The sequence below is a fragment of the Dasypus novemcinctus genome, chromosome 8, assembly GCF_030445035.2.
Source record: "Dasypus novemcinctus isolate mDasNov1 chromosome 8, mDasNov1.1.hap2, whole genome shotgun sequence".
NCBI lineage: Eukaryota > Metazoa > Chordata > Mammalia > Cingulata > Dasypodidae > Dasypus > Dasypus novemcinctus.
This window is the reverse complement of record NC_080680.1, coordinates 117,672,915-117,817,093: the sequence shown is the minus strand read 5'-3', so window position 1 is coordinate 117,817,093 and position 144,179 is coordinate 117,672,915. Positions and strand designations below refer to the sequence as shown.

The 144,179-nt window shown below is 36.8% G+C and overlaps 1 pseudogene; it reads left to right on the top strand.

Annotated features, from left to right (window-relative positions):
- The first annotated feature begins 41,088 nt into the window (after window positions 1–41,088).
- Window positions 41,089–109,314, top strand: LOC101430822 (acyl-protein thioesterase 1-like; annotated as a pseudogene).
- Window positions 109,315–144,179: the final 34,865 nt, after the last annotated feature.

The following is a 144,179-nucleotide window of genomic DNA, read 5'->3' as shown; positions in this document are numbered from 1 at the left end:
ATTGACTATGAGGTGCAGAGGTGCCCAAAGATGTACTTAACAAATCCAATGGATGTGTCATGATGATGGGAACGAGTGTTGCTGGGGGGGGGAGAGGTGGGGTGGGGGGTGGGGTTGAATGGGACCTCACATATATATTTTTAATGTAATATTATTACAAAGTCAATAAAAAAAAATTTCTCCAACATTTTTCAGTTATCATTAAGTACATTGACATCCCGTATTTTATTACATTATAACCAGAAGTGGAAAACAGTTCATTTTAAAGATGGAAAAAGATTAAAACTATTTTGTAAAATTGAAATAAAGATCTTTTTTTACAATAACAACAGAAGTTGACATGTAAAATACATGTTCCATGATTAAATCAAACATTTACCAAATTATTTTTAACAAAGCATTATTCTTCATATTAAATTAACAGCTTTAGCTTGACTCATGCACTGCTTCATGAAGTACAATTGCATTTTATTTAAAAGATACTGTGAAATAAATGTTTAAATAAATAGAAGATAAATAGCAATACTGAAAAATTATGTGTATAAAATTTTCCAAATATAGCACTGTTCCCTTTCCTTTGTTTTAGAAAGTTATCCTAACTTCTGAGGTGACTTATTTTCTTGAGCTTTTCTTAGTAGAAAATGCATACATATATTAGAATAATTTGTATATATTATTTCCCTGCAAAAGAACATCAACTCCATTAGGTGAAGAATATGACTGATTCAGCTGGTTTTTTTTTTCCCACTGCACAGACTTTTCTTTTTTAAACTTCTTTCCCCTCCTCTCCCCCAGTTGTCTGATCTCTGTGTCCATTCGTTGTGTGCTCTTCTGTGTCCGCTTGCATTCTCGTCAGCAGCACCAGGAATCTGTGTCTCTTTTTGTTGCATCATCTTGCTGCGTCAGCTGTCTGTGTGTGGCACCTCTCCTGGGCAGGCTGCACTTGCTCTCCTTGCAGGGCTCACTCCTTGTTTGTGGGGCTCCCCTACATGGGGGACAACCCTGCATGGCACAGCACTCCTTGCACACATCAGCACTGCATGTGGGCCAGTCCACCACATGGGTCAGGAGGCCCTGGATTTCAACCCTGGACCTCCCATATGGTAGGTGGATGCTCTATCAGTTGAGCCAAATCTGCTTCTCTGCACACACTTTTATAGTGTCTAATAAATAATGGTGGGCAGAAGAGAAAACAAACATTTGTTAGGTGTCTATTATTTTTCACTGGTTGAAAATGTTAGAAATGTAATGCCTTTGTTTTTTCATAATGTCTTGAGAGGTAGTATTATTCCTACTTCATATATTAGGGAACTTATGATCAGGGAATTTAAGTAATTATGCACAATAATCAGCTGCGAAGAGGCATTATTCAAAACTAAATTTGCTTGGCGCTATACCCTAAATCTAAAATCTTTCCTTTATTCTGTACTTTATGCTGTTTAAATATTGGACCATACATACATATCTGATGGAAGAATCAATGAATACATTATTGGAGAAAGAGAGAAAGTAAAATTTATCACCAACTATGTAATTTAGAATGTGCCAGGCACTTTAATACTCTGTTTATATTTCTTTAATTATCGCATATGTTCTGGACAATATATTTTTCCTATGGTATGGATGATGAGAAAGAGGTATAGAGAGATTAAGATTTTTGTTCAATCTAGGACAGCTGGTATGTAATTTGGAAGAAATCTTGGCTTATCTACTTGAAGACAATGCAAATCATCCTTTTAAAAGTTATGTAATAACACATTAATTTGGAGTAAATTTCAGGAAGGCCAGTCACAATCACTAAAATGATACCTTTTTCTTCTTTAAATATTGAAGTATTCCATTTTCTAAACCACTCTTTTTTTTTTAACTTTGTCTTTAAGATATCTTTATTTTAAAGGATTTTTAATTAGAGAAGTTGTAGGTTTATAGAAAAATAATGTAGAAAATACAGCATTCCCAGATATCCCCACCCCATTATTAACATTTTGCATTAGTGTTTTACATTTGTTACAATTGATGAAAGAATATGATAATTGTACTATTAACTGCATTCCATGGTTTAAATTAATGTCCATTTTTCTCGCCGTATGCCACTCTACTATTAACAACTTGCATTAGTGTGTTATATTTGTTATAATTCATGAAATAGTATTTTTATAATTGTACTATTAACTATAGTTCATCATTTACAATAGAGTTCACTGTGTTGTAAAGCCTATATTTTATCTTTTTTTTTTTCTATTCACATATAAGCAACCTAAAATTTCCGCTTTTAACCACATTCACATATATTATTCAGTGGTGTTAATTACACCAACAATGTTGTGCTATCGTCACCACCATCCATGTCCAAAACTTTACAATCAACCCAAATAGATATTTTGTACAATTTAAACATTTAATCTACACTCCCTACCCTCAATCCAGCCCCTTATAACTTATATTCTAGGTTCTAATTCTATGAGTTTGCTTATTATTATAATTATTTCTTATCAGTGAGATCATACAGTATTTGTCCTTTTGTGTCTGGATTATTTCAGTCAACAGGATCCTTCAAAGCTCAGTTATGTTTTCACATGAATCAGAAATTCATTGCTTCTTAATGCTGAATAATATTCCATTATATGCATATACCACATTTTGTTTAACCAGTAATCAGTTGATGGACACTTGAGTTACTGCCACCTTTTGACAATGGTGAATTATGCCCCTGTGATCATTGGTGGAAAAATATCTGTTTGAGTTCTTGCTTTCTATTCTTTTAGGTACATTCCTAATAGAGGGTTTGTCAGGTCATATGGTAATTAAATACTTAGCTTTCTGAGGAACTGTCAAACTGTCTTCTACAGTAGGTGCACCATTTTACTTTCACAGCAGCAATGAATGAGCATAACTATTTCTTCACATACTCTCTAACACTTGTAATTTCCTTTTGTTTTTTTTTTTAAATAGTAGCCACACTAGTGTGTGTGAAATGGGATCCTGTACTAGTTTTGATTTGCAATTCCTTAATAGGTAATGATTCTGAGCATCTTTTGATGTGATTTTCAGCCATTTGTGTATCTCATTGGAGAAATATCTATTCAACTCTTTCGACTGTTTTTAAAAATTGATTTGTTTGTCCTTTTATTCTTGAGTTATAAGATTTCTTTATATATCCTGCATATTAAACCCTCATTGTTTATGTATTTTCCAATATTTTCTCCCAATGAGTAGGTTGTCTTTTAACTGTTATGATAAATTCCTTTGATGCACAAAAGTTTTTAATTTTAATGAGGTCTCATTTATCTTTTTTTTTGTTGTTGCTTACTTTGTGTGTTAAATCTAAGAAACCATTGGCTAACAAAAGGTCCTAATGATGCTCTCTACATTTTATTCTAGGAACTGCATAATCTTAGTTCTTATATTTAGGTCTTTGATCCATTTTGAATTAATTTTTGTATATGGTATATATGGGTTTTGCATATAGCCATCTAGTTCTCCCAACATCATTTGTCAAAGAGACTATCCCAATTTGGCAGCTGTGTCAAAAATCAATTGTCTGTAGATCTGTAGGAATATTTCTGAACTCTCATTTCAATTCCATTAGTCTTTCTATTCACCTTTGTGCCAGTGCCATGTTGTTTGACCACTGTAGCTTTGAAATAAGCTGTAAAGTCAGGAAGCTTAAAAAAAAAAAAAAAAAAAGTTCCCCAAATTTTCTTTTTTTTTTCCAAATGGTTTTGTCTACTCAGAGCCCCTCATCCTTCTACATAGATAATTGGCCTTTCCATTTCTGAAAAGTAGGCTGTTGAACTATTGATTGAGATTGCCTTGATTTTGTACATCTTTTTTGGTAGAATTGACATCATAATGCTAGAGAATAATCTAGGGACTGAATAACAGTTAACACCGAGATGAATGAGAATTGTGGTTAATAGTACAAATAAAAGAATGTCTTCTATGAACTAGAATAAATGTACATTACTTTTGGAGAAGCATGGAAAAATACAATTACTGTAACCTGTGGATTATAATTAACAGTAATATTGTAATATTCTTGCATCAATGCCAAAGATGTACCGTTAATCATTGGGAGGTGTATTAATCAGCCAAAGAGGAGCTGATGCAAAGTACCAGAAATCTGTTGGTTTTTATAAACGGTATGTATTTGGGGTACAAGTTTACAGTTACAAGGACCTAAAGAGTCCAATTCAAGGTACCATAAGAGGTATTTTTTCACCAAATGTCTGTTGCCACATGTTGAAGTAAGATGGCTGCCAATATCTATGAGGGTTCAGCCTTCTTCTTTCTTTGTAAGTCTCCATAAGCACAGCTTCTTCCAATCTCAGCTGTAGCTGGAGAGCTCATTTATTTCTGGGCTTAGCTGCTCAGTTCTCTTTGCAAGGTCAACTGTAAATTATCGGGCAAATGGCTCATCTCTCTCCCTGGGGTCACAGGATCAAAATCCTCTCCTCTCCTGTGTCTGTGGAGCTCTCTCTTCATGTGTATATCTTCTGTGTAAGTGCCCATTTATATAGCCCACAAAGAAGGCAGGGACTCAAATTGAGTTACATTCTACTGAAGTGGTCAAATCAAAGATCTAATCTTAGCATAATTTAATCAAAGACATTTCAACTGAATCTAATGTAATCAAAGAATATCATGCCCAGAGGAACTCACCAGTTTACAAACATAATTAATATCTCTTTTTGGAATTCATAAATAATATCAAACTACCACCGGCTGTATGGAAAATATATACCAGATGTATACTATAGATCACAGTGAGTGGTAATAGTCTGATGATATTATCTTATAATTTGTAACAAGTGTTCCACCACAATGTAGTGTGTTGGTGGAGGGATGTTGTATGGAAATTCCACACATGTGCATGATTGTTTTATAAGTTCACAACTTCTCTAATAAAAATGCATTAAAAAAGAATTGACATCATAACAATATTCAGACTTGCAATCCATAAGCAAGGAATGTTCTTCCATTTATTTAGATCTCTTTGATTTCTTTTAGCCAAGTTCTGTAGTTTTCTATGTACAAGTTTTTTATATTCTTGGTTAAATTTATTCTTATGTGTTAGATTCTTTTAGTTACTATTGTAAATGGATTTTTTTTTTTACTTTATTTCCTCCTCAGACTGCTCATTACTTGTGTATGGAAACACTGCGGATTTTTGCACATTGCTCCCATACCATGCCACTTCACTCAATTCATTGATTAGCTCTAGTAGGTTTGTTGCAGATTTTTTCATATTTCTATATATGTGATCATATTATATACAAATAATGAAAGTTTTACTTCTTTATTTTCAATTTGGATTTCTTTTATTTCTTTTTCTTGCATCACTTCTCTGGCTGGAACTTCCCGTACAATGTTGAACAACAGTGGTGACAATAGGCACACTTGTCTTGTTCCAGATCTTACTGGGAAAACTTTCAGTCTTTCAACATTGAGTACAATGTTAGCTGTAGATTTTTCATATATGCCTTTATCATGTGGTGGATGTTTCCTTCTATTCATATTTTTCTAAGTGTTTTTATCAAGAAAGGATGCTGAACTTTGTCAAGTGTCTTTTGTGCATCAATTGAGATTATTATGTGGTTTTAACCCTTCATTTTGCAAATGTGGTGTCTTATATCAATTGATATTCTTTTGTTGAACCACCTTTGCATATCTGGGACAAAATCAACTTGATTGAAGTATATCATTATTTTAATGGACTATCAGTTGATTTGCTAGGATTTTTTGAGGATTTTTGCATCTATATTCATAAGAGAAATTGGCCAGTAATTTTCCTTTCTTGTGGAAACCTTATCTGGCTTTGGTATTAGGGTGATGTATACCTCATAGAATGAGTTAGTTAATATTCCCTGTTCAAGTTTTTGGAAGAGTTTGAGCAGGATTGGTATTAATTCTTCTTGAAATGCGTGGTAGAATTCACCTGTGAAGCCATTTGTTCCTGGGCTTTTCTTTCTTGGGATATTTGTGATGACTGATTAAATTTCTTTACTTGTAATTGTTTTGTTGAAATAATCCATTTCTTCTTGAGTTATCATAGGTTGTTTCTATTTCTTGTAGGGTAGGTCTTTTCTTGACAAACGTGCTCAGTTTCTGTTTATCTGTGAATATTTTAAACTCTCCCTTATATTTGAAGGACAGTATTCCTGGATAAAGACTTTTTGACTGGTAGTGTTTTTCTCTTTCAGTACTTTAAATATATTATGCTACTGCCTTCTAGACACCATGGTTTCTGATGAGCAATTGGCACTGGGTCTTATTGAGGTTCCCTTGTATGTGACAAATCACTTTTCTTTTGCTGCTTTCAGAATTCACTGTTTATCTTTGGCAGTTAACATTCTAACTAGTAAGTGTCTCAGGGTAAGTCTGTTAGGGCTTATTCTGTTTGGAGTATGTTTCACTTCTTGGACATGTATATTTATTTCTTTCATAACAGTTGTGAAATTTTTGCCATAATTTCCTCAAATATTCTTTTTGATCCTTTTCCCTTCTCTTCTCATTTTGGGACAGCCATGATCATATGTTCATAGACTTCATGCTGTCACTCAAATTCTTGAGACACAACTCAGTATTTTCTGTTTTTTACTTTCTGTTCTGACTGTATGATTTCAATTGTCCTCTTTTCTAGTTCACTGATTCTTCTGCCTGTTCAAATCTGCTGTTTTATGCCTCTAGTGTATTTTTAATCTCCATTATTGTTCCTTTCTTCCCTGTAATTTTGTTATGCCTCTTTTTAAATTTTCATGGTCTTCTTTATGCTCACACATAGTTTTCTTAATAGCCCTAGCTCTATATCCATATTTTCCTTCATCTCCTTCAGTTGATTTAGGAGATTTTTTAAACATCTTTGATTAATTTTTCCAAATTCTGTATCTCCTCTGAAGTTTTAATTGATACCTGTGACTGAGACATATTTTCCCATTTCTGACTTATAGATTGTAATTTTTTGCTGATGTGTGGGCATATGATTATTTTGACTTAATTCTGAAGGTTAGTTTCTCCCTTTTGCCTAGCATTTTATTGTTGATTGACTTTCTACTAAGACTCTTCTTTGATGCTTGGACCAACTTATGCTGGACATTTAGAGTATCCATGCTTAACTTTTTAGATTTTCTCAGTTCATCTTCACCTTATTCTTGCCTTGGATATGTGGTACAATTTTTAAGATTACAATTTTTGGGCAATTACTTCACTTCCAGGAGATAGCTTTCTTTCCTTTCTTCTTTTTTTCTGGAATCTTGATCTGTTCTGTTTGCTTTTGTGCAGAATTTTCTCCCCTGTCCTATGATTTGTTTAAATTCTCTCCCACACTCAGTGCCTCAATTTTTTTACTCTTTCCAGTTCTGGGAATTGTGCTGTCTTTCAGAAGTTAAGTTCTCCCCATCTTTTTGTTTCCTCCATGGGGCTTTTCAGCCTCTGATTTCTTCCCCATTATGGTATCCCACCCTTGGATCCCAGATGAGCTCAATCCCAGAGGTGGGTCAGTTCAGAAAGGTCACTTTTGCTTTTAGATGTTCCGGTAAACTGATTGAGTATATGCACCTTTTGCCAACACTTCTGTCAAGGTCTGGCTGTTTCATTTTGTTTTGTTTTTTCTCTTGCAAGCCCTTTTGTGTGCAGCACTCTTCAGTCTCCTGTGCTCTACCGTGGGTCTCTGCAGACTTTTTCTATGAACCTTCATATGTGTAGAGTTCTAACTCATTGCTCTGAATAGAAGGGATCCAAATCATCCTGCTGCTGTGCCATTCCTAATTGCACAGGATGGAGTGAGGGGGAAGGGTTTAGACTGAGAGTCCAGATGAAAATCTACTTGATTTTGATGGTTCTTTTTCTTTGATTCAGTGTCTGTGGTGTCCTTCTCCTGTCTCTATCATCCTCCAAGGATCCAACCAAGTGTGACTTGTCATTTTATTAGTTGATTCTTAGGAGAGACTTTTTCAGGAGATGACTTACTTCACTATGTTGATGATGTCATTCCCTAAAACACTCTTTAAAGTATTAAAAAATCTCATTAAATGTGATTTTCACTCTTTGTTAAGTTGCTTGAAAAAATCTCCCTTTATAGAAAAGTACAAATGCAATTGGATAATTTATTCAGTTACAACATTCAAAATTAGTGATGCTGCTTTAATAAAGTTCATTTTATCACTTTTTCAAAATATGTAAATAATTGTAAGTATGAAGTTGTTATTTGTTAGCAGAAAGGAAAATTGGGAATGCTCCTTAACCTTCTCTTTTAGCTTACCTAATTCCTTCTGATTTTTCAGGCCTGAACTTAGTGTAGTGTACTCAGAAAAGCCTTCCCTGGTACTTCTCTCCATATTAGGTGAGAGCCTAATACATCTATAAATGTTTACTAAAAATATTTTTCAGTAATGGCTTAATGCCTTTCATCACTAGTGAGCCATAAAATTCATGAGGACAGAGACTTTATTTGCTTTGCTTACTACCCTATCTCAAGTGCCTCTTTCAATGCCTGGTATATAAGTGTTTAAAAATGATTGACTTACTGACTGAAAATTACAATCTCTAGCAGAGAATTTTTTACTTTCAAGGCATTTCATCAAAATATCTTCTTATGTAATGACCTTGAGTTTTTCCATGTAAGACCAGACTATAATCTTCTCTATATTTTGTAGTCAGTAAAGAGTAATAGAAAATTGAATGAATAAAAATCAAAATTCATCTAATTTTATCTGCCACATAGCACATATGTTTATTTACAAAAGCACTCTACCATCAGGTTTTTTCTTCCTCTTTCTTCAGGTGTGAAATAAACATATATCATGAGCATGGTAAATTGCCAAATGGCTTACATACTACAGTACATAGAGTAATTCTTACCCTGATTTATTTAATCAATACTGTCCATTTGTGGAAACAGGTATAGATAGATATTTCTTTGCTGAATTTTTTTCCAGGTACTTGGAAGGCTGTTCCTTAGTGTTTTACTGATAAAAACAAATGAAAATCGTTTCTTTAATCACACTACCAAATCCAAAAGAATACACTGGTAGCTTTTTTACCCTAGTATATGGCAGACAACAAATTGTTTTGCAAAAAAGATTTCCACTCTTTACTTTGGAAAGATGCAGGGCATGAAGTCAAGTTTATTACTTTGGGGAAAATGTTAATAGGGTTTTATATACAATTTATTATGTATCGTGATGAACAAGACAAAGGTCCTCTGCAAATATCCTTTCCTCACAGAACTAACTATTCAAGCACAATTTCCCACAGAAGGTGGTCAATTTTATTACACAGTACTCATTCATTCATTCATTCATTCTCTTTGTACTAATAGGTACAATGCCATGTGCTACCATTATAGAGATGGATAGGACAATTTCAGACTTAAAAGATTAAGTCTCAGGCAGGCAGTGATGGATATAATTTGCAGGGCAGAGTGTAAAACAATAATGCTGAGAACCTTGTTCAAAAAGCAGGAATGATTGCCATTAAAGGTAATAAAGAATAATATTTTTTTCATTTTTATGCAGTCTTTTTCTCAATCTATGATTGTTTTGTTTTGTTCCTCTTTCCTTTTTGTTTTAGCTTGCTATTTGATGTCGCAATCTCTTGGGCAAAGATATAATCCCTTTCCCACTGGCTTACTGCCCCATGACAGATGGGCAACATCCAAACATTTTAAACCTCTGTGCAATACTCATGTGATTCATGGATCTGGGATAAGTTAGAGGCTCACCAGATCCACACTAAATGCTCCGTGATGTATCCAAGGTGTAAAGTGCCACCAGGTCCCACCCTGAGATGCTGGAGAGCCTGCATCTGAGACTGACCCTCCCTGCACCTGAGCCCCAGTACCTTACTAGGAGCTCAAGTTTATAGCAGTCACTTCCATGCATGGGAAGGAGATAACCATTTGGGTTCCAGGCACCAGGGGCAGAGGAGTAGATAGCCCAGAACCTGTCTAAGGGAGACACAAGGCAATGGGAGGCAAGCTGCATGTGAACCAAGCCTCCAAACCCCTCCTCATAACACTCACATGCTACATTTTTCTGTTGTACTTCACTTAAAAAATACAATTTCAAAATAAAATTACTAGAGTTTTAAAACAGTGACTGCAGAACACAGAACCCCAAGTGTGGGACAATTCTAGGAAAGGAGTCTTCTGCCACTGCACTAATCATATGCCTATTAGGCTGGCCAGTAAGCAAGAGATAGACAGTAGATGATCACAAAGCATTTGGAAGGTTCAGTGACAGGGTATTATGATAAACTAGTAGAGGTCACTGTCTTAGTTTGCCAGCCTGCTATGACAAATATCATTCAATGGATTTTGCCTTAAACAACAGGAATTTATGGGCTCACAGTTTCAAGGTTAGAAGTTAAATAAAATCACGTTATTGGTAAGGCTTGCTGTCTCAGCCTGTAGTGTTCTGGTGCTGGCAACTGGCAATCTTTAGGGCTCCACAGCTTATACTTCTGCCTCCCATCACATCGCGAAGTTCTCTTCTTTCTGCTTTCTGCTTTCCACTGAATTCCAGCCTCTGGCTGTGGTCTCTGACTTCGGGCTTCTGAGTTTCTTCTCTTTTTAAAGCTTCTAGTAATATGGATTAAGACTCATCCCATTTAGCTGGCCAGGTCCTACTAAAATTAACATCTTTGAAAGGTCCTATTGACACATGAGTTCAAACCCACAGGAACATGGATTAAGATTAAGGATATGTCTTTTCTGGGGAGCAGAGCACAATTTAATCTACCATAGTCACCCATCTCAATATAGCCAAGCCTTCTTGTGTGTGTGTGTGTGTGTGTGTGTGTGTGAGTGTTGAGGTAGGCAATTAGGGAAAGTTTCTTAAGAGATGTCACTGCCAAGCTGAATCTTAAAAATGAATAGGAATGGGCCAACTATGTAAGCATGACAAAATTATTACACATAGAAAGAGCAAAATCAGCAAAGACACAGATTCAATAAAACTTTGTTTTGTTGTCAGCTTAGAAAAGTTCAGTGTTTTTGGAGCCTAGAATTTGAAGGTTGGAGATGTAGGAGATGAATAAGTAGAAGAAAGCAGGACAGTGTGTGTGTGTGTGTGTGTGTGTAAGTTTACATGTTTTTTTTGCATTTGCAAGCTTAATACTATTATGCTTGCTGCTTATTTTAACAAAGCATTCCAGTGATTTTGAGACAGCTCCTTGACCATATTTGAATGTCTTCTCCACTACATGAGGTCAAAGGAGTCTCCTGGCTGCTCTTGTCCCTCAAATCCACCAAATGTTGCTGGTGTGGCAGGACTGTTTGGGGCTGTCTCCAACTGGACAGTAGACCTGTCTTAGAAATGACTATAGCCGTGTATCATTTCATCTGTGCTTGACTCTTCAGAACATATATTCTTTTTCAGGTTTATTTTCCTAAACCTCTTTCCACTATACAAATATTTAGACATTAATAGCTCATAAAAATGGAAATGATGGTGATGATAGTTATAATAATAATAATAAAAATTCAGTGCTTATTCTGTGCCATGCAAGGTGGTAGGCACTTTCCAAGTCTTATTTCCTTAACCCTCACATCAAACCCTCAAGTGCAGACCACTGGAATTTAGAGAAGAGACCTGAGAGCATAGAACTAGGAAACTGGGAAGTGCCATTGGAATTTGAACACAGGTCATCTGAATTCAAAACAGTTAACCCTTAAACTCTATGCTATAGAGAAATACATGTTGTATATCCTATTTTGGTCAAGATATATCTTAAATCTTAAAATCAACTATTGGGCTCATATGTGTTTCAGTCCAGTTTATCTAGATTATAAGTTCCAGAAAGGCCAATAGACATAAAATGATCCTTTGCCCTAAGTCTCTCTTCTACTTGCTTCTCTCAGGAAACTGTAGAAGTTGGATAAACTGGTATTTAGTTGATGATTTGGAGTCTTTGAAATATCTCTCTGCCTTTCTGGGGAAAAGCAAGAACAAAAAACTATATGACCTTGAAATTTCACTTTCAAACCCAGAACACTATTTTCTACCAATTGAAATACTGTCCTACATATATTATAACTGGGATCAAATTAGATAATACTTAAAATGATCTTTGAAAACAAGTAATCTTATAAGATTATAGCTTGTAAATTATTGATTTAAATAAAATAAACATAAACAAATATGAAATACAGATTAGTCAGAATTATAAATAATTTATAAACTTAATATAAGCAAGTAGTACAAAGAAAAGGGTGGAGACATTAGGGAAGAAAAAATTGAAGCAGAAAAGTCACTTGGCCTCTTATCTCTAAGAATTTACTTTTTAGTAAATATATTAAAAGTATTTATCATCTCTAAATCCCTGAATCTACTATTTTGGATTTGAGATGCAGATACAGTTATATAGACATGGAATAATCACTATTCTTAATCTTAATTATTTTCATTTTTTTAGGGTACCAAAAAAACTCAAGTAGATTTTAAAGCAATTTTCAGAAATTAGTAGAATATTTTTTTCTCAGGGAACAGTTCTTAATATTCTTCTGTATTTATGAGAACAGAAAATATAAATAAGAACACACTGTTAATTGCATAACTGAACAATTTCCTAATTTAAACTAGGTTTCAATCAATTGGGAGAGGACAAAGTTTGGTAGCAGTGATTCATAGTGGTGATTATATTTTGCACACATGTTTTGTATCTGTGGAACTTATACCCAGGAAAGATTTTGCATGTCATGAATGTTGTAACCAGTTCATTTGAAATGCATTATTTATAGAAATATGGTCCATTTTTACTGATGAAAAGTGCTAAAACTGCTATTCTTTGCACCCCTGATTCTAATGCTTGGAAAAGACCAAAAGTAGATAATGTACAACAAGTAATTTTGAAAGAATCAATCATATTCTTATCTGTAATTCAGCATTTCCAATAAACTTATAATGCAGCTCCCTTTATTCAGCTACTTATAACGTTCTTGCCTAAAGTGAGCATGTAGTTAAATTTCCCATATTCAGAAGCAAAAGATTAGAAAAAGCTATTTTGACTTTGTACAGGTTATTCAACAAGATAGGCCAAAAATATTCACTTATGTTAAGAGTCTTGGGGGAGAACATCTCTATGGATGTTGATATGCTAATATTAAGTGACTATCATACAAACCAGGATAGATGGATAGAGAAAACCCTGGACTCTGAGCCATGGTTTTTGAAATGTGACCTCTTATATATATTCATTTGAATGTATAAATGTATACATTTGTATACATTCAAATGAATTCAGATAGGAAATTAAAGAATGTTCCTTATCTAATCCAAATTCAGTGTGCAGTCTTATTAAACCAGAGAGATTTGAATCAAGGAACAATTAAAAAAGCTCTGGTACTGTCAAATTCTAAAAGAAGACGTGCTTGCTTATATTTTTGGTCTTGCCAGCTTTTAGCTGTTGTATTTAATCATATCCCTTCAATGCTTTTAAATTCTCTTTCCTATGTGTAAAATGAGGAAATGGTCTATATAATTTAAATGGCCTCTGCCATGCTATAGTCATTCATTCATTCATTCATTGTAACTAACTCACATACAACCTGATGCTAGATACTTTTGTCCATTTGAGAACCAGACATGATTGGCTTAAAGGGACAATTTCACCTTCTACAATTGCAATATTTTCATCTAGTATTTTGGAATATCCTACCATGTTGGGAAAAGGATTCATATTCTCATGATTCAAATATTAACTTCATCAATTATGTGCTTCCATGCCATCCTACATATACAATATCTGTCCTACATTATATAAATCTGAATTTAAAATGTCTTACTTTGGAGGAAAATAAAGCAAAACAACACACACACACACACATCTTCCCTCTCCAAATATGGGTTTACTTGTTAGATGTTACTGAAGATTTGGGAAAAGATGGAAAAGGTAAGTGTGGTATCGTAGCAATCTAAAGAGATTTAAATTGAATATTAGCAATGCTGTTTCCTGCAGAGCCATTGACTCCTGAGAACTTCTAATAGGTATGTTATTTTCTGTAGCATAAACCTTGCTGGATTCTTTCACCCCTTCCCTTTTCTGTTCTTTTCAACTCCTCTTTACCTTTCTCATAGGGAAACCAAATATGTCACTTTAACTTGCTGAGACTTGTGACCATTATTCCTTGGCTAAATCTCCATCCTCCCCATGCTTCAGGATTTGCTTTCTTTCAATGCACTCCAGTATAGGAATTTTCTGCCAACTTTCATGATGCTCACAGTCTTACATCTAATACATAAATACCCCCCAAATACTATGCTGTAATATGGGGACAATCATCATTTTCAGGATGGAAAAAACTAATATTAATTTTTGTTAATATTAATATGTCAGGTATTCAGAAGTATAGTAAGGAAGCATACTTTATGTGTTGTAGGGAGGGAATGTAGTGGGGCTTGTCAAAGACTATCCATACTGGCAACTAGTAACTTAGAACATGTCTTTCTGGAGAGTATGTGTGACCTAAAAATAATTAGTAAAACTAATGACTACTCTTTATAGAAAGTGTGATACGCACTTGAAAAAACATTCAAGCTGCAGGCACGTTCCAAAATTTTGAGCCAACCAAAGATAATATACTTGCTAGAACTGTACATATCAATCTGTATGATCCACTTGGTGTCCACTTTGCCCCTTTTGTCCTTTCATTCATTGCCTTTGCAATTGTTACCTAAGAATGCCTATCACCAAATTGATGTAGAAAGGGAGTTACTTTTTAGGGTAGTGGCTCTGGCCCCCTCAGGAGTCAATAGATGTGAGGTTGATCGCTGACTGCCCAGTTATCTCTTTGGTACAGACTCTGAGTGCCTGTACCAGATATCAGGTAGAGGCAGAAAGATGCAGCATCATTCTTTCTTCCTTCATGTAGGAAGACTTGTTCTTTGCAGGTGACAACACCTGTGTTCATCACCAAGCACAAGTCTGACTTCAGTACCACTGTCTTGCAGTTACTGAAAATGCCACTCAGATTCAGAATTATGCTAGCTTTCAGACATCCCTTTTGAGAAATTGGTTGCAATTTGTTTCTTCTTTTCAAATCCATTAATGGGAATTTGAGAAGCAGTACAGGGTTTGCTAGCCAGATTACATTTTAGACCAGAAATCTTTGTAAATAGTTAAACTGATCATGTATTTTACAAATGGTGGAATCAATAGTGGAGTCATTGCAGAGGCCACCATAGATTGTGAAATAAAATAATAATAAAAATAACAACAACAATAATGATAATATAAAATAATGTAAACAGATGATAATTTTAAAAATGCCTTTAAACATCTAGGAGAAAAATAAATGATATATTTTTGAGAGGTATCTCTAAGCTTCCATTTCCTCAACAGGAAAATGGGATGATGATTCCTCTCTAATAGGTTTATCGGTGACATTATATGTTATAGGACAAGGGAAACTGCTTTGTAAAAAAATTTTAAAAACTGTTACTCAGTGATTAATTAATGAATTTAGAAATTTCATTCATCAATTCATTCATTCAGTTCAGTTTCGCCATTTGCTTCTAACTGCACAATTTGCAAAATGAAGTCAAACTTAATGGCATGCCAGATTTGTTATTGAAAGAAAGCCACATAAGGGCCATCTAAGAATTAATTGAAGACTGAAAGTGGCAGATTGCATTGCTTCATCTTTGTGATGGTATACAGGGATCATTTATAACTTGAAATTAATGTAACTGAATGTTATTAAAACTACAAACAGTGTAGTTATTGATGTAAAATGAGTCGGACTGATTTTGCACAAATTCGTAGAATATTCCTCTTCTCCTACATTATACTTTACTGAGTTAGGCTCACATTGAGTAAGTGAAGATGAATTTCATGGAGCAGTGACCTCTACTGTTGTCATGTATCTATTAATTGCAAGAAGTTCTTCCACTGGAACTAATGCATAGTTAATACCTAGTTTGCTTAATCACTTGTCTGCTGACACTTTGAATGATTTTATTTTGTAGAATGAGACTTTCTGTTTTTACATAATCTTTTTGGTCCTAAAGCTCTTTCATGTATCGTATTGGAATCTATAAATAAACATTTTAGGAAGTTCACTCCTGGCTTAAAAATTTTCAATAATCTCCCAGATAAACAGAAATTGTACAATTAAAAATTACTACCAAGGGAGTTAAAATTTGTATTCATTGGTAATGTGGGTTCAGGTACCAAATAGTTTGCTCTTTAGAAGAAGTCTAACTTAGTCAAAGGATTCTTGGTAGACAATTAAATTACTCTTGGAGACAGCATCTATTTTTCATATGAACTAATGGCAGCTTCTATAATTAGTATCAGAACTATACTAGAAATTGGAGAGAGTACTCTGAAGGGTCTCCTGAAAAAGAAAGTTTCATGCCACACACATACACACTCACACATTATATATATATGTATTTTTTTAGAAAGTAAAAAGTACTGTGTATTTGAATATATTGAAATATATACATAACTATGGCATCCTTAGGCATTTTCTTTAATTAAACTTTAAAAGGGATATTTTTAAGTATTGACTGAAAATTTTAGTCATCTTAAAGATAGTTTTATTTTTATACAACTTTTCCTCAGACAAAATATACCATTTACCATTGTCATAAATAGTAAAAAGAGAGCTGTTTAACTTTTATTTGTAACACATTTGTAATGATATATGTTTTCAATTTGTTAATTGGTGAAATGGAAGCTTATCATTGACTTTGTGTTGCTTTAATTGCTAGTGATAATAAATATTTCTATACATGTTCTGGCTAGGCAGATACTGGTATTTATATCTTCATTCATTCACTCAACCAGAATTTATTAAATGACTAGTATGAGCCAGACAGTACTCTCTCTCCTGGATTTACAACATCGACCTGTCAGGTGAAAAATCCCTGAACTCAGGAGGCTTTTATTCCTATGGAGGAGACAGCAATAAATACAACAGAAACATGAGAAATAAATGTTAGATAGTAAGAAGAGCTAAGAAAGACGGAAGAGTGTGATATGGGGTGGTGGCAATGTGATGGCACTTTCTGATAGAGTAGTCAGGGAAGGTCACACCAGGAGAATAACTCATGAATTAATAACTGATGTTTAAAAAAAATAAGGGAAGCGGACTTGGCGCAGTGTTTAGGGCATCCATCTACCTCATGGGAGGTCTGTGCTTCAAACCCAGGGCCTCCTTGACCCGTGTGGAGCTGGCCCACGTGCAGTACTGATGTGTGCAAGGAGTGCCACAAAGGAGAGCCCCATGTGCAAGGAGTGCGCCCTGTAAGGAGAGCCGCCCAGTGCGAAAAAAAGTGCAGCCTGCCCAGGAATGGCACCGCACACACAGAAGAACTGACACAAGATGACGCAACAAAAAGAAACACAGATTCCCATGCCACTGACAACAACAGAAGTGGACAAAGAACACACAGCAAATAGACACAGAGAACAGATAACTGGGGTGGGTTGGGGAGGGGAGAGAAATAAAATAAATAAATCTTTAAAAAAATAAAATAAAATAAAATAAATAAAATCTTAAAAAATAAAATAAAATAACTGATGTAAGTGAGAGAGCATGACACTGAGATAAAGACCTCATTTGCCAGCCTGAGGGAACTGCAAGTACAAAGGGCTCAAGTCTTACCTTTGCTTAGTGAGTATGAACAAGGTTAGGAGAGCATAGTGGACAGAGTAGAGTGAAGAGGGGTAGAGTCATAGGGTCAGTGGCATATGAAGGAGGTAGTGACAGGAGATGTCCAATCCTGGCTGAGGACGAAAAGGGAGTGTATTTTCTGTGGAAAATTTATAAACCACAACAGAAATGACTGAAAGTTGGTTTTCTCTTAATTATTACCATGCACTTGCACCATGCACCTTTTAATTATCACCAGTCACAATTATACGTAATGTCAGTGATAAAACACCCCTAATTCCAGGGCAGACCACTCCCATCACTCTTTCTTTGGAAAGACTCTCTGATGACTTGTGATGGAAAAGGTAACGTGGGACTCAGATCACATAGGCCTTATAAGCTATGTAAGGCCTTTTCCAGTTACTCTGCAGGAAATAAGGACCCACTGGACTATTTAGAGCATAAGGGTAAAATGTTCTGACTTACAATTTTAAAGGCTGGCTCTAGGTACTATCTTAAGAAAAGAGTGAGGTGTCCAGAGATAAAATTAGGAAACTCAATTGGGGGCAATTGCAAAAATCTGGGCTAAAGATAATGGTGCCTTAGATTAAGGTTGTAAAAATGAGACTGAAATGAGATAGAAGGAAGATAGACTTTATAGAGTTTTTGACAAATTAGATATAGGTGTGAGAAAAGGAGTCAAGAAAGAATCCATGGCTTGTAAAGGGAACAATTCAAAGAGTGTAGTTGTCAATTACTGGTAAGGAGAAGCAGCAAGATTGGCAGACTGAGGGAAGAATATCAGGGTTTCAAGTGGGACATTGGAAGTTTAATTTGCTTCCCAATTATCCAAGAGGTGATATTGAGTAGGACTGTATGTACTAACTGGAGGACATGAGAGTAGTACATGCTGGGATATCAATTTGGAGCCATTAGCTTATAATGTATTTCATCACATCCAAAATGCACACTTTTTCACACTTTAACATCTCTGAAATTAAATGCAAGCTATAATCAATGGCATGTCATAGTTTAATTGGCAGAGGATTTTTCCTGAGAGGTACTTAAATTAATGGTATATCTTACAATTTATGGAATTGTAGATTTGAAGAAATAAGATAGATGGTATTTAAAGCTATAAACCATATGATATCATGAAGAAAATGAGTGTGATTTTTTAAAAAGGTAAAAAGAACATGGTCAAAGTCTAAGTCCTAGGGCCCTTCAAATTTTAAAAGCCAAGAAGTTGAGGATTTACAAATAAAGGAATCATTGATGAAAAAGCCACTGGGGAAGGAGGACAAGGAGAATGCAGGGTTCTGGAGGCCTAAAGATAACATGTGTCTTGAGAAGGAGGGAGTGATCTATATTGTCAAATCCTGCTTAAATGCTGGATATGATGAGGACTGGGAATTCACAACATGGAGGTCCAGGGTAACTGTATTAGGCAGCCAAAGGGGTGCTGTTGCAAAATACAGAATTCTGTTGGCTTTTACAAAGGGTATTTATTTGGGGTAGAAGCTTACAGTAATCAGGCCATAAAGCATAAGTTACTTCCCTCACCAAAGCCCATTGCCACATGTTGGAGCAAGATGGCTGCCGACATCTGCCAAGAGGTCTGGCTTCTTGGGTTCCTTTCTTCCCTGGGGCTCCCTTTCCCTCCAGGCTCAGCTGCTGTGCACTCTCCACAAGACTAGCTGTAGACTATCAGGCAGCCGATTCTGTCTGTCTCCCCAGGGGTTAATTCTCTCTGGGCTTAGCTGCTCTGCTCCTCTGTATGCTTACTTCCCAAACTCCAGCTCAAAAGCTCCAAACTTCCTTCTCTGTGGTGCAGTTTCTCTGTGAGTCCCCACCCACCAAGGGTGGGGGGATGATGCAATGTCCTTCTAATGTGGCCCAATCAAAGCCTTAATCATTATTTAATCAAGTAAAAGCTAAACCTCTGAATCCAATATAATCTAATATGTCCAGAGGAAAAGATCAGTTCACAAACATAATCCAATATCTATTTTTGGAATTCATATATAATCCAAACTGCTACAGTGACCTTGATAAGAGCAGCAGCAATGAGAATAAAAAGAATGGGACCTTCAGTAAAGATGAGGAATTAAGGAGGGGAGGGAAGGAAAGGAGAATGAAGAGGATGAAGAAAGAGAAAGAGAAGAGGAGGAGCAGGCAAAAAAAGAAGCAGAAGAAGCAGAACACAATGACAAAAATAACTGACCCATGTCCATAATTAGGATTTTTGAATATTGAAGATGACCTGGCAAACTGGCTTTTGGGTGAGGATTGGTAGGAAGGGAAGAGTCCCAATGGAATACAAAATACAGAGAACAAAGATCTCAGTAATAGATCTGTGGGACTTTGAATGTAGTGGTTCAGAGTAGAGTGTATGCCCATTATGTGAGCATTTATCTGCTCCCTGAGAAGAAATGCAGCACCAAGCAGAGTGGTTGTCTCCTGTTATCAAAGGTTAAGAAGAGGGTACTCATAGCACTCTGGGAAATATAAGATTACTCCTTGTTCTTCTTAGAGAGCTTCTGAAAGTAACTCTCTCACTCTGGATAAGGTCAAAAAAACATACAGATGTTGGAGTTACTGGCAGGCATCTTGCCACTATAAGACCTAAGTCTAAGGGTTTAGATGGCACAATTGGAAGAGAGGATGAAAATTATCATTGAACTACTGAAACACACTTAAATTCCAGATATTCTGATTGCATGAGTCATATGCAAGTCTATACATTTTAAGACAAGTAGAAAGATAAATTGTCACAATATCAATCTTTATCTTTATAGTGGAAGGAATTTATACATTTATATTTCTTCTTATAAAATTTTTGTTTGGCTTATTCTGCCATCTTGCTTTTTAGTCCTTTCTCATATTCCCTTTGCTTTATTTTATCTAGTGAATATATAGATTTCTCAAAAATGATAAGGTATCTATTGAGACTTTACATTTTATTAGCTTTACAAATTTTCAAGCATTTTTTTCATCATTTAAAAAAATATACAGTTCTTGGAGTTATAGATGTTCTCATTAAATTTTTGTATATTTTATTTTATTCCATTCTGCTCTTTACTATAACTGATATGTGAGGCACTACTCAAGTACTCCTACCTTTAATTTCTTGTGCTGTGTTACTGTAGGCCAATGCCTTTGCAATATGCTTCCCATAAGCCATGCGAATGATTTACTCTTAATGCATCATTTACATAATTTCCTATGTTGCTAATATTTCTATGAAAGGGAATCTGGAAATTTGACATCTATTTTTTAATATGGACATACTGCTATGCGTACCAGCTACCCAAGCATTTAAATAGAGCATTTCTTTTCTATCTCAAGATATGATTCATTCTTTTATAAACCTTGATCATTTAAAAGATATTGACAGCAAAAGATGGAGTGCTGGGCACTGTAAATTGATGTTTCCATCCTACCACCAACTCTCAATAGGATTTCTATTTACATTAATTAATAAATTATACCTACTGCTACAAGGCACCTAGTAAAACCTACACCCATTTTTCCTGGAAGTTATTGTAACCTAACATCACATAATTTCAGATTGTTGTTTTAATTTTCTGAGCCCTGTTTTTACGGGTGTTTCTTCTTATAAACAAGCTGAGTATATTAAAATCTCTGTTTATCCAATAATAAACTATGGATGGCCTTTCCATGATAAAATGACTGTTTAAAACTTTTACAATATGATTCCTTTAAATATCAACCTCACCAGCATTTAAAATATGATGTAATTTTCTGGATTCATAAGCAAATGATAAGAAACTTGCTAAAGAACACAAACAAAGACATAGAATATCTACCATTTCCCTATAAATTAAATATTTCATTTTCTCCATCTATTTTATGTACCTTATATATTTACTCTAATGTATTGAATGATTTATCATATAAAATTAAGTTAGGGTGTTATAGCAATTTGATATTGTTTATGAATTCTAAAAATAGATATTACATTATGTTTGTAAAGTTGTCTGCTCCTCTGGGCATATTAGATTATATTGGATTCAGAGGTTTCACTTTTACTTGATCAAATAATGATTAAGGCTTTGACTGGGCCACTAACAGTAGGATGTTGAGTCCCTGCCCCCTTGGTGGGCGATGACTCACAAAGAAACTGCACCACAGAGAAGGAAGGTCAGAGTTTTAATATTAGAGTACCAGGAAGTAAACACAGGAGAACACAGAGAAGGAGATACTTGAGGAAACAGAGAAGACTCCATTAGACATGGCACAGGTCCCAGGAAGAGAGACGAGCTGTTCGCCTGATAGTTTGCAGGTGCAGAGACCAGAGCCCTAAGCAGCTGAGCCTGGAGAGAAACGAGCCCAGAAGAGGGATGAGACTTATTCCAGCCTACAGTCAATACTGGAAGAAACTGGGACCACAGAGCCTTATGACCAAGAGGAAGACTTGAACATCAGCAACCATCTTGCTCTAGCATGTGGCAACAGTCTTCGATGAAGAAAGTAACTTATGCTTTATGGCCTGAAAATTGTAAGCTTCTACCCTAACTAAATACCCTTTATAAAAGCCAACAGATTTCTGGTATTTTGCATCAGCACCCTTTCGGCTGACTAATGGAGGTGTCTCTTTTTTTTTTAAAGACTTATTTATTTATTTCTCTCCCCTTCCCCCCCTCCCCATCCCGGTGGGCTGTTCTCTGTGTCTATTTGCTGCATCTTCTTCTTTGTCCGCGTCATCTTTTTGTTGCGTCATCTTGTTGTGTCAGCTCTCCGTGTGTGCGGCACCATTCCTGGGCAGGCTGCACTTTCTTTCGCGCTGGGCGGCTCTCCTTACGGGGCGCACTCCTTGTGCGTGGGGCTACCCTACGCGGGGGATACTCCTGCATGGCAGGGCACTCCTTGCGCGCATCAGCACTGCGCATGGGCCAGCTCCACACCGGTCAAGGAGGCCCAGGGTTTGAACCGTGAACCTCCCATGTGGTAGACGGATGCTCTAACCACTGGGCCAAGTCAGCTTCCCTAGAGGTGTCTTTAAATCTTATCTAAAATCTAATGCCATAATATTTGGTTAAATTTTATCCATTTTACGTAGAATTGTGGATCCATTAAAAGGGATACATTTTGTTTTGAAGGTTAAAATAGACCATATATGAAAGAAGGCGATATTTAGAATATTTTTCATATATTTTCTGAGAAATCCTACATACTTACAGCATTTCATGCCTCATTTCTTAATTAGCTGTATGTAGGTAAGTAGTGCTATCCATCAGAGTGGTACATCAGGCAAAATTATTTTTTCTACAATTTTGAAAAAGTAAATTGAAAATGGAAAATTTCATGTTTTGCTTCTGTTTATTTTCTTAGGACACTAACCCAAGTTTTAAAATGAAAAAAAAAAAAAGAATCAGCAAAACACAGCCTATCAAACAAACAATAATGTCAATCAAATGGTAATGTCTTTTTTAAAAAATGATGTAGCTCTGCCATGACTACCTAATTCAGTAATGGTATCAGGCTCTAAAGTTGCTTCCCTACTCCTTAACTTTGAAGCTTGACTCTGATTCCTATAATGGTAATTAATGAAAATGTATCTCTGTGCTTCAGGATCCTGATTCCTAAAATGGGAATACTTATAGTTGTAAGAATCAAGTTCACATAAAGTACTTGAAGGAGTGACAAGCACTCAGTAGGCATCCAATAAATAGCTGCTATTTTTATCTCCTAGATGCTGTATATTTCTACTTTTATAAATAAAGCTCCAAGAAATTATATGTTGAAGATTCCATAGCTAATATGGGAATCAACAAGGTCTTTCGAACCTCTGAATTACTCTTGGTTTATGCTGTATTCTGAAGGAGTAGCATAGCTATTGATGAGCCTGAAAGATAAGCAAAGCCATGGGAAGAAAGAAAAGGCAAGCATCTGGATAGCCCAAAAATGGTAATCCGTGTCTGAATAATGTGTGGACATAAGCTGTGCTTCAGAAGAGACTGCTGCACAGCGGATTTAGTACTGCAGTCAAAAAAGACTTTTTTGTAAGAGGTTCAGGTTGGCTTTACTTGCGGAATTATATTTTAAATACAGGATTTGAATTGTGCATTTTGCTGTTAGTTCTTGGTGTAAGAGAAATATTGTTTTCTGTGAATATCTTTGAAGGTAACATAATGACATGGAGGATTTAAACATTTTTGCTTGAAACAACAAATACCTTATACCTATTCCATTTTTTAACATAGATATATGTACACACACACAGATTTCTTTTGGGAAATCAGCCAATTTTTTTTTTAGGTAGATTTAAGTGCAGTATCAGTGAGATAGCATTGAGGACAGCTAGAGATGAATAAATTAAATGTTCTGATCTGTTTTTTTCTGTTTTCCTGTCAACTTCCTAAAAGAACAGTCTATTTAGCATTTTTTCTGTCTTCCCTATATACAGATTAACATCCAGCCCAAGAAATGACTGCTCTTAGATTTAAGGTTTTGCTTGGTCTTTGGAAAGGAAACTTGTTAATTTCATGGTATTTTTGTGCCAATTATTTCAATGAATGTCTTTCTTTTGTTGATGTAATGAAAAATAAGCGACAAAAAATACTTCAAAAGAATTATCTTAATCAGAAGTCTCATTAAATCTCTGTAAGCTTTTATGGTTCAAATTGATAAATTTAATATCTCTATGTAGTTATAGAAAACGTGCTATTAAAAAAATAACATTTTCATAATGACCATATCTGTATTCTCTAAGTGAAACTTTTTAAGTTTAATACAAAAACTTTTCATTTTATGCCCTTCATAGTTTTAATGTACATGTATACATAAGAGACACTGTGTATTAAAATTGATAGGCATACATGTAAACATACATAAAATTTACTTGCTTACAACCTTTTATTTAATGCTGTGTGCCCTTAACTTTGTCATTACAGTCTCATAAAATATTAAATATTTCAAATTCTGATTATTACGTCAGATTTTTACTAATAATTCCCTTTAATCATCATTTTAATTTTCCCACATTTTGCTGTTGAAAAATGGTGCTGTGATGAGTAATTTTGTCATCCTGATAGGAAAATGTATATATTAATGATACATTTGCAAGTATTTAATTAAGGGTGGGATTGAAAGTTTTTTATATGCAATCAGACATTTCTATTTCTTTAAATTTTCTTCTCATGTCTTAAACACATTTTCTCCTTGAGGACCTTAGCTTTGTTTGTTTATTTATTTATGTTCTATAAAATTTGTTTATATTAAGGATACCACACCCCATTGTGTGGACCAAATGCAGCATAAATTAAAACACAACACAACTAAAAATTAATACTAAAAATTGTTAACCCTTTGTCTTTAAAAGTGTTGCAAGAATTTTATCTTATCTTAATACTAGAGTAACACCAAATAAATAGCGACTTTTCTTCTGTTAGATTTCAATGCCTTCATCTTCATCCAGTTCTTACATTTTAATTAATTCACCTTAAATATTCATTGCTTTGAAATAGTTATGGTAGACTACTCCTTTTATTTTACTCCATAAGATCACAAAGTGAGATCAGTGACTATGTGATTAGTTAGAACAACCTTTTTGGAGAAGGTCGTTAAGTAAAGATTAATTAGATAATTAAAAAATAATGTATGTTAAAAGTGTTTTGTAAACTTTAGCAGTCTTTAAATGTTAGTAATCACTGTTACTGATCTGTTAAATATTCTTTCATTTTGCCTCATATCATTAGCAATATGTGCCTGCTGCACTGAATTATAATTTGTTCCCTGTAGTAGAGTCAAATAGAAATTGAAGAGTAATGAAAAGGAAAAGTTGGCCTTTGTAGGAGGGTTCATTTTACTTACACCTTTGGGATGTGCATGTACATGTAGCCTGGGTTATTGACTTTACTTTGTTTAAATTGTTTCATCTATCTCTTCTTTGCTTTTTTTTACGTGCAATGCTTATTACATACTTTTTTTGAAGGGGAAAGAGTCAACAAATTTTGTGTGTTTTAGTGTTCAGAATGTTTATGTGATACCTTGCCCTGGATTATTTACCATCTTTATTACAGATTGGCAAAATGGAAGTTACAAGTGGATATAGTTAGAATTTGATTAAAAATTAACAAGACATTAAATAACCCAAATATATTAACAATGATATATTACTAAAAGTGGTGACAATCAATATTTTAAAACAAACATTATTTATACTAAAAATTATATTTAGTTGAATTTACAATTTTTGAAGAATATTTATATACTCATATGAAAATCAATGATTTTAAGATTTTTGTGTTATTTAATACATAAAAGATTTAAAATAATTCTTTCACAACTCTACTAACTATTAACTGTAGAAATTAGCCAATCTTTAGAAAAATATTAACTTTGTATGACTATAACCTTGAAATATTAAAGAGGAAATATATTCTTAAAACTGTTTAACTCTCCAGCAAAAAGAGCTTGTATATAGCTATATGTCATATATTGTGGCTCTATAATAGGCTATAAAACCTCATGATAAAGATGATTGTGAGAAATTAGTTTCTATCTTTATATGTTTTTCTCCTCTCCTAGGAATCTGAGAGCTGATTACTGCCTGATATCAGTCTCTATATCAGGTCAACACCTGCTACAAGTTAGAAGTTAAAAATCAAAAACTGAAAATGTGCAATCCCTTACCTTTAAGGTTTAAGTGTATATTATATTTTCAATTATCATTGGTGAAACAATTATTTTCCTTACTGCACTCTCTGAAATCAGGAGCATTTGCAACCTGTGCAGTACTTTGCAAAATGCTTATACCTAGACCAGAAAGACAGATATGATAAATGGTGTGCAGAAAATGTTTTCTCCTAACTCAGCAACTTCAGAAAATTTGGATTTGCTAAACTTGGTATTATCGTATAGCAACATATTGCTTACAGTGACATTAATTATTAAAGCTATATGTATTTTGATATTTGCCTCATTCTTTTTCTAAGTAATATTTGCATCCCTATGTATTGGTCAGGGTTCTCTGGAGAAAGAGAACTGATAGGATATAGGATAGACAGATAGATGATAGATGATAGGTAGGTAGGTAGATAGATAGATAGATAGATAGATAGATAGATAGATAGATAAATAGATAAATTTATTATTGGAATTGGCTCATGTGACCATAGTGATTGACAAATCCAAATTCCATAGGCCACAAGATGGAAACTCTGATAAAGACTCTGAAATCTGGTATTTCTGAACTCTGTAGGACAGGCAGAAAACGGGGAACTCTGAGGAAGGTGAGGCTGAATTCCCCAAGAGAAGCTGGCTGGCTGAAGTAGAGGCAGCCAATCTTTCTGACTTCTGAAATCCTCAGTTCAGGCTTCTAAGAACTCCCACTAATTGGAAAATGAGACATCCCTCATTGTAGAGAGCAGTCTCCTTTGTTGATTATAAGTGAAATCAGCTGTAGATGCAATCAACTGATTGCAGATGCAAATGCAATTATGAAATGCTCTCACAGTAATAATCAAACCAGTGCTTGTTTGACCAAAAATCTGGTCACCACAGCCTAGCCTGGTTGACATATGAACTCAGCCAGCATACCTTAGGACCTGAGTCCCTGGTGAATGGGAGATGAGATGCTCGATACATAATTTTGGCATAAAATACTTAGGTAAACATTCAGAAATTTTAGACAAATGGTATATTACCATATTTCTTGAAATACCATATTTTATTCATTATATCCACACTTTTCAGCCAGATATTGTAAAGAGCCTACAGAATACCTAAAATCCTGAGTCACAAAATAGATGGAATCCGTCAGTCGTTAAACATCTCCTAACCTCCTTGATTTACCTCTCTCACGAATGAAGAAAAGGGAGAAAAGCATGAGTTTGCCAAAATACACTCTGCAATGAACTCATTGCCTCAAATTGACATTCCACATCCACATCCAGGGCTTCTCCCCTAAGTGACACTACATAACCTGCTGTGCTCCTGATGGATAAGTCAAAGCAAGCTAGTGCTAGAAAAGCTGTAGACACTTCCTACTTGGGAATTCCACTCTGCAGTATGTAAACCAGGTGCATAAGTCTAGATTCTCCAGAGAAATAGAACTAATAGGATGCTGTATTTGTGTGTATGTGTGTGTATGTCACTTTTTAAGGAATTGTGGGAACTAGTAAATCTGAACAAAAATCTGTAGATCAGAAGGCTGGAAACTCCGCAGGATTTTTATGCTACAGTCTTGCTCTCTAACGAGCCCCAATGTTTGCTCTTAGGCCTTCAACTGAATGGATGAGGCCCGCAAACATTATCAAGGGTAATCCCCTTGACTTAAAGTCAAAGAATTGTAGATATTTTACCACATTTACAAAATACATTGACAGCAACAGCTAGATTTGATTAAATAATTGGGTTCTATAGCCTTGCTGAGTTGATACATGAGACAATCCATCACATCATGACTAACCAAAAACTTGGTTTTTTATTCTGTAGGTAAAGGGAAGCTTTTAAAGGATACTTAATCAGAAGAATTGAATAGTCAGATTTCTATTTTAGACAAGCCAGTTACATTGGCTGCAGTGTGAAGACTGAATTTGGGTGATGGAAGACACCAAGTAAGAGGTCCAAGCAAGGGAAAGAGAAAGAGAAACGGAGGGCGGGACTGGGCTGTACCACTGGGTGTTGAGACTGCCTGGATGATCACAGAAGAGAGAGACCTCCCTGTGCCCCAGATCCTGGCTCTGCTTGTTATTTGCAAGTGAGCAAGGGCACAAAGCCTTCAAAGAGATGTCAGCTCAACTTCAAAGTGTCTGTAGAAGTTTCCTCATTGTGTCAAACATGAAAGTAAAAGTAAATAAATAAATAAAAGCTGCACGTATTCCCATCATCCACAGAAAATCCCCATTACATGCGAATGGATGTATTTACAAACTTTTTCTATGTATATAAATATATTTTAAATGAAATTGTGATCATGCCACAAAGACAGGCTTTAAACAGTACTTTTTACTTAAATTATAGCATAAAAATTATAATTTGAGAACATTCCAAGTTGTATTTATAATTTTGAAAGGCCTGTAAGACAGCCCATGACCCATGTCCACAAAGGAGTATGGCTATCAGAAGTTCTGAATTGAAAAAATGTATTTGATGTGAATTGCATAAAGATATTAATGGAAACTCTGGGAAAGGATGAGTTTATCAGGGGAGATTTTTTACCTCAGGGGTAATATGTCTGAGCAGGGCAAGATGGCTGAGAAGGAATTTGAGAGAGATAACCAGAGCTAGGTCAACATGCTGCAGGTGGAAGAAAACTCATACAACATTTGTATGTTTCATACAAACATTTTTTTCTGGAAAATTATAGGTAATATAATTTGTTCTATAGCTGGAGGAGCATGGAATCCGAAGATCTGGCCTTAATGTATTAAAAAGAGAAGTACATTCCATTAATTCCTTAATAGAGCAAGTGTTTATTAAATGTGTGTTATATAATAAACAAGATGTTTTTTGTCAAACTCACTCAATTCCCCTAATATGTTATTTACTCCAAAAATTGTCCAGTTATGTCTCAATCCTAAACAAACCTAAACCACCATTAGAGACTAAATACTTTACCAGAATGTGTATCCAATATTTTCCTTATTTTGGACTGAATATACCATTTATTTTTCAGTTTCTTAAATATATTGGTTTCTCCTATTATTTGCCTCTAATCACTTTGGAAAATGTGTTGTATAGAGGATTTTTAGATATCAGAGCCTATGTAGGCTTGTTGGGGTAGACTTCCACCCAACAATGATTTTGAGTTGAAATACAAAGTGACACTGAAATCAAATGTTAAGGATTGGAAATACATGATCTAAATTGAACCAAGGTTGTTAGTGCTCCCAGACATCTGGTAGAAGCCAGTATTGGGAAACATGCAGAGTCAAGTCATCAGGAAAAGAGGTGGACCTGATTGTGATATCGCGCCACGTATTAAAACAACACAGACAACAAACGTGATTCTATTAGGAGAACAGCAAAATATGAGGACAGCTCTAACAATACCCTCTCAACTCTAACGGCAACATCATTATTATTAATTTTTTGCTGGTGCACATGCATATTCATTAGTGTAGTGTTTTGGACAAAGTATTAAATTTTGGTCACATATATTTGAAGGTCATTATACTGAACATTTAGATGGACAGAAAAATTACATACTATGTTATATTCCAGAACTTGCAATGTTTGGAAAATAAAGGCAGGAGTACAGTTTACTTTGAAATCTGTATACTAAAAGCAGGACAACTTTTTTCGTGAAACAAAATTAGGGACTGCCTTGGAGCAAGTTACTTCTTAATTCCAATCAAACAAAGATAAACATCTGTTATCAAACAAGTGAGATTTATTTCCGTGCTTCAGCAAGGAAGAAACAATCCCAGAGGAAAGAAGTGGTGTTTCAAAAAGGGGAGAATTCAGAGATAGTACTTTCAAGATTTGGGGCAGAAGTCCAGAGTTAGTTATAGATAATCAGAATACAAAACAAAGATATTGGAATGGATGGGTCCAAATTTGTCATCTAGATAATTTGGACATGTCAGTGGCTTTATCTTAGAACACATGAGTTCCTGTGCAGGCACTCCTAGATTAGCTTGTCTGAATCCTTACCTTGCCTCATATGTGTCTGAGGAGCTGTTGTTAAAATAATTGGATTTTAGACTGTCTGTGATTATGATTTAGTTTGTTGCATTTTATTTGTTTTGGGAGTCATAGTGTAATCTTCTTTGCAAATTGTGGTTTCTGTTTTGATAACCAACTCATACTGATTTACTCTGTAACATATGAAACTATTTCATAGGATAAAGATGCTGTCCTGAAAGTCATGAAAGCTGGTTTAGAAACCGACATGCCATCTTACTTGTTTGCTTCATTCTCACTGTTAATCTATTATCTTCATAATCTTTAATCTCTCTGACCCCAATTTTTAAATAAAATGTCTCCAAAATGCCTCTTCATTTGCCACATTTAATTACTAATTGGAGTTTATAAATACCACTTGAAGGATTCTTTACACAGCTGTCTATTACTAATCTAAGGTGCTTTTTATTTATTTATTTTTTTTTAAATGTTAAGTATATCATTTATATGATGGTAATTGCTGCTATTTTTACAAAATCCAAGCAACTTTTCTCACATTCATCATTAACTAATTTTGATATATAGCATCAGCATCAACTTTTATTCCTGTCATCATCTTTTTTTTTTTATTTTTATTTTTTTTTATTTTTTTTATTTTTTATTGACTTTGTAATAATATTACATTAAAAATATATATGTGAGGTCCCATTCAACCCCACCCCCCCACCCCCCCTCTCCCCCCCCCCCAACAACACTCGTTCCCATCATCATGACACATCCATTGGATTTGGTAAGTACATCTTTGGGCACCTCTGCACCTCATATACATTGGTTCACATCATGGCCCATACTCTCCTCTATTCCATCAAGTGGGCCCTGTGAGGATTTACAATGTCCGGTGATTACCTCTGAAGCACCATCCAGGGCAGCTCCATGTCCCGAAGACGCCTCCACCTCTCATCTCTTCCTGCCTTTCCCCATACCCTTTGTCCATTATGTCCACTTTTCCCAATCCAATGCCACCTCTTCTATGTGGACATTGGATTGGTTGTGTCCATTGCACCTCTATGTCAAGAGGAGGCTCAGATTCCACCTGGATGCTGGATGCAATCCTCCCATTTTCAGTTGTAATCACTCTAGGCTCCATGGTGTGGTGGTTGTCCTTCTTCAACTCCATCTTAGCTGAGTGTGGTAAGTCCAATAAATCAGATTGTAGGTGCTGGAGTCTCTTGAGGCTCAGGATCTGGCTATCACATTGTCAGTCCAGAGATTCAAATCCCCTAAATATATCTTAAACCCCAACATTAACTGCACCTCCAGCACATTAGCATGAAAGTCTTATGAAGGGAGATCCCATCTGAGTCCAGATTCATCACACATAAACACCATTTCCAAAGAGGGGCCATCTGCCCTGGTAGTTAACCCCATCGGCCATGACCATAACTCCCATGGGTCTCTTTAGCCCTCAAAGGAACCAATATCTGGGGGTTGTATCTGCTTTATCTGTCTCTCTGACTCTGCTCAGTTGTGCATGAGGGCAAACCTTCTGCCAGCCTCCAGACTCTTTTTTAGAAACTCGTAGCCATATAAACTCATTTCTCCTTTCCATTTCCCCCTTACTTTAGGTCAAACAGCATTTTAAAGTCATGGTATTTTATGTAGACATGGATATTCTGCTGATCCGCATTGAACCTTCCGTATAAGGTCATTTTCCAGTTGCATCATCAGTTGGTAGTTGATAGTGGTCCCTCGTTGCCAGGGAGGCTCATCCCCGGGTGTCATGTCCCACGCTGGGGGGAAGGCATTGCATTTACATGCTGAGTTTGGCTTCGAGACTGGCCACATTTGAGTAACATGAAGGCTGACAGAAGGAAATTCCCAGGCACAAAGTTGCTCTAGGCCTTGTTCTTATTTTGGGTTTATCAGCTCACAAGCATAGTCATTAGCATCAGGGGCTCACTGTTGAACCCTCACTCCCTCCCGGTCCCCACCACTGTACCTGGGAGACTGTCGCTGCTCCCCTAGGGACCACGACAGAGCACCACTGGCCAGGAACCCAGTACCCCCCCTGCTGTGGTTTTTAATTGTTGCCACTATGAGTATATCCAAACATTACCATGCACCCTGGACATATGTTCTGTACAGCTCCCTGTCAGTCATATATCACCTGTCATTGGTATCCCATACCAGTATCCCTCCATTGCCATTGTTGAAACACTCTGTGATCCAGAACTCCCCGAAATTTGAAGCCCAATATAATGTCATGGTCCCTTACTAGGGAATGGCATATTTCCCCCCCCCCCCTAATTATTCAGCTTTTCTTCACAGGAGTCCTAGACCACAGCAATGTATATATATAATATACAGCACTCCCACACATCCACCAGAAAACCTTTTCCCTTCCACAGTGATACTCTTACGCCCTATTCATATCATATTTACTTAAAGTGATGTACAGAGTCTGAGACATTAGCTTTCTAACAAGGTGACATCTGTGCTTACATTATGGTGCATACTTTAGGATACACAGTTCTTTACATTTTTAGTTATCCTATGTTTTACATTATGGTTTACATTATCAGTCTGTCATCTCCTATATGTTATGGTGTAATATTACATGTTTTATATCCATCCTTGTGTACTCTCAAGAAACTCCTCTCTTACCCCCCATTTACTTTGGTTCCACACATTTAACGTCCATTTTCCCTTCCACCTTGGTGCCCTCAGTGATAGCCAACCTCCGTTTCCTGAGGAGCCACTTCCAGAGATAGATGGAATAGTGTTCAGGGCCTAACTTGCTCAACTGCCCCAATGCCCTGGGAGCCACCCTTTCTCTCGAGGGATACAGTTCCCTCTATTGGATGGCATTAGTCCTCCCCAGGATGTGGGTCCACCCCCACTCTCACTACTTGGGTTTCTACCCCATGGTGTCACCCATTCTGGCAGAATGAGCATTTAGACATTCCCCAGGAGCCCGTCCTGCATCAGACCCTCCCCTCCGAGCATTCTAAACAGGTAACCCTCTTTATTATATTTTGATATGATTTTCTCGGCATTTTACTCTCCACCAACACCTGACCCTCTCCTGGTTCGTATGCTACCCCTCCCTCCCCCCACTTTTGGGCAACGTTACCCATCCGTCCCTCCCCAGCCACCCTCAAACCCGCAAAGCCCCAAGCAAAGGCAACCCCTTGCCCCCCTTTTATCTCTTCTTTGTGTTCATACTTACCACCATCTCGTCTTAAATTCCACCCCTGCAGACATCGGCTCATATCCTTCCTCCACCCTCCGATTTCCTGCAAGCCTATCGTTCAGTCTCTTGCTATCTAGGGCAGCTTGTTTATTTCATATCATTGAGGTCATGTAGTATTTGTCCTTCAATGTCTGGGTTGCTTCACTCAACATAAGGTTCTCAAGATTCATCCATGTTATCACATGTGTTTGTAGTGTGTTTGTTCTTACAGCCGAGTAGTATTCCATTGTGTGTATATACCACATTTTATTGATCCACTCGTCTGTTGATGGGCATTTGGGTTGATTCCAACTTTTGGCAATAGTGAACAATGCTGCTATGAACATTGGTGTACATATATTGGTTTGTGTTCTTGTTTTCAGTTCTGCTGGGTATATTCCCAGCAGTGGTATTGCTGGGTCATATGGCAAATCTATGGCTAGTTTTTTGAGAAACCGCCATACTGTCCTCCAGAATGGTTGGATCCTTCTGCATTCCCACCAGCAGTGGATGAGTGTTCCCCTTCCTTCACATCCTCTCCAGCACTTGTATTCTTCTGTTTTTTTCATAGCTGCCAATCTTATGGGTGTAAGATGGTATCTCATTGTGGTTTTGATTTGCATTTCCCTGATAGCTAGAGATTTGGAACATTTTTTCATGTGCTTTCTTGCCATTTGTATTTCTTCTTCGGAGAAGTGTCTGTTTAAGTCTTTTTCCCATTTTTTAAATGGGTTGTTTATCTTTTTATTTTCAAGATATAGGAGTTCTTTATATATGCAAGTTATAAGTTTCTTATCAGATATATGATTGCCAAATATTTTCTCCCACTGTGTGGGCTCCCTTTTTACTTTCTTGACAAACTCCTTTGAGGTGCAGAAGGCTTTAATTTTGAGGAAGTCCCATTTATCTATTAGTTCTTTTGCTGCTCGTGCTTTTGGTGAGATATTCATAAATCCATTACCTATTACAAGGTCCTGTAGATGTTTCCCTACACTGCTTTCTAAGGTTTTTATGGTCTTGGCTCTTATATTTAGGTCTTTGATCCATCTTGAGTTGATCTTTGTATAAGGTGTGAGATGGTAATCCTCTTTCATTCTTCTACATATGGCTATCCAGTTCTCCAGACACCATTTGTTGAATAGGCCACTCTCTCCCAGTTGAGAGGGTTTGGTGGCTTTATCGAATATTATGTGGTTGTATATGTGAGGTTCTATATCAGAGCTTTCAATTCGATTCCATTGGTCTATATGTCTCTCCTTATGCCAATACCATGCTGTTTTCACCACCATAGCTTTATAGTATGTTTTGAAGTCAGGTAGTGTGATTCCTCCAATTTCGTTTTTCTTTTTCAGTATGTCTTTGGCTATTCGGGGTCTCTTTCCTTTCCAAATAAATTTCATAGTTAGTTTTTCTAGTTCCTTAAAGAAGGCTGCATTGATTTTTATTGGGATTGCATTGAATGTGTAGATCAGTTTTGGTAGGATAGACATCTTAATAATGTTCAGTCTTCCTATCCATGAACAAGGGATAGTCTTCCATTTATTTAGGTCTTCTTTGATTTCCTTGAACAATCTTGTATAGTTCTCAGTGTATAAGTTCTTTACCTCTTTAGTTAAATTTATTCCTAAGTATTTGATTTTTTTATTTACTATTGTGAATGGTATTTGTTTCTTGATTTCCTCCTGATCTTGCTCATTATTGGTGTACAGAAATGCTACTGATTTTTGCGCATTGATCTTATAACCTGCGACTTTACTAAACTCATTTATGAGTTCTAGAATCTTCGTTGTAGATCTCTCAGGGTTTTCTATGTATAGGATCATGTCATCTGCAAATAGTGAAATTTTGACTTCTTCCTTTCCAATTTGAATGCCTTTTATTTCTGGTTCTTGCCTCAGTGCTCGAGCAAGTACTTCTAAGACAATGTTAAATAGGAGCGGCGACAGTGGGCATCCTTGTCTTGTTCCTGAGTTTAGAGGGAAGGAGTCTAGGATTTCTCCATTGTAAACAATATTGGCTTTAGGTTTTTCATATATACTCTTTATCATGTTCAAAAAATTTCCTTGTATTCCAATCATTTGGAGTGTTTTTATCAAGAAAGGGTGCTGTATTTTGTCAAATGCTTTTTCTGCATCAATAGATATAATCATGTGATTTTTTTCCTTCAATCTGTTTATATGGTGTATTACGTTGATTGATTTTCTTATGTTGAACCATCCTTGCATACCTGGGATGAATCCCACTTGGTCGTGGTGTATAATTCGTTTAATGTGTTGTTGAATACGATTAGCAAGTATTTTGTTAAGTATTTTTGCGTCTAGGTTCATTAGAGAAATTGGTCTGTAATTTTCCTTTCTTGTGATGTCTTTGTTTGGCTTTGGTACTAGGGTAATGTTGGCATCATAGAAGGAGTTGGGTAATGTTCTTTCTGTTTCGATGGTTTGGAATAGTTTCAGCAGGATTGGTGTCAGTTCTTTCCGGAATGTTTTGTAGAATTCACCTGTGAAGCCATCTGGCCCTGGGCTCTTCTTAGTTGGGAGATTTTTAATAACTGATTCTATCTCTCTGCTTGTGATTGGTTTGTTAAGATCATCAATTTCTTCTTTTGTCAATATGGGCTGTTTATGTGTTTCTAGGAATTTGTCCATTTCCTCTAGATTGTCATTTTTGTTGGAATATAGTTTTTCAAAATATCCTCTTATGATAGTCTTTATTTCTGTGGGGTCAGTGGTGATATCGCCTTTCTCATTTCTTATTTTGTGTATTTGCATCTTCTCTCTTTTTTTCTTTGTTAGTGTTGCTAAAGGTTTGTCAATTTTGTTAATCTTCTCAAAAAACCAGCTCTTGGTCTTGTTTATCTGTTCAAGTGCTTTCTTATTTTCTATTTCATTTAGTTCTGCTCTTATCTTTGTTATTTCCTTCCTTCTTCTTCCTGTTGGGTTGCTTTGTTGTTGTTTTTCTAATTCCTTCAAATGTGCAGTTAGTTCTTCAATTTTTGCTCTTTCTTCTTTTTTGATATATGAATTTATGGCTATAAACTTCCCTCTCAGTACTGCTTTTGCTGCATCCCATAAATTTTGGTATGTTGTGTTATCATTATCATTTGTTTCAAGGTAGTCATTGATTTCTTTTGAGATTTCCTCTTTGACCCACTGTTTTTCTAAGAGTGTGCTGTTTAATTTCCAAATCGTGGTGTGAAATCTGGGCTTCTTTCCCTTGCAAATCTCCAGCTTGACTCCACTGTGGTCAGAGATAATGTTTTGTATGATTTCAATCTTTCTGAATTCGTTCAGCCTTTCTTTGTGGCCTAGCATATGATCTATCTTGGAGAATGATCCATGTGCGCTTGAGAAAAATGTATATCCTGCTGTGTTTGGGTGTAGCGATCTATATATGTCTATTAGATCGAGCTCCTCTAATATACTATTCAGATGTTTTGTTTCTTTGGTGATTCTCTTTTGAGATGTTCTGTCCAGAGTTGATAGTGGTGTATTAAAATCCCCCACTATAATTGTAGATGTATCTATTCTTTCACTTAGTTTTTCCAGCGTTTGCCTGACGTATTTAGAGGCACCCTTGTTAGGGGCATAGATATTTATGATTGTTCGATCTTCTTGACAGATTTTCCCTTTCACTAAAATGTAGTATCCTTCTTTGTCTCTCACAATTGTTTCACATTTAAAGTCTATTTTGTCTGATATTAATATAGCTACTCCTGCCTTTTTTTGGTTATTGTTAGCTTGTATGATTGTTTTCCAGCCTTTCACTTTCAATCTCCATGCGTCTCTGGGTCTAAGATGTGTCTCTTGTAGACAGCATATGGATGGGTCATATTTCCTTATCCAATGTCCCAGTCTGAATCTTTTGATAGGTGAGTTTAATCCGTTGACACTCAGTGTTATTACTATCAAGGAATTATTTGTGTTAGCCATACTTTGATTGGATTTGTGTTTGTCATATTTTGTTTGTATATTTTATTTTGTCTTTTTTGTTGTTGTTGTTGGTCTTATACTCTCCTCCAACTTTGCCTTTCCTGTTTTTTCCTTTCTTCCTGCAGCACTCCCTTTAGAATTTCTTGAAGGGGAGGTTTCTTGTTGGTATACTCTTTCAGTTTCTGTTTGTCTGCAAATATTTTGAACTCTCCATCATATTTGAATGCTAGTTTAGCTGGATAAAGTATTCTTGGTTGGAAATTTCTTTCCTTTAGTACCTTGACTATATCATACCACTGTTTTCTTGCCTCCATGGTTTCAGAAGAGAGATCAGCACTTAATCTAATTGAGCTTCCCTTGTATGTGATGGTTTTCTTTTCTCTTGCTGCTTTTAGGATTTTCTCTTTGTCTTGAGCATTGGATAATTTGACAAGTATATGTCTTGGGGTGGGCCTGTTGGGGTTTATGACTTGTGGAGTGTGCTGTGCTTCTTGGATATGTACATCTGTCTCTTTCAGTAGATTTGGGAAGTTTTCAGCCATTATTTCCTGCAACACTCTTTCTGACCCCTTTCCCTTCTCTTCACCTTCTGGAATGCCTATAATACGTATGTTTGAGCGTTTTGCATTGTCATTCAGGTCCCTAAATCCTAATTGGATTTTTTCTATCTTCTTATTGACCCCTTCTACTATCTGTTTGATTTCTGATGTACTGTCTTCCACATCACTAATTCTCTGCTCTGTCTCTTCTAGTCTGCTGATATTTGCTGCAAGTGTATTTTTGATTTCTTGAACTGTGGTGTTCATTCCCATCATATCTGTTATGTTTTTGCGTATGTCTGCAATTTCCCCTCCAAGTGATATCTTCATGTTGTTAACCTCTTTCATTACTGCATCAAATTTGTCGGTGATAAATGTTCTGAGATCTTTCATTGCTTGTGCCAAGTTTTGCTCCCCTTCGTGATTATTGGTTTGTTGATTGGATTCAGCCATGTTTTCCTGATTATTGGTTTGGTTCGTAGATTTTTGTTGCTTTCTGGTCATCTCTTTATTTTGACGAATTTAATCAGTTCCTTAGCTTCTTTGTCTGCTCTTGGAGGTTAATTAGTTGTTATTTTTGCACAGGTGTTATATCTTCTCTTTGTCACTTTTTTCTTCTTATTCTAGTTACTTGTTGTTGGTTAAGTTCACTTTAGAGGAAAGTATTAGTGTTGGGGAAAGGCAATTGTGTAAGCAAAGGAAAAGTGTAAAGTTGTATTGGTGATGTATGTTAATAAAGCAAGAATATGAGATCTGGAAGGATGGAGGTTAGATTCATGTAGATTGTATAGAGTTATAGCTGTAGGTAGAGTACCTTTTATGAAGTAGATGACTGAATTTGGGAGGAATATGGTATGAACTACACAGCTATTGTTTTCATGAGAGAGGGAAAAAGAAAAGAAAGGTAATAGTTTCAAGAGTGGATAATAGACAGAAAACAGAACAAAGGTATTAGAAATTAAGAGTTAGACACTTTGTGGATCAAAGAACGGGAGGTGGGGGGTGGAATATAGGAGAGACAGTAGATGATAGAGGATGTCAAGATGCAGGGGAAGGGGGATAGTGTAGGTAGCCTAAATCAGTTCACACAGAAATGAGGCAGTGGAGGATGGGAAAACCCAGCAAATGTGAGGTGTTCCCTGTAGCACCTATTGTATACTTGAATTAAAGTAAAAATAAGTGGAAGATGAGGGACAAGAGGGAAAGAGAAAACCGGAAAAAAAAAAAAAACTAATTATAATAAAGAAAAAAGAAAGACAAGAAGAAAGGAAGAAAGAAAAAGAGGATGGGCAAACGGTGGGGAACGGATAGGGAGAAGAGAGATACAGGTACACACGTGTCACAATTGCAACACTATCTAAAACAACAACTTCCCCCCGCTTTGCCCTAAAACCCCCCGTCTGTCTGCCCAAATGGGTCTGTAAGCACCTCCCTTCCCACAAACCCCCAATAGGCCGCCCAGGGCCCACGAACTCCCCAGTACTGCAGATGCTCCAAAAAAAAAAAAAAAAAAAAAATTAAGTAAAATAAATTAAAAAAAAAAACAAAAAACAGAAACCCCTCCGCAGGCCCGGCTCCACCCGCCGCAGAGGCTTGGACCGGCTCTGCCCGGCTCCTCACGCCGCCTTGGCCTGGCCTGGCTCCGCCCAGCTCCGCTCGCTACAGCGGCCCAGCCGGCTCCGGCGTCCACCTCCCGCCACTGCGGCCTGGACCGGCCCTGCTGCCCGGCTCCGTACCCGCCGCGGCCTGACCCGGCTCTGCCCGGCTCCAAACGCTACCGCGGCCCGCAGCCGGGGCCTGAACCGGCCCCGCCCGGCTCCAAACGCTACCGCGGCCCGCAGCCGGGGCCTGAACCGGCCCCGCCCGGCTCCAAACGCTACCGGGGCCCGGCTCGGCCTGGCTCGGCCCCGCCCGGCCCCGCCCAGCCCCGCTTGCCGCGGGCGCAGCCCGGCCCGGCTCCGGCGTCCGCCGCTGCGGCCTGGCCTGGCTCAGCCCCACCGAGCGGGGCTAGATGCCTCGTCTCCGCCTACCCAAGGAGGGAATCCTCTACAGGTAGCTGGGATCTCCGTGTATATTTCACAGACGAATCCTCTCTGTTACCTTCCCTCCAAATCGATGTCCAGACACCTCCGGACCAGCAAAAATCCCGAAACAATCCGGTCCCAAAGAGTCTCCAACGCCGCCCAGCCGATTCCCTGCAGAAGACCCTAACAGGGATGTTCACTCAGCCGCCATCTTGCCCCCTCTCCCCTCTAAGGTGCTTTTTAAATGTCCATGTAAGCGTCACACTTTTTTGCAACAAAGTCTCAAATTAAATGATTGAATCCAGTATTCATGAATCATACATTCCAAATGAGGAATAAGGAAAGCAATGACAAAACAACTTCCTAGATTTGTATGGATCTTATGCTATGTTATGACCGTATGTATTAAAACTTGATACAAGAGAGAAACTTTAATGCTTTTAGCAAAAGAATTTTGTCAGTGACAAATGGAGAAGGAGGTTCTTATAATTAAGGCCAAAAGAACTACCAGGAGCAGTCACTTCATTTCATAAATGAGTCATTCAATTTATGAGAAACATTATTATACAGGGAAGGTACTAAGCAGGTGTTAAATTATCTTTCTTGATTTGAAGGGAAAGGAAACTAATAGACTCAAAACTTATACAAATTTGGAAACACAAGAAGTCATATTTAAAAGCCAATAATACACTGAAACAACTTATTTGGAGGAAGCAGAAAATACTAATTTCCAGTTAAAAGGACTCAGTCTTCTAGATACAAAAACAAAAACAAACAAACAAACAAAAAAACAACAAAATTGCCAAGCAATATATAAGTGCATCACTTGTTTTAAGAAATAGGGTTATTGGACATCTGCTTCTACCCATAAAAAATTAACTATTATGAGAATTGCCATTTTACTGTGAAAAAAAGAAAAAGTGGACATCTCAGACATTGGTAAACAGATATCAGTGAACTGTGATTCTGGATAGAAGGGAGAAATAAAGTGGGTCCATTATCAGCTTAGCTTACTGCTTGGAGGCAGTTTCCAGACTGCATAACAGAGAAGGATATCTAACCAGAGGATTATAGTCCCACTAAGATGAGGAGACAGAGACCAGAGTTCCAGGAGGCAAAAGTAGCAAGAAATCATAGGGTAGAATAATGAAGAAGAAGCTCTTGAGAAATGCAGGGAGATGCCTATGACGTCTGGATGAGTATTAATGTACGCCAACAGGAGCCAACGCTCCATGAGGCCAAAGACAGAACACCAGAAAGCAGTAGGCTGAAAAATTCCTTGAGCCCTCAGAAAGCTGGGAAGAATTTGTGCCCTCACCAATTATAGTGGAGAAGCCTTGAAAGTCATCAGAAGGCTCACAGCTTAATAATGGGGCTAAATTAGTTGAAAAGTAAAAGCTGTTCAGAACTCACTATAACAAAGCTAAAAAAATCTTTCAATAAAATTGAACTGAAACACAAGCAACTTATCAGTATGCCAAAACACATTTTAACACTCATTGAAGCAATACAACAAAATCTAGCAGTCAACAAAGTAAATTTGACAGTATTTAATAGAATAAAAATTCCCAGACATGCAAAAGAGCAGGCAAAATAAAACCCATAATCAAGAAAACAATCAGACAAGAAATTTAAAACTACTTTTATAATTATTTAAATAATTATATTTATTCTAGTATATATTTATTTTATGAATATGCACTCTAATATAGAGCAAGCTATGAGCAAAATAATAGGAGAAAGGGAAGAAAAAATGGAAGGAGCAGAGCAGTAAGAAAAACAGCAATAACATAAAACAAAATGGAATACCCAAACACACAAAATACAATATCTGAAATGAAAAATACATTGCATGAGAATTACAGAAGACTAGACACTGGAGAAAACGTTCAGAGACTTTGAAGATATAGCAATAGAAACTAGCCAAAATGATGCACAGAGAGAAAAATAAAATGAACTTAGCCTCAGTGGTTGTGGGGAAATATCGGTGGTCTATTATGTGTGTAATTTGAGTCTAGGAAGGAGAGTAAGGAATCAAGACAAAAAAAAAAAAAAAGAATGACTAAAAATGCTCCAATTTTGATCACTACTATAAACCCAGATATCAAAAAATTTAATCAGTCCTTGGGAAGATACACAAAACAAACTGAAAACACAAACTACTACAGGCACAACATAATCAAATTGTTAATAAACAGTAATGAAGAAAATTTCTAAAAGCAGTCAAAGAAAAAGAAACACTTTACGTGTAGAAAAATGGTAGAAAAAGGTCAGTCTTCTTATAAGAACCTATGTAGACAAGAAGAAAATATAATAGTACAATTAAAGTTTTAGAAGAAAGGTGAAAACTCCAATCAAGAATTCTATAACCAGTGAACATGTTTTTCAAATATGAAGGTTAAAAAGAAAAACAAGTGAAAACCTTAAAATAAAGCAACAACCAAGGCTGAGAAAATGTATCATCTGTTGCATGGTACTGTAAGAGATGTTAAAGGAAGTTCTTCTGGCAGAGGTAAAAGAATAGCAGATGAAAATTTAGACTACAAAGGAAAGAAAATAATAAGCAGCGATAAATATTGAATAAATATGAGGCCTCATTTCTCTTTTTTAATCTTTTTTTAAAGATAATGGGTTATATAAAGCAAATTTATTTTTGGGTAAACTATAATATATGACAGCAGTTGCATGAAGGATGGAAGGGGGAATAATATTATTTGAAGGTAGACTGCCATAAATTATGTGTGTGTGTGTATATATATATGTAGTAAAACTTATAACAACCACTATAAAAACATAAAAAGAGATTTAGCTAATGCAACAGTGGGCATTACACCCACACATGTATATGGATAATATATATATTATGTATGCATATATGATTTAAGCCCAAATACATGGAAAATTAAATTAAATGTAAATTGTCAAAACATTCCATTTAAAGGAATCAGGGTGATATGACAAGTCCTCCATCTTAATTTTTGAACTTATGAAAGTTATTCCTGTAAAAATGAAACTTAGCCTAATTAGTAATTAATGCCAAACAGTTACCTCAAAGGAATGAGTCTCCCTGGCACTGAGAGATTATTACCACGTGCTAACCAGAGATGCATTTGGAAAAAGACCTTAACCAAAAGGGAGAAAGATTAAATACAAAAGAGTTTTTACAGCTAAGAGTTTTCAAAGTGTATTAGAAGGTCTTTCTGGAGGTTATACTTACACAGGTCTCAGGCAGACCTGTAGAAGCCTGCCCGTATGCTCTGGGCAGGCCATATTTGGGGATATATGATAATTGATTTCCGCAGTATAAGTATACTTATTCATTATTCCCCTACTCATGATTCCTCTACTTTTATTTGAACCTATAATTCTCAATATACCTGTTAAATATATCTCTCAGGGACTTAAATCTTTGGATTGTTCATATGCTGGTTGAGCCCTGAATCCCTGCAGAGTAGTGGCCAAATACTACTCTCCAGTTCTTCTGACTTACCCTGGACAATCAACAAAATGTTGATGATGGATAAGTCCCATCCCCAAAACAAGTAGTGACTACAACTGCAAGCCAAACAATTCCTTCCATCTGCCCCATAAGAGCTAAGTCCCCTCTCAGTCTGAAGCAGTCAGAGTAGATATCATCACAAATCCCTCAAGACTGAGGAATGAAGCAACATAAGGGGGGAAAGTAATCACGGACCAAATTATTGTTGTTAGAGTTATTATCTTTTGTTAAAGGAAGAACATGTAACATTGATATACAGACAGAGATTGCCAAGGGTTCAGAAGAGAGGGGGAAGGAATGAATGGCTAGGACACAGGGCATATTTTGGACAGTGAGATCCTTCTGTATGATACTGCAATGATGGGCACAAGATATTATGCATTTGTCAAGGCTTATGGAACTGCACAGCACAAAATATAAACCATAATGTAAACTACAGACTTTGGTTAGTAGCACTGCTTCCATATTGGTTCATCAATTGTAACAAATGTACCACATTAATATAAGTTGTTAATAATAGGGAAAACTATGTGTATTGGTGGATGTGAGTGTGGGAGGGAGAGGTCATATGTGAATTCCCTATATTTTTGGTGTAATTTTTATGTAAATGTAAATCTAAAACTTTTCTAAAAAAAATTTATTATTACAAAAAAAAAGTAAAGAGGTTACCAGATTGGAGGAGAAAATAACAACCTATAAACTATTACAAGAAGACAACACTTCAAATATTCAAATATACAGGAAAAATTAAAAAGTTGAAAATGCATATCATGCAGCACACTAATCAAAAGGAACCTAAACTGGCTATGTCAATATCAGGCAAAAAGATATTTCTGGGCAAGGCAGTGATAAAGAAGGACATTACATATTTATTAAAGTAACAGTATGTCAATAAGCAAAAGCATTCTATGTTTATGTGTACCTAATAATAGAGCTTCAAAAACACAAAAAGCAAAAAGCAAAAACTAAAAGATAAAAAGAAAAAATAGGCAAATCCTCAGTATAATTAGAGATTTCCACCCTCCTCTTTCTATAATTGGTAGATGAGTAGGCAAGAAATCTGAAAGTATATAGAAGATTTGAAAAATACTATTGAACAAATTGACCAGCTTGACATATTTAGAACTCTCCAGGTAATAGCAACAGAATATGCATTCTTTTCAAGATCATGGACTATTTACCAACATAGATCATATTCTAGTCTGTAAAACAAGTCTCATAATGTTAAAAATAATTGAAAAGTATAGAATGTATGTTCTCTGGCCACAGTAGAATTAAACTATAAATTGTCAACAGAAATATGTCTTGAAAATCCCTATGTATATGTGAATTATATAACCTCCTGTTAAATAACATTTGGGCTAAGGAAAAATCACAAAGGAAGTTATAATATATTTTCAACTGAATGAAAATAAAGAGATTATATCAAAATATGTGGGCAATAGCTAAAACATTGCATAAAGGGAAATTTATAGTGTTTAATACTTAGTAAAAAAAAGAAATGTCAAAAATAAATAAAACGTTGGAGAAAGAAGAGCAAACTGAAATAGAATGAATATAATAAATATATGGAGAGAAATCAATGGAATAAAAGCATAAAATAATAGATAAAATCATTGTTACTAAAAGCTAACATCAAACATGATGAAAAACTGAATATTTTTTCTGTAAGATTAGGACAAAGTAAAGATACATGCTCTCTTCTATTCAGTATGGTAATATAGATTCTACCCAGTGTATTGAGGAAAGAAAAGGGAATAAAATGCATATATTTTAGAAAAAAAGAAGTAAAATGTGTGACAGATTGCTTGATAATCTATATAGAAAATCCCAAAGACCTACAAAAATACTACTAAACTAATAAGTAAGTTTGGAAAGATCAGAAACTACAAGACCAATATACAAAAATGAAGTGTAGCTCCATATACTATAATGACCCATTGGAAATTTTTAAAATATCATTTTTAATAACATTGAAAATCATGAAATATTTTGGGATAAATATATCCCATTATGTGTAAGATCTTTCCACTAACTATAAAACTTTAATGAGAAAAATAAATGAAGACCTAAATAAATGGAGAGATACATCATTGCCATAAATCAAGAGTTAAGAAGTCACTTTTCCAAAAATTTATCTATAGATGCAGAGAGAGGGATTAGGACAATTGAAATAATTAGAATATAGACCATGTTATTTACAGATATTGAAAAGCTGATTTTAAGATCTATAAGAAAATGTAAAGGACATGGACTAGCAGAAACAATTTGAAAGAGAAAACCCAAACTGAGGACTTATACATTATAACTTTAGAACTTACTGTAAAGCTACAATAATCAAGAAAAAGTATGGTTAATGTAAAGATAAATAGATTATAGTTAGGTAAGTAGATAGAAAGAAATGAAATACGTAGTTCAAAAATAGATCCACATATATACAGTCATTAATGCTTTGTTTTTGTTGCAACTTATTTTAATATTTTCCTCCTCACTACCACTTAGACAATCTATGATCCAATCTTAATTTTCCATCACCAAGACAATCTATGATCCCATCTTAATTGGCCACCAAAAGTTGGCTGATCAACAGATCATCTTTTCAAGGCATGGTACTGAAACTGCTCTTATTCATTTGAAAAATAAACAAAGGATCCTAAAAATTTATCTTACACCATATATATATATATATATATATAAACTTGAAGATTATAGGCCTAAATGTAAGAATTTAAACCTATAAAACTTTTTGAAGAAAATATAGAGAAAATCATTGTGACCTTGCATTTGGCAAAGATTTCATAGATAAGATATAAAAGTGATAATTTACCATAAAAATGTTAATTTGGACTTCATCAATATTACATTTTTTCTCTCTTTTAGAGATACTTAAGAAATTAACGATAAACCACAATTTGGGAGACAATATTTGCAAATCATATTTGATAAAGATCTCATTTCTAGATTATAAAGTCTTACAAGTAAAACTGAGATTAAGACAATTGAAATAATTAGAATATAGACCATGTGCTTTACATCAATATTAAATTCCCTGAACTTGAAAACTGTACTTAATAAGGTTACATAAATGAATATCCTTGTTTTTAGGAAATACATATGAGAGTATTAAGTGCTCAAAAAGTATGCTGTATACAATCTTACTTTCAAATGCTTAGAAAATAGATAAATGGATGGATAGATAGATAGATATTGATAGATGATAGATGGTACATGGATAGATGACAGATAGATATTTAGATAGGTAGGTAGATAGATAGATAGATAGATAGATAGATAGATAGATAGATAGATAGATAGATAGACAGATAGAATAGTTCAACAAATGTAATAAAATGTTAAAAGCTATTAAACATGGATATATGGGTAGGGGCTATATTGTAATTCACTGTATTGACTTTGTATTACATTTTGCAAATGTCTTGTAAGTTTGAGATTATTTCAATTTAAATGTCTTTTTTAATGGTCAAAATGTTGAAAAGAATTGCTAATGAAGATTTAAGAATGAAGGAAGAATAAGCACATGAAAAGATGCCCAAATTCATTAGTCATTAGAGAAATGCAAATGAAAACCACAATGAACTACAACGACACACCAACTAGATTTACTAAAAAAAGACTGCCAATACCAAGTACTGTAGAGGATGTGAAGCATCTCATCTTCTGATACTCTACTGGCATTAATACCACTTTGAAAAACAGTTTGCAGTTTGTTTAAACATGTGCTTACCAAAAAATACCCTAACAGTCACATTCCTAGGTCTTTACCAAAAGGAAATAAAAACACATATCCATACAAAGACTAGTACATTAGTGTTTATAGAAGCATTATTCATAATTACCCAAAACTGGATACAACTGAAAGGCCCACCAATTGGTGAGTAGATAAACAAATTGTGGTATAACCTTGTAGTGGAATAGCTCAAAAATAAAAAAGGAATAAGACAACTGCTAATTCACAAAACAACATGGCTGAACCTCAACAGCAGCTTCATATTATGGAAAACACCAAGCACCAAAGACTAACTACTGTCATGATTCCATTTCTTTGTAGGAAGCTGACCAATGGGAGCCTTGGGCTGGGAGTGGTAGATGGGAGTTGCCTTCAAAGAAGTATGAAGAAACCCTTTTTGGGTGGACGGAATGTTCAATACCCTGATTGTCATATTTGTACAATTGTGTACATTTGTCAAAATTGTACACTTAAAGTGGGTGAATTTTTTATTGTTTACAGATTAACTCAAAGTTGATTACACATTAAAAAAATTAAAATGTAGGATTATGTATTAAGAAAAGTCCAATCCTGCATGTTATTAGAATATGCATGCTAAAGGAGGAAAATGCCAAAGGTCCACAGTGGAGGATTGGTAATGTGGGAACACTATAGGTTAATGGGAGAAAGAAATAGAAGGGTCCCTGACTAACCTAGCCTTGTGTGGTATTGAAATGTTCTTGGCCTTTTATAGACATTTCTTTTTCTCCTTATAGCTCCTCTTCTCCTCCTCCTCCTCCTTCCCCTTCTTTCTCTCTTCTCCTGCTATTTTTTTCTTCTTTGCTTCTTTCTTATTTCTGATGTGGAGATTTCATTTATCTTCATTTTAATGTTCTTTCTATTTAATTGAAGTGTAATATACCCAGAGCAATGTGAACAGCGGTTAAGAGTATATTTCAGACTACAGTGGACTTACTGGTATTCTGCTATAGATTTACTGTGATTCTAGTGATGGAAGAAATTACAACATTGATATGGAGGCAGTGGCCACTGAAGGCTCTAGGGGTAGGGTGAAGGAAAAACAGATGTAATACAGGGGCTCTTTCGGGACTTGGGAACCATCCTGAAAGATATTGCAACAACAGATAAAGGCTACTTTATATCTTCCCATAATATGCAGAATTGTGTGGGAGAGAGTGTAAACTATAATGTGAATTATGATCCATGCTCAGTGGCAATGTCCCAGGATGCATTTATCAATTCCAATGAATGTGCCACACTAATGAAAGATGTTGTTTATGTGGGAGGGTGTGGGAGGTATGGAGAGTGGGGAATATGGCAATCCCTATATTTTCTGTGTAACATTTATGTAATCTAAGTATATTTTAAAAAATAAAAAATACATATATATTTTTAAAAAGAGTATATCTCAATGTACAAAATATGTGCACACAATTGTAACTGCAACCCAGATTATTAAACATGTTTCAAGAGTCCCTGGGAGTTGCTCATAATCCAATTGCCTTGATTAAACCCAGTCTCCTCATTTCTAGCACTATTAACTTATTTTTTACCTGTTTTTGTTCTTTATGTAGATGGAATCATAAAATATGTACTCTTTTATGTGGATATTTAGTTTGTGATATCCATCCATATCTTTGTATGTATTTGTAGATTGTTTATTCTCATTCCATACACAGGACCTGCTACATAATTTGCAGAGATTCTTGTTTACAAATTATTGATAATTTCAAGATGGCAATAACAGAGTATTTTGCCGAGCAAATACAAGGTCCTTCTGAGTACAGATTACCCTATAACTTGATGTGTGGCAGGAAATTTATGCTGTCCCTGACAGTACAGTATTTTATTGTGAACAAATTGCAATTTTAAAAATCTCTTCTATACCTGATGAGCATTTGTGATGTTTTCAGTATTTTGGTTATTATGAACAAAGTTGCCATGAACATTTTAATCCTGTCCTTTGGAAAATACTTTGTCTATAAACATTTATGTGGGTTTATACATGGAAGAGGGATTCAAGGTAATATAGAATGCATTTTTCCAGCTTTAATGCTTGCTGCCAAATAGTTTGCCAAAATGGTTGTACCATCATGCAATTTTACCAGCATGATACAAAAGTTCCAACTGTTCTACATCCTCACCAGTACTTGGTGACAAGAGTGGTTTTCCATCATGGTAGCTTTTTTTACAAAAATGGCTTCAATTTTCCATTGCCTGTATACATGCACATGTGATTGAGCAAATAATAGGAAAAATTAAAAGTAATATAGCAATGCTTATTATTTATTACTTAAACCACAATATAATCATAAAGCTCTATAATTTGTGAAAATTCATTCTTTCTCTGAGTTTTCAAGTTAATGATTTATTGACTTTAATCTGAACTATTATTTCATAGCTTCCAAGTAAAATTGTGTTTATAATTATTACCATCTAAATTCCATATTTTAGTTCAAATAAGAGATTAGTTATTTTCCATACTCCCAACTGTCTGCCCACATGGTCAGTTCAGATTTCTCTTCTCAGATGGTGGCTAGGTAAAAGAGTTCATTTCTTAGACCATAGGTTTCTAGAAGTTTTTTAACATCTCCACAGGAACTCTACAGATTTCCAAATTTATATGTATGTCTCTGATATTCTTAAAATATAGAATTGTGGAAAATTTTTCTTCTCATTATGTACTTGTATCCCCATAAGAAATACTTCAGTCATTTGGACTAAAGTACCCACTGGCAATTTGCTGTCTTCAGACCTCTGATCTGAAGAGATTTTAGAGATAGATGACAGGTAGGTAGTAGTAGGTAGGTAGGTAGGTAGGTAGGCAGGCAGATAGATAGATAGATATAGAAAGATAGATAGATAGATAGATAGATAGATAGATAGATAGATAGATAGATAGATAGATAGATAGATAGATGAAACATTTTAGGAGATTTGGAGGGGATTTAAAAGTAAATTATGAATTATTAAGTTTGTCTTCACATAAGTTTTAGATCACAGTAATTCACATATACAATATACGGTACTCCCACATATCCAACATCAAACCCTTTGTCCCTTCCCCAGAAGTGATCTTTTTGCATGTTCATATTTTATTTGCTGCAGCTGATGTACAGATATTAAAACAATAGCTTTCAAACATGGTTCCATTTGGGTTTACATTATGGTTTACATTTTAGACTACACAATATTCTAAAGTTTTAGTTATCTTATGTTTTACATTATGGTTTACATTTTAGCTGATAGACTTTTATACATTTTTGGTGTAATTTAACATGTCCTAAATCCATCATTGCATGATCTTATGGAACACTTCCATTGCCCCACAGTTACACTGATTCCATCTATTTAATACCTCTTTCTCCCTCTCCTCAGGGCCCACCATGACAATCAATCTTCATTACTTGAAAGACCATATTTGTGGGACATGACTCCCAGGGATGAGCCTCCCTGGTGATGAGGGATTACTACCAAGTACCAGTTGATGATGTAACTAGAAAAAGACCTTGAATAAAAGGGTCAACTCAGACCAGCAGAATATCTCAGCCTACATGTACTATTAGGTGTTAAAAACTGCCTTTTGACTTTGGATAAAAGGGGGAGATGGAAAGGACAAATGAATTTATATGGCTATGAGTCTCCAAAAAAGATTCGGGAGGTCATCAGAAGGGTAACACTTATGCATGCCTCAGCAGGGTACCAGAGACAGTTAAAGTAGATCGAAACTTGGGTACTGGTTCTCCTGAGGGCTACAGAGATCCACAGTTTATATGGTCATGGCAGATGACTCTGGAGTTCAGTACCATGTCAGCTGACCCTACTTTGGAGTTTGTGTTCCTGAGTGTGATGGAGTTGGACTCCATCTACACATGCCTCCTCTGTTACTTTTACTGGAACTCTGGTTGGTGTTTGGGTTGGTGTATACTCAGGAGACCTAAATCTCTGGACTGTCCACATGACAGCCAGGCCCTGAGCCTCAGCAGACTTGCAACTCCTACCCTCTGGTTTATTGAACTCACCCCAGCCAGCAAACAGGGAGGTGAAGAAGATCAACCACCACACCAGGGAGCCAAGAGTGCCTACAACTGCAAGCAGGAGAACTGCATCCATCATTCATGTGGAATCTAAGCCCCTCTTGATATAGAGGGGGACTGGACATAACCATCCCAGGGTCCACAGGATGAAGGAATAGAGTAGACTTACTGGTGTTCTACTGTGGAACTATTGTGATTAGTAATGGAAGAAATTGTAGCACTGATGTGGAGAAAGTGACCACAGTAGCTGCTGAGGGTAGGGAAAGGGAAGAAGAGATTTGATGTGGGGGCATTTTCAGGATTTGGAGTTGTCCTGGGTGGTGCTGCAGGGACAAATGCTGGACATTGTGTGTCCTTCCATGGCCCACTGGGTGGACTGGGGGAGAGTGCAGACTACAGTGTAGACCACTGTCCATGTGGTGCAGCAGTGCTCCAAAATGGATTCACCAGGTGCAGTGAATGTGCCATGATGATGGAAGAGGTTGTCGATGTGGGAGGAGTGGGGTGAGGGGGATGGGGGGAATACAAGGACCTCATATTTTTTTTAATGTAACATTTAAAAGAAAATAAAGAAGAAATAAAAGTAAATTACGTTTTTTTTTTCCTGGGGTCATTAATTTTTCAGAATTGTAATGAGAGAAACAGGCATAATGAATGCCATTTCTGGAGGCAAACAGAAGACATGAGCTTATATTACTGAGCATGGTGAAAGCTTACAATGACTTATGTTTTTACACAACTGTCTGAAACACTAAAACATGAATTAAAATGTCTGATGTTTGATTCAGTGTCACATTTCCAAGTTGAATTTGTTTGACTTTAATTGGGCTATGCTTGGTTATGGAAACTATAATCTGCATCAATCAACACAAGCAAAGTTATTATAATATGCCCTTTCATTTCTTAAAATCAGCTATGAAATGCAAGTGAAAGAGTGACAGCCCCAATTCTACAAATCTTTTTGTCTCCAAAATGTTGTATGGATGTATGAAAACAAAGATTGTTTGAAATAGCAGCATGGAAGGTATGTTGTAATGGACATTTGTTTACTTCAGTCATGTAAGGTTCTTGCAGGGTTTTTAAGGAACACCTCATATTACAGAATTGTAACATATGAGTGTCAAAAGGTTCTCTTGTATAATCTCTTACTCACCTAAATCAACCTCCGAATGTAATTTGCACAGCACATTTTGTGGCCAGCTTCAAATTCAACATTCCTCTAATTGTAGAAACAATGTCTTGAAGAAACTTAGTTAACTCTCAGCCTTCCTCTCTATCAATCCCTTCACTGATCATGACTCAGCAAAAGGTCATCCCACTGTTGGACAAGTCTAATAATCAAAAAGCAATTAGAGACAGACCAAAACTGTTCATTGTAACTATCCAGACAAGAGTTTTAGGGCATCATGTTTCTTTATTAATTACCAAATGTTCATGAAAGAGAAATTTCAATATTAGCTATTGGATAGTAGAGCATGGGTCAGGTGGGACATCTATTAGAATTGTTTTGAAAATCTTTAGGAGACATGTTTTCTGTCCCCTAAATAGTTTGAGTACAAATGATACTTTGTGGTCACAGGCCAGGGATCTCATATAGATGCCAAAGGCAGGATATTCCAGCATAAATAAGAATTGTCCTAAGTCCCACACATGAATTTTCATTTCCTCTGGACATATTGGGTGAACAAAAAGTGTTTGTGATCATTTGATCCCTTATCCTAATGTATATAATTACAAAATATTTTTCTGTGCCTTAATACACATAGAACACTCCAGGCAATATAAAAGAATAATATGGGGCTTCAAAAATAATGGGGAAACTTTTTAGGAATATCTCCAATATTTATTTTACATGAAAAAACCTAGATATAGAAGAGTGTATCAGCTAGGCTCTAGGCTCTATTTGTATAAAAAGGGGATTTCATAATAATAAATATGTATTTGCAAAGGTAGTGTGTGTGTATATATATTTATATATATACACATATATACACACATATGCATATAAAGAAATGCTAGAAGGATAAACAAGAAAATAAAGATTATCGAGGAAAATGAACAACGTGCATGAGAGAAAATTCTAAATAAGCAAACAAACATTTATTTTTAGATTTGTATATGTGTGGGGATGGATAGATACAGAGAGAGATTTATGAACATGACTGTTACTGCCTGTTAAAAAAATCTAAATATTAAAACTGTTGCTTTATGTTTTATCATTTTTCTGGAATTTCTAAAAATAATTAACATCAGGTTTATATCAGGCTTCTCAGTAATACTGAATTTCAGAAGAGCAATTTCTGTAGCATTTTAATGAAAAAGAATTAACTCCAAAATGTTTACTGATTCAAGTGACCTCTTACATATAAAGGCAACAGAAAGAAAATATCCTTAGAACTTCAAAGGCTTAAAAGTATGACTTTTGAAAAAATGAACAATTCTTTAAGTGTGCCCAAGTTGTCCAAGAGATGAAGTTAAATAAGAATGTAAAAGGGAGAACACATAGTTTAGATGGACTAATTATTTATTACATCACCAAGTCATTACATACCGAATTAATGCTAGAGAACCAAAATAATGTAACGGAAGGAAAATAAAATTAGATATCCAAAGCATCAGGATTTGACTCTTTATGGACTATTTACAAATGGTGAGCTAATAAAAATAATTTGATGTCCTTGGATCTCAATTCAATAATGAAAATAATATTATGACAGCTACTTCACAGTTTTGTCTTTAGAATATATTAGGATATTTACAAAAGGATTTGAAAATCTGATGGGTGATCTCACAGCATCTTCACATCATCCTATATATATGTCTCTTGTTCCAATATAGTTCTAACTCATGCCTGATATATAAAGTTTCAAACTTCCTAGGTAGCAATATATTCCCTACCTTGCAAAACCCCTCTCAAATTCAGCGTACACAATTAATTTTTCTTAATAATGTTAGACATCCTTGTTCTGTAACTGCATTTTATATTTTCTGAATCACATCATCATATTATTGATTGTCCTTGCAATATATATATATATATATATATATAAAGTATATATACATAAACAATTTATTACCCATCTCTGATTACTTTACATGAGAAAGTAATACCCATGAAGCATGTTATTAATATGAGAAAAAAACTTAGGACCTAATATCTTGAGTAAATAATGTTTCAGAATTGTTTAAAAGGAATGATTTCAATTGTGTGGAAATATATTCTGTGATATTCTTCCCAGTTATTCATAATCTCAATTCATTTATGAGAACACATCAGATAAGCCCAAATTAAAGGGCATTCATTGAAATACCTGATCAATACTCTTCAAAAGTAACAAGGAGGGAAGTGGATGTAGCTCAGTGGTTGAGCACCTGCTCCCCTTGTATGAGGTCCTGGGTTTGATCCCTGGCACCTCCTAGAAAAAATGTGACAAGGTAATGAAGACAAAGAAAAAGACTGAGGAATTTATACTCTTAAGGAAATTTAAGAGAAATAACAACTAAATACAATGAATCCTTAGACTACTGGAACAGGAAAAGGACATTAGCAGAAAAACAAAAGCATTCTACCAATATTAATTCATAGTTTTGATCATTGAACCATGATTAAAAATGTTCACAAGAGAGGAATCTGGGTGAAGCGTATACAGGAAAACTTTGAACTATCTTTGAAAGTCTTTCATAAGTCTAAAATTATTTCAAAATAATAGGTTAAATAAATAAACAGTATATAAAGTTTTCTTTTAAATAGAAGGAAGAATAAAACTACATATACTAAAATGTTAGTCATTATTTAATGGATGGTGGAATTGGTGGTGATTTTTTTCTTACATCCTCAAAATTTCTATATATTCAAATATTAAATAGCTTCAATAAATCACCAAATGCATAAATAGGTGAATAAAGCACAAGGAAAGTGTGTGCAAAATATAATCCTTATTATAAATAAGTATGGATGTGCATATAAATATAAATATGTATAAACATAAACAAGTATAATAAATGTATTCAGTTCTCACCACACAAAAAAATTTAAACAGTTTTATTTGGGGACAAAGCTTTCATGTACAAGATAGCACTGCCTTTACCACTCTCACATACTCATTTCCATAGCAACAAGTGATTCTTTTCCTCTTGGCTCTTGACCAGTATTGGTATCAACTATAAGACTCTAGGAGATGAACACCAGAACATACGATAGTATAGTACAAAAAATATAATGACAGTACAATGCCCCAGAAAAAAGAAAGCTTTCAGATAGGATACGACATTTACCTCATCTTTTCTGTCTCATATATTCTCTGCCCTTATGAAAAGCTAACAAATTGCTTATTGGAAAGCCTCAAATTGAAAGAAGCCATCATTCTCTGAAAGTTTTCAGCTGCTTCTCTATATTTGAAAGCATCCTCTTTCTAACGTCTTCATCCAACCAAAAGACTTCATGTTCTAATTTATGATATTGATTTTCCTGGTAAGACAAGATATAATACTGAAATGTTAGAAAGGAATTGCAGGATTCCAGTTGATAACAGGGAAAGTTTTAATTCCTGAATTTTTAATCTATTTGAAGAAGTTATCTTGAGGACTAAAGTCTTCAATTTGGAAAATTCTAAATTAGGTTTTACTTTGTTAATCTGAGTGGGAAGTTACTTGAAACACTTGGGGAATTTTTCAGTAAGAAGAATGGTTGTGGGTACCCTATAATTAAATCTTATTACCAGTTCTTCACATAATTATGTCTCAAACATTGATCTTAAGTCTTGTGAAAAATTTTTTATCATAGTACAAAAATAAATTAAATATATACAATTTAAATTGGCACCTGCCCAAATCTCCTAAAACAATCTCAACCAAAGTGCCCCTAAAGTGTCCATGAAAAGCATAGAAAAGTAGGAAAGTTCATAATAACACAAAACTGAAAAATCAAGACAACATATTACTTTGTTCAATAAATATGTGCAAACCAATAAATCAATTAAAAATACTAACAGGGAAACTTAATTCAATAGTGAATGGAATAGTGAATGGAATCTATCAGGATAGATGCAAAGACTTGCAGGAAAGGGGAAAGCTGTTACCACATCTAGGGTTGAACAAATAAAAGAAGAAAAAGGGTTACTAAAGCTAAGAAATCATGAAACTTTGACAGAGAGAACTTCTGGCAGTTGTTGTATCCCTGGGAACATAGAATTTATTTAAAAAATGGGTGTCAGAACAGGATAGGGGCATGTAAAAAATATCTTGAGTTTTCACTTCTTCCACCCTGTGATCTGTTGCTTGTAATTCCCATTGATTGAACCCAAACTGAAGCTGATAGCCAAAGAAAGCCAGAATGCAGTAATATTCCATGGGAGCCAGTCTCCTTTTCACAATACTCCAAGCAGAAAGGTGAGTACTACATTGTTGGGAAAGAGAGCAAATAGAAAATAACTACCACTAACCCTCAAGATTTACCTATTCTTTTTTTGGCCCCTAAGGTCATAAGTGTTCTGCATTAAATAGGGTAATGGTAGATTTAGTGTAGGTTGGGGTTTTATGAGAAGAGTGCAGTATAAGAGATCACATTTTAAGATAGGTTTAATGGCTCTAAGGAAATAATGTTTCCAAATTAAATAATAAGGATCATGAGTCATCCAAAATACAACATTAGGTAATGTTGAGTCTTCCCTTGCATTTCCTTACCAAGATAACTGAATAACCTAGAAAGAGCCTCTAATTTCTTTATTTCCATAGGTTGCACATTTAACATATGCAACCCTTGTATTTGCTTCCTGAGCTAATCCTGGTCCAGGAGAAAGATCGCAAACTCCAAGATATACAATAAAGCTTACAATTTAATCACTGCAAATGGATGACAAAGATGACAAAATGCCTGGATTTTCCAGGAGACTTGAGAGATTGTGTTCAGTCAATATATTTTGCCTTTACTAATAACATTCTTTCCAGTACAGCCTCCCCTTCCCCAACAATCAATTTTTATAATTTGCATTTGGTGGAGATAGAATGATAGAGTACTGGAGAGGTATGACTGGGCTTATAAAATCTCTGTATAAGAATCAATGAGTCAAGATTGAACTTGAAAATGCCTTCTATCAATAATTATTAGGAACAAAATGAAGTTAACTGAATTTCCTAAAATACAGCATCTATTTGTGTGTCCTCAGATCACTTGGGGCCAAGCAACATGAAAGTCTATTCTTGATAGCTGTAACTTGAGCATCCTCCAAGCTGGTTGAAATACATAGTACATAAAATAATGAGTTTCAGAAATTCAGAAAAGTTAGCTTTGAAAAGAAAGCATTTGCAGCATTACCAAACAACAAAGTAGGCAATTAACTCCTGTAGTGCTAATTTAACTAGCAGGCTGATTTTTCTGATTAAAATACAAATCAAATTTTTCATTATTGAAGAACTAAATTGAGGCATATAGTTCTCTTACCTTAGATTAATCTTGCTGTGAGAATTCTACCACTGCAATGACAGGTTTCATATGCTTTTAAGTATTTAATAGCTATCTCTAAAAGAATGGCTCCGTGCAGGATCATGCTCCTTTCAGAACATGGCTCCAACTGATTTTTGACAAGTAAATGAATGAAAACTATTATAAAAAGAAGTAAACACTTCAGAACTCTCAGATACAGAATAATTTGCCTCTGAAGTGTTTCCTCTGTGTTGTCGTTGTCAAAATAGTCTATATTATTAACAAAGTAATGAATATTACTTTTAAATCACTTTTCATATTGAAAATAACATGAATATTATAAAAAAACAGAAACAAAACTAAAATAAGTAAACAAAATAATTATCTAAGCCATCACTTAATATCTTACTGTGCTACATTTCTGAATTTTCCTTAGTATTTTCTAAATTAGTTTAAGATATTTTATCCGCCTATTATATATTTACATATCTCATTTGATTTATTAATATAATATCTCATTCAATTTACACATTTTATTTTCTATAAAAATTTGAAATTTTTAGACCCATGTGAGTTGTTTTTGCCTGGTAATAGGAGAGTTTTCTCCTTTGTTCTTACTATTATTCTTGGCTTTAATTAAATTATTCTGTTCTATCATTTACACTTAATCTAACCAGATTTTTTAAATTTATTTGTCTTTTTTCCTGTATGCATCAAGTTTCTTTTGATCATGTATTTCTCAGAGTCAATGTTAAAATCACATCTATCTGATACGCAATATAAATTTAAAATTGGAGAACTTTATCTTCCTCCTCCCATTTGCCCCATCTCATTACTTGCTAAATAAAATCTGGGATTTTTAAATGACTTTATTAAAATTTTTGCAGCATGCCTTTTTATTTCAATAATTATTTTAGCATAAACAACATAGTTTTATTACTCATGGCAAAGGTATTTTACCAATTTTTGCTAATTATTGAGATCCTAATTTGAATGCCTGGAATTATTCTTGGTCCCTCCCTCCTTCCCTTCCTTCTTTCCTTTAATCATTAATTTCTTTCTTTTCAAGAAACATATGTAGATGAATGTTTGTTTTCTTCGTACTGGCATGAGTTAAAGTACACATTATTTTGCACAAAACATGGAACTTTTAGTTCCACATATATATTTCCTCACAATTTACTATAGGCATTTAGCATTATCTCCTGATAAACATGTTCTGTCAGTTACCCATTTTCTGCTTATTGCTTCACTGCTTGATTGGATGGTTATAGGATTTGTATTTAATACATGATCATTAAAATAAAATATCAGATTTCTTACATTAATTTTTGCATTATATTTTGTTCATATTTTTAACTTGGTAACATAAAATGCCAAAAAGCTAACAATACATTTTCTAAGTGCAAATTAAATGTAACCTTTCCAGTATGACGGTCTTATGGATGTATAATATGGCACATGCTCCATAAATCCAAACATTAAAGTGCTCTTTAATCATCCCTAGAAAAACACTTATTTACAAGACAGCATTCTATAACTTCATCAACTTCTAATAATCCTAGCATTTGCTAAGTTTAATTAAGGTATGGAATAAAATGATACACAATATTTGCTTTATGATATGATTAGAAGCACTCATAATTTAATTAAAATTTACAGTGATTATTAGCAGAGGTCAACCCCAGAATATGAGGGACCTTTACATGAGTTAGAAAAGAGTGCCTCTTCCATGTCAACAAAATTTTAAAACAACCCAACTCTGAGCAGATGATAATAAAAGAGTATTGCTCTTGATAGATAAATCCTAAAAATATAGTAATGTGCAAGCCACCAGGGTATCTGATTTGGTGAGTGAAGCTTCAGCTGCATTTCAACCTTCATGTGACCAGCTTGGATGGGACCCTGCTTTGTGGCACAACCTGCACTAGTATAAAATGAATAAGAATTTACTATGTTCAAGTCAAAACATTGTACTTTCTATATATTAATGAGAGAAAACATGAGTTTTCAAATATCTGAATCTTCAAATCTATGTGTATATATATATATAGGTATCACTGAATAGAGTTTATATTGCTTTTATTAAATAACAAACCATAAACAAATATACACAGAATTAATTAGTGTTGAAATCATTATTTTAATGGCTGCATACTATTCTATTCAGTGTATCCATTGAAATCTCCCATAACATTATTTCTTTAGGTTTTTGAGCATATTTTTCTTTGCTCTGACAAATGATGCTGAAATTTCTAAAATCAGATAGCAACTTCAAAACACATTTCCAAACAGCAGATACAAAGCAAAGAAAAATCCGTATTATCATCGGAATGATTGTTCTATATGAAATATAAATCTTCCTTCATAGGGAGCATCCTGTGCCCCCATCTGCTCCCCATACAAAAATCATTCTCCATAGATGACTGGACCTCTGATATTGCACAATAAAACAAATTATATTTTCTCTGCTGTATTAGTCAGTCAAAAGGATGTTGATGCAAAGTACCAGATGTCTATTAGCTTTTGTAAAGGGTATTTATTTGGGGTAGAAACTTATAATCACAAGACCATAAAGAGTAAGTTACTTCCTCACCAAAGTCTGTTGCCACATATTGGCTCAAGATGGCTGCCAGTCTCTGCAAGCATTCAACCTTCCTCTTCCTCCTAAGGCTCTGTGATTCCAGCTTCTTCTGATCTCAGCTGTAGGTTAATGTAAGACTTGTCTCTTTTCCCATGGCTCATTTCTTTCTGGGCTTTCTCAGCTGTTCAGGGCTCTCATCTCTTCAGCTGCAAATGATCAGGCAATTTGCTTGGTTCTCTCTCCAGGCCTCCAGCATCCAAAACTAAACTCTCTGTGTTCTCCTTCTCCAAGTATTTTCTTCCCTGTCTTTGACTGAGCATCTGTTTATATAGCCCACAAGGGGCAAAAGGGACTCAAACTGAGCTGCCCTAATGCCATGGTCACATAAAAGACCTAATCTTGATTTAATAAAGTAAAAGTGGAATCTCTTGACTCCAAAACAATCTAATATGCCCAGAGGAACAGATCAGTTTATAAACACAATCCAATATCTAATTTTGGAATTGATGATCAATACCAATCTGCCACACTCCACCCTCTCAATTTCAAAAAATACAATATTCAAAAAAAACAACAACCTTAAATTAGTAACAATGCTAAGTACAAAATCATATCATGATCAGTTTAAAGAAATATAATTTCTCATGGAGCAAAGTTCCATATATGGCTGTAGACCTTAGAAACTTAAAAAACTATTCATCTGCTTCTAATATACAAAGAGACAGACAAAGGGTCAATGTTTGCATTATGAAAAGGAGAAATTGAGAGGGAAACATGAGTCATGGACCCCTACAGTTCTGTAAATCTGCAGAGCATATTTCATTAGATTTCAAGTCTGAGAGTCATTCTTAAGATGATAGCTTCTTTTCCTTGGGGCCTCATAGGGCTCCACCCTTTCCACAGGCTTGTCCAATGGCCATTTCCTTGGTTCCTCCATCACCAAACATTTGGGTGGTGACTGAGCTCCAGATCTTATCCTCCAATAATATTGGGAGATGGCCACATCTTCTCCAAACTCTGGGGTAGAGTCTTAACCCCTCTAGTACAGTGAGATGAAGGCAATATCCTCCCTAACCTTTGGCATACAGGCCCAACCCTTCCAGAGCAATGAGTTGGCTACTTGGGTTTCCTTAATCTATGTGGGACAGACACACCCCTCTCAGATATATGGGGTGTCAGCCTTACCCTCCCTAACCCTTGCAGAATGTGCCCCACCCTCTTTGTACCTTGGGGTAACAAAACTTTCCTTGAACAGTGGGTAGGAAAATCCACTCTCTTCAACTGCTGGTTCAAACTCACCCTATCTGTATGCATGTGTGGGAGTCCTCTTTTGGCCCAAGGTGATGTCTTAATTCCAGATCTCATCTTCCATGGTTTTCCTCTTGAAGCTATTTTTCTTTCCATCTTTCCCCTACATGTCCGTTTTGGTCTAGGCTGACAGTGGTTTTGTTTATACAGCACTCTCAAAAAACTTGTTGGTTTAGCATGCAGGAAGCAGGGATCCAAGCCACCAGACAATAAGACTTTCCACAAGTCCTTCCTGGATAACTGCATTTTCAATCTTCACTTATAAGTTCCAAGTTTAGTTAATTCCTCAAATGGTTCACTAACATCTAGGGACTTGATTTCCAGAGGCTTGGAATTTCTGAAACCAGTTTATGATTTCTTGGTGCCCAACAATTCAGTTCTCAGGTTATCTCTTTCATCTAGCATTGCGCCGTAAGCTATAAGGAGAAGACAAGCCACGTTCTCCAAGTTTACCTTGGAATGTTATTCAGCTAAATATCCAGGCTTGCCATTTTCAAAAATGCCTTCCCTATAACATCAGGAGTCATTCTTGTTAAGTTCTCTGCAACTTATAATGCGGATCACCTTTTCTCCACTTTTCAGTAATACTTTCATTTATTTCTAAGTCCTCATAAAAAGTCTCTTTAGCATCCATATTCCTACCAACAGTCTCTTCAAAGTAATCCAGGCCTTTTCTATCAAACATCTCACAATTATTTCCTTCTAAGGCCTATCAAAAATAACTTTAGGCTCCATATTACTACCAACAGTCTCTTCAAAATAATCTAGGTTTTTCCTTCAAGCATCTCATATTTCCTCCAAAAAAATACCCCTTACCCATTTATAAAACTGTTCCAGCACTTTGGTGTTTGCAAAAACATGGCCCTACTCTCCGGTACCATGTGCTGTATTAGTCAGCCAAAGGGATGCTCATACAAAGTACCAGAAACCTGTTGGCTTTTATAAAGGGTATTTATTTGGGGTAGAAGTTTACAGTCACAAGGCCATAGAAAGTAAGTTACTTGCCTCACCAAAGTCTGTTGCTACATATTGGAGCAAGATGGCTGCTGGTCTCTGCAAAAAGTAGGCCTTCCTCTTTTTCCTAAGGCTCTGTGGTCCCAGCTGCTTCTTATCTCAGCTGTAAGTTAGTGTAAGGCTTGTTTCTCTCTGGAGCTCATTTCTTTCTCAGCTTTCTCAGCTATTCAGGACTTTGGTCTTTTCAGCTGTAAACTATCAGGTAAATGGCTTAGGCCTCTCCCCAGAGCTCCAGCATCCAAAACTAAACTCTCCATGTATTTACTTCCCTGTATTTGATTGGGCATCCATTTATATAGTCCACAAAGGGGAGTGGGGAGGTTTGGGGCTCAAACCAAGTCACTCTAATGATGTGGTCAAATAAAAGTCCTAATTTTGATTTTATAAAGTAAAAGTGAAACTTCTGACTCTTATACAATCTGATATGCCCAGAGGAACAGACCAGTTTACAGACACAATCCAATATCTGTTTTTGGAATTGATAAATAATTTCAAACTGCCACATCTGCTTTCATTTGGACTTAAATTTTTGGAAAACATCTCTCATAAATTTTTATTCAACCTATATAGGTTTAGTTGTCAAGGTCTGAGTTGTCGAAGTCTGAGAAAGAGAAAAAGGGAAAATCACCAAATATTAAGAGATAGGGGAGTGCAAAGAGAAACAAGCTGAAGGATAAATATTTGCCCAAAGTAATGAAAATGAAAATGCTTGAGATACTGCAGAAAACCAGAGATAATCTTGCATTCAAATTGATAAAGAAGAATTCAATTTAAGAAATTACAGCAGTCTATAATGAACAAAAATATTAAGATATGAGAATAAGAACAAAGAAATGGAAATATTAATTGAAAAATTAAGAATCACAACAGAGGCATAAGTAGAAGATTGGCAAAAGTAGAACACAAAATTGCCCAGAACTCTGAGTGAAAAGAAATTAGAGTTAAAAATGATTAGAGAGAAGATTAAAAATAGAAAAATATATGACAAAAGGAAAATAGATTATCTGTGAAAAAAAGAAATCTATGAAGAGAAAATGAAAGAAACAATCAAATAAGCAGAAAGAAATGATCAAAGAAACAATAAGGTTTTTCTTTGGGCACTAAATAGTAAAAATAAACTCAGCCTTATGCATATTCGTCTTCATAAGTACATTAAGTTGCTAAGGGCCTTAGGATAGGAGACATCTGTGTCTATTTAATTGCCTCAGATTCTAGCACATGGTAAGGAATATATTGACTTAATTTTTTTTCTTTCTTCTTCATTTTTATTTATGATGGTGGTGGTGGGTATGTTACAAGCTTTAATTTTTTAAATAAAAGAAATTAAAAAGACAAAAAAGAAACAATAGGGAAAATGCCTACATTAATAAAGACAGGTTTTCATATTAGTAAAATGTAAAGTAAAAGTTAATGTAAACAATTTTACAATTAAATTTAATTGTTATTCACTTAGTAAATACCTATGGTCAGAACAAAATAAAAACATATAATATGCAAAACAATTTTGAGAGGAGATAAGTCATTATTATATAAATGCTTCAGTTTAGTTGTGTGTTTATACTTTCTAACTGGAGGTTGTTCCATCTGTGGACTGTGTATGTGAAAGAGAGAAAGAGAGAAAAATAGAGAAAGAAAGAGGGGAGATAAAGGCTAATATGGGGGGTATGGTACATATTTCAGCTATCACAATTTTACATTTCAAAAATTCTGTATATCTTTCATTGTGACCGTATTAAGAGCTGTCTAAATCATATTCTCTAAGCCACTTATCCCAGTGTCTCTGAGATTCTCATAACATCACCATCTAAAGAAGAATAGAGCAGAAATACCAGGTTCCCAACATTTTCCTTTGCCTAGCATAGGAGACAGAACTACCAGTGACAATAAATCACAATCATATTCTCATTAAATATCTAAAACTCACATGACCATCTTGGACCCATGATCCTCTCCATCATCTCCATAAACCCTTCTTTCATATTTCTGTCTTTTAATGGTACCTCAATATATTCAGTTTCTCAAAACAGACATGTAAGTAATCTTTACCAATTACTAATCTACTTTTGGTCTCCCATATCCAATTTATCAACCTGTTATGTGATTCCATCTGCTAAATATAACAACTATTTCTACTCCTTTTCATATATTCTATGCCATATTCATCCAAATTATTGCCACCTCTTACTTGGACCACTATAATTGATTTTCACAGAGAAACACATCAGATTTGTGAATCTAATCATTTTATTCACCTGTGTAAAATGTTTCAATCACTCCCTATTGTACTCAGAAAAAAATGCTCAAACTTTTGCACACATTATACAGGGGTCTATGTGTCTGACTGCCTTTCCAAAATCCTTTCATGCAACATTCCTGGTTATCTACCTTCCAAATTTCTTTCATTTTCTCATATGTGTCAAATCCCTCCCAACCTCTGAAGTTTAGATCTGCATATCCCTCTACTTAGCATGTTCTCTGAAAGATTTCATGCCTGTCTTCTCCTCAGTCTTCAGGTTTCAATTTACATACTTTCTTCTCTCTAAAACTTCCTCTGAAATCTGAATCAGAAGTAAGCATACTATTCAATATTCTTTCTTTCACAGACGACCCTCCTATTTTTCTTTATAGCATATACTGAACTTTTTTGTGTAGTTTTACTTGTTAAATCTGTTTTGCTAAGAGAACATAGACTTCCTTATGATAGAGATCTTTTCATTTCTGTTCAACATGCTATATTCAACATTTCCCTTGCATATAGTAAGACTCAATACATTTGAATTAATAGAACTAATGATATAAAAGGGAACAAAGTTTGGAACTGGATGGTGGTGATGGTAGCACATTATTGTGAATGCATCTACAGCACTGAGCTGTGTAGGTGAATATGGCTAAAAGAAGAAATATTAGGATGTATGTATTACTAGAATAAAAATTTAAAAATAAACGGGACTGTACAACACAGCAAACTCTTTTGTAGATGATAGACCATAGTTAATAGTACAAGAACAATACAAACACAAGAATGTTCTTTCATGAATTATGGCAAATACATGATAAAAATTCAAGGTGGTAATATAGAGTGGTACATGGGGAAAATAAAGCTAATGTAAATAATGGACAATAGATAAGACTTTTAATAATCTTCCATCAATTGGAACAAAGGTAGCTGCTGTTAAAAAAAAAAGTACAATTATTTAAAAAGTGCTATTATGCAGTAGTAACAAATATTCCACACCAGTGCAAGGTGTTGTTGATGTGGTAGTGGTTAAGTAATTTGATCAAGTGAGCATTCTATTTTCCCTAATTAAATATGCTGCATCAGTGAAAAGGAAGAGATGGGGAGAAGGGAGATGACTGCCTTCCTAGGGAAGAGGGAGAGGTAAATGGGGCAACAAATATCCTCTTGTTATTCATACAGCATTCCTAAGCCATGTGTCTCAAGACTTCATTGCACATTTTGTTTTTTTATTTAGGACTAAATAAGGCAGACTTTTTCAGTTGGTCTTTGTTTTACTGTGGGTATGTATGCATGTTGAGTTTTTCTTTTCTTTTCTTTTTTCTTATCTTTTTTAAAATCAATAGATCACACAAAACATTACATTAAAAAATATAAGAGGTTCCCATACACCCCACTCCCCACCCCCCACCACCATCATTTATTTGTGTTTTGAAGATACATAGATCACAAAAAATGTTACATTAAAAAATATGAGGTTCCCAGATACCCCCCACCCCCACACCCCATTCCTCCCACATTAACAACCTCTTTCATCATTGTGACACATTCATTGCATTTGGTGAATACATTTTGGCACACTGCTGCACCACATGGATAATAGTTTACCCTGTAGTTGACACTCTCCCCCAGTACATTCAGTGGGTTATGGCAGGATATATAATGTCCAGTATCTGTCCCTGCAATATCATTTAGGACAACTCCAAGTCCCAAAAATGTCTCCACATCACATCTCTTCTTCCCTCTCCCTGCCCTCAGCAACTACCATGACCACTTTCTCCACATCAATGCTGCGATTTCTTCTATTACTGGTCACAATAGTTCTATAGTAGAATATTGGTAAGTCCACTCTAATCTATATTTTATTCCTCCATCCTGTGGACCCTGGGATGGTGATGTCCACTCCACCTGTATATTGAGAGGGGGCTTAGATTTCACATGGATGATGGATGCAATTCTCCTGCTTCAGTTGTAGGCATTCTCGGTTCCCTGGTGTAGTGGTTGACCATCTTCACCTCCCTATTAGCTGACCTGGGTAAGCACAATGAACCAAAGAGTAGGAGCTGCAACTCTGCTGAGGCTCAGGGCCCAACCAGCATATGGACAGTTCAGAGATTCAAGTTTCCTGAGTATACACCAACCCTAATGCCAATTACACGTTCAGTAAAAGTGACAGAAGAGGCATGTGTAGAAAGGTCACATCTGAGTCCAACTTCATCACACTCAGGAACACAAATTCCAAAGTAGGGCCTACTAACATGGCACTGAACTCCAGAGCCATCTGACATGACCATAGAACCTGTGGGTCTCCGTAGCCCACAGGAGCACCAGTACCTGGAGTTGTATCTACTTTGGCTGTCTCTGGGATCTTGCTGAGGTGTGTGTAAGTGCGACCCCTCTGATGACCTCTTGATTCTTTTTTGAAGACTCTTAGCCATATAAACTCATTTGTCTTTGCTCCTTTTATTCAAGGTCAAAAAGTAGTTTTTAATAGCCTACATGATCCTACATGTAGGCTGAGATATTCTGCTGGTCTGAGTTGACCCATTTATTCAAGGTCTCTTTCTAGTTGCATCACTAGTTAGTGATTGGTAGTAATCCCTTGGTACCAGGGAGGGTCATCCCCGGGAGTTATGTCCCATATTGGGGGGAAGGTAATGAATTTATATGCTGAGTTTGGCTTAGAGAGTGGCCACATTTGGGCAACATGGAGGCTCCCAGGAGATAACCCTTAGATTTACTGCAGCTTTAGGCCTAGTTCATAAGTTAAACATGGGAGATTGTCAAATATGTGGTTGAAACTATAATACATGTTTGTTTGTAGCTTTTAAGCTGAATTTTTTTATGTTTTTTTATTTTTATTTTTAAAGAAGTTTTAGATGACAAAAATGTTACATAAGAAATAGGGGATTCCCATATGCCCCACACCTTCTGCCTCACACACTTTCCCACTTAAACAACATCTTTCATAAGTGTGGTATATTTGCTACAATTGATGAACACATATTGAGGCATTGCCACTTACCATGGGCTATAGTTTACATTATAGTTCACACATCACACCACACCATTTTATAGGTTATGAGAAGATGTATAATGGCCTGAAAATGTCATTGTAGTGTCATGCAGGACAATTCCAGTGTCCCAACAATGCTCCCCTGTTACACGTATTCTTCTCCTTCCTTCCCTCCCCTCAGAACCTCTGGTGGACACCACCTTTGTGTCATTTGAGCTGAATTTTTAAATGAAAATAAATTATAAAATAGTCATGTATTTGGCCTATGGTCATTTTGTCTTGGTAGTTCTAGGAATAAAAACAAACAAAAAATTGAGGAAGTACATTTTTTACTTCTTTACCATTTTAAGATATTTCATTAGGGCCTAGATGAGATCAGACACCTTACCTTGTAGATCATCCACTGTTCAAGAGAAAAATGAGAGATAAAAAGTCATTCAGACATATTCCAAAAGGAGGCGCATATTGAGAATGTAGAAGGTGAATGTGGATGGAATAATTTTGCTGACATAATTTTTCAATGGCACCATTATGTGTAGGCATGAGTCCATGTATATTTTAAAAATCCCCAGTAATCAAAGCAGTTCTTTTATCCCAGCAATAAATTTCTCAGGCTCGACTTCTGCAATGGCTGTAGGACTACCCTACAACTTGATATTCTGAAATTCCCTTAATTAAGGACAACCAACTTGCTGCCCCAACTAATTTGAAGGTTGTTTTCTATCATCATACTGTTTCTCCACACTTAAAAATTGTTTATCCGCTGGAAGACTATCTCTCAAGCCTCTTGCTGCCAGATATACCTGAGGGACATGATACATTCGCATCTATGATTCACTACAGTTGTGACTTGATCATGCTATTCTGAAGAGTTATCATATCAGAATATGTTGGGGGTAGCAATAACTGATGGAGAAGAGAGACATGGGTTCAGTTTTGACCTATTATTTATCTTCAGTCTACACATTTGCATGCAACCACATACTCACACACACATACTTGCATCTGCACAGGTTAGATTTTCTTTCAAGTATTTCTATGTAAAACATTCATTTTTAGAAAGTGCTCTAGAAAATAATTCTTAGCTATTTGTCATCAGCTAATTATTATCAATTTGTTTATTTTTAGATGCAAAGGTGAAAATAGCTAAATAGATAAAATCACATCTTTCAAAACTTCTGGTGAAATTACTATCCTGTGTGTGTTGTTGTTGTTTTCATTCTACAATGGAAACAATACTTTTTGAATGCCTTAAGAATCTGGCAGAATATTTGTATGTTTCTTAATCATTTTTTGCCACCAACTGTCTAGAGAAAGAAAAATTGAAATACAATAGGGAAATTTGTTTGAGTGTACCATGCTGTAATTGCTCTTAAGACAAATCATACATTTTAATGAATTTTGATGTTTTATTCTGAAATCAGTACTTGTTTCCCAATAGACACTTTCTACAGGAAAGAAGTTCCACCAGTAAAATGCACATGGAAAGAGATTCAAACATAATTCAAAGTTAATTAACCACAAGGGATACATATTTGAGGAAAACCTAGGCAATGTAATGAAAGGGTGAAAACCCAGGCCCTATCTGCCATCAGATGAAACCTGAAAAAAAAAAGCATGATCAATAAAAAGAACAGAAATGTGATGATTTCTAGTGACATGTGCATGAATAGAAAGAAACTCGTTTGGATAAACATTTTTAAAATTCAAGACACAATCTCAAATGAAGTTATGCTTCTTGTTTTAAAATATCCTTTCAAAAGAAACTGGAAACTAAGAATTTAAGGAAAATATAACTTCTCAGAAGTGATAACTAACTTTATGCCTTTTATGAAGAATTTCAAGATAAAAAATAAGATTTATAAGATATTGGATATGATGAATCCAATGAAAATCTGAACCCTAGGAGGAAAGAAAGGCTTAAAATCATCGAGGTGCAATTAAAGAACTAGATGTCACCATTATTTTGTTTTGAGCAACTTCAAATTTAGCTATATTATCAGGCTATAGTCATGCATGTTTCCCTTCCCAATGGAATTTTTGCTTTATGAAAATTCTATTGACAAACACGAAAATCAAAAGAGACAAATCTAGAAAAGCATTTCACTTTTGAAACAGTTGTGAGCTGATAATGAGATCAGAAGAAATATCTGGAATAAATTACCATAGGCAAAGAAAAATATCATATTAAAAGTTTGAAATTACCCAAAGAACTTTAAACTCAGTTTAAAAATTTTGACATAATAGCTTAGGGAGAAAGATGATGTGGTTGTTCTTTACTGACCTTTTCTGCACTGAAACTTGAGATGGATTCTCTTAAGTCTTACTCCAAGAAAATATGGTTGTGTCCTAAGGTAAGGACACCACAACAACAACAAAAAAGAGTTAAGAAAGAACACACATCTTTTGTATAATCACTGATGAGTATCGACAGTGGATTTCCACATTGGACTTGGTGATAACAGAAGCTAACCCTTCACCAGGCTGAAACATGAGAAAAAGAAAATATTGGCATTAATTACCATGAGAACTAATTTTGAGCATCTTCTTGGATTTCCATGAATGATTTTGAATAAATTGATAGAAATTTCAATGTAATGTAAGAAAGAAAGATTGCTTGGGACTTGGTAAAGTCTGAAAAATTGAGATTATATTATTGCAGTTTGAAAACAATTTAAATACTTTTTATTTCTATGTTCATATGCTGTATATGAGGCATCACCACACCTCAGAGCGTGCTACCCCTAAAAAGAGTATAGACTACATAATTAGTAAGTCAATTAAACTGTATGGTCATGTTAGATACAATTTAACTTTCTTTGGAGTGCATAGTTATTAAGTGGAATCATCTAAAAAATTTCATTTCATTATTGAACCAGAGTTTTAGAGGGGCTGCTCTATTCGGAAATATATATATGTCACAGGGTGAGTTTCACATTAATCTGCATGAGGTGTCCAAATAGAAACCACAACTTGTCTCCAGAAGTTCAAGGGAAGATAAGACCCATGGGCTTGGTTTAAGGTAGCATGTATTATTTAAAAAGCAGGGGTCTTTCACTTGAGTTTGGAAGAAATTACAAACAAAGGGAACAAAAATCTAACAAATGCAAAGAAATAAAAACTTAACCCAGTAAAATGAAATGAAATTGGGGCACATATGATAACATGGATGAAACTTGAAGACGTTATACTAAAGGAAATAAGCCAGACACAAAAGGACAAATATTGCATGGTCTTACTAATATGAACTAAATACAAACAATAAACACATGCAGTTAAAACCTAGAGTATATACAATATTAGAAGATGAGAGGAAGACTGTGAAGGAGTACTGATTCTTAATGTATGTAGAAGTTTTCATTAACTTGACTGTAAAAGTCTGGAAATGGATAGATTTGATGCTAACACATCATAGTGAGTAGCAGCTGGTTTAGACATGGAATTGTTGTCTACGGATGTAAATGTCAGTTGAAAGAAAGCTAGAGAATAATCTAGGGACTGAATAACACAGTGAACCCAGAGGTGGATAACAACTGTGGTTAATAGTATAAATGCAAGAATGTTCTTCTGTGAACTAGAATGGATGCATGCCAGTATTGCAGGATGGTGGGAATGTGGAGAAACATGGGGAAAATACAATTCATGTAACCTATGGACTATAGTTAATAGCAATACTCTAATATTCTTGAATCAATGCCAAAAATGTACTCTGTTAGTAATAGGGGCTATGGAAAAATTATGCTAAATGTATGCTATGGGTCATAGTTAGTAGTAATAGCCTGATATTATCTCATAATCTGTAACAAATGTTCCATACCAATGTGTTGTATCGGTGAAGGGTTGTTGTATAAGAATTCTACACATGTGCATGATTGTTTTATAAGTTTACAACTTCTGTAATAAAAATATATTTAAAAAAACAACCCAGAGATTAATGTCTAATATAAAGTCAAATGTCTAAAGCAAAACCAAATATTAAAAAATAGATGTTGAAAGTTTCCAAATCCAACAAGCATGTCACTTACAAGGAAATGAGTATACACATGACACTAGAATTCTCAAAACTACAAGCAGATAAGACTAGAATCAGTCAACGTGTTCAATGTTCTCAGGACAAATTATGTTCATCCCAAAATTCCATATCAAGTCTAATTTGCAGTGAAGTGTTAGAGCAAAACAAAGGCATACTAAAATATGCAGTGACTCAAAGTTTACCTATGGCAATATATACTCATTCTTTCTTGGGAAGTGAGTTGATGATAAATCACTCAAAATTATGAAGAACATAAAGTAGAAACCTGGGATACAGAAAGCAGCATAAATGACTGGAAAACAGAGAATGGAAGGGCCAAGTTAACAGCACTTGAGCACATCTAGAGAACAAGAGGCTGAAGCTGGAGAGCAGGAGGCTATTGAAGGGAGGTTTCCAAAACAAAAATACTATAGAATATTTGATTAAATGAAGAAGGTGGGGGAAAATAAAATTCATAGTAAGTTTAAATAGTTCCAGAAAAATATTGATATAAAAATTCCAGAAAAAAAAGAATCTTAAAGCAGTACAAGAAAGAAGATATAAACACAATGATGACTGGGATTTGTAGTATATAAATCCCATTTTATATACTAATATATATAAAATATATTGTGACTCATTGGTCACAATATTCTTATTATTGTTTACAGATTTTCAACTTGTACAAACTACATTTAAAACAGTAAACATGAAACAGAAGCATGAATTATGATTACAGAGGAAATTATTAAAAGTACAAGAGAATTAAAAGGCAAGAGTTAATACACATCACAAGTTCTGTTTATAGTTGTTGAAAGAAGGACGTAAAGAATTGCTATATTATTTTAAACTTATAAATAATAATTAACAGTTTTTTAAATGCTATTGGGCAAACTGAGGGGAAGATGCCTACAAATGAAACCTAATAAATCATGGCAATAAAAATAACTAAAATTAATAAACCAGGAAAATAGTCAAAACAGATTATGTAGAGCTATACTGTACAATACAATAACCACCAGCCATTATGTGACAATTTACATTTAAATTAAATAAAATGGGATTAAATTAAAATTCCATATCTTCAGTGACCCTAGTCATGTTTTAGGTGTTCGACAGTTACATAGTCACATGGGACTAAGTGGTTACCATATTAGAAAGAGCAAATACAGAACATGCCTATCATCACAGAGTGTTCTATTGGACTGAATAGAAAGTTAGTGGTAACCACCACAAGAAAAAAGTAGAAGAGTTGGAAGTGGTTGACTGGTATATAAAGCAAGATATTAGAAGGAGTGAAGTAGGGAAATGTTGTCTTGTAACAATGTACATATGTTACTTTGATAGTTTTAAATAGTAAAACACTTAAAATTAAAACATATACACCCAAAGTAACACAAGGAAGGTACATATATTTTGTTGGATGTCCTGGTAGGTATGTCATGAAAACCAAGTCAATGATATTAATAGAAAATCAAATTAGAATTTAGAGAACACCATATGCTTTAAAAACCAAAGAATTACTGACATTACTCTTGAGATTAATGCTGTGTCCAATGTTACTAAACCTCTTTTTTTTTTTAATTTATTCAAAAGATGTCTGAAACACTGAAGCAATGTAATATTATAACCAATGAGAAAAGCTAATCATAGATACTTCTCCATAGTGTATCTCAACTACTCACATTCAAGAGGGAATCTTGGTCCTTTTGAGGTATATTCCAGGAAATTCTTCAATTAGTAAAAATTCCAATTATTGGCCTCCCCATAGAGCCTAAGTCTATGTAAAAATTAGAATTCACACTCAGGGATTATTTCTAATGATGCACTTTGATTCAAGAAGAACTAGCTCACCCAAATCCATATATTGTATTAAAGCAAATAGAATCTTCGGTTTCTCTACAACATGACAGTGTTCAAGGGTAGGATGAACAAGCATTTGGAGAACATTCATGAACTACGAGAAGTGAGAGTAGCTTTGGTAATAGAAGAAATATGAGGCTCAGTTCTTGGGCCTATAGGATACAATGACACACATTGGACACTGAGAGAGCAAAGCAAGAAAATATATTTTTGTAGAGACCTATGAAAATAGAGTGAATATTTTTCTCTCCACATTATTCAAATTTGGACCTAACTCATTGTCACTTAAGTGATTATTACATGTACTTATTTAAAAATAAAATGAATTATCTGCAATTTGGCTCTGGAAAAGTATAATAGCCAAATACTTGGCCATTTTATTAAAAAGTCATGCTTCATAACAAAAAATGTTCAAGAAATCAGTTGAATTTTTTAAGGGCCATCATAATACTAAATCATCAACCTGAAAACACATTGTCTTTTAAGCTATTCAAATTATATGTGAGAAAGGGCATTCATAATTTCCTGAAAGAGAGACAATCATTCTGATTTTTAAAATGAAATGTATCTTTTCCTTTCAGAGAATCTTACAATGCACAATAGCTTGAATTGCTATGGCAGTGATATTGAGCCAAATTACTTCTTTATCTAGTATTAAATATTGTAGATACCATGAAATAAGGCCAGCAAATTATGGACAGAGACCATGTTCTGCGGCGGCTTGCTCGGTCGGTAGAGGTGGGGTCTGGCTGCGGACGAGGGGTCGGTCCAGCTCTGGACGAGGGGTCGGTCCCGCTTGGGATGAGGGGTCGGTCCCACTTGGGACGAGGGGTCGGTCCGGCAGCAGACGAGGGATCGGTCTCACAAGGGGTTGCGCGGTTCGGCTGACGGGGTCGCCCGGCGAAGCCGGCGACGAAGGGGTCGCCCGGAGAAGCAGGCAACGAACTGGGGACAAGGGAGGCCAGGCCCTTGTCGGGGGCTCTCAGGACTGGAGGGCGCACGGCAGAAGAACTACCGCGGAGACAAGGTAAACACGCAAGTCCAACTTTATTGAGGGAGAGGCAACAGTTTTATAGGGGCTGGGGAAGGCTGATTGGTTGAAGCCACGCCCTGTTCTGATTGGTTGCCGGTGAAAGGTCAGTGGGCGGTACTGGACGGGGGAGGGGTGGTGGTTAGGGATTGGCTGTCGCTGTTGCTGGGGGAAGGGGCAGGGTTTAGGGATTGGTGGCTGCTGTTGCTGGGGTGGAGGGCAGACTTGAGTTTCCCGCCCACGCCTGGCTGTTGCTGCTGTCGGGGGAAGGGAAAAGGGCGGGCTGGATTTTTCCGCCCACACCTGGCTGTTGCTGCTGTCGGGGGAGGGGAAAAGGGCGGGCTGGATTTTTCCGCCCACACCTGGCTGTTGCTGCTGTCGGGGGAGGGGAAAAGGGCAGACTGGAATTTTCTGCCCTGCGCCTGCGCAGGGAGAAGGAAGAAGGGTGCCGCCCCACAAGGCATCGGGTGGCGCCATCTGGGAGGAGGGGCGGCCGCGGAAGCATGGCTGCCGAGAAGGGGAGACCCGAGGGCACTCTGCGCCCATGCCGAGCTTCCTTCAGGGGTGGCGGTGGGCCCGACCAACCACCCTATTATGGGGGCAGCGGAATTAGGCCTACCGCGGCCGCTCCCCTGCCAGGCCAGCAAACCACACTTCAGCCCGAGGGGTGACCGCAATGTTCTCCTCTTTTTTCCATCTTGTTAATTGCAGTATGATTTTGAAATAAATGTCAGGTACTAGACACTGCTAGATGTTGAGTACATTAGAAGAAATGGTGTAGATCAGCAAAAATAAAAATAATGAAATCAGTCAATAGTCACCAGAATATAGCATGCTAGTTTCTTAGGATTCATAAATGAATAACCCATAATCCTTTCCCTCACTGTGCTCCCCTACTGAGGGATGTCAACAGTAGATAATATTTAAAACACAGAAGAAGATTAACAACTTAAATTAGAAATAAGGGGAGCATTTTATAAACAACTCAGGAATCAGGGATTTGGATCAAAGAGAGTCAAAGATTAAGTGATGTTGAATCTGAGTTAGAGCAATAGAGTGATTAATACTAGATAGGAAAAAGTGGAAAGCATTTGAAAAAGAAGGAAAAGTTGTGCAATGTATCAGGAATCAAAAAGAATATTTTAATATATACTTTAAAAATTGAAAGTTATCATGTGACTCAAGGGGTCGGAATGCTTATTTTATGGCATGCCTTCTTATAAATTAGATATAAATATGTAACCTTTATTATTTTAAGCATTTTTATGTGTATCATATTATTTCGTCCACCTCACCAATAGTAACATAGAATGTGTTCCAACTTTAAATGTGATCAAACTGATTTTTCAAGAAGTTAACTAGCTTGAAGTGGCCCTTCCAGCAGTCTGTCGAGCCAGACTTCTAATTCAATGTCTCTACAGTAAAATGAGATATAATTTCAAAGAAATGTGTTTGAAGAAGGTACTAGATTATTACATGAAATAAATGCATATGAAAAAATGGAATAGTTATATCTGTACTTTCTTTGAAAACTACCATCAAATAACTTTTTTTGATAAATTGGTATTAGTGTGTTAGAGTTTCCGATCCAAACAAATGTTGGGTGATTTGATATCATAACCCAAATAATAATTTATCATTATACTATCTGGTAGCAAATTATTATTGTTGTAATGTTATAAATCCTATAAGAGTTTCTTCTAAAAGAAAGCAAAGGGACTATGTTTTTTGATTAAGGTTTTGGATGTTTTTATTTAATTTTACAGCACGACTAATTTTAGTAGAAAGTATCAAAGAATGAAATGGACTTTTATATAATCTTTGGTTTTATTTTTATTATCAATGTTAACAGGTCACAAAAGACACAGCATTCTTTGTATTCAAATCTCTTGCCAATAAAAGAAAAATGTAAATAAAGCTGAAGAACCACTGAAACATGTCCTGTGAATCTTTTTTTTTTACCCCCTTGTTGAGACCAGCTCAACAAGACCAGCTCGAATAAAAGGTGTCACAGAACTTAAAAAAGAGACACAAGAAGTAAGAAAAGATGGGAAGAGGGGACTCAGTCTCAAGGTCTAAGAGCCTTGACCCAAGCTTCTACATCATATGTATTGAATATCTCAGAGATGGAAGTGTTCTTACTTTTTATTCTTTTAGATAACATTTTGCCAGAGTAATCTCGTCCACATTTTTCCCATGTATGCTGTGCAAGGTTTAAATGTTTCTTTCTGCAAACAATTATGAGTTGTTCAGGACAGTGTTCCGTTCTGAAAGGCCCTGATGTTCTAAGGTCCGTTCCCTCATTTGCGTTATGGAAACATTTTAACCGCTGGCCGTATCTCCACACTCTCCGCTGTACTTTTTAGTGAGAAGAAGGTTCAAGTGGAAATGGCTAGAATTTTCTGAACCTTGAATTTGAAAGTGCAAAAACAGAAAACAAAAAGCATTGCTCCAAAGCTGTTTGGAATGTTTATAATTGTATTTGCCAAGCAAAAGAAATCAGATGTAATCAGGGGCATTTTGATGAAATCAAGTTTCCTGGAAATGGCTGAGCTAGGCTTGAAACAGATTCTCTCAAAACTGATGCTATCAACCCTTCCATATCTTTTGATATTTTTGAGACAGCTTATGAAAAAAATCAACTCTGACCTTTACTCTTACCACAGGACTGCTGGTTCTTATTTCTACCAGCAACTGATTTTCAGCTCTTGTTGGTACTCACTTATACCTGCAGTTAAGAATTCCTATTTAGTAAGCGCCTTTTAGTAATGCTAAAGGCCAGTGCATCCTTAAAGAGCTAATCATAGTCCTTTTTTTTTTTTTCTGACCATACGTGGAGCCCCAGAACACATTTTAACACGTGGTTTTTCTGCTTTGATGCAGAAATAACACAGAAGTGTCTATATGTTTTAGCCCTCAATATTGGTGAGCATTGGCTTCCGAAAGCACGAAACTGTCTTATTTACCAAAATGAAAATTGTCATCATCAGACCCTAGACATTTCCAATAAATTTTGCCAAGAAATTAAAAGAGAATATGCAGTTCTCTCCTACAAAACCAACATTTCCTGGCTTTTCACAAACTTTTGATTGGTTTTAGAATGGGAGTTTGTTTTGTTTTGTTTTGTTTGTAAGAAAATGAAAACTCAGTTTAGAAAAAGATGAGTTTTTGCCTGACTTGACTTACTTTATTGAAGGGAATAAACTAATGCCTTAAAGGTAAAGTCTTTTGGTTTCCTTATGAACACTGTTGAAATCCATTTGTAGTTTTGTCAACTTATCACCCAACCTAAAAAATGACTGAATTTGGACAATGAGGCAAACCTCCCAGTGATGGATGAAGCATTTCTGCAGGTTGTATTCTGCACACTCTTGGGTACATGACTTGAATCTTTTTTCATTTACTTATGGATAGTGTATAATCACTTAAGTCTGTGTTTAAATCATGCTAAATTGTATCACTGACTTCAACTCTATATCTCTCCCTGTACCCATGGCATTTGTCACCCAACTTTGCAGGGTTCTCTCCTTGGGATTGTCCCAGTCATGCTTTGGCCAGTGGAATATTAGCAGTAGTGATACAGCATAGGTTTGAAGAGCACCAGTCTGTTTCTATCTACCTTCTTACACCTTTGCCATGCTTTGATAGGAAATACACAGACGAGTCACTAGTCCCAGAAGGGGAATAAAAAATATTTTGCAGGGTCAATGTGCTTCAGCCTGGCTAGTCTAGATTTCTGGGTGCATGAGCACTAAATACCTGTTGTAACTTCCTGAGGTGTTATGGTTATTCATTATTCAGCAGTACTGTGTTAACAGATAACCGATAACAAGATTCATAATCTGGTACAGGAGGACACTCCCTTTAGGTGAAGAAAAAGTTCTCCTCTTCAATAGATTGATGCCAGGGAGATCAAGTAAGGAAGAGCACATAGGCTGTGTTTGAACCCTCACCAGCCCAGTACTGTAAAACAGTACACATTAGCCCTGTATAAATACTGAGTCAGGAATTTTAGCTGCCATTCAAATTAAAATCAAAATGGAATGGAATGTCAAGGATAAATTTGCATTACAATATCAGAATTTGCTCCATAATTCAGAACAGTTTTTCAAACAAAACTATGATGAATTTCTTATTGAAACAGACTTCTGAATAAGACTAAAATTTGACCTTTTAATTGGCAAAATTTATATTCATTTCTCTTTTTTTTATACAATTATTAATTTTGAACAAAAATGAGATCTGAAAGTGAAAAGTTCTTTTAAAATATTGTTTACAAAGTCTGTGCAGATGAATTCATTCTCAAAGTAGTATATATAAGTTTTCTGGGTATATATTTATGTGATTTGGGGAGAAAGCAGTCATTTTGTTCATCAGCTTCTAAAAAGCCCAAGGCCTCAAAATGATTTTAAAAATACAGAATATAAAAACAAAGAAAGCTCTGACAAAGTAAAATGAAAAAAAAGTATTTCAGAAAATCATTCTAGTAACATTCTGAAGAATGAAATGAGAATTGTGTGAGGATAGGGAGAGAGCATGGTTGTGAAAGCTGGATGCAGGTAGGGAAATCAGATAAAGGCCCTTGCATTAAATCAGGTAAAATAAGGTGATCATTAGTATTGCAGGAGGTATTAGAAAAGATAATTGCTATAATTTATAATTTATTTATACATCCATCTTTTAAGGGTGGGTGACAAACCTGGGAAAAGAAATGCAATCAGGCAGAGGACAGAACCAGATCCATCATCATGCAGCGTGACTGAGCAGTGAACTGCTCATTGCTCAGTATTAAATACCACAAATTCCACCACTAGTATTGGACAAGAAAGTCTGTCATGGAAATCCACTCCTGGTTCTCCAAAAAAATGTATGTGACAGTTATCACTCTTACATGAATTTTCATCTGACCCTGCCAGTTTATATCCTTAATTCATAATTCAAAACTGAGAGTGCATGTCATGGGCTCAACTGATCATATGACTAGCTGCAAATGCAGCCATGAAAGTTGTTGTGTGTTAAGTTAATCTTCTAAGTGAGAATCAGACTGTTTCTCACCAAGATTTCTAGGATGAGGACTAAGCATGTAAAACACAAGAAGGCTTTCCAGTGATATGAAAAGAAAAGAGAGAAAGAAATGTGCATTATACACAAACCCATAAACAATCACCTAATCCTTTTGTGTTTTCAGCAAATATTCATTGAGCTGCTTCTGTGCTTGCAAAATGTGCTAGGAACTGGAATATAAATAATTAATAAGACAAGGAATTCACACCCCTGGAACTCTCATTCCCCTGAAAGAAAAATACAATAAACAATAAATGGGTACAGGTTATAGACTGTCAGATGGTGACATGCCCTAGAGGAAAACAGATCTGGGGAAATGGATAGAAAGTATTGAGGAAAGATGCCATTTAAAAAATTGTCACTAGTGAAAAGTAAGTCAAACATTGGAATAAAGATCAGATGGCAACAAGGAGGCAAGCCATTTTATAGGTGAAGGAAGAAGAACAAGCAAAAGAAAACAGCAGCTGCAAAATATTCTGAAGTGTGAGCCTACCTAGACTGTTCAAGGAACAGCAGGATGAACAAATGACAGGTGTGAAATGAGTACAGAAGTAATAGGTGAAGTCAGGGAAAATAAGGGAGTCAGCATGGGGATCTTGTGGTTCCATAACGGTCTCATTTGTTTTGATACAAGTATGATTTCAATAGGGTACGTATACCACCCAGTCCCCTGCTTTTATGTAGTTCTTATCACAAATCACATATTTATACATTATGAGTTCAAAACCATTGATTTGCCTTTATATTATATGTATCTGCTTTTTAGATCCTGTAGGAAGTAAAAAGTGGAGTTACAAATAAAAAATATACTAGTACTGGCATTTATATTTATCCAAGTCATTATCTTTACCAGAGATCTTCATTTCTTCATGTGGTTTTAATCAATTGTCTAGTATTCCTTTCAACCCACAGAACTCCCTTTTGCACTTCTTATTGGGCTGGTCTAGTGGTGATGAACTCCATCAGCTTTTGTTTATCTGAAAATATCTTGATTCCTCCCGCATTTTTGGAAGATGGTTTTGCCAGATATAGAATTCCTGGTTGGCACTTTTTTGTTGTTGTTTTTAGGCATTTTAAATAAGACTTATCACTGCTTTCTTACCTCCATGGTTCCTGATGAGAAATTGGCACTTAGTCATTTTGAGAGCCCATTTTATGTGATGCATTGTTTTCCTCTTACAGCTTTCAGAATTATCTCTTTATCTTTGGAATTTAACAGTTTGTGTATAAGGTGTTGTAGTTGGGGCCTATTTGGGTATATCCTGTTAGGAATTAATTGAGTGTTCTGGGTGTATATATTCATGTCTTTCATTAAATTTGCTAAGTTTTCAGCCATTATTTTTTTAAAGATTATCTCTGCCTCTCTCTCTGTTTCTTCCACCCCTGGAATCCCTCAGTGGCGATACTGGTACCCTTAATGGTATCCCAGAGGTTCCTCAGATGCTGTTCATTTTTCTTCATTCTTTTCTCTTTCTTCTAAGACTGGATAATTGCAATTGTCTTACCTTTATGTTCATTAAGTCTCTCTTCTGCCATCTACAATCTGCCATCTGACCTCTCTGGGGAATTTAAAATATCTGTTTATGTGGTCCTTAGTTTTGCTTGATTCTTTATCATAATTTTCACCTCTTTTTCAATGTTCTTTGTGTTCCTGTATTGTTTTCCTGATTTCCTTTAGTTCTCTGTCCATATTTTCTATTATCTCCTTCAGCATATGTAGGACCATGTTATAAAATCTTTATTGGGTATGTCCCAGGTATGATCCTCCTTATTGATGGTTTTTAATTCTTTATATTTTTTTAAATTCAATTATGTAACAGGCTTTATTGAAATATAGTTTCCTAAGATATAAATTTCATCATGTAATAATCACACTTCTAAGGTGTTAAGCTCTATTTTTTTAAATTAATTTATTTATTTTTAATAGTATATTCAAAAAATATGAGGTTCCCATGTAGCCCCCACCCCCCTCACCTCACTACTCCCCCATATAGCAACATTCTCCTCCATCATCAAGACACATTCATTGCATTTGGTGAATACACCTATGAGCATCGCTGCACCTCATGATCAATAGTCCACATCATAGCCCACACTCTCCCACGTTACATCCAGTGGGCCATGGGAGGATCTACAATGTCCAGTAATTGTCCCTGCAGCACCACCCAGGAAAACTCCAAGTCCCGAAAACGCCTCCACATCTCATCTCTTCCTCCCATTTCCCACACCCAGCAGCCACCATGGCCACTTTTTCCACACCAATGCCACATTTTCTTAGATTACTAACCACAATAGTTCATGAACATAAAACATCAGTAGGTCCACTCTAATCAATATTCTATTCCTCCATCCTGTGGACCTGGGATTGGTTGTGTCCATTCCACATCTATGTCAAGAGGGGACTTAGATTCCACATGGATGCTGGATGCAATCCTCCTGCTTTCAGTTGTAGGCACTCTTGGCTCCATGGAGTGGTAGTTGACATTCTTAAACTCCATGTTAGCTGAGTGAGGTAAGTCGAATAAACGAGAGTGTAGGAGCTGAAGTCTGTTGAGGCTCAGGGCCTGGCTATCGTATCATCAGTCCAGAGATTCAGATCCCCTGGGTATATCTTAAACCCTAGCACCAACTACAATTCTGGTAAAGTAAAAGGAAAGGCTTGTGAAAAGAGATCACACCTGAGTCCAGCTCCATCACACAGAAACACCAACCCCAAAGAAGGGCCAACTGACATGGCAGTGAACTCCATCTGCCATGACCATAAAACCTGTGGGTCTCTGTGGTCCTCAGAAGAACCAATACCTGGGGTTGTATCTACTTTATTTGTCTCTGGGACTCTGCTCAGGTGTGCATAAGGGCAACCCCTCTGATAACCTCCTGGCTCTTTTTTAGAGACTCATAGACATATAAACTCATTTGTACTTTCCATTTCCCCCTTGATTTAGGTCAAAAAGCATTTTTAACTCCTGTTATTATATGTAGACAGGGATATTCTGCTGGTCCGAGTTGACCCTTTTATTCAAGGTCATTTTCTAGTTACATCGTCAGCTGGTACTTGGTAGTGATCCCTTGGCACCAGGGAAGCTCATCCCCGGGAGTCATGTCCCATGCTGGGGGGAAGGCAATGCATTTACATGCTGAGTTTGGCTTCAAGACTGGCCACATTTGAGCAACACAGAGGCTCTCAGGAGGGAACTCTTAGGCACAGTGCTGCTCTAGACTTGTTCTTATTTCAGGTGCACAGGCTCACAAGCATAGTCATTAGTATCAGGGGCTCATTGTTGGACCTTCATTCCTTTTTGGTCTTTGCCATTGCACTTGGGGGATTGTTGCTATTCCTTTAGGGACTCTGATAGAGCTCGCCTGGCTAGGAACTCAGCACTCACTCAGTTGTTGATTTTAATTGTTTCCACTATGAAAATATCCAAACATTTTTATGTACCCTGGATATATGCCCTGTAGAACTCCCTGCCAACCATGTGTCCCCTGTCAATAACATCCTACACCAGTATTCCTCCGCTGCCATTGTTGAACCTCTCTGTGATCCAAAACTTCCTGAAAAGTGAAGCCCAATATATTGCCAGGTTCCCTTAATAGTAAAATGGAATATAGTGATGAGTTTAAAGGTTAGATATAGAATACATATTAATTTGGAAAAATTCTACATCCTATCTTTTTCTTTTCTTTTTTCTAATTAAGCTTATCTTCACAAGAGTTTTAGATCACAGTAATTCATATATACAATGTACAGTACTCCCACATATCCAACATAAAACCTTTTCCCTTCCACAGCAATAATCTTTTAACATATTCATACATATTTACTGAAACTGATGTACAGATATTGAGACAATAGCTTTCAAATATGGTAACATTTGTGTTTACATTGTGGTTTATATTTTAGACTATACAATTTTCTAAATTTTTAGTTATCCTATGTTTTACCTTATGATTTACATTATTAGTCTGTTGGCCCTATATGTTTTTGGTGTAATATTATATGTTTTATATCAATCCTTGCATACCATTGTGAAACACTTCTATTGCCCTCACAGTTACGTTGGTTCCATCTATTCAGCATCTATTTCCCTCTCCCCTTGGGGCCCACAGTGACAGTAATCTTCATTTCTTGAAGAGCCATGTTCAGAGCTACTTGCAACAGTGTTGAGGGCTTGACATGCTCAACTGCCCTAATGACTTGGAAGCCACCCTTTCTCTTGAGAGATACAGTTCCCTCTATTTGATGGCATCAGTCCTCCCCAGGATGTGGGCATACCTTCACTCTCATTATATGGGTCTCTACCCAATGATATAACCCATTCTGGCAAAATGAGCATTCACGTATTCCCCAGGAGTCTGTGCCTACATCAAATTATCCCCTTTAAGTACCTTAAACAGGCAACTTTCCTTATATTTTTGAAAAGATTTTCTCAGCATTATACTCTCAATGAACATCTTTCAATCTCCTATGTTCATATGTTGCCCCACCCTCCCCCCAATTTCTTGGGCAATATTACCCATCCTCCCATCCCTAGCCCCCCTCAAGCCTGCAAAGCCCCACCCAAAGTTAACCCTATGCCCCCATTTTATCCCTTCCTTGTACACATACTTACCTCCAGCTTATCATAGATTTCACCCATGTAGATGTCAGCTTACATCCTTCCTTTACCCCCTGACTTCCTGTAAGCCTATCATCCAGTCTCTAGCTCTCTGAGGCAGCTTGGTTTACTTATTTCATATCATTGAGGTCATGTAGTATTTGTCTTTCAGTGCCTGGGTTGCTTCACTCAACATAAGGTTCTCAAGATTCATCCATGTTATCCTGTGTGTTTGTAGTGTATTTGTTTTTAAAGCTGAGTAGTATTCCATTGTATGTATATACCACATTTTATTGATCCACTCATCTGTTGATGGGCATTTGGGTTGATTCCAACTTTTGGCAATAGTGAACAAAGCTGCTATGAACATTGGTGTGCATATATTGGTTTGTGTCCTTGTTTTCAGTTCTGCTGGGTATATATCCAGCAGTGGAATTGCTGGGTCATATGGCAAATCTATGGTTAGTTTTTTGAGAAACCGCCAAACTGTCCTCCAGAATGGTTGGATCCTTCTGCATTCCCACCAGCAGTGGATGAGTATTCCCCTTCCTCCACATCCTCTCCAGCATTTGTATTCTTGTTTTTTTCATAGCTGCCAATTTTATGGGAGTAAGATGGTATCTCTTTGTAGTTTTGATTTGCATTTCCCTGATAGCTAGAGATTTGGAGCATTTTCTCATGTGCTATTTAGCCATTTGTATTTCTTCTTTGGAGAAGTGTCTGTTTAAATCTTTTTCCCATTTTTTAAATGGGTTGTTTATCTTTTTATTTTCAAGATATAGGAGTTCTTAATATATGCAAGTTATAAGTCTCCTATCTGATATATGGTTGCCAAATATTTTCTCCCATTGTGTAGGCTCCCTTTTTACTTTCTTGACAAACTCCTCTGAGGTGCAGAAGGCTTTAATTTTGAGGAAGTCCCATTTATCTATTTGTTCTTTTGCTTCTCATGCTTTTGGTGTGAAGTTCATGAAGCCATTTCCTATTACAAGGTCTTGTATATGCTTTCCTACACTGCTTTCCAAAGTCTTTATGGTCTTGGCTCTTATCTTTAGGTCTTTGATCCATCTTGACTTGATCTTTGTATAAGGTGTGAAATGATAATCTTCTTTCATTCTTTTACATATGGATATCCAGTTTTCCAGGCACCATTTGTTGAATAGGCCATTCTCTCCCAGTTGAGAGTGTTTGGTGGCTTTATTGAATATTATGTGGCTGTATATAAAAGGATCTATATGAGAACTCTCAATTCGGTTCTATTGGTCTGTGTGTCTCTCCTTATGCCAATACTATGCTGTTTTCACTACTGTAGCTTTGTAGTATATTTTGAAGTCAGGTAGTATGATTCCTCCAATTTCATTTTTCTTTTTCAGTATGTCTTTGGCTATTTGGGTCCTCTTTCCTTTCCAAATAAATTTCATAGTTAGTTTTTCTAGTTCCTTAAAGAATGCTGTGTTGATTTTTATTGGGATTGCATTGAATGTGTAGATCAGTTTTGGTAGGATAGACATCTTAATAATATTTAGTCTTCCTATCCATGAACAGGGAATATTTTTCCATTTATTTAGGTCTTCTTTGATTTCTTTGAACAGTCTTGTGTAGTTCTCTGTGCATAAGTTCTTTACATCTTTAGTTAAGTTTATTCCTAGGTATTTGATTTTTTTATTTACTATTGTAAATGGTATTTGTTTCTTGATTTCCTCCTGAGCTTGCTCATTATTGGTGTACAGAAATGCTACTGATTTTTGCACATTGATCTTATAACCTGCGACTTTACTAAACTCATTTATGAGTTCTAGAAGCTTTGTTGTAGACCTCTCAGGGTTTTCTATGTATAAGATCATGTCATCGGCAAGTAATGAAATTTGGACTTCTTCCTTTCCAATTTTAATGCTTTTTATATCTGGTTCTTGCCTCAGTGCTGGAGCAAGTACTTCTAAGACAATGTTAAATAGAAGGGGAGAGAGTGGGCATCCTTGTCTTGTTCCTGATCTTAGAGGGAAGGATTTTTGGGTTTCACCATTTTAAATGATGTTGGCTGTGGGTTTTTCATATATACTCTTTATCATGTTCAAAAAATTTCCTTGTATTCCAATCTTTTGGAGTGTTTTTATCAAGAATGGGTGCTGTAATTTGTCAAATGCTTTTTCTGCATCTATAGATATAATCATGTGATTTTTTTCCTTCAATCTGTTTATATGGTGTATTCCATTGATTGATTTTCTTATGCTGAACCATCCTTGCATACCTGGAATGAATCCCACTTGGTCATGGTGTATAATTCATTTCGTTTTTAATTCTTTAATTCTCTCCTTTGCCTGAGCATTACTCTCCCTCTTTGTGTGTTTTGTAACCTTTTGTTGAATCTGGAAATTTTAATACGTGGTGGCTAGAATTTAGTCTCTGAAATGTCTGTTCCTTAACTGTGTATCCAGCTAGTGTTATGACAGAGTTTTCCTTGTACAACAAGTGTTAATAAAAAAGAAAAGAAGGAAACAAAGAAAACACTTTTCCCAGTCTTTGTAGATTGACCTGTAGGAGTGCTCTTCTTCAGAGCTTATACATTCAGTGAGTTTAGAGAGTAGTTCCAGGCCAAAGTACAAGGGTCTCCCTGATTCTTTCAGTGCATGTGTCTTGCCTTGGGCATGTGCACATGGCCCCAGGTATTCCCCAATTTACACAGATACAACTGTCCCTTCTTCTCCAGGAAACAGTTTCCTTATGGCCCAAGAACTACACTGTCTTATGGTCAATAATTCCTTGCCCCAGACAGCACAATTTGACTGCTCTCCCATTGTGTTCTGTAGGAGAGCTCTGTGAGCTGCCTTCTACATGCTGTGCAAGTTCTGAGATAGAAAGTCCTTCAAGCCACCACCAGACAGATTGGCCTAAATGGTTACTCAGCTCCCTTTGGCATGGGGACCAGGAATCCCCACTGGGAGCCTGGGCTGACATGGATCCCAGCAGGTGAGGCATGGGGGAGGGGTCAGCTAAGGTGCCACAAGATCTTACTCCTTTTAAGTGGTCTTTATTCTTGATTGTGCCCTTGCCCTGTTACTGCAATCCTCTAACTGTTTTGGACTTTTAGGAAGAATTTTCTTCAGTTCTTGCTGATTGTTCAGAACTTCGGTGGTGGAATGGAGACTTGGTTGTTCAAAACTTCAGTGGTGAAATGGAGAACTTGAGGCTTTTCACTCTTCTATCTTCATCAGGGTGGGGCTCCAAATAACCTCTTTGAATAACAGCTATTTGCAAGCACTGCACCAGCCTTCCTTCCTTCCTTCCCTCCTTCCTTCCTTGCTTCCTTCCTTTCTTCGCCTCCCTCTCTTCCCTTCCTCCTCCCTCCCTCCTCTCTTCCCTCCCTCCCTTCCTTCCTTCTTCTTTCCTCCTTTTTTCTTTTTAATAAGGAAAGTAACCATCAGGAAATTTGTGTTGAATAAATGGGAAATGTTAGGCAGAAAACCAAAAGAGAGCCTTTAAAAAGAGAGTCATAGTCAACTTTGCTTAATGCTGATGTGAGTATGATTAAAAAGGAGAAAGAAAAGTCAAGTAGCCAAAGGAGTTGTCATCAAAGAGACCATTGGTGGCCTTCACAGAGCATTTTCATTATAATTGTGGCAAGAAAAGCCAATTAGAGGGGGTTGAAGACTGAAGGACGAATTTAACTTCCAGCAAGGTTTTAGATTGGATACTAAGAAAAGGCCTCATTTTGCAAAGTATATAGTTATTGAATGAGCTACAAAAAATATTTTAAACATTTAAAATATATTGTTGAGTAACAGAAAATGAGGGAAATCTCCAATGGACTTGCCAAAACAGGAACAGAAATAGGAATAGAAAACAAAATCAGTGATGAAGGCTACCATGGGAATAATACCAGTACTGGGAACAAGAATCTTTAGGGACCTATGGCTTACCCTAACAGCTGAAACTCAAAAAATTTCCTTTCAGTGGCTATAGGCTCAGTAAAAGTAAAGATTAAAATGGGGCTGCTAGTTGTCAGAGGGAATCAATTAAGAAATTGTCTAATTTTGCTAAAAATTTCATGAACGTAAACCCATTGAAATAGCACTCATGAAGACGTTAAGTTGTGAGTAGGTTAATGGTGAGTTTTAATCCATTTTCATGGAGCCCTTCTAAAAGGCAGCAGCCAGAAGTCAAGAAAATACTGAAAGAGCAGAATAAATGAGAGGTCATTGCCATGTGATGGGAAAGACAAAAACTCAATAGCCATCACCAAAATGTGACAATCTTCTGGGGAAAAACATGTCTTACCTATAGTTTCATGTTGGAATGCTTGCCTCTGAAACTGCAAGTCAATAAATATTTGTGGTTTAAGCTAACCCATTGTTTGGTATATTGTCATAGCAGCTTGAACAAACTAAGACAGAGGACATCTAGAGAGCAGTAGAAAACTAGTCATCCACTGTCCCCGTTCCTAGGAAAGACTGAACAAGGTATTTTCTTGTGTCAGTTCTCATACTGTTAACAAGTATCCTTTTCATGGTACACTTTGAACAAATTTTATATTTTGTACTTGCTGATTTCACTATTTAAAATGACTTCCAAACATAGTGCCAAAGTGCTGTTCAGTGTTGCCAAGTGCAATTAGACCATGATTTGCCAAACAGGGAAATTACATGTATTAGATCAGTATCATTCTGCAAGGAGTTTTAGTGTTGTTGTCTGTAAGTTCAATGTTAATGAATCAACAATATACATTAAAGTGTCTTTAAATTGGAACACATATTAAATAAGATTATGGATTGCTCCATTGACATAAATGTGACTAGACACTTGCAGCAACCTAAGGCAGTATATTCTGTAGGGGCAATGGTTCAGTATTTGCAAATTTAATGTTGGGGCAACTTTATAGAAGAAAACTATCACAAATAACGAAAATTAAATATGTATCAAAAATATACAAAGAATGAAAGCGTTACTACTCCCCAAAACATTGCTAAAATTTATATGGAAAATTAAGGACCAAGAATAGACAATACAATTTTGGAAAAAAACAAAGGAGAAGACTTCATTTTTGAAGACGTTTTGGATCACAGAAGGGTTACAACTGTGGCAGGGGAGGATCATTGGTTCAGGGTGTCAGTGATGGGGGATGTATGGGAAGAGGTACACCTGGGTCATACCTGTAAGGCCTATGAAAGAGCTCAAGTGTTCATGGGACATTGTCATAGTGGGTGGAGAGCCACAAAATAACCAAAAGAATATCCAATTCCCATCCTGGGGAATTCTATCACATTCTCTAATGGGACAGGAAGAATCCCCCAAGTACAGGGACAGTAACTAATGAAAGAGGATGAACCACTGATGGGCCCTTGATATTGATACCTATACTTATAAACCTTTTCTTTTGGAAATTGAAATTTAGCCTAGTATTATAGGCTGCCTAAGAGTTACCTCCTGAAAGCCTCCTTGTTGCTCAAATGTGGCCTCTCTCTAAGCCAAACTCAGCATATAAATGCATCACCTTCCCCCAGCATGGGACATGACCCCTGGGGATGAGCCTCACTGGTATCAAGAGATTACTACCAAGCACTGACTAACAATGCAACTGGAAAAAGACCTTGACTAAAAGAGGGAAAGGATAAAGGCAAATGAGTTTATATGGCTAAGAGACTTAAAAGTGAATCCAGAAGTCATGCCTGAGATGACACTTATGCACATCTCAGCAAGATCTCATTGACTGTCACAGTAAATATTATGCCTCAAATAGTGGGGTTGCAGAGGTCTCTGGAGACATCTAGACACTACAGGCAGTGCTGACAGCTCAGGAGTTTGACGTCCTGCCAGTGGGCCCTTCTCTGGAATTTATGCTCCCCAGTATGACAGAGCTGGACTCAGTTGTGGGTTCCCTACACATGGCTCTTTTGCCCCTTCTATTTGAACCTATAGTTAGTTCTAGAGTCAATAGGCTTATGTCCAGGAGATTTATATCTTTGGGCTTTCCATAGGCCAGTAAGGTACTGAATCTCAACAGAGTTGCAACGCCTACTCTCCAGTTCATTGGACTCACCCAGGACAACTAACAAGGAAATGATGATGGATAATGAGCATCCCAAGGAACAGAGAGAGTCTATAATTGCAAGACAGTCCCATCCATCTGTCCTAAGAGATCTAAGCCACCTCTCATTAGGGTTGGAGTGGGCATCACCATTCCTGAATCCTCAGGACTGGGGAATGAATAATGGACTATGGTAAACTTACTGTTATTCTACTATAGGCTTACTGTGATTCTAGTAATGTAAGAACTATATATTGATATAAAGGCAGTGGCCACTAGAGTTTCTGAGGGGAGGGAGAGGGAAAAATAGGTGCAATATGGGGGCATTTTCAGGACATTGGAACTGTCCTGAATGACATTGCAATGACAGATATAGCCCATTATATATTGTCTCATAACTAACAAAATTGTTCAGAGAGAGTTTAAACTATAATTCAAACTATAATCCATGTTTAGTGGCAATGCTCCAATATGTATTCATCAATTGTAATAAATGTACCACACTAATGAAGGATGTTGTTTAATGTGGGAAAGGGTGGGAGGGGTAGGGAGTGGAGCATATGGAAATCTCCTACATTTTTAATGAAACATTTATGTAATCTCAATATCTTTTTTAAAAATTAAAAATTAAAAAAATAAAACCTGTGCTTTCTTGTGTTAAGACATAAAGCTACACGATTACAGGCTGTATGCTACAGGCACAGGGTTAGATAATTATATAAAGAGAACCAAAGAGAAAACAATTAAACAGACCCAGGCATATAGGAAAATTGCTATACAGGGGCAGCAAAATTACAGATAATTGTATATAAATGGCAATTCAGTGAAATAGTATTGGGGCAATTATGAAACACAAAGCTTTACAAATTGTAGAAAAAATAATAATCTTTATAACCACAGAGAAGAAAGAAATTCTTAAATAATATAAAATATATAAACTATAAATTATACAAAACTTCTTAATTCTGGTATGTTAAAATTCTTCTATTTATCAATAAATGCCATATATTATAAGAAAGGAAATCCTTAAGGGATTTTCTATGGAAATTGTCAATGAATTGGTAGCCAGAATATATAACTAACTCCTAAGAATCAATATGAAAAGCAAAACAACCCCATTGAAAAATGAGCAAAAGCCATGATTAAGCATTTGACAAAAGGAAACATGCATGACAAGCAAGTAAATAAAAATATTCTCTATTCCCACAGTTATCAGGAAAACACAAATTTAAACCATAATGAAGTACAATATTACACATATCAGACTGGTAAAATTAAAATCTAAGGATATCCAATATCTGGAAGCATGGGATCACTGCTTCAAAGATTTATAGTTATAGATTTAAACAATTCACTCCCTGGCAGACAAAATCAAGAAAAACTTGCTTCTGTGACCCAAGACACTTGTATAAGAACTTCATTATAGTTTTCTATGGACTTTTTGGTCTATTTGTTTTGGCAGTGATACGGAAACTTGGATCAATTTCTTTCTATGATGGGTGTAGCAATCAATTTACCTTTCCCATATTTCATATCATTTATATTAAAAATGAATTATGAGAGATTGAGAGGTGATACGTTTTGTTGGTTAGTTTTATTATTATTATTGTTGTTGGAATAATGAAATTGCTCTAGGAATGTTTGAAATGCTGTATGCACAAATATGCAATGACACCAAATACCATTGATTGTATACTTTGGATTGATTTAAGCTTTATTAATATGTGTCAATGAAATTGATTTGTTAAAAAAATTTTTTAAATGAACTATGAATTTTAATTGTGCATATATCTTCATGGTAATTTTATATTTATTTTGATTTACATATTTTAACAACACCAAATACCTTTCAGAATTAGCTATTGACAATTTAATACTCAGCAGGACTGCTCCTTTTATGAAGAAAGATGAATGCTATTCCTCCCAAGGCAGATTTTTTTCCCCAGAGTAAAATCCCTAATGAGAGCTATTACACTTCTTATCTTTCTGAAACAGTACCTCTTTGTAAGCTCTTTATAAATGAAAATCCATTAATTCTATCAAGTGCTAAGTAAATGATCTTGATTGATATTTTTGAGATCCACAGTCATAAAAAAAATAAGGAAACTTCAGGCTTTAACAATGATCTCAAATAAAATCCTTAGAACCAATTTCTTGTTTGGGATATTTTCTTACAAAACAACATTTAGTTTTAGGTTCTTTTACCACCAAAATCCTAATTAAAAGAGGTTGGTTTTGTGTTTTTTTTTAATTTTCAACATCTCTGTTTCACAAATCTAAACTGATTTATGCATATTATTACCCTGAGGCTTCAGAAATGTAATTTGTTTTCATGGTTTGGGAAATTTCGAATAGATGAGTTGACCCTGTGACTAATCTCTCTTTCTTCTTTCTAGGAGAGCAGCTAATTATTCACATATATCCCTCTTGTTATTTGCATTTGTTTCTCATATTAGATCTGTTTATTGCTAGTGCTGCATATCACAATGAAACATTTAGTGGTTAAGTATTCCTCCATGATTACTAATCTCCTGAAAGATTGTCCTTTATCTCCTTATGAAATTCAATACTGTTTTTGCTACTCAGAATATACGTTTAGCCAAAAATATAAACAATAGTAAATCCATCCAGCAACCCATCCATATCTATATTCACCTACTTATTAAGACATATTTCCTGAGCAATAATTGTGTTCATATCCTTCTCCTAACTATTGTTTCATAAAAATGCTTTTGGACAAAAGAAAGATAGTTCTTTGACCTAAGATTTCACTGTGTATGCTCAAAACTGAACCATGAGAAAAGGTGAGCAGTTGAAAATGAGGGTCCAGTTACCAGGCTGATTCCTATGCATTTAGTGTCTGTAGATGGCTCATACTTCAGTTATCTGTGCTAGCAGTAAGCAGAACCAAAAAGGGAAGGGAAAGCTCCATGGCACTGACTCATAACCTGGGAAGTAAAAAGTAAGAGAGGAAGGCAACTTCACCTGGAGAAGGGAGCAAATTCAGGATGGCTGTGTGTATCCGTATTCTGGATAGCATTTTTTTTCATCTCACAAATGCTCATATGTACGTTTACCTATGTAATTTCAGTTCATCAAATTCAACATAATTCTTACTGAACTTAACCTAGAATATATATTTATATATATATATTTTGAAAAATTGGTTAGATTCATGATAAAAACAAAATTTTCAGTGTCTTTTTCCATTACTGTTTAAAACTCATTGTTTCTATCAATTGTAGATTTGCAGGCAGTCTTTGCCATCATTTTATTACTTTTTGTTTTGTTTTCTTTATTTTTTTAATATTTCATTCAAAAAATATGAGGTCCCCATATACCCCCCACCCCCCTCGTCCCACTCCTCCCCTCATAACAACAATCTCCTCCATCATCATGAGACATTCATTGCATTTGGTGATTACATCTCTGAGCACCGCTGTACCTCATTGTCAATGGTCCACATCATAGCCCACACTCTCCCACAGTCCACACAGTGGGTCATGGGAGGACATACAATGTCCAATAACTGTCCCTGCAGCACCACCCAGGACAACTCCAAGTCCCGAAAACGCCCCCACGTCTCATCTCTTCCTCCTACTTCCTACCCCCAGCGGCCACCAGTTGCATAATCTGAAATGCTTTCTTGTTTTAATTCACAGTGCTGTGCAAAGTGCTATGATAGCATTGGAGTAGAGAGTGGAGAATATAGAATATCTTCCTTTAGGTGGACTTAATTCTGATCATAAAAATAGACATCTGCATCAGCAAAATTATTGAAAAAGAGGTAGAATATGATTAATAGAGGAAAAGTTTCTGCACTGGAAAACTAGTATCATAGTGCAAAAGTTGGAATATATTGCCTAGATCTGTTGTGGAAATAACAATAATTAAGAAACAAACAAAAAACTGGCCCAGTTTTTGGTTAAAATAAAGATAACTACCAGAAGATATAGGAATCCACTAGAAGCATTCATACACTGGGTCTAATTCAAATCAAGAAGAATAAACCAACTGGCTAAGCAGAAGAAATAGGAAACCTAAGAGAAATTGAGAAATCAGCTATTACGGATGATGATATAGAAAGAACCTGTGCAAATAAATCACTTAAAAGAGCAGTATCCTATATGTCTACAAAAAGATCCACCATGTAAAACTTCAAAGATGACAGCTCCAAAGAATTGAGAGGCTTAAATTAAGTCATTTGGGCTGCAATCATAATAGACCCAAATGTGAGAACAGAGGAGCATAGTTAAAAAGAGAATTTATCAGTTTCCATGATATTTACATAACAAAAAGACACCAGAGTATTGCAATGTATTTTGAAAATGAAGAAAAAGGGATCTTCTCATTAGGTTCAGAAAAAGAAGATGAAGGAAAACAAAGGCTAGACACTTGCAGTAGATGGCAAAATATTAATGAAAGATTGGGGATGATTAGACCACTTGCATCCAGTAATATCATTAGTCAGTTACATGTAGTCATCTAAATGAGTTTTTAAAAACTTGAAAATAGAGTATTTGAAACTACTGTTGACATTTAAAAGTTATCTGTTGTCACAGAGGACTCATATGTGCATTTGGGTAGCATAATGTTTTTTCATGACATTTTGATTCAGATTTCTGGTAGTGTTGTTATTATTGTTGTTGTTAATTTTGTCATCACAAAAATAACTTAAGTGGTGTGTAAGTCAGGGTTTCCCTGTAGCTCAAGTTGTCTTTCAGTCCTTCGTTTGTTGTCGGGATATTTAAGAAGTTTTAGAGAGTACATGGATAATAATACAAGATGTGTTTTTTTGAATATTTTTAATTTTTAAATTTTTGTACATTACCTTTTATTTGGATTTATCTAATAAGTATTAAAATACATTTTAATTTTTTATTTCAATATATTTGCTAGAGAAAAAAATGGTACTCACTAGGAAACAGAGACTAATCATTTGCAGGAAAGCAGGAGTTTATTGGGAAGCTCTCCCAATGGCGGGGGTCAGCAGATTAGACTTCAGCCCCCCCACCAGCATGGTGGGGGTCTGAAGAGAGACTTCAGCCCATTCATGAAAGGTGGTGGATATGATTTTATACAGTATATCAATAGGGGGGAAACATTAGTCTGTGGGGACGGGGTTAGAGTCTGAGTATAGCCTGTGGTTGATTTGGGGTTGTAAACGTGCATGGCTTAGGGGTAGTGGGATGGGGGTAGGGTATTCTTGGAATGCGGGGGTCTGGAACGGATGGTAGGCATCTTGCTCAATCGATCTATGACCTCTTAATCATTGAAAACCTTGTTAAGGGGGAAGCTCTAACAATATTTAACATACACTGTTCTCATTTTCACTGAGATAATGTATTATTCATTTTTCAGTATTGGAATATGAGAGGAAATAGATAATATGACTTTTTATCAAATTCATACATATACAGTAATTTTATAGGTAATATGACATAGATAGTTACACTTCCTTTATTTTAATCCTTACCTATTTTTTAGCTCAATAACACTGATTTTTCCAAGAATGAACTACAGGGAAGTTATTCATAAAAGTAAGCAGGTTTATTTTTCTTCAAGAATTGTGCTACTGAAGCTTGTAGCTATATATTCATTTTCCCAATCACTGTGTTTCTTCAAAATGAACTTGAGATATCCCTGAAATGAAGTTCTATGGGCTTTAAAATTGAGTGTCATTGATTTAAGGAAGAGGCAGAAAATAAGTGAAAATTACTAACTATGGAAATGAAAGCATCTCTAGCTGGCAAACTACTGATTCATGACTTTCATTATGCTTTTACAATTAGAACAAAGATCTGAAACTTAGTTTAAATTATTATTTTTTATGACCAGATTTATTTGTTGATAAACTCTATACTATTATCACCTTAATACTCTTACACAAAAGGAAGAATCAATACAAAATTTCCAGTAAGGTTTGGTTTGTTTCAACTACATTTTCTTGCATTTCCTTACTTGAGAAGCAGGCTATCCTGTACTAGAATAATTGAAACTAAATTATTCATACTTTCCTTACCTCAGTTAATTCTTCAGTAAAATAACAGGAATATATAAACTATGCACTTAATTCCTCTATGAATAGTGATGGGAAGGCAGAATTATTAATACTTTTTTAGCAATACCATTTTTCTGTGTGTTCCAGAAACTTCCTAGCAAATACAATTATTCAGCAAAAATTTATTTGGTGCCTACTAATTTCATGGTCCTATGAGAACCCTAAAGATAATTCCCATTTTTTAGAAAGATTTAATACTTATCTAAGGGAATAAGGTTGTACAAATTATAATACAGATGATGGTAAAAGAGAGGTATAAACAAAACTCATGCAGAAAGAATAGATAGTGCAAGAAGAAACGTGCCCAGATAGAAATGAGGACACTAAAAGGGCAAACTAAGTCAGCAGGTTTAGGAAATAAACCCCAGGGTTTCTTCCAGAGGAGGGGAGGCTTAACACATTCTAGCAGTTTATGTTGGCACTAGGCAGATGGGCTTAGAAGAGAAGATGTTCTCCATAAGTCAGAGGACATGTGAAAAGTCACAAAGACATGAATAATAAGGTTGGAAATTTTAGCGCCTTGCAGTTAAATTGGTATGTCAAGACGCGTAAATTCGGGAACAAACAGAACGAGTCGAGAGGGGCTGTCGATGGACAGTCTGAGTTTTAGCCTGAAAAAGTTGGGGATATCATTATGCAGGGATATAATGTGCTTGATTCGCAATTTTATTGTGATAAGATTACTATGCCAGTGGTTGATAAAGGAAGCAGGGATCGTAAACTCTGTGGTGGAGTGCCTTAGAAGCTGGGATTTAGAGTTCAGCTTGCCAATTAGTACCCTAGGCTGTACATGAGGCAGAATGATCAGCTCTCCTACCTAGGACAGTACTGCTGACACCACCAGTAGAACATAGCCTGAGAGCCCTGCAAATGAGAGACAGGTCCACGAGAAGTAATATTTGAAAGTGCCAGTATCACAGCCTAATTACTACACTTTAGAAACTTCCTTATTTCCATCAGTCTATGCTGGGGTTATTTTGGTGACCAGGTGACCATTATACACAGGTATTTAAACAAGAGCCATATCCTGGAATGATGACTTTAATCAAAAGAGTAACAAAATGATAGCAAAATAACAGAAAAAGAGCAAAAATAGAGAGAGGGTGTCCGAAAAAGGATGATGACAGCATAACCACGTCTGAGAAGGAAAGGTCTGAAAAAGTGGAAGGAGGAGCAAGAGAAGCTGATACTGACAAGTCAGCAAATTCATGGAAGTTTGTCTCTTATTTTTCACTCAAAAAACAACACACTCAGCTTTCCCTGAAAATTCATTGGTCTACCACGTGAATTGGCATCATAAGTTCCACTCTAAATTTAACTTGCAGACAGAGCCAAGGAGTGGGTTCAATGGAAATCTCCCTTGAAAAGGGAGTAGGTATAACGTGACTATAAGGATCAGGGTGCAAATCCTTATATAAATAGAGATTCATTGCCATGGATGGGGAATAAAGAAAAGAAATACTGCCACATGTGAGATATGTGGACCTGTAGACCTAGGCTTATTCATCTGTGTAACGCAATACCTAGCGTAATTCCAGACACATAGCAGATGCGCAACAAAGATACACTGAATGAATGAAAGAATTGAGAATGCGCTACAGCATACTGAAAAACCCTTAGCACATTAAAATGACTACACTATTTTTAATCATATTATTTGTGCAGGGAGGGATAAGGAAGGTAAAATTGCATTTCTGCATTTATCTAGCCCTAATTAATACTGGTATTTTTTTGTGTTTTTAAAATATTTCTCTTTTCTCTGTAAATATTGCATGCAAGTTTAAAACCATCATTATTAAATGATTTCAGATTTCTAGAGAGTAAGGCTACTATTTTCTTAAATCAAATTTAAAAAAACATGATAGGCTGGATATTTTTCACTTGCCTAAGACTCAGTCTTCATTTTTCTCATCCTTCTCTACCCCAGGAGGCTGACTTATATTCATTTTTCTAGTTCTCTTGCTGCCTGGCTTTCTACTAGATGGCCAAATGGAAACAACACTAAGAAATGCCAAGAGAGAAAGGGAATAAGGTCAGGGCAGTGTGCTCCTGTCAAACTTCCCACAGTCAGCTAGGGCTGGCTGCATTCCCGTTGGGTGGTCATCTCAACCCCAGCTCCTTCCCTTGTTTCAGGACCAAAAAATATAGCACAGTCCTCTATTTTGGCCCAAGATTGCTACACAATTTTTTACTTTCCCTACACCTTGTGCACACCTTGTAATTAGACCCTTTTTTATTCTCTTCAAATTGCTCCCTTTGACTTTGGGTTTCATTTCCTGTTAGGACCCTGTAGGATATACATGGTAATCAATATTATTCTCATATATATATATATGTATATATATATTAATCTCATATATATATATACAATTTGACATTAGTCATATTTTAATACATTCATAATTATATGTTTTCAAGCAGATACAGAGCCATTGAAGTTATGTGTATTTTTAATTTTTAAGATCTCTTATGTCATTTATTTATATTCCTTATTGATTGAGTGGTTGGTAATCTTTCAAAAGATGGCCTAGATTATGGGAGAAGTCAATAATGTTTGCTGCTGAAAATAGAAAATATACTTAGATGGAAATAATTTTGAAAGAGTACCATTCAATTTTATAAATAAATATTTATAAATAAATTTAATAGAACAAGTTGTATAAACTATACCATATTCAATGAAAATATGATTCATAAAATTCTAGTGCAGTATTTTCAGGCTATCTATGTATTCATATAAATAAAAATAGAAATTTATAATAAACTTTGCTTAATAATTTTTAAGGGAAATCATTTTAGGACATATAGGGTTTAGACCAAAAAATATATTAATAGGTGCTAAAAAAATGTGCTATTTCTATAAAATCATTCAATATAATAATTCTTTATAAAGAAAATTAGAATTTAGATGATGGTTATTCATTTTTTCAATTACATACTAATTTTCTTTAGATTTTAAAAAAGTTAAATAAATGTTGGGTTTTTTTAGGTAATTATAGATTGAAGTGCTGTTGTAAAAGAAAGAGAGATATTCAACTTCTCCTTTATCCTCTTTCTGCCAATAGTAATGTTTGCAAAGTTATAGAGCAATATGATAAGTGTGATATTTTCATTGATCTAATCTAGACAATTTATTTAGATTGTTCCAGTTTTACTGGTACGTGTGTGTGTATGTGTGTGTATCTGATTTTAAAAATCATAATTGCTACTGGGTTCTACTGCCAATTTTCAGTTATTATCAGCTAAATTCAGCATGCTGAGTCTACAGATAAAACACTGTAAGAAAAAGTCCTTGAATGTATAATATTTTATTTGAAAGATTATAAACATATTTTTGAGAATTTCTGGAGAAGATTACAGAGTAGGGAGCTCCAGACTCAGTCCTTCCACCAAGTATTTTGAAACTACAGAGGCCAGAAAAACACAGTACAGCATCCAGCAAAGAGCACAAAAGGCTGATAAATTCTGGTAAATGATGGGTAGCTGTTTCAATTATTGATGAATTCCAAAAAGAAATATCAGATTATGTTTATAAACTGGGTGTATTAAAGTGTATTGGATTCAGACGTTTTACGTTTACTTGATTAATTAATGATTAAGGCTTTGATTGGGCCATGTGAGTAGGATGTTGAGTCCCCATCCCTTGGTGGGTGGGAACTCACAGAGAAACTGCACCACAGAGAAAGGAGGTTGGAGTTTTGATGTTGGAGTCTTGAGCTGGAGCCCCAGGAAGCACGCACACTGAGGAGCTTGATCGTAAAGAAAGAGAGAAGGCCCCGGGAAAACAAACAAGCCATTCAGTTAATAGTCTATAGCTGGCCTTGTGGAGATAACATAGCAGCTGAGCCTGGAGAGAGGCAAGCCCCAGGAAGAGAGGAACCCAAGAAGCCTGAACCCTTACAGACATCAGCAGCCATCTTCCTCCAACACATGACAATGGATTTTGGTGAGGGAGGTAACTTGCGCTTTATGGCCTAGTAACTGTAAGCTTCTACTCCAAATAAATGCCTTTTATAAAAACTAACCTATTTCTGGAACTTTGCATCAGCACCCCTTTGGCTAACTAGTAGAGAATGTAAATTGCTTTCTCCACACAGAGGCTATAGGCATTGATCCCCTCTCTTGCTGTAGGCCTCTACAGGGTCTAAAAGTTGGCTACCTGCTGGTTCCAATAAGGGACATAAAAATACTATTCTTCAAGCACAGGGTAGGTATGACCAATCACAAATCATGGCTTTTGCTTGGCAAATTCAGACTTAAAAATCTGAGGGTGTCTATTGATTTCAATTCACCCAATGAAATAGAATTGAGAGCTCAGAAATCAACTCTCACATTTATGGCTAACTGATTTTTGACAAGGTGGCAAAAACCACACAATTGGGAATGAATAGTCTCTTCATTAATAGTGGTAGCAAAACTGATTATTTATATTTGAAAAAGAATGGAGGACCCCTGCCTCACACCATAAACAAAAGTCCACTCAAAATGGATTAAAGACCTTAATATAACATGAAAACTTTCAAACTCATAGAAGTAATGTGGGGAATCATCTTCAGGATTGTTTGTTAGGAAAAGATTTCTTAGACTTTACACCCAAAGCATAAGCAACCAAAGAAATAAAGATAAATGGGACGTCAGCAAAATTAAGAAATTTTTGTTCCTCAAAGGACTTTATCAGAAAAGCAAGATGATACCTACAGAATGGGACAAAATATTTGGAAACCAAATAATATCTGATAAGGGTTTATTATATAGAATATATAAAGAAATTCTTCAACTTAACAACAAAAGACAAATAACCCAATTAAAAAATGGGCAAAATACTCGGATATACATCTCTCCAAAAAATATATCCAGATGGCCAGAAAACACATGAAAAGATAGTCAACATAATTAGCCATAAAGGAAATGCAAATTAATACAACAATGAAAAACCATTTCACACACATTATAATCCCTGATATTAAAAAAAAAAAGCAGAAATAACAAGGGTTGACTCACATGTAGAGAAATAGGAACATTCATTCATTGCTGTTGATAATGTGAAATGGTGCAGTCACTGTGGAAGACAATTTGGTATTTCCACAGAAAGCTAAGTATAGAATTACTATATGACTTGGCAATACAAATACTAGGTACATACCCAAAAGAATTGAAAGCAGGTACTCGAACACATATTTGTGCACTGATGTTCATAATGGCATTATTCACAATTGCCGAAAGATGTAAGCAACCCAAATATCCATCAACTAATGAATGGATAAATAAAATGTGATTTTTATATACAATGGAATATTAAAAGGAATGAAGTCCTGATATAGGTGACAACATGGATGAACCTTGAAATCATCATACTGAGCGAAATAAGACAGACACAAAAGGACAAAAATTGTATGATCTGATTGATTGAAGTAAGCAAACTCATTCAATCAGAATCTAGAATAAAACCTACCAAGGGATGGGGTGGGATACTGTATTAGTCAACCAAAGGAGCACTGATGTAAAGTATCAGAACTATATTGACTTTTATAAAGGGTGTTTATTTGAGGTAGAAACTTACAGTCATAAGTCCCTAAAGAGTTCAACTCAAAGTACCATAAAAGGTACTTTCTTACCCAAAGTCTGTTCCCATGTGTTGACAAAAGAGGGCAGGTGATGTCTATGAGGGTTCAGCCTTCCTCTTCCCTCTTAAGGCTCCATGGGTCCAGCTCCTTTGGATCTCAACTGTAGGCTGGCCTAAGGCTCATCTCTCTCCCCAGGGCTTATTTCTTCCCAGACTCAGCTGCTCTCTTCTCTTCAAGGTCAGCTATAAACTATCAGACTCATCTCTGTTCCTGGGGTCTCTGCTGTGTCTAATGTGTTGTCTTTCATCCTCTGTGTTCTTCTCTGTGTATCTACTTCCCTGTGAATTGCACTCTAATGATGTGGTTCAATCAAAGCCCTAATCTTGACATAATTTAATCCAACACCTCAGCTAAATCTAATACAATCAAAGGGTTATCACAGAGGAATAGAACAGTTTACAAACATAATCTGTTTTTTTGGAATTCATGTATAATCTTAAGATGCCGCATATAGGGAATGGGAATTTGAGACTTAAAATATACAGGGTTCCTATTTGGAATGATGGAAATGTTTAGGTAATGGATGATGTTGAATGTAGCACAGCCTTGTGAATGCAATTAGCAGCACTGAAATGTATATCTGAATATGATTAAAGGGGGAAATGTTAGATTGTACATATGGTAACTGAACAAAAATTTTAAAAGATAATCCCTGAAACTACACTATATAGGCAGTGACCCTTAAGTTAAACCATGAATTTAATTAATAGTACAATTATAAAAATGTGATATCACCAATTGTAACAAATGTTCCACATCAATGCAAGTTGTTGTTGCTGGGTGGTATATGGGAGTCCTGAGTTTTAAAGTATGACTTTTCTGTAAACCCATAATTTCACTAATAAAGAAAAAAATTGTTCATTCAACAAGCATTTTAATGTATTATTTTCTTTACCACATATATATTATCATAAAGAATATGCCCACTTAATTGATTAAAATATTATAGAATTTCAGGATTTATTTTGTAGAATTAAAAATAGAGATAATTGTAAAGATTAGCAATGATTGTAAAGGTATCCTCACAAAAATATTTAGGAGACATCTGGATACAAACTGGGATGGGAAATGAATTCACTCCTCTCTATCCCCTGGTGACTACAGAAATGTACAACAGAAATGTTAGAAGCAAGGAGGACCCTGGATGTCTCAGAAATGTGGGGAAAATTGTATCCACATGCCTGGATCTTCTAATTTGAGGAAGGAATAAAATGGGAAATGTGCTCATCTGCAACTATTTCTCCAGAAAAAGATAGAGATAAATCGGTAGACACACAAAGCCTTATTTAATATTCCCCAGATTGTGAGGAGTAAAGACTGGGAGATGATAAGCCATGAGCCAGATAAGAACTCTGTTACCTATCCATGGATCATCAGCATTTGAAAGCCATTCTTCTTGAAAGGCTAAATATAATGCCACAGGAGTAATCTAAGGCAAGCGGCAGCAACTAGATTTTCCCTGACTTGGTAGAATCTCTCTCCTATGACAATGAGAATATGACTGGGCTCAGACATCACTTGTAACTGTTGTGGGCCCTGGACCAAAGTATCCAGGATGTTCAAAATTGGCTCCAAACGGTGCACACAAAAGCTTCCTCAAACATGGAATTAATGTCAAACATCTGCTGAAATCATCTATAACTCCAACTTTCTTCATTGTGTTGTACTGATGAGACAGTAATGCAAATTTATATCAACTAACCATTTAATCTAACATAGGTTGGGCAGAGTCAAATGGTAACCAGGTGCACTGAAATGTTGGCAAAGAATCCCATTTCCCCTGCTTTTGGACCAACAGACTCACAAAATGCATATTTAAAGAGGAGTAAATTTAAAAATAAAATCAGCAAACAGCTTGCAGCATTAAAAAAAGTCCATTGTAAAATTTGAAAAAAAAACATTTTATTCACAATGCAATAAATAGAAATTACTTTTTTAAAATTGCTTACTATAGTAAACAAAGGAGCAAGCAGTCTCTCAAGGGATTTGAAGACTAAGTAGAGGAAATAACAAAAAGATGAAGGGTTATGATGCTGTGAGGAATTGAAATAGTGTGAGAAAGTGAGGATTGAAGAACTCAAGGATGGAGCATTTCCAGGTAATGACAATACACTGGGAAAAAGGTAGGAGTAGGTGGGATAGGAAGATTGGAAGTGCAGGTTATTAGAGTTGAGAACAAGAAGGTCAGAGATTCAGGTGTGGATAGGGTGGTCTTAAAGGCACTGAAGATACTATAACAAGAATTAAAGAAAAGAAAACTGAGAGCCCGAAATGAAAGGGAATAATTTGGAGGGCAGCCAGTGGAGGCGTGGAAGAGAATAGAGCTAGAGATCATAAATCTCAAAATAATTTTCACATTCATGGTGAGGAGGAAGGCGTGGAGCAGTCTGTCAAGTGCGTAGTAATAACACTGACATGTAGTAGATGCTCAATGTATGGCAGGTAATATAATATCATTTTGGTAATGTCATCAAGCAGAACATCAAGTGGTCTATTTTGCAATGATTGATTAGAATATTCATTTATTTATTTATGGAATGAAATACTATTTTACTATTTTCTTAAAGCTATTTTAATTTTAGTACAGAGCTGCCAAAGTAACATAAAAATATAAATTACATGTAATAATTTGTGTTAATTAAGATCAGGCACTTTTCTTTCTTGGTACATAATCCCATGGTAGTTTCATTCCATCATGCCCCATAATCTTTCACTGACAGAATTAATGTTCTGAAAAATACAAAAGTAGGAAATTGTTTAAGTATAATTTAAAATCTAGTAAATAAACTTTTCAAAGCCCAGGGGTGAGGGGTGGTAGTGGGGAATGATACTGTGTTATTGCTTTAATGACACATATCACTTCTGCTTAGAAAGTAATGTGACTCAGCCTCCTGATGTGCATGCTATATATCACATGTAAAGGTAATATTCAACTTCTTCAGAAGTTTAAGAGTAGAATTGAATTATTAATGCATTTCAAAAGTCCTACTTCTTTACTATGGTGTATGTGGAGTATAATGATAAGTCAACATATAATTACAATATTTTAAGTTTGAATTTCTGGGACAATGGCTGTTGTAAAACATTTACCAAATCATGTCTCTCAAAAAGAGGCAAAGAATGGGATTTTTGGTACCTAGGTTTATATAAGATATATAGTAGTAATTAGTAAGATAGCAAATGCAATATTATTGTTATCATTATTTGAAGAAAAACCAGAACGTGAAGAAGTTTGGGGAAATAAATGATGTATCTCATTAACTGAATATTCATTGCCAGAGACTTAAATATTACCTAATTTAAGCCTTACATAATCATATAAATTAGCTATTATTACAGTATTTCACAGATGAATAAATTTAAGCTTATTTAATCAAGATAAAATTGAGTCTAGGTGTCATGATTTTCCTCATATCATTTAATCTTATTTCTTTCACTGAGACTTTCAATATAACCAATTGATTTAATTCTATGTAGCAAATCATATTTTATTTGCTTTCCTCATTCATATTTCTTAAACTTGAGTACCCAATCCTACTAAGTTATGACATACTCTTCGATATTAAAGAAGAAATATAATATAACATAGAGATATTAACTTGAACTTTTAGTCAGCGCAGATTGGAGACCCTTAAATACACAATTTAAATACCATATGATAGACTTTCTAGTGGTTGGAATATATAATATTTGCTTAGTGTTATTTTTGCATATGGAAGCAATTAGAACTTGAAAATAAAGCAAATATGACTAATATACTACATAATGATATGACTAATAATAAATTCATAAATTTTTTTTAACTTTATGTTTCCAACTGCTTCTGATTTGGCTTAGGAGTAGGTTAAAAGCCCATACTGTACTTTGCAACTAGTATCTTCCAAAATACATTTTATATCTCTAATAAAATTGGTAGCCATTGTTAACAGAAATACTAATAATTTAATGTAAGCTTGTTTTGTGTAATTAAGTTAACATATTTGATTTATCTTGGCCATCACATCTAAATACTTTGTGCTTTTTGATATATTTGCATAGTATTCCATTAGCCTTGTTTGCAACCTAAAAGAGAGCATATCATACAAACACACACACTCAGCACATCAAAATCACTGCCACCAAAAGCTGATGTTTAATCTGCACAGAATTGGTAAAAAGGTTGTTTGGAAATGTTTGGAAATGGTGAAAGCACATCATAGGGTCTATAATTAGTAGCACTAGCATGTGTATGATAGTGGTTGAAAGGAAAAGTCTAAGGATGTGTGTATCACTACAAAAAGATAAAATATGAAACATGGGACTGTATAGCATAGCATACCATTCTTGTGAAAAATGGATATTATTAGGGTATATATCAGAAATTTTTTTTATCTGAAGCAGAACAAATGAACATTAATGTTATAAATTAGTACCAGGGTGATATTTGGGCCAAAACAATCTATGGACATTAGCGTAGAGTAATAAATTAATAATCTTCCATCAATGATAAAATAAAGCATGTTAAGTGAAACAGCCTAGACAAAAAAACTCTACATATTTGTTTGACTCCATCTATGCAAAATGTAAATACAAATAAATTACACAGACAGAAATAGATTAGCAGTTACGTACAGCAGGGGTCAGATAGAAAGATTAAGAGATGACCACTGAGGAATAGTGTTCTTTTGTGTTCATTTGTTTGTGTTTCTTGTTGTTTTTTATTTTCTTTATTTTTGGAGTAATGAAATGATTTAATATTGATCACATCTTTGTGATTATACCAAATGCCACTGATTGTACACTGTAGATTAATTTAACACTTTATGAATATGTTTCAATAAAATTCATTAAAAAAACAACAACTGCTACCAACTCCTCCACCAATACTTAAGATATATAGGAAATGAAGGCTTTATGTATATTTCCCTATCATTCATCTTTGCTCTCACCTTTTCAGGATGGTAAATGTGCGTGTGTATGTCTGTATATGTATAATAATTTTAGGAGGACAAAAATTTTACATTTTTCTTGCTGGTTTAAAGAAGTTTGAAATTTTAAATTCACTTTTTTCTAACTTGGACCTTTCGTTACAATCCATTGTAATTCCAAGGGGTACAGCAGAAGTCATAAATTCAATCATCCTAGTTGTGTCTTATTCATTAGAAAGTACTTATTGTCATTTAGTTAAAATGCACTGCCTAGGTACTAATGTTACCGGATTTTGTTTAGGTTCTTAGCTATGCTGCAGAAATGAATTTTAAAAGCAAGCCTGGTGAGTTAGGCCAGTAATTTATTCAGGTAGGGAGGGAAGAAAAATGGAAGAAAATAACAGAGCAGGGGTCCCAGGTAGAAAGGAAGGGGCTGAAAAGTGATGAAGAGGGCTTATTACAATTTCCCATTATAGGTTATAAATCCCCAGGTTTACTTGTGTGGCCACACGGCAGAGGAAAAATGGCAAGGTGGTGTGCTGAGGGCAGGCACAGGTCCACAGGCAAAAGAGAGGGTAAGAGAGAGCTTAGGCCCCTTACCTGCCTTTTGAACTGTTAATTATCCCACCCCTTTGCTAATGGCAGGGAAGGAGTTCCATCTGTTTACTGTTTTAAATGCTTATTTCCCCTATCAATCTCCTAGGAGGGCCCAATGATAAAGTCCTTGGGGAATATCTCGGATTTCTCCTGGCTTTCATAGGAAGTCTTCTTCTGAGTGGTAGAATCTTGGGGAGGGTCTTCCAGCAGCCATCTTGGGGTATTGATGTCCAAGTGGACTTCTTGCCAGGTTCCAGATCCATCTAGTGATTCCCTATCCTGCTAGCCTGCTTCACTAACATTCTCTCTCAATAGTTGCCTAAGAGTACAATTTTTCCTTCCTTGCCACCAATTTGATAGTAAAATATGCTAATATACCTATTTGTCAAATTGAGTTGTTTTTACTTTGTTTTTGGTTTTACCTGTTCCAACTGACTAATGCTTGGCACTCAATTCTGAAAGAGAATTCTAAGTAATAGCCTCCTTCATCTTCTCTATGTCATTCAATAATGAAGATTTTACTCTTTTCCAGAAAAAAAAATCAATCATAACATGAATTTATCTTATAGTAATGATTCAATAATAATAGCTAATCAAGAATGAAAGAAGAGACATCACTACTGACCTAAGAGAAAAAAATTAAAAGTTATAAGGGAATACTATGAACAACTTTATAGCAACAATTTAAATAACCTATATGAAATTCCACAGATGACCAAACAACCAAAACTGACTAAAGGTGAAATAATATCTGATTACTAAAAACTTGAAGCTGATTTTTGTAAGTTAGTATGTGTAAGGCAAGCCCTAGAGCAACCAACAAAAGGAAATAATTCAAAAATATAGTGAAAAATCATTGAAGAAATTTAAGTGCAACATTAGAAACTCATCACTTAATACAAAGGAAGCAGTAAAGGGAAAATAGATGAAAAAGAAAGACATGAGACATACAAACACATAAAGCGAAATAACATAAAAAGTTAACGTAGTAAGGAAGGAGGCTCGGCGCCATCTCCGCGCCCACGTGCCTGAGCGCACACCTGGGGCCAGGACTCCAGGTGGACGCTGGGTGGTGGAGGGCTGTGACCCACACCTGCGACAGGGCTGCCAAGCCCGGATTTGCGGCAATAGCCTGTCAGCCCCGCCGCCCGCCGCCGCAGCTGTTATTTTCTTTCACGGATTGGGAGATACAGGGCATGGAAGGGCAGAAGCCTGTGCCAGTTATCAGAGGGTCACATATCAAATATATCTCCCCGCATGTGCCAGTGGCATTAAATATGAACGTAAGTAAGCTTTATTGGGCTTTCGGCCAATTCATAGGAGGACGAACCTGGAATCGAAGAGGCAGCAGGAAATGTCAAGACTGATACTTTTGACATTTAGAGGTGAATAACAGGATTATTTCGGAAGGATTTTCTCAGGGAGGAGCTTTATCTTTAAATACCGCTCTTGCCACATAGCAGAAAGTGGCAGGTGGCATTGAACTCAGTTGCTGGCTTCCACTTCGGGTTCATTTGCACGGGGTCCTATCAGTGGCGCTAATGAAGATATTTCTATTCTCCAGTGCCATGGAGATTGCGACCCTTTACTTCCTCTAATGTTTGGTTCTCTTACTGCTGAAAGGCTAAAAACATGGGTAAATCCAGCCAATATAATCTTCAAAACCTATAAGGGCATAGTGCACAGTTCATGTCACCAGGAAATAATGGCTATTAAGCAATTCATCGATAAAGTCCTACCGTCTGTTGATTGACATCACTAAGAGGCCTTGTGTAGAAGCACCCCAGCGTCACTGCCGCAGAGTAGAAACCTTTAAACATGCCCGATCCTGAAACTTCTTGTTTGCAGTGTTAGACTATCTTACAAATACATACCAATGACACAGACTCAATAATGTCTCCTCATGGGAAATGTATGTTCTTTTAAGTTTCTATACATGTATTTATATATGATCCCAGAATATAACTAGTATTAAAATAGATGAAGCAACTAGCTTCTTTATCTCAAATATAATTAATAAAAATAATAAAATACTATGATCAGAATTTTTATCACATCATATGATAATTTGTTCAGGTATAAAAGAGCAGTTAAGATAGAAATGATTAAAGTGTACTGTGACTTAGACTATGGATTTATTCCAAAATTGCCTAATTACCACACAATGGCCAGATTTTACTATATGTATTCATATATACATAACTGTAATACAAAATAAGAATGAGATGATATTATATTATTCCTAGTAATAGGAATAATACTTTTAATGGAAGGATAATATTATTGTTCTCCTCAATTAATGACCCTTTTATTTTGGGGACCAGCTTTTTTTGTTCTTTGTTTCTGTTTTTTTTTTAATTTCCATTTAATATTCTTTTCTCCTCTCTAGAAAAGACATGTTCTTCCCTTATTATCATTTGAAGGAGACCAAATTTTGCTTCCCTGCATAGACATCTGGTATTAATAAATGCTGTAATTTGACATTCTGAATCAGAGACATTTGGTATTTATGATGTATTTATATGAATAATGAAATCAGACATGATTTAAAACTTATGTACTACTTATTTCTTCATCTGTATCTTAGTCCAAATTTAGACTTATTCAGCTATTAGAATTTTTTGTTCAGTAACAGGAATAATTCTGTGATTTTAATTTTCTGTAATCAACTGGAAGAATAATTAGATCACACTTTAGTAGATTGTGAAATGTTTTACTTGATTTTAAAAATTGTAATTTCTAAAATGATTTGGTCAAAGATGACTGTCTTTGTAGCACAGGTTGTTTACTTATTTTGTATTTGTTTGAAACCGACTACTGTGGAAAATTAGGCTCATCAGAAAATTTTGCTTTATTTTTACCTGCCAATGAAGTTCTTTGAAATTTGGGCTGTATTCAAATGATTTTTTTAGGATGTACCAGAAATTGAACCTGGGACCTTGTATATGTGAAGCAATCAGTCAACCATTGAGCTACACCTGCTCCCTTTCAAATGATTTTTTAATTAGTTTTTGTGCAAACATAAAAATAGCAATCTTTTTATTTTATATGGTCAAAATTTTCAAATTATTGGTAAAAAATTATTTGAAAACAAGTTTCTGGGTAATAACGGTTAGTCAGAACTTGATATGAATGGTATAATTACCATGTGGTTTAATATTTAAAGGAAATGCCTGTTTGGTATTTTTGAACTTTTAATTTTTTGGCTGTATTCCAACTGATCAAAATAATGGTGGGATTGCATCTTTATAAATGGGTGTTAATTGACAATGGAAACAATTTGGCAGTGTAAAATATAGAATGTTAATAACTAAGCAATATGTTTATGTCCAGATTTAAAAATTTTAAGCATTTACTAATGCACTGTCCTTTACTTTGAAGAATATAAATGGTTATATTCAGTTATGCAAATCAGCAACATCTTATTTATGGTAAGCTCTTATTCCATTGAAAAGTTTTGCTGTAGTGTGGGAAAATGTAAATCTTTTTCACAGTTTCTATCAATGTGAAATAAAATTTTATTCTGAAAAAAGTTAATGTATTAAAATAAACAGAAAAAGAAAAGAAAAAAGTTAATGTATTAAAATTTTAATCAAAAGGAAATGATTATCAGACTGGATTAAAACAAGCAAAAAACAAGATCCAATTATATTCTGTCTCAAGGAAACACAAGTTATTTTCAAAGACACAAATAGATTGAAAGAAATAGAAAAATCAAAAACAATTATTGAAAACATAAAAATGCCACTTCAATAATTGATAAACTAGGCATAAAATGAATAAGGAAACAGAGACTTGAACAACACTATAAACCAATTAGACCTAACATGCATCTGTTGAACACTCAACTGAACTACAATAGAATATGCCTTCTTCCCAAGAGCACATGGAACCTTCTCCAGGTTTACCCACATATTAACACATAAAAAAACCTCCATACATTTAAAAGAATTGATGATATATAAATTCAAAAGGATAGAAATAATACACAGTATGTGCTACAACCACAATGGAATGAAAAAAAAAATCAATAGCTGAAAGATTTGGGGAATCACCAATATGTGGTATTTAAACAACACACTACTGAGTAACCAATGGATTTAAAAGGAAACCCAAGGGGGAAATTAGAAAATACTTTGACACAAAAGAAAATGAAGGTACAAATACCAAAAAATCTTGGACTGCAGATAAAGCAGGGCTTAGATGAAAATTTATAGATGTCAATGCCTGTATTAAAAAAGAAGAAATCTCAAACCAATAATCTACCCTTCCAAACTAAACTAGAACTAGAATACATTTATCAAATTTGTCATTTTGATCCAATAACCATGCTTTTCTGGCCTTGTTATAATTAACACAGCTAATTTGAAAACTGTGTTGAATTTTCACAGTTAGCAAAACCATCTGTAAGTATTTTCCCTATGTATAGAAATACACCAGAGAACAGGGAGATTGTGGCAAAAATATTTTTTAATTATATTCAGGAAATTTAATTTTTACTCATGAGAGAAGAAAAAATAGAACAATAAAATCAATCAGTTCTGTCACAGAAAATTATGAGAAGAATTCAGAATAAAGAGACAAATAAATTTAATAGAGAAGAAATTTGATAAAGAATACTGAGAATGTAGATTCAACATAAAAACTATTTTTGTTCCAAATGAAATATAAACTCTATGAAATTGAAATCATAATAAAGATATATTAAACTTTACCTTACTTCACATAAGAAGAACACCTGTTTGGGGAAAGGCATACAATATTTCATTCAAAAAACAATGAAAATTAGGTAGATATTGAAATGTAGGATTAGGATTTTGTTAAATCTAGAAAAATAAGTCACAACGAAGTAGTGAAAAGTCTGTCTACTATAAAATTGAACAATACCCAAAAGGTTGAGAGTCTGATTAACATTCATCCTTGTTGCAATTTGTTCCCAGATTATTTCTATGTAAGTGTGCCATTTTTCCATGATTTTAATTCTTGTTTTGAGTTAAGGTTTATAATAATTTTGCTTATGGAAATTTACCCCAAGACTTCAAACTTTAGGACTTGTATGCATTTGTGCAGTGTTGCAATAGGTAACCACAAACCTCCTTACCTTAGGTTTGCAAAATGAAAAATTAGACCTTAACATCAAAAACATTAATAGCTTATACCTAGACGTTCTATGTGAATACATGATGCCAAAGAATTTACATTTCTTAAACTTTGGGAAAAATTAATAATTTAAAAAAGGATTGAGTTGCAATTAGGTCAAAATTTACTTCCTGGGGATATATTTCCTTTCAGGTAATTATAATCAATTTTTCTTAAATATCCAATAAGACTACATATTATAGTCCAGAAATCTCCTTACTCAATCTTCAACTCCATTAGCTATATTTTATCATAGGAGCCAGTGTTGCCTAACTTTCCACCACTACATAAAACTGTTCACATTTTCCGACTTCTAACAATTTTCTCCCTCTCTTTTCAAATGTCATCAACAAGGCCTTTCCAATATTCTTCTGCCACTGAGTTCCAAGGCAGTGCTGTTAATTTTAGGTATTTATATGACAGTACCCAACTTCCACTTTAATATCCCTCTTAAGACAAAATCCCACCCATATTCCCAAGGTTTCATTCTATATGAATTATCAAAACATTGTATATTTTTGGTTCATATGGTAAATCCTGATGGGTTGAAGTTTCTAACAGGTCTGTCAGAACATGAATCTATAGGTCTAAAAGCAATGTGATGGGTTTTCAAGAGGATCAGCAGCCTATAAGGTGAAAAAATATTTCAGAATCTTTATTCACAGGGAGATTAACTTCATCAAATGTGGGAGAAAGAGCTGGTTGTACTGGCAAAAGAAAGTTAAGTACAACATAAGGGTTCAAAACATTCAGCTTCATTGGAATTTGCCCAAAATGACTCTACCCCAAGTTTCAGGGTTCTCTCCTTCCCAATAAATGCCTAACTTAAACATTAGACCCTGCAAGATTGTGAATATAATTTGTGGAATAAGTCAGTGACCTGTTGGATTTGATTTTCAGTTTAGTTTTTAGAAACTCGATATTGTGGCTATTGCAGACCATGGTTTATTTTAGAGCAGTCACAGAGGCTTTTAGGATCTTTAACAAAGTCTGAGCAGAGAACAAAAAGCCTTAAACTTGTAATTTTCATTAGCCATGCTCACAGATGCAATTAAAAGTAACAAGTTAAATCTATTATACTCTTTATTTTCATTGATGCCATTATTGCCAGTACTGCAGCAATTTTATGGTCATTCAAATACATACCTTCTGCACTTGTTGCCTCTTCATAACCAAAACCTCCATACTTTCACAGCTAAGCATTTGGGCATGGGCTTTGGATTGTTGCTGGTCCTCAGAGACAGCATTTGAGAAAAAGACTTGGATGCAAAACAGGTGAGAACAAGGACAGTCTAGAAACTGCTGGTATACCTCATTGCCACTAACAATGAAGCATTCCAAGTGAGCACCAGCTGCTTCACTTCCACATCCAAATTGCATCTTTTTTTTTTTTTTTTTTTTCCTTTATTTCAGCTAATGTTAACCAAGAACTACACAGGATAGGGATTTTTGGAAAAGGAGTTTCTGCTGACCCAAAGTGATATGGTTCAAAACCACTACGTGGAACCACAAAAAGAAGTAGGTCTTCTTTAAGTCCCCAATATTTGTTAATATTCATAACTTTTGTTTTTAGATAATCAAAAAAATTTAAACAAAACAAACAAAAACTTTTTATAATTATTTTCAGGGAATTAAAGAATTAGAAGGAAAAGTTTGTTTACAATTCAGCTAACAATCTTGGAGGATATAGAATCAGAAAGTTGAGGAATGGTGGTCAACTTTATGAATGGGACCTGAAGCAAAATAAGACAAGAGGGTAAGGGGCAGCATGACCCTAATTGCCGTAAGACTAGTCAATAAAATGAACAAAGTTATTTTGTGACAATGATCTATGGGGAATGTGTGTGTGTGCATGTTTGGGTATATGTGTAGGTATATGGAACTTTGTTCCCTAAGTAATTCTTGAATTTAAACCTTTGCAGTTTCTCAAAGCAACTGCATTAGAAAGCTTTGTATGTTAGCTGAATATAGAATCTACTTCATGCCAACAATTCATTGGATTTTAAGCCTTGAGTTTTGGAAAATTTTTGAGTTTTTTTTTTAAGTTTTAAATCCTATGAATAATTTAAAATAAATAAAAACAGAATATAATCTTTTTATGTAAAATGACAAAGGATATATATATATAAACACCACAATAAAAAGAGGGGTACCTTTTGATAGCTATATGAGTGACATTGATCTATAGAATGAGTAATACAAGGGCTTTTGGAAAGGTATGAAAGACTTCAAGGGGAACAGAATAGAGTAAGAGGGAATGATTGATTTACCTAGTCATATTTTTAAGCTGTTAGAACATGAAGTCCAGCAGATTTTGAGACAGCTAAAGATGAATCAACAGCTGCATGAATTTTATATCAGGCATTATTCAGCTATAGCAAGAATTTCTTGTGAGAGTGATGCCTTGGTTTGCCCTTCTACATGACCTTTAATTCAGAGGGATTTTTCTAGGAAATATGCTAGAGCAAAGAGACCCAGGGAATATTGTTAAGGAAAGCATTATCAGTGGGGAAAGCCATTGGTTTTTTATAACTAAAGATACATAAGCAAGTATCACAGTTTTAGATTTGTGTTTCTATTCTGCATCATTTTATTCATGTGTGTGGTTTGTTTGTAGAAAATTAATTTTTATAGAATTAATGTAAAATAATTAGGATATTTAAATAATAAATCAGTGAAATATAAGGGCAATATTTGTAACTATTATTTGTGAATACCTTGATGAAATCTTATTTGCATATTCACAAAACACTGAAAGAAACTGCTTTTATGCTGCCTACAAACAGGCTTCATGGTAAGTATATTTTTTTATTGTTATAAAAATAACATGGGATTCATGTTATTATTGCTATTTTCAAATGAGGAGGGTAAAGCTCAGAAAGACTTAGTGAGTTACCCTTTTTCATTCAGTAATAAATTCCAATGTCAGGATCTGAACCAAGTTTTGCTGACTGTAGTAGTTTTTCTACTACAGCTGCCTCTGGATTTTATTCAAGAATTGTTAATAAGTTATGAATCAACATCAGGAATTGGCAGATGGTGCCTAGCTATAGTCATTATTCAGTTTAATTACATTTAATTAGAATGATCAAAACAGTAAGTGTAGTAAAATAGATTACGTGTACTTAAAAACTCACTAGGCTTATTAATGTGAAAATGGAACAGGCCATTAAACTGTATTTTTCCAAATCTCTATTTCTTATGTGTTCCTCTTAGAAGTTTTACTTTTTAAATTAGGAACTTGATTGTGAAACAATTTCTACAAATACATAGTGTACCCAGTTCTAGCTTAGTGTTTATTATGAAAGATGAACATAATGCAGTTTTAAAATTGAATGGTCAAAAATAGTCTTCTATCTTTAAATGACAAGTAATGATTTAGACCAAGTAATCTAAAGAGAATACCAATCACATTGGCCTAAATATTATTCATGGATTTTTAACATGCAATGTGGACCAAGCATTGAATTATTATAACTGTGAGCATATTAAATGGAATTCCAGAAACCAATGAGGTGTCTTAATTGAAGAAATAAAATCCATTAGGTTCAATTGAAAAATGAAACAAAAGAAGGAAAATTCTCAGCCACTCCTTTGTGTTGGAACTCAGCTTTTGTCATACGCACAGGTGTCCATAAAGGCAGAAGCAGCTGGATCCCAGCCACTGCCTCCTGCTTGTATTCCTCTTATCTTTACTTGGTTTTCCTATGTATCATTTTTTTATCACACTTTTTGCAAACTCACACTTACAGTTAGATTATTTGTTTAACAGTCTGTCTATCCTTTATCCTTGGTTGAGTGATACCTTTTCCAAATCTTCAGTTGAATCCATTGCAGACAATGGATACCTCTCACTTATCTCATTGTTAGCCATATTATCTCATTGTCACTGAATTCTAACTGACATGTAGTGACTGAGTAAAAGAAAGCTATCATTCTTTAAGTGCTTACCATTTATTTACCAGGAAACAAAATAGGTGATTTACGTAAATGTAATCCTGTCAATGACACAATGAGATACAATTCATTATTTATAAATTAATTTTTGTTTTTGGAAACCTGAAATCTATAGATGATTTAATAAGCTTTTCTCAAGGTATATACCTAGTAGAACTGAGAACTAAATCTGTACCTTGAAATGTTGTAGCAAAAACAGGCTTTGGAGGAAAATATTGCTTAGTTTAAATACTAGATCTTCCATTTACCATGGAAACACTGGTTTTTTTCATCTTTAAAATGAAATAATAAATAATGTTTATCTTAAAGTATTTTAAAAATTATGTGAAGAAAAAACATAGATCTCAAAATTTAGAACATAGTATATTGTTATATCACCAATCATGGTACCTTATAATTTTATGATTGCACAACTATCCTACCATTTCATACTGCTGAATTACATTAAGAATAAACAGACAGATTGGTCCTTGGATAAAGTAGCTCCCAGAATCTGAATTTTTCTACATGTCATATTAACAAACAAAGTAAAAGAAAACAAAACAAAACAATGAATAGGAAATAAAAGCACATGCTTCAGCAATACTTAGAGGCAGAAATTAGCATAATTACAATTACTAATAGAGAAATAAACACCGTATTTCAACAGAATTACCACTGCCACTATTGAAACAAATAAAGAGGGAAAGGAGTCTTAAGAGATTCTGCAAAAGAGGAGACTGGAGCCAAAGACTTATGTAAAGCATCGATAAAAGCAACTACAGATAGGGAATATCCAAAACCAAGTTCCAAAATAGTGAACACAACTCTAGGACTTGGCACTTAACACTGGCTGCATAAAAGTGGCTTCAAAGTGACCTAGACCAGTAATGACGACCTCAGAGAAGCATTTCTTCTGGAAGTATAGAAGCTATATGTGAAGGTGGCACCCTTTCAAGACATGGAATAATGGGAAAGGAAATATTAAGGGAGGAAATTTGAATCCTACAAAACTAAGGAGAATAGTAAGATATCCTAACCCCTCCTCTTTCTACCAACATCACTATGAATCTCAATTACAAAACATGCATTAATTAAACTGAAAAATGAAGGAACAACAAAAGATTTTAGATCTAACTTATTTTTAATTTCTTGAAGTTAATCAACTCTAACTGTATATCTTCCTCTTTTTTTTTGTCCAAATCCATTCTTAATTTTAAAATTTCTGATACAATTTTGTTAATTATTTCTTCATGCTTTTCTGATTTTTGGGAACTCTGGAAAGAAAGTAAGTGAAACTCATTATAATGAACATGAAAAAATTAATTACCAAGTACCCAAGGGAGTATAGATTTGAGTGAAACTATTATATGAGACTCTGTAGAAAGGCAGAAAAAATGTGAGAGAACAAAAATCAGATCCTAAAATTAATTAGGAGAAAAGGTGACTGAATTGGAAGACAGGAAAAAAAAGGGCACAGCATACATAACTGATGAACCTGAGAAGCTAATGCATCTGAAATATTTAAAATTTAATCCAAAAAACCTTTAGATAATAAAATAAAACTTTTTGAAAAAGCCCACAAGTACCTGAGAAAACTGATCCAGAATAAACAACAATAATACATAACTTAGCAAAATCATTAAGCCAAAATTCATAATAGAGATATAATATTTGTAAGTTTCTGTGTACCCAACAACTTCCTTCATAAAGCTGAAACTACAGAGGATGGAAGGCAAAAAAGGAAACATGCTAATAATAGTATATTTTAACATAGCATTCTCAGTGCAAGTTATGTCAACAAGTCAAAAAATAAGTATACTGAAGATCCAAGATAAATCTTATGAATATATATGAAACAATAAATCCTAATAATAGCAAATACATGTTCTTCCCTGGCACATGAAATACAAAAACTGATCATACATTAGGTTACAAAGAAAAATAATCAAAAAGTTCCATAAAGTAGAACAATTGCAAACAACATTTACTTATCATATGTAATAAACTAGTTATTAACAATTAAATTAAAAATAAGATAACCATTCACATCTAAATTAATATATAAATGAAATAAAAACTTTTTATTAAACTACACTTCGGTAGAAAGGGAAGTACAAAACAATTTCTGACAAAATAATGGAAACAATACATACAGGAATCAATGTCATCTATTTTAAGCAGTGATCTTAAATTTAAGTCTAAAAACACTAGAAAAATACCAAAAAAGCAATCCAAAGGAAATGCAATAAAGGAAGCAATAAATGGCAGAGAACATAAAAGTTATACAACAGACACAAAGTAGATCACATTAACAAATGAAATCTTTATTCTTTGAGAAAAGTAGACAATGAAATAATTAATTAGTAAATAATTAGGGAAGCTGTAAGCCATGGACTGGGTGAAAATCTCCACAATACAGCCTGTGAAAAATGTTTGCGTGTATATTAATTCATAATAAGACATTTTAAAAATGAAAAAAAGGCAAAAGATCTAAAGAACTTCAGGGGAAGATGGAGAGTAGGGAGGTCCTCCTGGAGCTCTTTCCACTAAAACAACTACTTAACAGGGAAGAACTGCCTGAAATAATTATTTTGAAACTCCAGAGGCCAGAAGACCATGTACAGCTTGCAGGGGAAAGCAGGAGGTAGAGGAAAATAAACTACAATAAAGAAACATAAGTTGCTCTCTCTGCATTGCAGCAACTGATACCCATCCCCCACTCTCATGGCAGTTCTCTGCAGGTTCTAGTAGCTGGCTTGCTACTGCTGGCAGATACGGATGTAAAAATCTTTTTTCCCAAGAACAAGAGTGGCCATGGCCAATCACTAATCACAGCTTTTGATTAGCAAATTCAGATCACTGGGTCCTGTCTCTGAGGGTAGCTATTATTTCAACCCACTCAGGACAAACGCAGCAACAGCCAATGTTTCAACCTGCCCTGGAGTATAGCAGCAGCAGCCATTTTTTCAGCCCTCCCCAGACATGGGTGGAAGTGGTAGAGATTTAAAGATGCAGTGCTTCCTAATGATTATGGGGGGCAGTTGATTGAAGGGATACATTTGTGGGACAGGCCAGGAAAGCTAGGCTTTGAGGAAGCATCAGAGAAGCTTGTGTTACCCTTTCTAATCCCCTCCACAAGGCACTTTGGAGCAGGTCTGCACCTCCATTCGTTGTTCCCTGACTCTATTTGGGCTGGGAAAAAATGACATGTGAAAGTCCTCTCTGGGGTTTCCCTCCTCCCAGAGTTTGCCATCCAGGCAAAAGCAGCACGAGACAATGAAAGGAATGTAAACAGTATAAAGGCAAACAGTTTGGGACAAAGGACTGCCAGCTTCAAATACCCAGGAGAGGAAGGGTTGTCTCCTGGGAAAAAGAGGGGACAACCAAACTCCTGTAAACAGAGGAACTCCAAAACAACTAAAAAGCAAAGTTCCAGGACAAGACAGAGACTAAAAAAGACAGGGAAAACTATGCATACTATATTCACCTTGGGAAGATCTTCCTGATAGGAGAGCTAACGCTCAAGGAAATCTCTGTCTTATTAACAGCTGCTTACAAAACCAAGAAGCAGACATCCCAGGGAGTAAATCACAGAGTTAACATTTAAAAATATTAAAATATAAGTGTATAGTCAAGATGCACAAGACAAACAAAGAAACAGTAAATGGCCCATTCACAGGAATGGGATGAAAATACAGAAAATACCAATGAAAAAGATAAGAATGTGGAAAAACAGAATAAAGCCTTTTAGAAATGATCCTAAATTTGCTCAAGGAGATGAAGGAAAGGGTAATAACTAATGGATAACAAGGAAATAAAGAATGAAAAATATGAGCATCTACATAAAGAGATAGAAATTTGAAAAAGGAACCTAACAGAATTAATGGAGTTGAAGACCACAGTAACTGAAATGAAAAATGCCCAGGAGGGTTTCGAGGTCAGACTGGAGCCTGAAGAAGAAAGAATCAATGAATTTGAAGATGAGACACTTGAAATGAGTCTGGCTGAGGAGTATAAAGAAATAAGAAACATTAAAAGCAAAAATAGCCTGACAGTTATGGAACACCATCAAACAGACTGATATGTACGTTATGGGAATCCCAGAAAGAGAAGAAAGAGACAGAAGGTATAGTCAAAGAAATAATAACAAAGAATATGCACACCCATTAAGCTCAGAAAACACCAAACAGGATATACATGAAGAAAAATGCACTCCATAATATATTGATTATATTGCCAAATGCAAAGAACAAGGAGAAGGTTTTGAAATCTGTAAGAGAATAGCTTCAAAGGAATCCCAATTGGATTGAGTGTTGATTACACAACAAAAATCATGGAGGTAAGGAGACAGTCAACTGAAATTCTTAAAGTGCTGAAGGAAACTAACTGCCAGCCAAGATATTAAAATACAGCAAGACTCTCTTTCAAAAATACAGGGGAGATTAAGACATTCTCAGGTAAACAAAAGGTGAGAAAGTACATTACCACTAGAACTGCCCTACAAGCAATGCTAAAGAGAGTTCTTCAGTTGGAAAGGAAAGGACACTAGACAGTGGTTCAAAACAGCATGAAGAAATAAAGACCTGTGGTAAAAGTAACCATTGGGTAATAAAAAATTCCAGTATACTTGTATTGTATTATTTTGTATATAATTTTACTTCTTATTTCCTACAAGAGTTAAAATGCAAATGAATGAAAGGTAATGATAGATTTATGCTTTGGACATAAAATATACAGAGGTAAAAGTGGTGACAAGTATAAAAAATGTTGGAGGTCTGGAGGGATTTTGAAAAATATTGGAAAAGTTTATATGCATGCTAGGGAAGTTAAATTAGTATCAAACCAAATATGATTTTTATATATTTAAGATGTTAAAATGTAACCCTATGGTAACCACAAGGAAAAGAGATGAAAAATATACCCACATAGAAATGAGAAGGCACTCCAAAAAAAAAAAACAAATATATATAAAAGTAGACATTCTCAAACAGGGTGCTCCCAAGGGCTCTAAAGACATCTGACTACTATAAACAAGGCACACAACCCCTTGAAATCAGTTATCTGTTAGTGGGTCTTACTTGGAATATATGATGACCTAATTATGAATGTAATAGAGTTAGACTCATTTATAATTTCCTTACACATGATTCTTCTACCCTTTCTATTTGAACCTATAATTAGCACTATACCCATTAAATATATGTCCCAGAGACTTAAATCTTTGGCCTGTTTATATGCCAGTTGAGTCTTGAATCTCAGCAAAGTTGCAGCCAACACCTACTCTCCAGTTCATCAGACTCACCCAGGACAACTAACAAAATTGTGATGATGGACAACCCCCACCCTGAAAACCAAAGAGTATCTACAACTGCAAGCAAAACAATTCCTTCCATCTGCCCCATAAGATCTAAACCCCATCTCAATCTTAAGGAAAACAGGCATCACCAGCCCCAAATCCTCAGGATGGAGGAATGAACAAACATAAGCAGGGAATGCAACAATGGCCCAAAAGAGACTTATTATTATTGTAATAATGGAAGACCTTATAACATTGCTATAAAGGTAGTGGTTACCTCCTGAGAGGAGGTTGAGGGAAGAATAAGAGAAACAGGGTTTGTTAGGGCATTGGAATTGTTCTGCCTGAAATTGCAATGATGGCATTATACATTTTGTAAAAACCTATAAAATTGTATAGTGCAAAGTGTATACCATAAAGTAAACTATAGCTCATAGTTACTAGCAATGCTTCAATACTTGTTCATCAATTGTAACAAATGTACCACACTAATGTAAGATGCTATTAATAGAGGAAAATGTAAGAGAAGGAGGAGGCAGGGTAAATGGGAATCCCCTATATTTTCAATGTAAATTTTCTGTAATGTAAAAACTTCTTTAAAAATAAAGTTAAAATACTTACATGCATATATACGTACCTAAAAGTAGTCTTTAACAGAAGTGGAGGACTACAAAGTTATAAAACTTACAAAGGCTAAGTAGCAAGCAGGCAGAAATCCTCAGTAGTGACTTTAAATGTAAATGGATTAAACTCCTCAGTCAAAAGACATAGATTGGCAGAATCAATTAAAAAAGCATGACCCAAGTATATGCTGTCTGGAAGAGATGCACTTTAAAGTCATAAGGGGAAGCAGAGTTGGCCCAGTGGTTAGGGCATCCATCTACCACATGGGAGGGCCACGGTTCAAACCGCAGTCCTCCTTGACCCGTGTGGAGCTGGCCCATGCGCAGTGCTGATGCGCACAAGGAGTGCCGTACCACACAGGGGTGTCCCCCGTGTAGGGGAGCCCCACGTGCAAGGAGTGCGCCCCATAAGGAGAGCTGCCCAGCATGAAAGTAAGTGCAGCCTGCCCAGGAATGGCACCGCCCACACTTCCCATGCCACTAGTGACAACAGAAGCGGACAAAGAAACAAGATGCAGCAAATAGACACAGAGAACAGACAACCAGAGGAGGGGGGGCAATTAAATAAATAAATAAATCTTTTAAAAAAAAAGATATAAAAATAAATAAAGTCATAAGTACAAGTAGGTTGAGGGTGAAAGCCTGGAAAAAAATGTAACATGAAAGTAGTAACTAAAAGATAGTTGGGTAACTATAATAATACCACATAAAGTAGACTTTAAGTCAACAGTTTACAAGGGACAAAGATGGTATTTATATATACTAATAGAATAGACAATTAAACAGGAAAATGAAACAATTATAAATATATATGCACCTAACAGCAGAGATCCAAATTATATGAAGTAAATACTGACAGTTTGAAGGAAGAAATTTATGATTCCACATTAATACAAGGAAACATACATACCACTCTTAAAAATGACTAGAACATCAAGTCACAAGATCAAAAAGGAAATAAAGAACTTAAATGATACAAGAAACTAATGACACCTAACAGACATATATAGAACACTACACCCCCCCCCCCCAAAAAAAAGAGTACACATTCCTTTTGAGTGCACATGGATCATTCTTCAGTATAGACCATATGTTGGGTCACAAAACAATCCTCATCAAATTCAAAAATACAGAAATCATACAATGTATGTTCTCTGACCACAAAGATCTAGAACACTAACAGAGGAACAAATGGAAAATTCACAAATGGTGGAAATTAAACAACCTACTCTTAAACAACCAAAGGGTTAAAGAAGTAATAAGAAGCCAAATTAGGAAATATCTTCAGGGGAATGAAAATGAAAACACAACATATTAAAAATTATGGGATACTGTGAAGGCAGTACTGAAAGGCAAATTATAACTCTAAATTGTTAAATTAAAAAATAAGAAAATCTTCAAAGAGGACCCTAACTTAAAAACTAGAAGAACTAGAAATAAGAGTGCAAACTAAACTCACAGCAAACAGAAGAAAGGAATTAACAAAGATTAGAGTGGTGATAAATGAAATAGACAAAAAGAAAACAATAGAGACAATTACAAAACCAAAAGTTGATCCTTTGAAAATACCAATAAAATGGACAAATCTTTAGCAATACTGACAGAGTAAAAAAGAGAGAGGATAAAAATAAAGAAAATCATGGGAAACGGACTTTGGCCCAGTGGTTAGGGCATCCGTCTACCACATGGGAGGCCTGCGTTTCAAGCCCCGGGCCTCCTTGACCTGTGTGGAGCTGGCCCATGCACAGTGCTGATGCGCACAAGGAGTGCCCTGCCACACAGGGGTGTCCCCCGCGTAGGGGAGCCCCACGCGCAATGAGTGCACCCATAAGGAGAGCCGCCCAGCGCGAAGGATGGAGCAGCCTGCTAAGGAATGGCACCACCCACACTTCCCGTGCCGCTGACGACAACAGAAGCGGACAAAGAAACAAGACACAGCAAAAAGACACAGAAAACAGACAACCGGGGGAGGGGAGGGGAATTAAATAAAATAAAAATAAATCTTTAAAAAAAAAAACACACACATAAAGAAAATCAGTAGTGAAAAGGGGGACATTATTACTGACTCCACTGAAATAAGGACTATAAGAGGATAGTATGTACTATTGTATGCCAATAATTAGATAACCTAGATGTGAGAAACACACAAACCACCTACATTGACTCAAGAGGAAATAGAAAACCTGAAATAAAACAAATACTGGTAAAGAGATTGAATCAGTAATCAAAAACCTCACCAAAAGGAAAACCCAGGACCACGTGGCTTCAGAAGGGAACTCTACCAAGCATTCCAAGAAGACTTCACTTCAATTCAGCTCAAACACTTCCCAAAAATTGAAGAGGAGGAAACAGTTTCCTAACGCTTTCCATGAGGCCAAGCTTATCCTCACACCAAAGCCAGAAAAAGATTCCACAAGAAAAGAAAACTACAGAACAGCATCTCTTATGAACATAGAAGCAAATGTCATCAAGAAAATACTAGAAAACTTATTCCAAAGCATATTAAAAGAATTATATACCATTATCAAGGGAGATTTACCTTTGGTATGCAAGTTTGGTTCAACATAAGAAAATCAATTAATGTAATATACCACATTAACAGAGAGAAGGGGAAAAAAAAACACATGGTCATATCAATTGGTACAGAAAAGGCATTTAACAGAATACAGAACATTTTCTTGATAAAACACTTATAAGACTAAGAATAGAAGGAAACTCAGCATGATAAATGTCATATATGAAAAGCCATCAACTAACATCCTTCTTAATGGTGGAAGAATGAAAGTTTTCTCTCTATGATATGGAACAAGACAAGGATGCCCACTGTTACCACTGTTATTCAACATTGTAATGGAAATTCTTGCAGCGCAATTATGCAAGAAAAAGAAGTAACAGGTATCCAAATTGGAAAGGAAGAAGTAAAACTTTCTCTCTTTGTATGATATGATACTATACACAAAAAAAAATCTTGAAAAAATCCATAACACAGCTCCTAGAGCTAATAAATGAATTCAGCAAAGCAGCAGGGCACAAGATCATCACCAAAAAGTTAGTAGTGTTTCTATACCCAAGTAAGGAAACATTAGTAGAAGAAATTATTTTTAAAATTCCATTCACAGAAGCAACTAACTGAATCAAATATCTAGGATAAATTTAAGGATGTAAAGGATTTGTACACAGAAAACTACAAAACACTGCTGTAAAAATTAATGGAAATATATTCTGTGTTCATGATTAGAAGACTAAATAATATTAAGATGTCAGTACTCCTCAATGCAATTTATAGAGTCAATGTAATCCCTATCAAAATTCCAACAACCTTCTTTGCAGAAAGGGAGAAGCCAATCATTAAATTTATATGAAAGGGTGAGGGACCCCAAATAGCCAGTCATCTTGTAAAAGAAGAGCAAAGCTGAGAGAATCACACTTCCCTATTTTAACACTTATTCCAAAGCCACCAGTAATTAAAACAACATAATACTGGCACAAGGACAGGCATATAGATCAATGGGATAGATTTGACAACTTAGAAATCAACCCTCATATTTATAGCCAACTGATTTGGGACAAGGTGCTAAAAATCACTCAATTGGGAATGAATAGTCTCTTCTATAAATGCTGATAAGAAAATTGGATCTCCATTAAAATGGGGGGGAGGGGGTGGAGGGGACCTCTATCTCACACCATATACAAAATTCAATTTAAAATGGATCAGAGACTCTAATATAAAAAAACAGAGCTATCAAACTCTTTGGGAAAAATGTAGGGAAGCATCTTCAGGGTCTTGTATTATGCAATGGTTTCTTAGATTTTACACCCAAAGCAGAAAAGAAAAAATAGATAAATGGAACCTCATCAAAATTGAAAACTTTTGTTTCTTAAAAGACTTTATCATGAAAGCAAAATTACAATCTATATAATGGAGAAAATATTTGGAAACCACATATCCAATAAAGGATTAATATATAGAATGTATAAAGAAATTCTTCAAACTAACAACCAAAGACAAAAAAAAAAAAGTTAAAAATGGGCAACAGAGGAAAGTGGATGTCTTTAGTGATGGGGCACCTGCCTGCCATATGGGAGGACCTGGGTTCAATCCCTGGGTCCTCCTGGTGAAAAAGAAGAGAAAGTGTGTGTCTGCACGGCAAGCCAGTGCACACGTGGTGTGCCAAGAGCCTGCACGTTGAACCGAGTGCCCACTTGAGTGCCTGTATGGTGAGCTGAGTGCCTGCATGGTAAGCTGAGTGCCCATGTGCATGCCCACATGGCAAGGCAGTACCCGTGCAATAAGCCAGTGCCAGTGTAGAAAACCAAGTGCCTACACAGCAAGCCAAATGCCTGTGCAGTGAGCCAGTGTCCATGCAAGTGAATCACAGAGCAAGATGATCACACAACAAAAGAGAAATGAAGAGGAGAGTCAAGGTGAGGTACAGCAGAGACCAGGAACTGAGATGGTGTAATTGACAGGGAACCTCTCTCCATATCAGAGTTCCCCAGGATCAAATCCCAGTGAATCCTAGAGGAGAAAGACAAGAAGAGAAGACAAAAAAGAGAAATAGATAGAGAAGATCACACAGCGAATGGACACAGACAATAAAAACAGCAGGATGGAGACAGGGGAGGGAGAGAGGAAGAAAAAAAAAGGCAACAGACTTGAACAGATATCTCTCTGAAGAAGATATTCAAATGGCCAGAAAGCACGTGAAAATATGCTCAAAATCATTAGCCACCAAAGAAATGCAAATCAAAACCAAAGTAAAATACCATTTCACAGCCAGAAATGGTGCGTATAGAATGGCTGCTATTAAAAAATAGAAAATGAGTATTGGAGAAGATGCAAAGAAATAGGAACACTCAGGCATTGCTGATGGCAATGTAAAATAATGCAGCCACTATGAAAGATAATTTAGTGGTTCCTCAGGAAGCTAAGTGTTTAACTACAATATGACCAGGCAAACCTAATACTAGGTATATACCCAAAAGAATTTAAAGCAGAGACTCAAGCAGATATTTGCACATTGATTTTCACAGAAACATTATTCATAATTGCCAAAAGGTGGAAGCAACCTAAGTGTCCATCCACCAATGAATGGATAAATAAAATGTGTATATGCGTACAGTGGAATATTATTCAGCCATAAAAAAAGAATGAAGTCCTGTCATATGCAACAACAAGTCGTCCCAAGTCGTCCTTTTGAGTGAAATAAGACAGACACAAAAGAATAAATATTATATGACCTCACTCATTTGAAACAATCCACCAATGAATGGATAAATAAAATGTGTATATGTGTACAGTGGAATATTATTCAGCCATAAAAAAGTATGAAGTCCTGTCATATGCGACAACATGGATGACCCCCAAGTCATCCTTTTGAGTGAAATAAGACAGACACAAAAGAATAAATATTATATGACCTCACTCATTTGAAACAATTAGAATAAGCAAACTCCTAGAGTCAGAATTTAGAATATTGGATACCAGTGATCAGGGTGGGAATAAGAATGGGAAGTCAATGCTCAAAATGTTCAGGATTCCTATCTGGAATGTTGGAAATGTTTAGATAATGGATGGTGGCAATGATAATACTACATTGTGAGCGCAATTAACAACACATATATCTCCATGTAATTAAAAGGAAAATGTTTGATTGTATGTATGGTAACAGAATAAAAATTTTAACAAAAATTCATGCAACTGCACTACCCACATAGTGAACCCTAAGTTAAACCATGAACTTTAATTAATAACACAATTATAAAAATATGCTATCATCAATTGTAACAAACGTTCCACGCCAATGCAAGTTGTTGTTGGTGAGGTGGTATATGCGAATACTGTATTTTATGATTGTTCTGTATTAAACTTCTTTAATAAAGAAAAAAGGCAAAAGATTTCAAGAGACTTCACAAAAGATCATCAATATACAAAAGAGCAATAAGCACATCAAGGATGCACACCAATACTCATCATGGATATTCATAAGAAACCTCAATGATAAGCTACTACACTACCATAAAATGGTTAAAACTTAAAAAGACTTAACAGTAATTGTCCCCGTCTCCTTCCCGCCCAGTATTGGCAGCCGGCGCTGCCCCTCCTTCTCTCCTTCTCCATCTTCCGCCTAGCTGTTATCTAGACAGCCCACACTTTCCCCTTCCCCTCCCTTGCTCCTAACCCCTTAGCCAGCTTACTGTCCAGTAACCGCCTACTGTCCAGTAACCGCCTACTGTCCAGTAACCGTCTACGCAAGCAACAGCACCTGCCGGCACCAATCAAGTCCCTTTACGTATCCCTAGACCCTATAAAACCATGTCCCCTTCTACAATAAAGCAGACTTGTGCCCAGACCTCATCTCCGTGGTGTTTTTGCTTGCACCGCGCATCCCCCGTGCCTGAGCGGAGAGAGCGAGGGCCCAACGGCTTCGTGCTGACCCCCCTCCTCTCTTTTGACCGTGGGGCAGCCCCTGTCCGGAGAGCTCACCCGGCCATCCGCGTCGACCCTCCCGGAGGCCCGCAGCTGCCCACATTTGGCGCCCAACGTGGGTGGGGCCCACTCTGACGCCTACCCCCCACCCTTCGCTCAAGGTAGGGACTCTTCGGCGTCTCCCATTCAAACCAAAATGGGTGCTTCACTCTCCTCCTGTCAGGTCCCGCAGGTTCGGGCCCTGGCTGCCCTCCTGGAAACTAACCAGGTTAGAGTTTCCGTCTGCCAGCTTCAGCGCTACTGGGTTTACTTCTCCCATTCAATCCCTGGCTCATCACCTGCCCGCTCTGGAATCCTCAGACTTATGCCCGGCTAATCGAACGAGTAGCCTCAGCCATGGAACATGAGGGCCGGGTCTTTCCCCCCGGCCTCCTCCCCGCTCTTGTAGCCATTCGCGCTTGTTTGCAAGGTGTGCCCGCTCCCGAGGCCAAAGCCTTCCCATGCGATACTGTGGATGAGTCAGGGGAAGGGCGCGGCCACCAAGAGGGCACTCCCGGTAACGACTCCGATGCCGAATCGCTCTCGGCTCAGTTGGAGGCCGCGCTTGAGCTTGACCCCCCTAGCGCCGCTGATTCTGACTCCGACCAGGATGGCGCACTTCCGCCTTCTTCCTCACGAAACAAAGAAAAGCCCACCCAAGAGGGCGCGCTCCCTCCTTCTTCCTCCCAAAAGAGGAAGAAGCCGCACTCCCCGCCCCTTCCTGCTTCTTCACAGAAGGACTATCCGCCGTTGTACCCTCCCCTTCCTGCCTCGGCGCCATCTTGCCCCTACCCGAAACCGGCATCATCTTGCCCTTACCCGGGACCGGAAGCGCTTCATCCGCCATCTTCTGATGACGACCTAGATGATGCGTACGAGCGCCTGCCGTCTTATGTGCCGCCGAATAGACACCCCCTCCCGCGCTCTAATAATCTTCTCTTCGAGCCCCCCACTGCTCCAATCGCTGATATGTATCCGCTAAATCCCAATCGTTCTCGAGCAAACCCCCAAATATGGGTTCCCTTCTCCCCAAAAGACGTGCAAACCCTCCGCAGCGCTATCCGAGAGGATGGTCTCGCCAGCCCCATGCTCAAGACCTCCTTGAACGTATGACCTTTGCCCGCTGTCTCCCCTACAACTGGATATCCCTCGCGAGAGGCATACTTCCCTCGGGGCAGTTTATTGACTGGCGCGCACATTTCGCTGCCGAGAATGAAAAACAAATCACCGAGAACGCCCGTGACGGCACCCGATATCCTGCCAACGCGTTCCTCAGACTGGGGCGCTACGCCATGCCACAGAGCTACGTCACCCTCCCTCAAGGCTTCTACATCCAGCTAAGGCAGTATCCCTCTGTGCCTTCTGCAACTGCGCCGCCTCCGCGCCCAAGCCACTCACCAGACTTTTCCAGAAACCAGAGGAACCGTTCTCCAACTTCATGGCGCGTGTCCAGGCTGCGGCCGAGCGCAAGATCGTCGGCACGCAGGCCCAGACCTCCTTCATCAAGGACATTGTTCAGGAGGGCGCAAACCCAACTTGCAAGGCAATCATCAGGCCGCTGAGAGACAAGTCCCTCCACGACTGGGTCCTCGCCTGCTCCGGAGTCAATGCCCAGGCCTCCGCCGTGGCCCAGGCTGTCCTCGCTGCCGTCTCAGCCTCCAACGAATGCTTCCACTGTGGCGAACTCGGCCACTTCGCTCGAGACTGCCCCAACAAGCCACGGCCACCGCCGGACGTGCCCAACATAGGCCATCCACCACGGCCTCCTTCCACTCCGTGCCCGCGGTGCGGAAAAGGATACCACTGGGCCCGCGACTGCTGCGTCCCTAACTCCAGCCGCAAGCCTTTAAACGGCCATGGGGGCAGGCCTCAGCCCCACAACAAAAAGGCCACAACGACTCAGCGCCCCCGCCCATGAAAGTACTCTGGTCTATTCCCATCACACCCTCCACCAGGCCTCTTCTCTCTATCCAAGTCTCCGGCCGCTGGCTCACAGGGCTACTCGACACAGGAGCAGAAATTTCCTGCATCCCACTCAACCAGGCTGGGCACCTCCCTCTGACCGATGGCCCCCTAGTGGTGGGAGCCACCGGCCAAGCGCCCTTCCAGCAAGTTGCCCAAGACGTCATCTGGAGAGACGCAGAAGGTCGACAGGGAACCTTCCGCCCCCTCATTCTGAAGGAAATCTCGCAAGTTCTTTGGGGCCGTGATATCCTGCATCAGTCGGGAGCCGTTCTCACTGCCACGCCCCCGCAGCTGCCCCCCCAATAGTTTCAGCCATTGCTCGCGTTCAACCTCCAGCACCCGTTCCTCTGCAATGGGATACAGAGGAGCCCATTTGGGTGGAGCAATGGCCTTTCCCAATCCCTAAACTGGACATTCTTAAGGGGCTTGTTGATGAGCAGCTTCACGCGGGCCACATCGAGCCCTCCACCAGCCCATACAACTCGCCAATTTTCTTCATTCAAAAGAAGAACGGGAAGTCCCGTCTACTTCAAGACTTAAGAGAAATCAACAAACACATCAAGCCTATGGGATCACCGCAGCCTGGCCTCCCCCACCCTACCGCGGTGCTCCGGCATTGGTTTGTTGCAGTGATAGATATTAAAGACTGCTTTTTCTCCATCCCGTTGCACCCGGACGACCGACCAAAATTCGCCTTCACGGTTCCTCAGACCAACCATCGGGAACCGGCACTGCGATACCACTGGCGCGTTCTGCCTCAGGGCATGCGAAACAGCCCTGCCATTTGCCAGATGTATGTACGCGAAGCCATCCAGCCACTCGTGAAGTACGCTAACATCATCCACTATATGGACGACTTGCTCGTGGCCCATCCCTCAGAGTCAGGCCTGCACGCAGTCCTGGAGCAACTGCTGCGCCACCTTCGAGACCTAGATCTCAAAGTCAATACACAGAAGCTAACGGTTCATCCACCCTACCAGTTCCTAGGGTTCTCCATCACTTCCACCGTTGCACCCCAAACGCCACACATCAGAATTCCTGACCTGCTTACGCTCCTCGAATTACAACAACTCTGTGGACAGATCAATTGGTTGCGCCCAGCGCTGCCGCTTACCACAGAGCAACTCCAGCCCCTGTACCGGCTACTCTGCTCCAACGCTCTGCCATCATCCGCACCCGGAAAGAGGATTCGCCTCACCAACAAGGCCAAAAATGCCCTGGCCCGGGTAAATAGAGCCATCGAACAGTGCCAACTTCAGCGACATGAGCCTGGGAAACCGTTGTTAGGCCTAGTCTTACCCACTCGGGGAACACCTACTGGCCTTCTTTGGCAAGACGGACCACTCCTCTGGGTCCATATGGCAAAGAGCAAGCTCCGAAAGATTGGACCTCAAACCACCCTACTCGTTCAGCTTGCCACCGCCCTAGTCACACAAGCCACCCATCATTATGGGTGCCCACCTGACACCATTGTGTGGCCCTTCACCACCGGGCAAGTCACCACCCTGCTATGCAACTCCGTTGATATGCAAACTCTTATGGAGCTTTATCATGGCAACTTCGATAACCACTTTCCACAGCATCGGTTACTGAAGGGCCTTCCCCTGCTAGAAATCGCCGCCCCCGGCCATTTCCCTTTTCCGTCCAGCAAGCCTCTTCCAGACACCACCATCATCTTCACAGACGCCTCTAAGACTAAGTTTGCCGCCGTTGTCTTCGCACCCGGCGAGCACCAGCCACGTTCACACGTGCGCCTCCATCAATCCTCTGTGCAAGTGGCCGAACTGCGTGCTGTCATCTTAGCACTCCAAACCCATCCCCACTGTCCACTGAACATCTTTACAGACAGCCTCTACTGCCTACAAGTCTGCCAAGTCATCGCCTTTTCTGTGTTTTTTCTGCCCGACAACTCAGCGAGTGAAAGCATTAACGTCGCTCTCCTGGACCTTCAAGAGCTCATAGAGAACCGCTGACAGCCTTGGTTCATCGCTCACATCCGCAGCCATTCCGGCCTTCCCGGGCCCCCGGCCCACGGCAACCACCTTGCTGATCAGGCCGTTCACCTGCTTCCAGCCGAGACGACCGTCTCAGTCGGAGACCTCATCAATCAGGCCAAGCTGCTGCATGCCAGATTTCACTTCTCAGCAGCTGGCCTCCACAAACTCTTTCCAGACCTCCCAATCCATACCTGCAAACACCTTGTGCGGTCATGCCGAACGTGCGCTCCATTGCTGCCCTTGGGGCCGCTCCAACCACAGGGAGTTAACCCTCGTGGGCTCCACCCCAATTCCAGATGGCAACTGGACGTCACTCACGTCCCCCAGTTTGGCCGATGGAAATACCTCCACGTGGCCATCGACACCTTCTATCATCTCTGCTACGCAACCGCGCTCACCGGAGAAACGGCCAAGCACGCCATCCAAGCGCTCAGAGAATCTATTCTTTTCATGGACGTTCCATGGGACATCAAGACAGACAACGGACCTGCCTACCGGAGCGCCTCCTTTGCCAAATTCCTCAAACTCTATGACATCACCCATCACTTTGGCATTCCCTACAATCCGCAGGGACAAGGCCTAGTAGAGCGTGCTCACCAGTCTCTCAAAACCCTCATTCTCAAGACATCTGCCGACCAGCCACGTCGCACCCCTCGCAACGTCGTCACAGAGGCCCTAATCCGACACAACCTGATGACCTTCAATGCCCAAGGCTTTTCACCGGTCCACATGCACTGGGGGCCTACCTTCTGGCCCACCCCTGCACTGCTTGTCCTCTGGCGTGACCCGCAGACCACCCAATGGCATGGACCTGCCCCTCTCTTAGCCCAAGGACGGGGATTCGCCTGTGTTTTCCCTGAATCAGAGCTGCAGCCCATCTGGGTCCCAGGACGTCTCATCAAGCCCCACACCGCCGAGGCTTCTGCTAACGCTGACACCAATGATCCACCTAACGAGTTGCCTACCTAACTTGTCTCCTTCCCATCGCTGTTTCCTTTGTAGTTTTCTCTCTCTCTTTTGTCTCCACAGATGATTCGCCGCAACGCGGGTAGTTCCGTTCTTCCCATTGCTCTCATCGTCATGCTTCCCTTCATCTCCCCGGCCGTTGTCAACTCGCCCCATCAACACTCCAATTGGACCCTCCAGCGCTGGCAAGAGGAAGCCTTCCTCATCATCAGAAAACTACTGCCCACGCCTGAATCCCCACCCCTCGCCGTTGGCCCCAATAAAGTCCTCAATCCCCCCACCTCCCCCCCCTTCCAGCGGCACCCCCCCCTCGTCCATCGCTCCCCAGCTATGGCCCCCCCTACCAAGTATTCCAGTCCCCTTCTCGCGTTAATCTATGCATCCTACTTATCTCTAAATACTTCTCAACCCAACCTCACCAAGAACTGTTGGCTCTGCCTCTCCCCCTCCCTTCCTTTCTATGAGCCTGTCGCCGTTAACTTCACGTTCGACGAATCCACTTCAGTATACCCAGCCGAGTGCAACTGGAACACTTCCTCCGTCCCCCTAACCCTTCAATCTGTTTCCTCCACAGGACGCTGTGTTCATTCTCGTCAAGGTTCCCACCCCTCCCTTAGTGCTTGCTCTAGCTACTCCTCTCCCAGCGCTTCCGCCAAGTTCTTAATCCCCCTTAACGCCTCCCAATGGCTTTGCACCTCCACCGGGCTAACCCCCTGCCTCAATGTCGCCACCCTCAACGATACCCATGAGACTTGCCTGCTCATCCTTCTCGCTCCTCGAGTCGTTTACCATTCTGACCACGAATTTTTCCGCCGCGTGCTGAGCAGACAAACCTCCCTCCACTTACAAAGGAGAGAGCCTGTCACCGCAGTCCTGACAGTCGCTACCCTTCTAGGTCTTGCAGGGGCAGGCACAGGTATCGCCGCCCTCGCCACACAGTCCTCTGCCCTCTCCTCTCTCAGACAGGCCGTCGACGAAGATATCACCTACCTTCAAAATGCTGTAAAACATCTAAAAAATTCTCTCAATTCTCTCTCTGAGGTAGTCCTCCAAAACCGCCGCGGCCTCGACCTCCTCCTCCTTAAGGAAGGGGGTCTTTGTGCTGCCCTTGGAGAGGAGTGCTGCGTATACACCAACTCCACCGGCTTAGTCGAGGACAACCTGAGAAAGGTCCAGGAGGGATTGGATAAGCGCCGCAAAGAGCGAGAAAATGCGAACTATTTTTCCAGTGTTCTCCATACCCTCCTCCCATACCTCCTTCCATTTTTAGGCCCACTCATCATCATCATCTTAGCCCTCACTGTAGGACCCTGGGCCGTCAAAAAAATAGTCCGCCTCACCAAAGACCAAGCCAACGCGGTATTCAGCTCCTTTGTGCAGGTTCATTATCAACGCCTCGCCACTAAAGAGCCACCACCAAGCCACCCGCCGCGCTCCTCCCGCCCCTGCCGCAAACACCGAACCACGCACCTGTAACCTCCTGTCTCCCTTTCCTCACTCATCTCCCTCCTTCTCCCCCAATCAGGCGAGGGGTTCAGGAACATCACGACCCCGTTTTGCTGGCAGAGCTTGGCGCGCGCCAGGCGCCGACGTGCGCCGACCCCAGCAGCAGGCACATGCGTCCTGGCCAGACGCTGTGTCCTCTGCAGCTGAGAGCAGCTGGGAGGGCCCTCTGCTTCTCGCCGCCAGCCGGTCCTCGTGGTCTCCCTCCTCCCCTCGTCTTACTCCAGTACCCCGTCCCATACTGCCCCTGCTGCCACCAGTTCACCTCCCCCGAAGCACATACTTTTAAACAAAAGGGAGCAATTGTCCCCGTCTCCTTCCCGCCCAGTATTGGCAGCCGGCGCTGCCCCTCCTTCTCTCCTTCTCTGTCTTCCGCCTAGCCGTTATCTAGACAGCCCACACTTTCCCCTTCCCCTCCCTTGCTCCTAACCCCTTAGCCAGCTTACTGTCCAGTAACCGCCTACTGTCCAGTAACCGCCTACTGTCCAGTAACCGTCTACGCAAGCAACAGCACCCGCCGGCACCAATCAAGTCCCTTTACGTACCCCTAGACCCTATAAAACCATGTCCCCTTCTACAATAAAGCAGACTTGTGCCCAGACCTCATCTCCGTGGTGTTTTTGCTTGCACCGCGCGTCCCCCGTGCCTGAGCGGAGAGAGCGAGGGCCCAACGGCTTCGTGCCGACCCCCCTCCTCTCTTTTGACCGTGGGGCAGCCCCTGTCCGGAGAGCTCACCCGGCCATCCGCGTCGACCCTCCCGGAGGCCCGCAGCTGCCCACAAGTAATTAGCACTGAACAAGATATAGAGCAAATAGAACTCTCATTCATTATTGGTGGGGATGTAAAATGTTTTAAACAATTTGTAATAGAGTTTGGCAATTTCATATAAAATTCAACATATACTTACCATAAAACCCATTAATTCTACTCCTAGATTTTTACTCAAGAGAAATGAAAACATGTTGTTTTAGTTTGCCAAAGGGCTGCCAATGCAAAGTATCAGAAATGTGTTGGCTTTTGTAAAGGGAATTTATTTGGAATAAAAGTTTACAGTTCCAAGGCCATGAGAAGTCCAAATGGAGGGATAATCAGAGATGCTTTCTCACCAGAGTCAGCTACTGTTGATTCTTTTGTCCTGTCATGTGGAAGAACAAGATGGCCATTGGTCTCTGCCAAAGTCTCCACCTTTCTGCAGGTGTAGGCAAACCTGGCATAGGGCTTGTCTCTTACCGGAACTTTTTCTGTCTCTCTCTGGGCCTCAGCTCCCTGAGCCTTTCGAGGGCTTCCCTCTTTGTAGTTTAGCATGGGCGAAACCTCCCTCACATGATGGCATCAAACTTGGTGGCTCACTTATCCTATATCTGTCTGTCTTTCTCTGTTTCCATTTATATCAGACCTAGCAAGATGGTGGAGACTCAGAATGAGTCACACCTCACTGACATAATCCAGTCAAAATGGATTTATCCCCACAGGACTGGATAAGTTCTCTTTTGGGGATTCATAAAAGAATTTCAAACTGCCACATGTCTATGCGAAAATGTATACACAAATATTCATAATAATCCAAAAGCCCACCAGGAGAGGAATTAGTAAACAAATTGTTGTATATTCATATAGTAACATAGTATGCACAGCTATAAAACAGTCCAATTGACTGATGCATGTAACCATATAGATGGATCTTAAAAACATGCTGTGTGAAAGAGAAACTACCCTAAGAGTACTCACAGGTTAAATTCATGTACATGTAATTCTAGAATAGACAAAAGTCTCACCCACAGTGACACAAAGAAAATCCTGCTCCATTAGAGGGGAATTCACAACAAAAAAGGCAAAAGGACAAAAAGGAACATTTTAGCTTTTTTAGCATGAAAAAGTTCTATATCATATAGTGTCATATGCATGTGTCAAAACCCATAAATCTGTACACTTAAATGGGTATATTTTATTCTATGTAAAGTATACCTTACTGAATTAGGCACAGGATCCAGCTTGTAAGGGTTGTTCTGTCCAAATCTGGGGGAAATCAGAGCATTAAAATTAAAAGAACTTTTACAGATTAAAATTCTTTGAATAAAGTATTTCATGGGTGAACACTAATTGCATATAAATAACCAGACAGATAAATAAATATGAAGTAAACCAAGGTTTTCCAAACAATAGAATGCTGACTAATAACTATAGAATGAATGATGAGTTAAAAAATTACTGCTTTACTGATAAACCTAAAATAAGAACAAGGCCTAGAGCAACATTGTGCCTGGGAATTTCCTCCTGTCAGCCTTCATGTTACTCAAATGTGGCCAGTCTCGAAGCCAAACTCAGCATGTAAATGCAATGCCTTCCCCCCAGCGTGGGACATGACACCCGGGGATGAGCCTCCCTGGCAACGAGGGACCACTATCAACTACCAACTGATGATGCAACTGGAAAATGACCTTATACGGAAGGTTCAATGCGGATCAGCAGAATATCCATGTCTACATAAAATACCAGGACTTTAAAATGCTGTTTGACCTAAAGTAAGGGGGAAATGGAAAGGAGAAATGAGTTTATATGGCTACGAGTTTCTAAAAAAGAGTCTGGAGGCTGGCAGAAGGATTGCCCTCATGCACAACTGAGCAGAGTCAGAGAGACAGATAAAGCAGATACAACCCCCAGATATTGGTTCCTTTGAGGGCTAAAGAGACCCATGGGAGTTATGGTCATGGCCGATGGGGTTAACTACCAGGGCAGATGGCCCCTCTTTGGAAATGGTGTTTATGTGTGATGAATCTGGACTCAGATGGGATCTCCCTTCATAAGACTTTCATGCTAATGTGCTGGAGGTGCAGTTAATGTTGGGGTTCAAGATATATTTAGGGATTTGAATCTCTGGACTGACAATGTGATAGCCAGGTCCTGAGCCTCAACAGACTCCAGCACCTACAATCTGATCTATTGGACTTACCACACTCAGCTAAGATGGAGTTGAAGAAGAACAACCACCACACCATGGAGCCTAGAGTGATTACAACTGAAAATGGGAGGATTGCATCCAGCATCCATGTGGAATCTGAGCCTCCTCTTAACATAGAGGTGCAATGGACACAACCAATCCAATGTCCACATAGAAGAGCTGGCATTGGATTGGGAAAAGTGGACATGGTGGACAATGGGTATGGGGAAAGGCAGGAAGAGATGAGAGGTGGAGGCGTCTTTGGGACATGGAGCTGCCCTGGATGGTGCTTCAGAGGTAATCACCGGACATTGTAAATCCTCACAGGGCCCACTGGATGGAATGGAGGAGAGTATGGGCCATGATGTGAACCATTGTCTATGAGGTGCAGAGGTGCCCAAAGATGTACTTACCAAATCCAATGGATGTGTCATGATGATGGGAACGAGTGTTGTTGGGGGGGGGAGGGGGGGGTGGGGGGGTGGGGTTGAATGGGACCTCACATATATATTTTTAATGTAATATTATTACAAAGTCAATAAAAAAAATTACTGCTTTAGAAAGAATGTAGTAAATTTGATTCTGGTAAGAATAATCAGTAGGGGCTAAACTATAGGATAAGGATAAGCAGTTGTTGAGAAACAAGATATTTGCACAGTCTCAAATCCCCCTCCACCCACACACATATATTACTTATAAATAACAAAAGCAAAAATAGTAACTAAGCTGATGAGAAACCAGAAAACCTCATAACCTATTATGGGGACAGACTATTAGATAGACTGCAGTTACACCCAGCTCCTTGTTTTCAGAACTTCTTTTTCATTGTGGGTAGGATCTATGACATACTTCTAACCAATCGACGGCAGTAGAGGTGATTGACTATCACTTGCAATATCGCATTGTATTAACCATCTTGCTTGCCTACTCTCTCGCTGGCTTTGATGAAGCAAGCTGCTGTGTTATCATCTACTCTATTGAGAGGCTTCAGTCATACAGTTTACAGGAAAAAATCTTGCAACATGTACATGAGCTTTGAAGTAAATCCTTTCCCAGTTGAGACTTGAGATGATACCACATACTCACGGTTGACACCTTCATTGCAGTCATGTGAGACACTGAAGCAGGGGATGCAGCTGAGTCATACCTAGACTCCTGCCCTGTGGAAACTGTCACATAATAAGTTTGTGTGTGTGTTTTAAGCTGCTAATTTTAGGGTCATATTATGCAGCAATAGATAATTATAACACCAAGTCAAAATTAACATAAATAAGAGGTAGTTAGTTTTCATATGCCACCAGATATGATACTCTGAGGAAGATACAAAATCACTTAAGTAGTGTTCCAATCCAAAATGCATAATTTGAATCTATTTACAGAGAAATCTAACTTGAGGAATATTCCATAAAATTACTGGTTGTATTCTTTAAAAAAACAATGACATGAAAGACAAGGAAAATATGAGGAGCTGCTGAAGATTAAAGGCAACTAAACAAATATGAAAGCTAAAAGTAATTTGTGATCATAGATTAGATCTTGAATTGGAAAATAAATAACTATAAAGCATATCACTATGACAATTGATGAAATTAGAATATCTAATGCATAGAAGAAAGCAAGAAGATTTATGATAAATTTCCTGAATTTGATAACTGTATTTTGCATATGTAATTAAACAATTTTTCTAGTAGAAAGTGCATGGTGAAATATTATGGGTTTAGAAAACTATTATATGTTTTTTGTAGAGAGAGAATGATATAGGAAATCATAGGAAGATGTTAAAAAGTGATTAGTCTGCACTAAAAAAAAACCATTTGGGGTTTCTTTATTCAATTCTTGATAATTTTCTGTAATCTTAAAATCATTTTAAAGTAATAAGGTAAAAATAATGACAAATAGGCATTTAGTTACATATCGACCTATTGTACTACACTGAGAAGCCTGATAGAATTTACAATTTTCCAGGACGTAGCTGAGGGACTATCATGCTTTGAGCCCCATATATCTTCACTTAAGAATGCACAAGCTATTAATGCTTTTTTGTGTCTACTAGCTTGCAGAAACCTTGACATGTAGAGGTAGAAAAACTTGTAATTTTTCTCCATTTCTCATTTAGAAAGTATCTTTACACATTTCACCAAAAGGCAATTAAAATTCCATGCCACTGATAAAAAGAACATGAACAACAAATTTAGTAAAGGTAGATAAATCACTGGGACACTGAGAATTGACCAAGGGGGGAAACTTGAATATTGCAGCAAAACTAGGTCATCTATTCACTTCAACAGGAATCGATCACCTAATTTATCTGCAGAGCTGCCTGAGAGATAAGAGGGAAAGCCACAGTATCATTATCATCACCATACAATTTCTTACATGTTAATTGGGAATAAAGTGTGAGGATCTGCAAGGCACTGACAAATAGGGAATAGAAGGACTGGAATAGGATATAGAAAGAGGAAAATTTTAGTTACGTGGAAGACAAACCATTTTCTCTCTACAACTTCTCTCTCTCATTCTCCAACTGCAAAGAAAATGTAATTGGATTTTACTAAGTTGCTATTACTCTTCTCTAGTAATTCCAGTGAAATTTAAAGTTTGGAAGCTTATTTATGCTTTTTATTATTTGTCTCTACAATTTCCAAGAGGTTCTTTTATGTCATATCAACTCCAAAATAAAAGGAGTGTTTAAAAATTGTTGACTGGCTTGATGGCTCAAGGGATTTGTAATAGATTATATGCTGCCTTTGATTTCTAGGTCACTGCTTTAAATTCAGGCTGCCTAATGACTATTGGCTGTTCAAAGTAAAATGAACTGGAGAGTTGGGAGAAGTATCACAGTCCTTTGTACTATCTACTATCTTTCCCAGTTTACAGACAGAGTCTCTAGTCATTCCCATGCCTTAGCAAGCAAGTTCATTCATACTGGAATATATAGGTCCAGAGTAAAGATGCAATCAATTTTAGATTGTGTGATTGTTACTGGTTACTTAGTCTTAATTTTCTGACTTCCAAAATGCATTCATGAGTGTATGTTTAGTTGCAGATTTGTTTTATTAAATAGTCAATGTTTTTACAGCAAAAAATACTTATTGAGAGCAGAAAATGCAATTAACATTACTTCACTTAATCCCATGTAATGCTCGTAATTCTTTTTTGAAGTAAGTTTTTCTTCTTTTCTTTAACAAATGGAAAAACAACCTCAGAGGCATTAAGTAACTTCCCTAATACACACAGCATTGAAAGCCATTTGTAAAGCTGAAAATCATTCATTTAAATATTAAGTCAACGCACGTGGTTGAGCTATCTTCCTGGCATCAAGTACCATCCAACCTATTGGGGACACAATGTTAGAAAAAAAGAGACAAAACCAAGCCTATGGGAGTTAATTTCTGGAGAGCAAGACAGACAATAAACATATCAATCATTACGTTTCAGATTCTGATAATGCTATTAAGATTTAAAATGCAATTAGTAACGAGAGTGTGATGGGGAATTAAACAGTATGATTCAGAAAAGACTATAGAGGGTGACATTTAAGCAGAGAACTGAATCATGAGGAGAAGGAGCAAGATGTAACAAATATGAGCCAAGAGTTTTCCAGGCAGGGGGATGTCTCTGTAGCAGGAATGACAGTAGGTGTTTGAGGCAAAGCAAGAGGGCAAGCAGGAAAGCACAGGCAGTGGTGAGGATGGGGATGAGGACTGAGTGTCAAGCCCTTGGGACAATGACTTTGAACAGGGGTGGTGCATCGGTTGGGCCCTCTGGGAAGGAGGTGCTGAGAAGTTTGGAGTGCAAGTGACGAATTGGAAAGTTACCTCCATGATTGATAAAAGAGAAAGAAGAAGACTTAGGCAGGGAAATCTGAAAACTCTCAGATTTTGATGTTTATCTGACATCTGAGACAGGAAACAGTGAGGAAGCTGCACTGGGCAGGGAGGGCCTCAGATAATGTTGCAGATCATGATGCATATCTGAAGAAGTCTTGGCCAGTACAGTGAGGTTCTTCTGAACAAAGATTGCCCTGAAAGCAGTCCTGGCATGCACAGTCACTAACTAGGGGCTGCCCCCAGAAGACTGTGACCTTAGCCCGTAAACCGAGGCAGATCTTGAAGGTGTGATTGGTGCTTGGAGGATGGCAGCTGACTGCCCTCCTTGAAGATGAATGATAAAGCTCCTTCTGGATAGAAGATTAAGACTGTGCACCTACATATCAGCCATGGGGAGCTATATTTGGTGTCCTTCCATCACAGCCCTGCCCTCTTTAAAACTCACTGCCCAGGGGTTAATTTGGAGTGCTCTGAAATTGGGTTCTCAGCCATGCTATTCATTCCACTGGGTCTCTGGAAAAATAATCTTGATGGAACTGAAGCCCCGCCAAGACATCCCAACACCTTACTGTCTCAGAAGACCTCCAGGAAGGAGAGAAGGGAAAGGAGCCATAGGCCCAGCCACAACTTAGATTCCTACTTCATCAGTTTGATCTTTGGAGGCTAATATTACTGCTAACACCATTGGAAAAGTGAAAATACAATTTCACTTGAAAATTTCATTTTCATATGCAGATTTCTAAACATATTTTACATCCACATAAGCTAAGTGCTCCCATATTTTGGACTTTGGGAACCACTGTGCCAAATGTTAAATTCTTTATTTTCCTTCCTGTAACATAATTATCTAATATTGCCATATGAAGTGTATAAAAGATATTTAGAGATCAATTATTAGCAAACTAATAATTAGAGGCCATGAAAAAGTTAAACATAGAAGAACGACTAGATGTTGAGACACTATTAGTCTGGAACTGTACATATATCAGAAGTAAATGTATATCATTGTTGTTACTAATGTTATTTTATTACATGGCATTGTGCTAAGAAATGTATGAATAACATCTCATTGGATCCCTAAACATCTGTAGCAATTTGATATTATTTATGAATTCCAAAAATAGAGATTGGATTATGTTTGTGAACTGGGCTTTTCCTCTGGGCATATTACATTATACTGGATTCAGAGGTTTTACTTTTACTGATTAAATAATGATTAAGGTTTTAATTGGACCACGTCAGTAGGACTTTGCATCCCTGACCCCTTGGTGAGTGAGGACTCAAAAAGAAAGGATACCCCAGAGAAGGGAGCTAGGAGCTTTTTGGTCTTGGAGCCCAGGAAGCAAAGATACAGAGAAGCAGATAGGTGAGGAAGGAAAGAAGGCTCAATTAGACATAGCAGAGGACCCAGGAAGAGAGACAACTCTTTGCCTGATAGTCTATAGCTGACCTTGTGGAGAGAGCATAGCAACTGAACCTGGAGAGAAATGGAGGCCCGGGAAGAGAGAAACGCAAGAACCTGAACTTTTGGCAGATGTCGGCAGCCATCTTGCCCCAACACATGAAAACAGACTTTGGTGAGGGAACCAACTTACGCTTTATGGCCTGGTAACTGTAAGCTCCTACCCCAAATAAACACTCAACAGATTTCTGGTATTTTGCATCAGCACTCCTTTGGCTGACTAATACAACATCCCTATAATTTGTATGAGTGTGGCAGTTTGAGATTGTTTATGAATTCCAGAAAAAAGATTATGTTTATAAATTGGTCTGTTCCTCTGGGTGTGATAACCCTTTGATTTTATTAGATTTAACTGAGATGTCTGATTAAATTATGTTAAGATTAGGGCTTTAATTTAACCATGTTATTAGGGTGCAACTCAGTGTTGAGTCCTAGCGTACTTGGACTAATAAAACAGACTTTCATATGGAAGTAGATACACAGGAGAAGAA